This window comes from Nesoenas mayeri, assembly GCF_963082525.1.
Source record: "Nesoenas mayeri genome assembly, chromosome: 1".
NCBI lineage: Eukaryota > Metazoa > Chordata > Aves > Columbiformes > Columbidae > Nesoenas > Nesoenas mayeri.
This window is the reverse complement of record NC_137541.1, coordinates 56,115,001-56,220,085: the sequence shown is the minus strand read 5'-3', so window position 1 is coordinate 56,220,085 and position 105,085 is coordinate 56,115,001. Positions and strand designations below refer to the sequence as shown.

Below are 105,085 nucleotides of genomic sequence, written 5' to 3'. Positions count from 1 at the left end.
AAAAGGCAGTTCATTATTGACAATTGCTTGGAAGACAGTGTGAGGCAGCTCCACGGCAGACATCACAAGGACCACCGCCAGACTTCTGCAAGGAAACGGGGACACGTGAGCTCATTCCCACCAGCCGACCCCCACGGGTATGTGATGGCAGAGCCCCACCGCAGCCATCCAGCCTCAAGGTGAACGACGTGTGAGCTGCCTTCAGATGGCTGATCAGCAGTTGGCCACAGGTAAGGCTGTCCCTCAATCATGGGGCAAGGAAGGACCCAAGCAGGCAGATAGCAACCTGTTTTTCCTGACACTGGAAATTTCATACAGATGTTTATACATCAGCCTTCTCAGCCCCAGCTGCCCCTGATCCAACCTGTGGTTGTGGAGGCAGCGTCCAGAGTCCTGTCCTCAGCAGCTAACAGAGCTAAAATCTTCACAACAGGCCCCTAGTACCCAGCTTTAGCCTCCTACAAACTATGTGTTGAATGGCTGAGGGAGCTGGGTCTCTTTAGCTTGGAGGAGACTGAGGGGTGACCTCATTAATGTTTATAAATATGTAAAGGGTGAGTGTCACAAGGATGGAGCCAGGCTCTTCTCAGTGACAACCGATGGTAAGACAAGGGGCAATGGGTACAAACTGGAACACAAGAGGTTCCACTTAAATATGAGAAGAAACTTCTCAGTGAGGGTGACAGAGCACTGGAACAGGCTGCCCAGGGGAGTTGTGGAGTCTCCTTCTCTGGAGACATTCAAGACCCACCTGGACACAGTCCTGTGTAACCTCATCTAGGTGTTCCTGCTCTGACAGGGAGATTGGACCAGATGATTTTTTGAGGTCCCTTCCAATATCTAAAATTCTGTGATTCTGTGATGTGTTGATCGTTTTTCACTTCTGAAGGATCCAAAGAGACTTGGAGTCCTGACTGCATCATCTCTGCAAGGCTTCAGAAGCCATGAGATTATCTGGTAAATGTTAAACACCGTTCTGAGTTAAAATACAGTCTCAGCATCTCCTCTGGCCATGGGTGATGTAGGGGCTGGATGCACACAGGAGGACTAACTCTCAAGGTTACTGTGTTACCTGGTGAGCTGCTGCCTTCATTTTCAGCTGACGGTGCTTTGTGTATGGGTGACAGCAGGGAACTGAACCGAGTACTGAACGCAGGGAGACTCGACACCAGCTGTTCAAAAGGTAAGGTGGAAAGTCACAGCCCATCTAAACTGGGAAAGCGGGGCTGGAACTTTCCTCAGGAAGGTGGCAGCAGGTGGCAGGCACCTGATCTATCTGACTAAAACAAACCCCACCACAAAGCACTGGCAGCAAAGCCTGACTGATGGGAATGGATAAACTGAGCCAAGGACTGATCAAGATGTGTTCTGTTTTTAGTGTAAAAACCTATTGCATGTTTAAGTAAAACCAGTAGAATAAAAAATCCCAGGCCTGTAGCAGCATACGTTTTCTGAAACCCTTTGGCATTAAGAATGGCTACTACAGAGCAAGCCTGAGAGTGGCCTGGCAGCGCCACTGGTACAACCAAGGACAATATTTGCATCCATTTATATTCGTGTCACAGTGTGGGTTCTTAATAGCCTTCCTGCCAAACCTTTCTTAATAGCCTATTTGGAGAACCTATGGATCAACCTTATTTTTGAAAGTTTGATGTCATACTCTGCAGTGGATAAGTGATTGAAAAAGGTGGCCAGAGGAAAGTACTGTTTCCCATATTTATTTTCCTATTATTTGTGTACCTCCTTGTCTGCTGTATCATCAAGTCCAACTATCGGTTCTGAAACTGTCACATTTTGTTCTATCTAATTGCCTATGATAAAGACTGTGGAATAAAAATGTAACTATTGTTTATGGTAGCTTGGCACCAAAAAGCTTGTTCTGTTGTGTTGCTGTGGTAGATAATAACCAAACTTTATTTGCAAACTAAGGCTTTGAAGAGGGCACTTCCTTGGGGGACCTTTCAAAGGTTGATACCTTCCTCTTGAAAGCAATTCCTGTCTAAAACATCTTGACAGCTCTCATTTTGCTTACCTATTGTCTCCAAATAACAATGAATGACTTGGAGGATGAGTCTGTCCCTGCTGTTGAGGCAGGATAAGGCTCAATCAACTCCCATTATTTCCCTTCTCAGTTAATAAGGTGAAAAGAGCAGCTGCTTCCTCACCTCCACATCTTTAATTTCTTTAACTTCGGGTCTGACTCTGCATGTATACATAGAGACCTCGCGGATTTGGGCATATGGGGTACTGAGCGTGACTTCACACAGCCTCTACCGGACCCTGGGACTTAACCAAGCTGGCAGTGAGAATTAGGAAGCACAAACTATTTTCAGGTCCTAGTACAAGTCGTGATTTTATTCTTCTGGATTTATGTGCAGGGTCACTACCCCATCCTGTGTGGAAGATGTTGGCTTAGAGAGGATCAGGCAGGTGGGAGGACTGCAACACGCACTTGAGGTACATTGCTGTCTCCCCACTCGCCTGCCCCCCTCTAGAGATTGCACCTTGCACAGCACCCGACATTAATCCAGACTAACCCTTCTCGCAGCAAATCTCCCCGGCCAGATAATCCCGTTGCAATCTGGCCCTTCCACCCCCGGAGGGGCTCGAATTGGGTCAACCGGGTTTATATTTGTATTTTATTTATTTATCTACTTTTTTTTTCCCTGGTTACACGCACACCCGCCCGCCCGTGGGGAGGAGGCGGGCAAGGAGGCGGGGAGCAGCGGGGGAGCTTTACCCGATGGCAGCGGCTGCCCGGCGGCGGATGTCAGCGGCAACGGGGCGATGGCGCGGAGCCGGGCGGTTTACGAATACACGGAGGCGGAGGACAAGAGCATGCGACTGGGTTTCCTCCTCATCGCCGCCGGCTTGCTTTCCCTGCTGGGTTTGGGTTGCTGTTGGCTGCGCCCGGCGCTGCAGGAGCGGGGAGGCGGCGGTTCGGCTAACTGCACGGTGCTGGCGGTGCGGCAGCTCGGGGAGCGCTTCTCCTGCACCTTCTCCTGCGGGGCCGCCTGCCGCGGGACCGCCCGCTACCCCTGCCTGCAGGTCCTGGTCCGCACCTCCCGCTCCTCCGCCCCTGCGCTGCTCCATGAGGACGAGCGGCAGCTCCGCACCAACCCCAAGGTGAGACCCGCGCAGCGCCGCGCTCCTGAATGGCGGGGTAGGGGAGTGGTGGTGGTGCTGGGATGTCCCGTAGGGCAAATCCTGCCCCGTCGCCGCGGTGCTGAGTGCCCTTTCGCCCTCATTTAGGGTCAGGGTCCCCTGCCACCACCCTCCATCGGGTGCAGGTTTTTCTCTGATGGGAGGAATGGATGAAGTCGCGGAGCATCCTTTTGAAACGTCCCTGTGCTGTTACTCAGCAAAAAGTATATATGTATAGTGTGTATGTTTGTATATATATATATGTATATATATATTTACAAATACTTTACATAGTGTGTGTATACATAGCTGCCCAGGGAGGTTGTGGAGTCTCCTCTAGAGACATTCAAAACCCGCCTGGACACATTCCTGTGTAACCTCATCTGGGTGTTCCTGCTCCAGCAGGAGGATTGGACTAGATGATCTTTTGAGGTCCCTTCCAATCCTTAACATTCTGTGATTCTGTGAAACACACACACTATATAGTACTACACTATACTATGTAGTGTAGTATAACACTATGCTATATATAGTGTAACAATATATATACACACCCACATTATATGTGTATATATATATGTATGTATTTCCGTACAGCCTCAGCCCCAGGTCATCCCTCCCACGGGTGCAGGGCTGCCCCGGGCCAGCAGCACGGTGGGAACAGTGGGTCGGCTCCGCTGCCGGTCCCCGGGGTGGCCCCGGGACGCTGGAGAGAAGCTGGGGAGAAAGTCCTGCTGCTGTTGGGCAGTGTGTCCCCGAGGGTGAGGGGCTTCACAGAGCAGCTGCCCGAAGCGCAAGGAGAAATTTTAACGGAGCCGCAGGTGACGGGGCGCTGGGGAAAGCTCTGTACTGAAACAGAAGTTTCTTTGGTGCTGTTTTGATTCTCAAACTTTTCCATCACCCACACAAAAACACACCGAACAGAGGTATCTTTAAAGTTGCATCTTCTAGCAAACTAGAATAGTTTGAAGGCAGTGTGTGACTTGTGTTTTTTTCTTTCTTTAAATACAGTTATTCTCCCTTTTCATGCTGAGTAAATATCAGCTTGCTAAGCGTACTGCCTGAGTGGAGGAGATTTTGTTAAGTAGTTTCCAGAAAATAAAAAAATGTGGCAGAATATCCCCCACACACACACCTTCCACCTGAAAGAACCCAAAATTAGGAGTGTACTGGAGGAGCGAATTTCAGCTCTTCAACCAAGATGTGTATGTAGCACAGTGCCAAGGGTCGTGCTCTGCATGATGCAGGGGTCTGCATGCAGGGGCTGGGGAGTGGGCTTTTGTGTCCAGTTTGGAATGGGCAGCCTCGCATCTCCGCTGTCATAGTTACAACCGTGTGGCTCTGTCACTTGGAATATGGATTAAGTTGCAAGCTTTGGGTTTGGTGGTTGTTTTTTTCCCCTTGGCAGCTTGTGGGCTTTGTTGGGGCAAAAATCAGCAGAGCGAGAAGTAGAACGATAAGTCTGACAGGATTTGGATTAGATTGTTGGCACCACTCAGAAGCAATGAGCGATGAAGCCGCAGAGCTGGATGGTGCCTGCTGCACCTTTCCATGGGGGTGCTGCTGCCAGGCTACCTGTGGAAGATGGCCATGGTTACAGAGAGGTCCACTGTGAGCACCCAGCTGTCCAAGCACCAGGACTTCTCTAACCCTCTCTACCTTCAGGTGGGCTGGGGGTGGTTGATGAAATGCCCTTTTGATATAGTGTGAAGATGTTGTGTTGCTGCAGTGTGGCTGCCCCTGAGCATGGACCGATGGTCCTGCTGTGGCCATGTCCACCAGGGGCAAGAGGTGGGAGGAGGGAGGTGGGTGTTGAGCTGTGCCACCAGCGTGCCTGGGCTCTGCATCTCCTGCAGCACCCTCAGTTTCAGCAGAGGCTTCCAAACTGGGCTGCAGCCATAACATCTCCCTGAGTAGTCCCAGTGTTTTGTTTTGTTTTTACTTCTTGATCTCATCTTCTCATGCCTTTCTGGAAGTCCATTGGGAAGAGGAGAATTACAATTACTGGATTACGATTTCCGCAGGGAGGCACCCAGAACTTCAGAAGCAATACCTGTAAATGTCACTCAGAAGCCTGTTTTTATTCAACAATTAACAAAGAAACACAGGGCTGTGTGTTGGCAGCATGTTGGACTTGCATGCTTTTACAAATATAATCCATTTTCCCTAGCTTGCACCTTGCATCTCTAGGCGCGGACTGTTTACTCTGGCATATTGATCGCTGAGCATTGAATCTGATTTACCAGATGAGACCAAGAAGAAAGGATGTATTTTTTGATGTAACCGCATTCTCTGGTAGTAATTGAATTTAGCCAAGTGGAAAACAACATAGAAATAAAAAATGTGCTCCAATTGTTTTCCTTACCTTAAGGAGCTTACGTAAAACCAATACAAAATAAGAAGAAAAGTTGTTTAGCTTTCATTAGGAACACATATCCTTTTAAAGGAATGACATGTGTAGCTGTCACTTTGGTTTTCCCTTTTTTCCCAAGTTTAATGTCTGTGTAGCTAAGCAGTTACATTCTTTTAATTTTTGTCCTAAAGTGTCACCATCTTTAAAAGCTTTCAGGATGTTATGCTGAGATAGACTAGTCGTACCAACAGACTAGCAATCTGCTGGATTTAGTGCTTGGGATCCAGTATGTATTTATGAATAAACACCTCAGGAGACATTTAACCCTTCCCATTTCCATCACCTTCCCACAACATGCTCACTTGTGTTCATGCAATTAGACATACGGCACACTAATCAGTTCCAAATAACTAGAAGGAAAAAAAACCCACCAATTTTGTTATGATCAGTCTTTAAATTTTGCATTCTGTTTAGCTGCTTCTCTTTGTGGGGCAGCAATTCTTCCTGGTAAAACAACAGTGCAGAAAAGTCATAGTTCAGGCTCCTTAAAACATGCAACAATACTGAATCAGTTGGCAGCTTCACTCCCCACCAAAAATCCCCAGTGTATTGAGCTAAAAATATTCTACTTTCTGTAGTGGAGTGGACTGGTGTATAAACACAAGAGCAGCTGCGAATCTATCTGCTCTAGAGAAGTCCAGCTGCAGGAAAAAGAATGCTTTGTAATTTTTCTCTCTCTTGCTTCCTAAGATAATCACATCGTTGTACAGCCCAGGATTCATTGTAGCTCTTAAAAGATTATATAGCTGGGTCAGAGTTAATCCAGAAATGTATATATAAAGCACCAGGCATGATTACATTTGTGTTCAGACCAAGCGATTCGTGGAATTTTTTTTATAAATTTAATTGTTATCTCAGAGGGAGAAATTTCAGCCGAGGGATGGTAGCCTTTCTTCAGCTGTCTTGATAGCAATAATAATCTCTGAGATAAGGCCAAAGGGGGATTAATTCCAAAGTCAATTTGTCACTATCACTCTGGCCGTTGAGTGAGTCGGCACCACATACGGCCAGCATAGGGGCCAGGCTATAGGTTTTTATTTGGTAAAATAACAGTGGGTTTTGTCAGATGCTAAAAATATCGACTTCCCAGCTTTTTAGACTTTTCCTTTTCTATGTTTAAAGTTAAGTGTAGGGCAGGAAGAACCTGCCCACTGTTTTGATAAAGAGACTTTTGTTGGAGTGACAGGTGAGCCTGACACATCAGCAGCTGCGCAGCAGGAGCCGGTTGTCCCTGTCCCTGTCCCTGGACAGGGGTGCAGAGCAGAGGCAGCCACTGCTCCTTGTGTGTGCTCTGCGTGTGCTCCTGTCACACTTCTTTCTGTCACCACTCAGCCTGATGAGGTTATACACAGTTATCTCCTCCATGTACTTGTAAACAGAATTGCTTTTGGATTCTCTTAAGTATGACCCATGACAGAGGATGTTTAATACCAAAATATGCCCAGCGCTACAATGATTTTGGAAGGGTCTGGTGCATCTGGTGAAGCGTCAGTTCTGTGTTTGCACTGGTGCCTGTGATGGGCAAATTCTGCAGATGCTGTCTAGTGATTCCTCTGGAAGCAGCCCCGGGCGCTGCAGATAAACCACACCAACCTCCCGCCTCACCTGGGGCACCCCTCGCTGCCTCCAGCCTCTGTGAGGGGTTGTGGGTTTGGTCACTCCTGGTGGGTTTCTCTGTGCTGAGGGAAGCAGGTGAAAAACACAAGAGGCTCAGCTCCAGCTCCATCAGTGCAGTCAGCTGGGAGGGAAGCATTTTTTTATACTAATAGAGCAAGTCCCCCTGCTCATCTCCTGCCATAGCGGGATGGTTGTGGCAGTGCTTCCTCCCTTCTAGGCCATGAAGATAACTCAGTAGTGCACAGAGATGCTCACAAAGTTAGGAAAAGCTCATACATTGCCTGGTGTTGTGGGTTGGCCCTGGCTGGACACCAGGTGTCCACCAAAACCACTCTGTCTTTCCCCTCTTCAGCTGGACAGGGGAGAGAAAATACAACAAAAGGTTCATGGATCAAGATACGGATGGGGAGAGATCACTCACCAATTACTGTCACGGGCAAAACAGACTTGACTCAGGGAAATTAATTTAATCATGACAATTAATTTAATTGAAGTTAATCAGAGAAGGGTAATGAGAAATAAACCCAAATCTTGAAACACCCAGGCTCAACTTCACTCCTGATTTTTCTACCTTCTCTCCCCAAGTGGCACAGGAGGACCGGGAATGAGAGTTGTGGTCAGTTCATCACGTTGTCTCTGCTGCTCCTTCCTCCTCGCACTCCTCCCCTGCTCCAGCGTGGGGTCCCTCCCACAGGAGACAGGCCTCCATGAGCTTCTTCAGTGTGGGTCCTTCCCATGGGCTGCAGTTCTTCAGGAACAGGCTGCTCCAGCCTGCGTCCCCCACAGGGTCACAAGTCCTGCCAGCAAACCTGTTCCAGCCCGAGCTCCTCTCTCCATGGGGCCACAGGTGCTGCCAGGAGCCTGCTCCAGTGTAGGGTCCTACCTGGACTGCAGGTGCATCTCTGCTCCACCATGGACCTCCATGGGCTTCAGGGGACAGCCGGCCTCACCATGGCCTACAAGAGAATTTCTGCTCTCGTGCCTGGAGCAGCTTCTCCCTCTCCTTCTTCACTGACCTTGGTGTCTGCAGAGTTGTTCTCTCACATATTCTCAAACCTCTCTCCAGTTGCTGTGTCAGAGCAATTTTTCCCCCTTCTGAAGTATGTTATCGCATAGGCACCTCTACCATTGTTGATAGGGTCAGCTTTGGCCAGTGGCAGTTCCATCTTGGAACCATCTGGCATTGGCTCTGTTGAGCGTAGCAGAAACTTATAGCAGGCTCTCACAGAAGCTACCCGTGTATCCCCTTTGCTACCAAAATCTTGCCATGCAAACCCAGTACACTTGGCAATCAGGAGTCAGAAAATCTTGGCTTCAGTGGTGCATTGTACTTTTGCAGTGATACTTACCTGGAGCGTCCTTTCCGCTCCTTCATTTCATCACAAGCTTCCCAACCTGCACAGCACACAATGTGGGGGTTCTCTACCACACCAAGCAAATGGTACATTCACCAGTAACCAGCAGGTCAGTCCTCAATAAATCACTTGGAGACTGAGGCTGGAGATTTGCTTCTTAGTGCTATTGGCTTGTCTTCTCATGGGCTGACTTGTTTCGCCTTTGGATCCTTACATCTATTTGCATTTGGGATTTTCTTGGTCTCATCTTGTAGACAGTGTCTTCCAGGCTTGAGACAGTTTCCCTCAAAGCCTACTAAGTCTGGCTTCTTTTTCCTAAAAAATCTGGCCGATTTAGGCAAGAATTAATCATTGAAAAGCGTGAAATACAACCTGGGAGCTAAACCATGGTCAGGAGTTCATGCCTCTGTCCCTTCACCATGATACGGAAGACTATCTGCTCTGATTAAGTGTTCAGAAGGAACCAGGAATCTTCACAGACATCTGCAGATGAGAGCACCCAGGAGCACACACACATAGAGATCTTACAAAACCTTGATGTAAAGGTATTTTAGCTGCTCGCTGACATTTTTACTGAATTGAATCCTGAGTCTTCTATCCAAACACTGGCTTTGAGTGAAGGGGCAATATCATTAGCCTGATACTGATTTTGAACAGTGTAATTGAGACTGTATTTGAATTACATCATAATTTTATTGTTGCTATGACATGGTGTAGGAGGTGCGATTATGGCACCATGTACCAATAGATCCGCTGAAAAGGCCTCCGCTCCGTTAGAATTACTCTGAATGTCTAATCTTAAGTACTATTCCCCAATTTCACTGTAACTTATTTAAGAAAAAAAAACCTCAAAGAAATATAGAGTGGGACACTTCCATTGAAAATGGATGTTGCTGCATGAGCTGCAGTTGAGCACAAGGCATCCTAACTTGCTTTGAACTGCTTGGCATTTGTTTGTTTTGATGGTAGAATTTCATACTCTGTCTTGTTGGGGAGGACTGTGGAATTAACCTTTCAGAAATTGCCTGTTGCCAAAGTGGGACGTCGTTTCGGGTTCAACCAGCAACTCACATCAGCGGAAGTTGCCAGGTTATGGTTTCCTTTTATCTGCCTGCTGACTGTGCTTTGGAGGGCGATACAGCTGATCAAGCAGAGTCCCCAAGAAGTGTGCTTGGGAGGCTGAGGAAAGAGAGATCCACCACCTACATGGGTCAGAAAGGGCTCAAATGAACTTCAGGTTAGTATGAATCGTGCTGGCATCCTGGGGAGGCAAACAAGCTCCGGTGTTTGTGCAGCAGGTGGTAAGTCCATGTTGGAGTTGGACCTTGGGTGTTCATCATTGCTCAAGGCCTTGATCAGGTTGAGGAAATGATCCAAGGTGACTTCTGGGATTCATATGATGATCATTTTGCCTTGGGCAGAGACCACTCCTCTTTTCAAGATTGCTAATTCTTGACAGGCTCAAACAATGAGGTCCCGTGAATTTATGACAAACCCCTGAGTGTCTCCTTTGCATTTTCCACATGAAGATAAAGATGTGGAAATGAATCCAGCGTGTTTTCTGTCAACTGTTATTGGAATTGTTTGTGCAAAGAGTGGTGTGAGGTCTGAGTTACAGGGAGCATATTCACCATTGTCCCCAACGTCCATGTGTCCCTCCTGTAGGTATTTGCGGTACTCCCACACACTGTCTCACCTTGGCATGGGAAAAGATGGACATGTTGATTGGGGAAGCTGTTTGTGAGCCCCTTTACATCTTCTAAACCAAGCAAAATCCCTTCCCTGAAAGACTTCATTTTTAATATCTTCATATTGAGCTAAAAGCCTGGGGACTGATGTCAAAAATTGTGAAGTCCTCTGTGATGGAGCTGTCCTTGGAGAGTGTTACAGCTTGCTACTTGTCCATTCAGATGGACATCTCTTGAGAAAAGAGATCTCTGCAGCTGTTTCTAAGCCTGAAACTCAAAATGGGGACAAACAATGGTTCACGAGGTTGTGAACTTTGTGAAGGATTCACATAATATTTGGGGGAGGTAAGTCTCTGAAGGATCCAGAGAAAGTCTGGCCAGCAAAGGAGTGGTGTGGCGGTCACGCTTTCATAGCAGAGGACAGGATTAGGCTCATCCGTGATGAAGAAACATTTCAGAGGAGAGAGGGGAGCTTCATGCTGGAGTTGGTACCGCACGAAAAGGAGTTTTTGATATCAGTGAGGAAATTTAGGCCAAAAAATGTATATTGATACCTAGTTGTTCTGTCTAGTTCTGCATTTGATGTGCTGATTGGTTTGGGGAACTCTAAGTAAAGTCTGTTTACTTCTGCTCTCTTGTATCGCTGTATTGCAAGAGCATATCTAAAAGCTGGGGGCTTGGGAAAGAGCAAGGTGTAGGTTACAGTCAGACATAGGCAGTGAGTGTAGAACTGGTGGGATATGGTACTGTTTCCACAGCAGGATCTGAAAGGCTTCATGAAGAAGAATAGCAGAATGGAGAAGGCTGGGAGTGCTGGACCCTGAGCCGAGCAGGGAGCACCAGGAGGGGACCAGGTAGGGTGGTGTGGCATGTTGGTGACTGTCAAGGGGACAGAGCAGAGCCAGCATTGCCCTCGGGTGTCCTCGTGCCAAATCTGCTGACTCCTTCTAGCTGCTGCACAGATGTGAGGAAAGAGGATTTTGGTTGATGCTTCCAAAGTACGCAATTAAACCAAAACCATTGCCGGCCAAGGAATATTATCTAAGAAGGAAATAACTTGTGATAAATCCTGTGTCCTGGCTTCTGAGGTAGAGTGGTGTTGCTGCTCATTTCTGTTGTTTGTCATCAGCAGTGGGAGAATCCTTGTTTAGGTCATCTGAACAGGGATCTAAAGGGAGTTCAGTGCTGTGGCAACACTGGCTGTGGGCACATGTGGAAACAGGCACCCTTGCATGTGAAAAAGACAAATTTCAACTTGGAAGCAACAAACAAGACCTTGCAGATCCTTCCAGTTTGAAGCATGGATGCTACTTGTAGCATTTGTAAGTGCTGACAGAAGTGGTCATGTTTTACATGACAAGCCAAAAAAATCTGGAGATTTATCCCATCCCCAACGAATGACAAAGATTGAAGCTGTCGTGTGGTTGAGATGGACGTCTAGATCTGTACAGCTCAGATATAGCATGCAACTGGGGGCATGGTAGGCCCCTGTGAAGCCTCACCAGATGGAGAAGGAGAAGAAAGCACTCAGTAGGCATAGTGGGTCATGGTGGTCTTTATTTCCAGGTTAGAGGGAGTGTTTCTCTGCTTGTTCTTACTGCCTTCCAGATACTATGAAGAAACTCATGTTGTGATAATTTGTGGGGATTCTTGCTTCCTTATCCTACCTAAGTAGCAGATTTTTTAGCTACCTTCCCAGTCATGTTTTTCCGCTTGCGGCTCCCAGTTTTAAAGGAATTAAATATCTGTCTGTGCACCTTGAGCCTTTCTCTTCATGCATCCTCCAGGGCCAAAAGCCTTTATGTTATCTGAGGAAAAGTGAAGCTGTGTTGCTCAGTTCGGTTCAACGTCTCATGTAACGACCTCCCATATGGATGCCTGGTAACAACAGGAGGGATTTTGCTTAGACACTGAGATCTTGATACTGCCAACATTTTACTCAGTGGACTACTTTTTTTTTAAACTTGTTTAATTCACTGTGGCTAGGAGGGAAGGGTGATGTGTCGAAGATGAGACTAGAAACAAGATATGTGGGCTGTGCGCGACCCAGAGCTGAGACTCTGAAAGCCCAGACCCAAGTGCAGTGAGGTGGGGGAGGAACATCCTTTGATCTCTTTGGGCTTTGAAGCAGATGTCTGAGGGTGAGATCTGCAGATAGCTCAGCTGCACACTCAGCTCTTGTTGACTTCTATATGGTAGAAGCAGATGCTGAACCTTTTTGCTGAATTGGGGCTTTGAACTTTCTGTGTTTGTTTCCCTGTACTGAAACAGTGAAAGAACACTTGTCTTTTGCCAGCAGGTATCAGCCAGATATCAGATATCTCATCATCTCCGGGAAAGCTTGCTGCAATATTTTAGTTATTTATTAGCATGGCACTAAACAAAACTTGTGCCTCCCTGAAAAGATGAAGTAATTCAAATCTAATTCATGCAGTTGGCTAGGAATACATCAAAATGAAACAATCACCTTCACATTTATCATGCAAAACCCCAAGGTGTTATGTGGCAGTTTGGTTTGATAAGGGAACGAAACAGTGATAAAGCCTTTATTTCATTTCTGAATGCTGGCAGATTCTTTTCCAGTACCAGCAGGGAGTAACTAGCAATTGAAGTAAAATTCAGCTAACTTTTCTTTTTTTATTTCTTTGTAGTTTGTACTTAGTATCCTTTGCCTGTTTCAGTCACACGATATTATGAGGGAAATGCAGAGAGAGTGATGCCCTATGTCCTGGAGCACAGAAGTAACTCTGTTTTTCACCTTGTGTTTGCAGTGTTCGTACATCCCTCCCTGTGCAAGAGACGATCAGGAGAACTCTGAAAACGTCACGTACAAGCAGAAATACTGGAAAGAGAAAGTGGGTTCGCAATCATTTACATGCTATTTTAATGAGCACTTGAGGTAAGTAATCTACATTTGCATAGGCAGAAGTGTTTATGCATCGGTTTAGCAACTGTCCATTGGTTCTGTTTGAAAATATATATAAATACACTGATCCATACACAGAGTTTAGTGTAGAACTTTGCAAGAGAACTCGAGTGATGAAAAGCTACATAGAAAGTAGAAAACCAGCTTTACCACTTGAAGTAAAAATATAAAACTCTGAGGAAATTTTCCCCTAAAACATATAATTTTATGAAAAAAACAAAAAGCATCTTAGCTTTTAAAACTCATGTGGTAAATCTCTGGATATTAATGTTTCTTGCCTTCATGGAAGAGAAATACTGCTGTCTTCATGAGGGGCTGGAAGAAAAGGGAGACCAATAAATAGTGCAAACCAGCTCAGGAATTGTGTTCATGGAGGCTTAACGAATCAGATACGTGTAACAAATGTTCACAGAACTGCCGGTTTTCACACATGCTTGCAGAGTGGGAAGTTGTAACTTAAATCATCTCCTCTCCTGTTTCAATTCTTACTTTTACTACCAGCCTTGATGGGACTTACGTGTGTGATGTGTGGCTTCCTTCCTTCAGGGAAGAGGAAGAGGAAGGAGTCCTTTTGCTCATCTGATGATGATGTGCTGGGAAACAAAAGGTGATGTGGTGGCAGCAACTTACTGTTACCACAGTGTGCAGGCACCCTGGGAGGATTTTGGGCAAATTGGAACGATAGGTCCATGTATACAGGGAGGCAGAAAGAGAATACTTAAGATTTTCAGATCAACCAAGGTTTTGCAGAGTTTAGACTCCAATTCTGGAGGCATATGACACTTGCTTAATTTGACCAGGATAAGTAATTTTGGTAGAGCTGATAAGACTGTTCTTTGTTGCTGAGTTAAGCACTCAAATAAATGTCTGCCATGTCAGGGACTAAAGGAGAAGGCTGGTCCTATGCCACCAGTGTTTAGAAGTTAAACAGATGAGGGAGACCTAGGTAGGAGTAGCCTGGTACTTGCTGGTGCAGTTCAGGGCTTATTGTGAACATCTTGGCATCAGATATTTAAGTTTATTAAGACAAATAGGAGGAAAACAGATGCCAGAGTGTGCTAGGATCTTGGAGAAACTGGGAAGCTAGGGCAGGGTAGCTGGCACAGAGATGTCCAGCTCTCCTGTGGGGGGCTGCAGGTTTGTCCAAGGACCTGGTTGACCTGCCCATGATGACAGTCCATTGTCCCTAGTTAACTCTTTGCAGTGGGAAACCTTTAATTCTAGGTAATATAACAAAAAATATTTGCTTCTTATAGTGGGGAAAGAACTGTCTATCGCAAGGGTGTCAAACTCATTTTCACTGGGGACCACATCAGCCTTGCAGTTGCCTTGAATGGGATTAATGTAATTTTAGGACTGTATAAATGTAACTACTCCTACATTTACACAGTCCTAAAGTTACGTTCAGCCCTTTGAAGGCTACCATGAGGCTGATGTGTCCCCCCCCCGCCCCATGGAAATGAGTTTGACACCCCTGGTCTACAGCATGCACAGGTTAAAACTGAGGGCACCCTGTGTGGTGACACCAGACCTGGCTGGGACCTTCCTGGTAGCTGATTTGGTCCATAAGGTGCCAGTGCTTGGGTCTGTGAACCAGGAGCCGAGTGATGGTTTTGGCTTTGTTGGGCAGGCAGGTGCTGCCTGTTGAGACCTGGGACCCGAAGCAGCCACTGCCTGAGCAAGCAGGATGGTCAGAACCACAGGATCTTGTGCAGGAGACATCTTGGATGGGATTCATCTGAGCTGGTGGGGGCAAGATGCTGTGAAAAGTAGCTTTTATAGTAAGTGGAGAGAAATAGGAGCTTTTCATTTTATCCCAAAATAAATGCCTGTCAGATGCCCAGAGGTATTTATTTCTTTCCTGTGAAGGAGCTCAGGGTGATCTGTTTGGGTGCAGGCACCTAGGTAGTAGGTGTCCAGAGTTGGGTGAGCTGGTTCTCCCATCACATCTACAGGTAAAGCAAAGGCAAAATTCTCTCAAAGGAATCATGCTGCCTAGACTCTGTCATTCACATAGGTTAACACTGAGGAATTATGCAGCACTCGGGAAAGGCTTTTTCCTTATAGTTGCTGCATCCTATACTGTTAGATGTTCTTGCCAAATGCAATGACTGCCTTGAAACACTGTGTTTTGCTGATCATACAACAATTTATGTACAGCAGGAGACAGGCTTGCTGCCAGAGATACTTGAAGATGGTCTAAGCTGAAATGTGTATGACATTTATTTTCTTCTGGAGATAGGAATGTGCTTTGAGAGATAAGTTTTGCTGACTTGGAATGTGCTTCCCTAGGTATACTTTTGGAGCTATGATGACTAAACAGCTTGCGAAGCAGTAAAAAAATCATCCAAACTGAGGGAAAAATCTGTTCACTTCAAAATAGAAGTGTGTATATTTTGTCAGTTTTCTTTAAATTGTGTGGATGAGCTATCTCTTCTGTGTCAGTCTGTATAAAGCATAGAACAGACTTGTAGGTTCCTTAGAGAGAGTAGTGTTTGCAGTATTAATACTCTCTCTTTTGAAACAGCAGAATAAAACTCTAGGTAAATATCTACACAACAAATGAACATCATCTTCTCTTCATCAAGCTTAATTTAGCGTAAATCTCAGAATTGTTACTGCATGCAGAACACACTGTCAGGTAACATCTCCCTTCAGTTTGGTGGGGCACCTGTCAGCAGGCTGGTTTGAAAAGAAGAAGAAAGTGATGCCATTTGTACAAAAGGGCTGAAAAGAAGACTTGACAATTTCAGTCATTCTCTGTTAATATAAGTAGAGAGGCCCAGCACAACTAGCTGTCTGGCATTTATCTTAGGGAACCAAAGCACAGCTTAGCTTGGAGCTTGGAGCTTTACTGAAGATCAAGATTTTGCTTTGCCATGGTTGGCGCTTACCTGTAGTGTCCCACTCCTCTCTGGCTGCCATTGGGCCCAGTGGTGCAAGCTACATGGGGAAGTTGCTTTTCCAAACCTCTGGAGAAGGTGTCTGTCTGTCTGTTGATATGATGATAGTCAGGTCTGTAGGGAGCCCTGCCCAGCAGAAACCACCTCCCAGTGTTTCAGAGCCCAAAATAAATGACAAATTCAGATCAAGTCCTCAGGCTGTTGTCAAAGTTTTGAAGAGGTGCTGAGCTCCAGTGCTTCAGCATTGGTAGATCTCACACCAAGTGTTCTAAGGGGTCTGTAGTCATGACTGCATGTAACCAAGGGTCACATCTGCGTGTCCTAAAGTGGGAGGCCTGTGAGAAGAGGCAGGATGGGACAGATCCTGTCACTTTATTTCTTCAGGTTACAGGTCATATTGACATCAACAACAAGAATGAGAGAAACCAAGTTCTCCATCAGCCCAGACCCCCCAGTTTCATGCCCTGTAGAAATGGGTAGAGCAATATATGGCAAGTTGTTTCTTATTAGTGGCTCATTTGTATAGCACTATTGGTTTTCAGCTCTCAGTTCACCCATTCCAGCAAGAACAGTCTGGTCTCCTTGCCACAGAGTAGCAAATGAACCAGCCATGCTTTATGCTCCTCTGTGTTTGCTGAAGGATACTGTAGGTGAATTCACCTGATGGTTGAAGAGCAAACACTGTCTGTTGATTGGTGACCACCTGTATGGTGTTGGGGTACCCTGTGGGTCATTTATCTGGGAATAATTATCTGCAGAAGCCAAGGGCACTCAGGTAGTAGTGCAGCTCTTTCACAAAAGGTGAAAGAGAAAGCTTGGCTTGCTTTGGTACTTCACAAAGTTTTCTAAATTAATTCTCTCTGATCATAAAATGATGTTGCTATTACCTATCCTTTCTTTTACTGTATCACGTGTTTAGCAATGCTTGGGCCCGGGAGGGAAAGGATATTGCTGTTAGTAAGACATGGTACTGCCCCTGCCTGCAGCCATCCAGCTGAGGATCTCTGTGTCTTGCAACAACAGGGGAAAAAGTAATAAGAAGTGCTTGTCATAGTGAAGGAATGTGAATAATTGTGGTCAAAATAAGTGTATATGGACTGTAAACATCTTTAAATCCAGATTACCCATCCCATCTCCCCACCTCTGCCAGCTTTTGCTGTGGCAAACAAACTGTACTATGTGGTGCGTAAGTGCCGACTGAAATGTTTACATGCCTGTAACTTTTTGGTCCTCCATGACTTTTTGGTAACCCCTGCATTGCAGTTCTTCCCGTGATGTTCAGTAGTTGCTCTGAAGGCTCTGTTGGAGGCCTGCTGTATCAAGGGTCTGTTATGGACTTGCTTGACAGAGCCTAACAGGGATGTGTTGCATAATTCAGCAACTAATCCAGTTACCCCTGGTCAGAGCCTCATGAGGCTCCAGCCCTGAGCAAAAAATCCTGCTAAAAATAAGTACTGGTCTCACCTTTTAGCCATGAAAATGAGATTCCTCCCTCCTTGTCTGCTCAGTGAAAGGGAAAACTCTGTTTTCAGAGTTAAGGTAGAGACTTGTTTAGGGCTTTTTTAAAAAATTTGTTGATTCTTCTTTCACCCTGGGGCTGCTGCTGGGCAGCAGTAGTGGTGCTGCACAGTGGCCATCACTGTAGAACCATATCTCAGTGCCTGAGCAGGGCTTGAAAGCATTCAGGGTTTTCCCCTTTTGTCCCACTAGGTCTTTCTCTTGCCCCTGACACTGTGTTATGTACTGATAACTGGTGTTAGGAGTTTGAGTTTATCCCCTGGAGAGGCTTTGCTTTTACTGGAGAGCTCGGTGGCAGAGTCACTAGAAACAAGAGATGGTCCATTACCAAGCTTAGGGGGAATACGCGCAACTCCTCTCATCAACGTCTTTGAACTGAAGTATTATGTGGAAGTCACAGAACAAAAATGGGTTTATTAAATGCACTATACTTTCAGGAACAAGGTAATGTCTTTAATTATATCTGCTGATTTTCACAGAGAAAAGAAGCATATTTCCAGACATGACACAATTCCTTTGGGTTTGGCACCACTGCCTCAGCACCAAGAGAGTGATGCTGTGAGGACTTCTAGCAAAGCCCTGTCCTTGTCTCTTGTCAGGGGGTTTCCTCTGGCAACAGGGGCACCTTCCCTTTTCTGTTTCCATGCCAAACAAGAAGTGTTCAGGCTCTGGGAACATGCAACTCACCTCTACAAAAGTAGCAAGAAAAAGTCAAAACCACAGTTTCGATACACACTGACCTTGCCATGCAAAAAAAAAAGCAGTTACTTTACTATGTTTGGGACGTCCTAGCTATTTATTTTTTCTTCTTGAGGAAGGGCATTACTTGCAGTGGAAGTACAGCTCTCTTCTTTTGCTGCTTTCCTCTTAAATACATCCTTCTCCCTTGCCCCTGCCACCCACCCCTTGTTTTCTCTGCCCAGCCCTGCTAGCTGCCTCTGCTGCTCCTGCCATTCCCATGACAGCTCCATGGCTCCTTTCCAGGTTCCTGCTCTCCTTGCTTCTGCTGTTGATAACAGATATGGTTTTAGAGGTGGAATCCAGAGATTTCAGCTAAAATTTTCAGCTCCTTTGGCCAGTATCTAGTGTTCTTGGGTGCCTGCAGTATTTTCCTGTTGCTGTGTACTTCTGTTTCATGGGCAGATCACAAAGACTCGAAGGCTCATTCTCCTGAAGGTATCTGGTTTCTAAACTTCTGGTCTTCTCCATCATGGTGCAGCACCATGCTGGGGGTCTTGCCTCTGCCAGCACAGCCCAGCTCTGGCTTCACTCATCTCACAGCTCACCTGTCGTGATTATCTCAGGGCTCAAAAGTTAACTGTGATGGGCCACATAAACCTCATGGCTGACAATTAGTCACTTTGCTCTCTTGGTGACGTTCTCCATCTGTGCTTGGCAAGGCAAGTATCTCTGTATGCATAGTTTGGATTCAAAAACATGCAGGGCAGCTCTCCTGTATCAGTCACTATACAAGCCCTGGAGTCAAAGCTAAAGGTTTTTGTAGCAGTATAGCAGGACAGATGCAGCTCTTGCTGATCCCAAAGGGGCAGCTAGTGCAGCACCTGGTAAAGAGCTCATCCCAAAGCAGGATGCTGCAGCGAGGTGCCCAGCAGCACGATGGTGTCCCACGGTCAGGGCTTCACTGCAGGATTGCTTAGGAATTGTCCCAGGGGTGTCCATAAACATTCTGCAGACTCAGATGTCAGAGGACAGCTGCTCTTTGCACCTCACCGGTTCCTTCGACGCTCAATGGGTGGTGGTGGCTGTTCTGCTCTGTGTGATAATTCATTCTTCAGGAGGTGGAGGATAGCTCTTCACCTAAACTGATGCCATTGTGTGAGGATAACAAACAGCCTGGAAGAAATGAAATCAAGCCTCTGCAGCCTAACCTGTTAATTAATCATTAGTGACTTGCTATTCATCCTAATTTTTCCCAGTCTTGTTGTGGACCTTACAGATCTCCCACAAAATACCTGTAGTTTTTAGCCTGGCATGGATCACCTGAAAACAAATGCAAACATGTTTCTTCTTCAGCTTTTTAGCCAGGCAGCCTCCTAGGCCCTCTCTCACACTTCTCACCGTGCCACTCCCTGGCTCCTGCCAGGACCTGCAAATCTGGCTTGCAAGCCACCCACTCTATGCCTCCCCACCCCTCTTTCCAAGAAGCAAGTGAAAACCTGGGCACCAGCCCAGTTACCTCACTTGCAGGACATGGCACATGGGGCCACAATGAGCTCCCAAGCCCCTGCAGTTACCTCTGCATATCTCCTGCAGAGCTCCTGGGGCTGCAGCGTTCCTGCTGCGAGGGATGTCTGGCTGCCTGGGCCCCCCTCCTTGGGCTGCTCTTGCTGTGGACGCTGGCCAGTTTGGCCACATGGCTCCTTGCCAGCACTGGCCCTGGGCTATGGCAGCAGCGCAGTGGGTTCAGGGTCTCATGCAGCATGTCGTGTGGCTGCAGCAGGGCTGATTTTCTCTCTTTGCTTTGAAAGTTGTTGTTTACAATCTCAGCACCAAAAAAGCAGAGGTAAAAGGAGTTATCTTGTAAAGGAAAATAGTAAACATTTTCAGTAACCCTTCTTCAAGTATTTCCCTCTGCTGTAAAAGCTGTGTCTCAGTGGGACCCTCTGCTGCTGTTACACCCTCTGAGCTGTTTTCCAGAGCACTTTCCATAACTGCTGTCAGCTCTGGTGATGGATCTGCAGGGAAGGGCTCCTCAGCTGGGCACCACCAAGCCCATGCTCCCATCTTCCACTTCCTCCTCCCAGCGCCCCAGCACTCTCCAATGCTCTCCCTTACATCCTGCAACTTCTCCGTGCAAGACAGCAGATGCAGGAAAGAGGAGGAAAGAGGAGGTGGTCCTGACACAGCAGGGCAAGAATGATATGAATGCAAAGAAGTTGATCTTGATAAGATTCCATGGGCTGCTATAGGCAGATAACCAGGATATTGCCATCCAGGAGCATGTGGTCTATCTGCTGGCAGCGCTGTCTGCCTTTATTAGCTATTCTCATTCGCTCATAGGGTCCAGCAGTGCTTGTCTGCAGAGGAAAGTTAATTTGGGATAAGACAAAGAGCAGCTGAAAGCACAGTAGTTCTTCCAGAATAACCACACAGATCAAACCAAGTAGGAGCAGGGCTGAGATTTGTCCCACCATTTTGGGGCACCAATGATCAGTACCGAGAAGCTACATCCACGAGGGTCCCTGAGCTCTCCTCTGTGCTGGGTCACCCTCCACAAGTGCTTCCCCCTCATGTTGGCTAAAGAAGAGCATTTAATATCTTAAATGTGGTGCCAATAGTATTTAATGATATATTTTTGGGAGGACCCAGTCATGACCTGATGCATTGTCTGAAGAGATGCTGTGAGCAGTTGACAGTGAATTGCCATGGAGGACTTGCACAAGGACTCCTGCTGTAGCTAAGAATAGCAATAATGTACATCTGAACCCAAATCTTATCCTGAGCCTTCATTAAAGGCCTCTGCAAGTCTTTGACTCTTTTCCAAAACAGAAACTCTTTTAAATTACTAAGTTGCAAGAGTTACAGTCATACCTATAATGAGTGTTTGGCATCTATTGCTGCTACCTTTGGTACAGATGTTTTCAAAAATATCTAAGATTCAGTCAAAAGGATATCTTGCTCTCCCCAATCACACTTTCTTTTCTTTAACTGAATCCAATTTTCTAGTTTGTTCGCTTGCCCCTTATTTATGAACTCTTTAATTTGTATCCACTTAAAAAAATACTTAAAATTAAATATCACTTGTAAAGTGAGAGCTGTGAGGATTGAATGCTGCCTACTTATGGCCTCTTTGCCAATTAGCACTCTGTTATTCAGAGATGATGATACAGTAAATCTGAGGGAAGCAGTATTATAACTCCTGTGAAGGGATTTTTCTATTTGAGTGCTGTCATTTATATGGCATGGGCTGGTGAGTTTGTGCCCATAAAGTTAGTGTTATTTTCTTCAATTTATGGTCTCCACATGTGGCTGATTATGTGTCTGGAGGATTCCAGTTGAGCAGACTTCATGTATTCTACTATTGAATACACCTGGGTTTCTTTTGACCATTTTCTGTGTTGCCAAGTTTCAATTTTTATATAGTCGAGCTGCTCATAATCAGAGACTTATTCCGCTTCTTACTACACAAATAGAGACACAAAGTGCCAGACTTGGGGACTTGCAGGAGGAATCTCCACAGAGCAATTCTGGGGGAGAGACCCCAAAATGCAAATGTGGGTACAATTAAATCAAGGATCAAGTATAGCCTTGTGGTCTGGCTCCACCAACACGTTAAGGACAGATAATGCCCTGTAGATTTGCAGGCATGTCCATTAGTTAACTTTTCTGTGAAGGAAACAAGGTTTCTTTTTGTTTCCCCTAAAGGGAATGTTTTCTTAGTGCTACCTTCTGATCAGGATGAAGCTGTTGGGGAAGAGACAGCACAGTCATTGCGCAGGTATCTGATTCCCAGGTGCCCCTGTGCTAGGACAACTTAATTCCCAGGACCCGGCTGGATGAGCTTGGGCTGCAGCATTTTAGGCTGTGAGCACTGGGTAGTGTTGATGAAGCAATGCGGGATGGGAGTGTTCAGTGTAAGTGAGGACCAAGTGAGGAGTCAAGAGGATATATATATTTTCCTAATTAGCAGAAGTTCTGTTTCCCTCTGTGGCAGATAGTTTTTCAGCAGACTGCATGTCTCTGGCTGTAGGTGGGAAAGCAGCAGCGAAGTGCAAATGCCACAAGACTGATTTAATAACTCTGTTAAAAACTGCAGGGAGAGCAGAAACAGCCAGAGCTGAGAAAAACCTGTCAGTAGATTTCCCAGCCAGCCTCCCAGACTTAGAAGAGTTAGATTGACACCTGATCTTCCAGGCATGTGGCAATGCTGAATTTCCAAACTTCTTGAGATGCCCCTTCCTTGCTATTCTTCTCGTCCCTCCATTTCCCTTTTGAAATGCATAAATCTGTCACGGATCTGACTGGGACTGTGTATTAGATGTTGTTGGCAGAGGCACAGGGGTTCAGATCTTCAGGGGAGGCTCCCCAAAGCACCCCTGTAGGAGTGAACTCAAGTCCCTTGAACAGCTGATGTTTGTAGTACCAAACCCCAGCTTATTGCTGAAATAGCCTCAGCTGGGAAGGAGCTGGGCTGGGATCCTCTGGCACTCCGGGGCTGGACAGGAGTCCTCTTGGGGGTAGGTTTTGTGTAGACCCCTGTCTGCTGGTGTGGCTGGGCTAGCCTGGGCCACCAGCAGTGCAGTGCTGAGGACAGGGACTGGCTTTCCATCCACACCCAAACCACCAGAAGGGCTTTGTAAGGAGCCTCCAGATAGCCCCATGGACATGTTTGGGCTAAAAGGGAAGCTTTAATTGCACTTTAAGCTCATTGCACAGTGTCTGATGCCATTTGAGGCAGATATCTACAGCTGCTGTTTGGTATCATGTTTTTTCTGGAGTGTTTTTTCAGTCCACAGTGTGATACTGTATCTCTCACAGCTCTTTGTGATGACCAGGACTCCTGGAAGACCTAAAGTACCAATGCTTTTTAATTTTTTTTATCTGAATGAACTTGTTAGCCCATAAACACTGCAAGTGAAAGGCCCTCATGGCCTGCCATGAGTGCTCGTGATAAATGGGCTAACGAAAGCAGTGAATGAAATGGTCTACTGAATCATTTTCTAACATTAATGCAAATAAAACACCTTTATTGTTTCCATGGCAGATGCTTTCCACTTATGATGAATTGATGATGTCGAGTTGGTTTATATTTTCTCTCTCTTCTGTTCCTTCTCTTCACAGACCAGATGATGTGATGCTGAAGTGCACCCACGACGAGACTGTCCTCTTGCACTGCTTCCTCTGGCCTGTGGTTACATTCCTGGTTGGAGTCCTCATTGTGGTCCTGACCATCTGCGCCAAGAGCTTGGCCATCAGGGCAGAGGCAATAAAAAAGAAGAAGTATTTATAAACAGCAAAGCTGCTGATCGGAAAAAGGTTGCAAGAAGGTCTCATGTGGGGCAACTCGACACACTTCAGGTCTGCAGGGCACCCAGCTGCACCTCCTTCCACTGCCTCATCTGATGATGGAGTTGCTTTTGCCTCAGGATTATTCTTGGGAGACTGCCCTATGAAATGTCAGCTAATCGCTTCTTCTGCTATGACAGTAAATAAGTATATTCTACCAAAAAAAAATCTATCCTGCACCAAATATGCTGTGCGCTGTTAGTCCTGAACAGCAGCTACCCAGGTCCTAGCAGTATTGAGAGCCAGTTTATAAAACACCCTGGTGTTGCTCATTTCATCTCTGCGAAGTCATCTTTACTACTGTTTAATATTAAATATTTAAAATATTTAATTTATGATAGACTGTATTTCCAAAATAATAAAGTTTGATTGTTTGGGGGTTTTTTAAACTTTTTTTTTCCTTAAAAAAAAAAAAAGCTTTAAGACAAAAATAACACTGTGCTGATTTTGTTCTTTTTTTTTTTTTTCCACTGTGTAGAACTTCGTTTTAGAATTCAAACTTTAGCCTCTTTCTAGGTGAAATCTTTCATCGTGACCTGTTTATTGTGAAGAAATGTAGAAACCTCTCAGAAATATTTCTTCAAAAAATGAAGCAGTTATTGGAAAAGGTGATTAAATACTGGACCTAATTTTATTGTTTTGGTGGTATTCAGTCCCCACAGTTTTTCTTGTCCCTTCTCAGTTACCCTCTTCACCAAAATGCTCTGGGGCTGTAAGGAGCAGTAATTTTACATTTATACATTTTACCAGCAATATCCCCAAATAGTGTAGTGCTTGCTGAGGGGACCCTGGGCACTGTGGTGTCACGCAAGTCATCAGGCTCTATGGATGGCCGGAGAACAACATCAACTCTTTGCAGAGCTGCGGGCATTTGCTGCTGAACTGCCCCTCGCAGTCACACCAGCTCCATGCCGGGTCCCTCCCAGGGGACGCTCCAGCAAACGCAAGGCAGGCTGGGCACGGTATCTTGCTGGGTCAGCCTTCTCTGCTCATCCCAGCTCCTCACTGTGTACAATGGGAACACGGCCTTAGTCTCCTTGGACAGTGCATAGATTTCCGTATTTCTGGCAGTTCCACCAAGAACGTCCAGTCCGTGCTGTAGTCTGACACTGACACCGGCACAGCTTTATGGCACCTATCCTTGCCCCTGCAGGGCTGTGCACCCCTGGGGCCAGCTGAATGGCTTTGCAGGGAATGCTGGCAGACGGTAACAAAGCATTTTAATCTACCTGAACAATTCTGCAATTCTAATCATACTGTTCATTGTACTAATCTCTGATATTCTTAGCATTATGTTTGAATACCTTGTGTTTTGTTGTGTTTTTGACAAACAGGCGAGGTATTTCCTGATGCTGAGGAAAGTGCAAGATTTGAAAGCCTGAAAGCTTTGTTGGCACAAGGCACGGTGACAAACCTGCTTGTATTGCCCAGTCTCCATTTCAAATTAATTATATTGTGCATTTAAGAATTGATTTCTGTACAACTTCTTAATTTATAAACTTGTAGATGTTGTGGGCATCTTGGTGCCCAGTGATGATGGCAGCAGGACAGCTAGAGGATATTCACAACTTCCCTGCTTAATTGCTATATAGCTTTTGCAGTCTTCTGATCCCAATGCACTCCAGGATAGCTGTTCCTTCAAATAAGTTAGGGAGATATGTTTGTGGAGGTGGGAACTTGATGCTTGATACTTGGGAACTTGATACAATAGAACAAGGGGTAATGGTTTTAAACTGAAGGAATGGAGATTCAGGCCAGACATGAGGAATAAATCTTTTACACTGAGGGTGGTGAAACACTGGGACAGGTTGCCCAGAGAAGTGGTAGATGCCCCATCCCTGGAGACATTCAAGGCCAGGCTGAACAGGGCTCTGAGCAACCTGATCTAGTTGGAGATGTCCCTGCTCATTGCAGGGGGTTGGACTAGATGAACTTCAAAGGTGCCTTCCAACCCAAACTGTTCTACGATTCTATGATTCTTGGCTAATTATTCTGTATGAAAGATCTGATTAGTGTTGGCTGCACATTCAAGCACTTCTAGTTCTGTAAATGGAAAATACTGCTTATGTGAGGATTTCCCAGTTTCTCTGTTATAAACATCACCACTTTGGAGGTGCCTGTTGTCAGGCTCACACAGGTACTCTCAGTCTCTGCCTGCCAAAAAGGATAACACTGGATATGCTGAATGAAGAGAGGTTGTGAGCGCCCAGCCCATCAGATGAAAGCCTGCTGACTTCTGGAAGTGCTGTCCTGTGAAGGACACAGTATTTTCTTTCATTCATGTCTCACTGCTGTGGCCCCACATCTCTGCAGTTCTCATGCCTCACAATCTGCAGAAACATTGCATGTGTCTGCTTTTGGTGAGTTTGGTTATTATATATATTTATATATATGTATTACTTTTTCACACTCTGCAAATCATAGAAATCTGCTGCTGTGGGGTGGTTTGGTTGTCTGGGTAAGGTGGTGGCAAGCTCCCCTCCTCCGTTTGTTCTTGGTAACTTCTTACAGGTAAGGGGAATAACCCTGATTTATGTGGATGCACGTTCTTTGTTTTCCCAAGGGAGAAGGAAATATGCCGTGACACAGATTCATCATGGATTTTAAGCCAGTAGCTTGGGGCTCACAAATCCAGATTAACAAAATCCTCTCTAGCTTTGCTCCAGGGGCTTTTGTGACTGAATTGTGCAGCTGATTCACTAAGCAAAAGGCAAGAAGCAAGTTAAGTTGATGCAGCTAGCTTGATCGACAGTCATATCTTTAAATCTGCTAGAAATGCCATTTGCAAAGGCCTCTGGAAGAAAGTAGTGGTTACAAGGATGATATTAAATCATTTTGCAAAGAGATTAACATCTCAAATTAAACATCTAAATTGGCGTGCAAAGACAGGCAGCAAGTACCACCCTGCTTGGCAGCATGTGATGCCAAGGGGAAAAAAAAATCCTAAAATTCACTCTTCTGTTCCAGCCTGCACCTTGTTGATTTAGAAGTGTCTTTCTAATCCCCATGCTCTATTATGGGAGCTTGGTATTTCCTTCTAGTGGATTATTCACTGATTTCCCCCTTGGCTTTGTGTATTTCCAGTTTTTTCAGCGTGTTCTCTAAAGCATATTTGCAGCCAGAGCCATCTGCAGAGTTGACTTTTGCATTTTATTCAATATTTATACGCCATTGCTTTGAGGAATTTTGTTCTGTCATGCTATCTGCTGCTCTGCTTCAGTAAGTCCTGTCTTTTTTCTCATGTAGTGCAATTAAATCATTTTGTTTATACAGTATCTTTCTCTGTTAGGTTCTTAGGCTCATTTCAGAAGTTGAAGTATTAAGAGCATTTTTTGGTGCGTTTTTCCTCCTTTGTGTGTTTCTGTGTTGCCAGCAAAAGATGAGATTTCACTACACATTAGAATATTTGGCTACTGAATTAGGGGAGCTTAATTCAGCACTTGGACCAGATGAAGGATGTCATGGGGGGTATCCTGGGGCATTTTCAAAGATGATTACCTGTCATTTCTGGTGTAAATGCAGCCCTTGACTGGGTCCAGCACAGTCTGCTGGATTTGAAGGGCTTTTACCAGCTGGGCTCTTCAGCAAATACTGCAGAACACGAGCTGGAAGGTGTGATGGAGACATAACACAGGTCTCTGTTTCCAAACAGGTGTGTTTTGGGGGAAAGGATCCATCAAGCACGTGTTATTCTGTCAGAGTCCTGCTGGGAAATGTGAAAGGGGAAAGACTGGTTAATGTTTAAAACCTTTACATAGATAAGGTGTAGGGATTAAGTAACCTTAAGGAAGTGTCTGGGCGTTGCTGGGCATTTACGCCTCACTTGAAAAATTAAAACTGTTTTAAAGTGGGCGGTCAACACCCATGTAGGTCTGGTACAATAGCAAAACAGTGTGAGTTGCTTGTTAGACAGAAGGAATGTTCTGTGCAAGCGTCTTTCCTGAGCTCCGCAAATACGGGAGCTGTCTGCCCAATCTGTGTTCCTGCAAACTTTAGCCTAAATGGCCTGAATTATCTTAAACCAAGAACAGACACATGAAAGAGGAGACACCTAGAATGGTGTTTAATAAGAAAGGAAAGGAAAGGAAAGGAAAGGAAAGGAAAGGAAAGGAAAGGAAAGGAAAGGAAAAGGAAAAGGAAAAGGAAAAGGAAAAGGAAAAGGAAAAGGAAAAGGAAAAGGAAAAGGGGAAAGGGGAAAGGGGAAAGGGGAAAGGAAAGGGAAGGAAAGGGAAGGGAAGGGAAGGGAAGGGAAAAGGAAAGAGGAAAGGAAAAGGAAAGAGGAAAGGAAAGGAAAGAGGAAAGGAAAGGCAAGGAAAGGAAAGGAAAGGAAAGGAAAGGAAAGGAAAGGAAGGAAAGGAAAGGAAAGGAAAAGGAAAGAGGAAAGGAAAGGGAGGGAAAAGGAGAGGGAAAAGGAGAGGGAAAGGGAAGGAAAAGAAAAGAAAAAGAAACGAAAAGAAAAAGAAACGAAAAGAAAAGAAAAAGAAAAGAAAAGAAAAGAAAAGAAAAGAAAAGAAAAGAAAAGAAAAGAAAAGAAAAGAAAAGAAAAGAAAAGAAAAGAAAAGAAAAGAAAAGAAAAGAAGAACACAACTTAGGCCATAGCTTATATTTGGATAATCAGATGAAAGGAGGCCCAGTGGAATTCTTAATTATGAGGCTTATTGTATAATGTGAATGTTTTCTTCCAGTTCCTGACAGAAATCCTGTAGCCAGAGTTATCAAAAAAACAGCTTATTTCTGTTTGTGATTTCTCTGAGAATAAAAAGCTGGCTTGTTTGTTTGGTTTTTCCCCCCCTCATCATGGAGCAGCTGCTATTGCTCCATTAACTTTCAATCAGAAACCAACTCCTTCCCTTTCTGGCATCTTAAGAGGTTGCTATGCTGATCTGTCAAGCTAACAATCTTTGCTGCACAAAGCAGGAGTGGGAAAACCTCTGAGGGAATATGTGTGCAATTAATCATACTGCCTTGTCAGGTCACAGACCCACTGAGTGAATCAACCCCAAAATTTGATATTTGAGAGGCTGTGCAATTTTCTTTCTGGTTTGATACGGTAGCACGGGTGCCGTTATTATTTGCACAGTGGTTAATTCACATCTCTTTGGTGGTCTAATGGTTTTAAGTCTCGTAAGCTAAAAAATCGCTTTGCATACATTGAATGCATGGCTAGAGATGCAATATGGAGAAAAAGAATAGCCCATTAAATTATATAGCCGCAATTTGGATGTGAAATTTTATTGTATAATACATTGGCATAGCTGTAAAATTATGTACAACCCTACAATACACAAACAATTTCCATACAGCACATACAGCAATTGAGCTGAAATAACTGCCAGAAATGCAGTAAAAGTTACTTAAATCACCTTTGATATTGCATTAAAAAAAGCAGTCTGCCTGTAATTTAATTTAATGAGCTAATGCAGTGTCAAACATTACCTTACATAAGGCAACTTTCTCACAACTTTTCAGCTAGCATAAGGTTTATCTCTATTTATTTGCATGGCAATTGCCATTCACTAAAAGCAGTTGGAAAAAAATCAACTACTAAGCTCTTTCATATAATTGCTTGTCCAGAAAGTGACAGCAACTTGTGGTTTCTTGGCAAAATTCTTTAACTATTTGGACCCCATACAGCAGGATCAATTAAAAACGGGATGTGAGCAACTAAAGTTTTGTTTCAAAAGCCTCAAAGAGACAACTTTGAGACCATTTCCATTCCCTCACTGTAGGACCAGGACAAATCTAGACTTCATATAAGGAGCAATTTCTGATCATACCTAACAGGCCACATGCCAATATTGAAGTCTATGTCTTTAATATACACACATGGCTGCATTTCAGTGGAAGAATGCAATTTCAATGCAAGAAACACAGGCTCCTACATCAAAGGTTTGTGGAATGGGAACCTGAATTTTGCAGGTGAGCTGCTTTGAGTGGAGCCACAGCCCTTCTCATTTTGGCAGGAAAGCAGCTCCTCCCTCACCCCTTTTCCCCCAGAAATTAAAAGAACTGAACTGTCTTTTCCTGCACTTCTCCTGTGAAGAATAACGTTTGAGATTATTAAAAATTAACTGTGAAACTGTGAGGAATTGTCAAGATCCTAAACTATTTATTTTTTTTTTTCCTGAAAAATCAGGATTAAATGATCTAATACCAAAGGAAAAAATAATATGGAAATTCTGGAGTTAGCTAGCATTTCTTGCTTTAGATTGCTTAATTTTCAATCCTTACTGAAAATACCAAGTGTATGCTATGGATCTCCAAGTGTCCAGACAAGTGAGTCGCAGGCAGTCTATGTTTCTGGTGTATTAGAAACAAATAATGTCCTTTGAACTTTGCCGCTTTTTTGCATCCAAACTGGAGACTAATGGAGATACATACAGGAAGCAATATATCATAGTGAGCATTTTAAATAATGTCCTGAGATCTTATTTAAAAAATTAATTTATGAGATCGGACTAGCAACAAATGAGGGGAGATTGAAAACAGGCTGCAGATCTGTCAACACAAAGCAATAATGAACAGCAAGATACCAAGCGCAGGTGTGGGGTGAGGTGTCTCGGTAGCTTTATTCATGATACAAAATGACAAGGTAAAGGGCAAATTAATTGAATTTTTAAAAATATGACAGATCAGGATGGTTGCAAGCTCCAGTTTGATAGGCATATGATTCAACAGCAAATATGAGGAGCTAAGAACATTAGCAGAAGAATAAAATGTCCTTTCTATTCCTGAAAAATACAAAGTAATAAATGAAGATGGGAGGGACAGAGCAAATATAATGTTTGGTGGAAATAAATATTTTGGCAAGAAAAAATGTGACTGTAAAGCCTTTGGATAGATGCTAGACACCATGCTGGTGTGATCACTGCCAGCTAACCCTGGCTTTGGTTGAATTAGCTGATGTCTTGGCGTGAAACTGTAGCCTTTTCTCCAGTAGCTGTCATGTAGTGACTTCTTGGTAGAATATGGGGGTACCACGTTGTTTGGTTGGTTGGTTCGTTGGTTGGTTTTTTAACCCGTTTCAACCTATTTTTTTGTAACCTGTTTTGTGCAGAGCAAACTGTATTTCCCATTCTTTTTACACTGAAATTGCTGGGAAGTTTAGAGCAGTGTTGCATGGTTTTTTTGCAGCAATTTGGGCAGTTTCTGGTGCGTGAGTCTGCATGTTGGGGACAGCATGGGGGTAACAGAGCTGAAGTTGGCAGAGCCTGATCACAACAGCCACATCCTCCCTGGGTTACGTAAGTTACTTAACTCACCTTTGATATTGCATTAAAAAAAGTACAATAACAACAGCAACAACAAAAAGGCAATCTACCTGTAATTTAATTTAATGAGCTAATGCAGTGTCAAACATTACCTTACATATAAGGTAACTTAAAGCAGCTATGCTGCCTTCCCAGACCCAGAGAGGATGGGGCCACCACTGCCAGGCTCTGCCAGCTTCAAGCTCTGTCAAAGCCAAATTGATTAGTTTAATATTTATTAAACTAATCAGGACCATCAGGACCATCACACTGATTTTTCATTCCATAAAGCAACGTTTCTACTGAAAATCCATGCATGGATGCAGAAGCCCTGCATAAACTCTCCCTTAGGGAAGGGAGTTTGCCTGACTGGGTGCAGCACACAGGACATTGCTGGAGCTGAACATCTCAGAATTCACTGGTGTCAATGTCAACAGGTTTGGGGCTAGGTTGTTTTTATCTCCAGAGATATTTTGGGCACAAAACACACAGTTATGCACAGCAGTTATTTGACAGTAACCTGTTTTCCTTGCTTACAGGACAGGCACATGTGCCCAAGGAGATTCCTGCTGTGCAAAGTGAGCAAAATTAAAGAAGGTTTGGGCAAAACTCCATATTTCAAATCAGTTTTAAATGACCTACTGTTTAAGTTTTGTCTTTACCTATGTTGAAACATGGTGGGAATTATTTATTTTTGGCCATATTACCTGTACAGATTGATAGCCCATTTTGTGGGAATGGGGCAGCTAATGTATGGCTGCATAGTGCAAGCTCATTGCAGCATGAACTGTGCCTCCAAGTAAGATGGATTGGGACCTGTTCCTTCCTTCAGTCCTGCTATTAGAGTGACGTACATACTTTTTGATTTCACTCTGTTGCTTCCTTCTTAAGCACTCTTTATCTGAGCATACAAGTGCGTATGTAATGTGTGGTAAAGATTTACCAAACTCATCATTATTGTCTATTCACACACGCCGAGCCGTCTCTCTCAATAATTAGCTTTACAATGATCGAAGACATTCTGTACCAGCTTGCATTCCTCCTCATTTTATTCTTCCTCTATCACTCTTGTCTAACACTGTTTATGATGCATTTTCAAGGTTGCTTTTATTGATAGCTAAAACAAAAAGGCAAAGTAAAAGTGAAAAGCCAAATTGATTAGTTTAATATTTATTTTACAAAGACATTAAAATTAACTTTTTTTTAATGTACATTCTGTGCTTTGCTAAATAACCTTGAAGACTGTGTTACCAAGTCAAGCATTGCTATTAGCAATACTCATTATGTAGCTCAAAAACATTCTGTTAATTTGGCCCTATCCATTTATACACTACCTATGCAATTTGAAAAAAAAAATAATAAGAAGTGCTGTAGCTTTTCTGACAATTAAGGGTTTGTTTCCCCTTTCAAAAGAGTACATTTCTGGCAAATGTACCATATTAAAATCTGCTCCGTCTTTGGGTGAGGAAGAGGAGGGCTGGCAGCACAGTTATTTTTAAGAGAGTCTTTCATACAAGGTTTTTAATTGGACCGTAGGTCTCCTCACATCCCTGGGAAGTGAGAATTTCTTTTACAAGCAGCTGAACTGCTGCCTGCAGAGCTCAGGTGTTATGCACAAGGTCGGAGGGTGAAACAGAGACAGAGGTGAAATGCAGAGATCCTGGTTCCTCACTCCCCATTCCAGCTGCTCGCCCTATTCCTTGTCTTTTGCTGAAAACATCCACAACAAGATGCAGATTTTGCGATGGGATTCAGTGTTTCTGCACATCAGAGGCCCCAAAAAATGCTCGTAGTGCTCTGCAGGCTGGGGTATGTGATTGCAAGTGGCAGCGCTCGCTTCTGCTCCCACCCCGAGCACTGGATGCTGGTTTGGTGATGATGAAGCGGTGCTTCGCCATGCTGGCTGGGGATGGTTTTCAGGCATCCGAGGGAAGGGAGACAGCTTTTCCTCCCCTTCCTGCCTCCTCCCGTCACTTTATCCCTTACTGTTCCTCTGAACAATGCCCTCGCAGTTTGAACTAATTTTCTTTGAACTGCAGGCACTGCATAATTCATACTTTTGTGTGTTATTCCTTCCTTAAACATCTGCCATTATTTATCCGGATGGTTTAAACTCTTTATGTTCGATTTATTAGTCTCTCTGAGAATTACCTCCAGCTTTGTGTGGAAATACACTCAGCGGTGGAAACCGCTGCCAGCCACATGGCTCCCCTAGATCCTCTTGTGATGGTTTTCATTATGACAAGATGATCTCCAGCACCGTTTCAGAGGGTGGGATTTGACGACTGTACCATTTTCCTGGAAAGAGGCGGCAGCACCATCCGACACAAGCCAGCACAATCTGTTTTGACATCTATGTTTTGAGTGAAGACATTTTTAATGCTGATCCAGAGGCAGATGCCATTGGCAAACCCCCTTCCTTGGATACACTGGCAAAAGTTCTCCCCTTCTTTTCTCTTGGGCATGCAGAAGCTGGGAGGCAGTTGTGGGGTCCCACCATGTGGTGCTTCTCCAGTAGATCTGGGGACGTGGCATCCATGCTGCCAGCAGCTGTGGCACCTGGTCCTTGCCCAGACCTGCTTTGTTGAGTTCATGCCATAGTCTTAAACATAAGGAATACAGTGGGATAACAGGCTTAGAGCCTCACATATGTAATTAGTGATCTGCTCTTTTTTGTGTCATTCTCTGTCACTTTTCAGACTAGTGCTAGGATAAACTGCTTGCTTCAAGATCCCGTCTTGTCCAAATCCTGTATTTTCTACCATTGACATTTTCCAGGAGCCATGGTTAGGTCACACCAGCTTCTGTGGCAAATTAGACTAGCCACAATATTTGGGGAAAAGCTTGATTTAAATACTTAATTATGAATATCAAGTTAGAGGCCATTAATTTCTTCCAGTTAAAGGCCATAGCTCAAGCAGCTTTGAAGTTCAATTATTTCAAGGCCCATATACTGCCCATATCTGTCTGTGTCTCTGCTGTAAGGTTTAAAATGCACCACTGTTTTCTATAGCATCTTGCATACCATCTGTTTTCCAAATCACTTTCCTCAGCTGCATAATTTAATTACTCAGATAAGAACTAGAAGGGGGAGGATATGGAGATGTAGGTAAGGGAAATTTGTTTATGCAGTCTCTGCACCCAATTCTCCCTTTCAGTGTGCGAGTACTAGAAGACAAAGTGTAATTTCAGGACCTACTCACACTAAGAAGATGCTCAGCTTTCCCATTGACCTGGAGGAGGTCTATGCAGGGAGCAAAATCCCACCATGCTGAGCTTTCACCTGCTTGGCATAACATGGGCATGAGCCAAAATCCATCCTTCCTCCTGCTGTCCAGAGCTTTTCTTTGCTTTTCTTTGGTCCTCTCTTCTTTGAGGGTGGTTCCCAGCCGTCATTCATACTTGCACCTATAGGAAAGTCAGCGTTAGACCCACTTTTTTTCAAGCCCATCATTCCTGTTCCTCACAGAGGTAGGTGGCAGGCTGGGAACCAAGCTGGGTTGGAGGCTCATTCTCTGGGGGCAGCCTGGTGGGACTTGTGAGGGTCAGGTCAGGCTCTGCCAGAGCAGATGGGCTAAGGGAGCAGGGAAGGGTCTGAGAGGCAAAAAGAGCCCATGTGTGACAAACCCTGCCCCGCCAGTCCTTGGCTGCATAAAACCCTCGGACACTGTCTCCTGGAAGAGAGCAGAGAGCTTAAAACCAGCCATTTGTTTTTGTTGACCACAAGTTAATTTTAACATAGAACATTCCCCAGTCTGTTGTGCTGAATGGCAACAAGCAGAGGGCTATGGGAATGTGTGGGGCTGAAAACGAGGAGGTGGGTGAGAGCCGCTTCCTCGGGGAAAGCAGCATCTTGCACAGCTGATTCAAGTCTGGTTTTCCCTGGGGAGGTGGAGTGAGGGAGCAGGAATGTGCCCAACCTCGGCATGAGGACCTCCTGGGCAAGGTGCACAAGTTCCCACTTGCACTGCGTGATCTTGGTGACTCAGCTCCCCGCTCAGAGCACAATGGGGTCCAGTCCTCCCCAGCTGCATGATATAGTCCTTCATGGGCTTTTCCTTCGTCTGGTCTCTGACGGCATGTCAGGGAGAGAAGGGAAATTAAATAAAAGACGTCACCACAAAGTCAGTGGAGGTCTTTGATGGCTTTGCCCTTCTTCCTAGCTGCCTTCTTCTCCCAGCATGGATGTATATGCATTTTTCCCCACTGAAATGCATGTGTGTTCCCTAGATATGACCAGTACAATTTCACTCACCATATTTGCTGCCTTTTCTCCTTTTCCTCTAATGGACTCAGCACAACAAGATGTTTAGGTCTGATCCCACCAAAGCAAACAGAAACTCATGCTCAAGAATGTCACCAAGCTAAGGATCTGATTTTTTCCTACCTGCTCTGGTTCATCAACTACAACATACTTGACACTAGCTCTTCCTTTTGCTTTTTGCCTCCTCCATTTTTGCCATTGAAATTTTGGGTGTCTTAAAGACAAGATTTCAGCCACCCTGGGAGCTGCTGGATGGGCTGAGGGAGTTGTTTGCTCACCAGAATGTTTACAGAAAATTTGTCACAGCCTGACCAGATCTAATTGGCATGATGTGTAAGAAGCAGACTCTTTGGATATTTTTAGTGCTCTGCAACCTTTCTAGCACAGATCTGTAGGGCATTAATTAATTCTAGTCTGCCAGTTCATTCTCTCAAAGTTGGATTCTCACAAATAATTTGGCTCCAGATGTCTTTTAGATCCAGTGATAACAGGATGCTGGCATTTATCACCTGTAGTGTCTTCAGCATATATTTTCTGATCTGTTTGATACTTTGGACATTATATACCTCTTTGTTGCCTCTGCAAGTGCCTGTCTTTTTCTCCTCCTGGCTTAATTACTGCTACTTTAGTCATTGACAGGCAGGAGAAATGCCCCCAATTAACACACAGACCTTTCTGTAGCCGTCCTTTATTTGCATAAAATTTTCTTGCCCTAGCCAAGCTGCATGGAGCATTCTGACCACCTTCACTTTGCTTTCTGCATCCAATTATTTTTACTCTGTGTTTTTACATTGTAGCTCAGCTCATATCAGATCTATTTGGGTAGCTTTACTACGCGCCATCTGGCCTGTGTTTGATTTTCCAGGAAGTCTGAGCTTTCTTATGTGTAATGCCACTAGTCTCTCTTTTAATTTCAGGATTCTTTACTCTATGTAGGATGGAAAACAAAATTGAAGGGCCTTCTTTCTGTGCTGGCTGCGCTACAGCCTCAAACTTGGTCCAGGCAAAAATCAGACGTGTTTGTCTCATGTATCTAATGGGAGTGGGAGAGACCTTGGGATTATAGTGGGAGGAGATGATTTTTATAAGTTCTAATACTATGTTTTCAAACTGAAAACGATTTTCATAACTTTACATCATGTGGCAATGCAAACAATTGGATTTGAAATATATCCCCATCCCTAATGACAAATATGTGTGTGCCTCTGCCAAGGATGAGGAGAATTTGTGAAGGAGTATGTATTCTCTGCTGATTCCTTCATGCTTGCAGGCTGATGCAGGAATGCAGTGCGAGTGTCCTGTGGAGCCACCTGATGCAGTTCTTTTCCTCTCCGAAGAGGCCTCTGGCACTATTTTACCATAGCACTTTGCTACTCTGATGCTTAGTGGAGACACTTCAGCTGCAGATCTCTCATGCTTACCAGCTGCAGTCCTGGGGAAGAAGCTGAACTAGTGTAAGAACTGGGCTTTGGTTTTAGTTTAGTGATAGACCTCCAAGTGTGACTCCAAAGGGCATTGCTTAAATTCAAAGCTTTATTCTGAAAATGTGGAGCAGCTCCTGCAGAGCTGTGAGGGTCTGAAGCCCCCGAGGATGTCCCAGGACCACCTCCATTGGGCAACATGAAGATCCATCCCCAAATGTGACTAGGATACAGGGATAGTAACCAGTTAATTTTAGCCCATGGATGCCTATATTAGGCACTATAGCTGTCTACTTAGATTACTACTTTGTCAATCTAACTGCTTTGTGTGTCTTTGATGAGAGGCAACCAGTTCTACGGTATGGTTCTTCCAACTCCCTTTGGCTGCCTGGTGACAAGCATTCGTAAGGGCGGCCTGGGATGATGACCCCAGGCAGACGTGCCTCTGCTGGAAATGTTTGTGCCTGATCAGATGGAATTGATCCTGGTATTTGCTCTTTCTCCACAGTCAATGAACTTCTCCAGAAGGTACTCCAGACCTGAGATGCCAGAAGTGAGTAACGCAGCAGGTTTGAGGAGATGGAGGAAGCCAGGGTTAGTCAGTGGCTTGGTCAGTGTCTCCTGAGTGCAGCCTGTATAAGGTACATGTAAGTCGATAGTGTCTAGGTGCCACATCCAAGGGAGAAAGCAATCATTTCTGAGCTGATGGAAATGCTACAGCTCCACTAGAAGCAGGGACAAGGACTTATTGAACATATATTGTTCTCTACAAGAAGGAAGCACCCAACCAAGAAAAAATTATGCTTCTGATAACCCATCAAAGACTTTTAAGGAGGTGAGGGTGACAGAACAGTGGAACAGGCTGCCCAGGGGGGTTGTGGAGTCTCCTACTCTGGAGACATTCAAAACCCACCTGGACACATTCCAGTGTAACCTCATCTAGGTGTTTCTGCTCCAGCAGGGGGATTGGACTAGATGATCTTTTGAGGTCCCTTCCAAACCCTAACATTCTATGATTCTGTGATTAGCCCAATCATCAGCTTTCTTCTGTCCAGGTTTTAGACCTATGCAGGAGAGCACACCTGGGCACAGCTGAGCCAAACATGTCTAGTTTTAAAGCCTGGTGCAAACCAGCCCAGCCAAGATAGGTAGGCAGAAAAAACGTCCATTAGAGCCCCTTCTTGTCGTGAAAGAACTCAAATTGCAGGTCTCAGGTGTCACCTGATGACCAGGTTGTGTGACCAACTATGGGGAGAGCAGTACAATTCTGTCTTCACCCTTGGCAGGAGGCAGCTGCTACTGCTGCTCTCTGCTGGTTTTTTGGCACATCAGCAGCCCTGGGTGCTTGAACACCAAAGACAAGCAAGGACATGGCCTATAACTCAGCAGGGATTTAGGCACAAGCATTGGGAAACCTGGGTACAAAAATGTCTGGCCCAGCCACTGCAGCACTTGCCAGCAGCGCTCGGTGTGTGGCGTTCAGCACAAGGCCATGCCTGTCGCCCTCTCGGCTGGCTCTTTGGCAGTGCCCTCACACTCATGGCCTTGGAGCCTGGGAATGGAGGCACTTGGTGGAACAGTGAACTTGGCTGGGGAGCTCCAGTTGGAAGGGAGGCAGAGGCAACGAGTCCCCACTGTGCATCTCTGCAGTCACCCCTATGCACCATGGCCCCATAGCTCAGTGGTGGAAGGCTTCAGCATGGAGGGAAGAATTGCAGTGGTGCTGAGCCCCAGCTGGCCTTTCTCATAGTTTCATCTCTCTTTGAGCCCTGAAGCTGTGTGGGCCCATCTGGAGCATCTCTGGGGGCTGGGACATGCACCCTTTCCAGCTGGGAATTTGGGTCAGGAGGAGTAGTGAGGGTAGCCCGCAGCTAGGCTAGGCATCAACCCTCTTGATGCTGATGGGGGGGACCCTGCCCGGTCAGTGACAGTCCTCAGTGGGACTTTGGTCTCTTTTAGGGACCCCAGGACCCCTGCAACAGCAAAGCTGTAGGTGCTAAGGTAACATTTTGCCTGGAGACTTAAAGACTTTGAGGTCTGCAAAAATTGCCCTCTTGGACCTTGATGCCTCCACGCCTGCCCGATGCTGCTGACTGCTCCAGGCCTCCAGGAGCAGGGACCATGCCTTGTCACAAGCAAACCTGCATGTCATGGAGTGGTTTCACACCATGCAAATGACAGTTTGCATCTAACTTGGGTATACAGAGGATGTCAGACACCTGCAGGAGCCAGACCCCAAAAAGCATGAGGCACACATACCTGATTGTACAGCTACAAGCAGCAATGAAGGTTGCGGGACTGTTTGTGCCTGGAGACCCTCCCCTTGCCAGCACTGCTGGGTCCTGCTCTGTCCCATGTGCTCCTGAACGTGCCCACCCAGCCTGGCTTTGTGCCCAGCGAGCAGAGGCAGCCCCGCAGCCACCAGATGATGAAAACCAGCAGATTAATGCAAAGGGGTGGCTGTCAGCGGCTCACTGATCAATACAGCCGAGCCACTGCAGCGGTGACCGCGGCGCCACTGCTGCCTCCCTCCTGGCATCGGGTGGCCACGCACGGCCTGTCGGTAGCCACTGCACACTGCATCCCACATCTCTGGCCCTGAGAACAGCAAAAGTGGGTCTGGCTTTCACAACTCCCTCAAAATGCAATGTTTTCCACAAATTAATTGGAACACTCTTTTATCTTTTTTATTATTATCATTATTTTTAATTATTTTGCTGCTAGAGGTTTTTGGGCAGGTCAGGGCTGGTGTTGTACCTGAGTGATGTGCAAAGGCTTGGTTAGCAACACTTGAAATTTTCACTTGTGGTATTTGCTGACATACACATCAGTGTTGCCACGTCGCGCCTCCCGTAAGAAGACGTCTGACACCAGCAGCTATTTCTAGGGCTGAGGAAAGCAGCTGATAGTGAAGACCGGGACTGGCAGAAAAATGAAATTATTATCTATTAAATGACTGATCAGACAAAACAGTCAGCTCACATCTACAAATCGCAGGTGAAAGTCTGGTCCAAAGTTAGAAACCCGATTCTGGAAATGTTTTAACAGGAATCAACCACTGTGTTCTTGCCAAACTAGAAGAGACGCTCCGTGTTTCAGTTTCCTTGCTGTACCTTGTTAAAACATTTGTATTTCTTCTTGTCTGCAATGCTGGCCATGTTTCTCCTGTGTGGAGATACTAACTGTACATTATTTTATCGTTATTACTACTGTTTTGTGTATGGCTTCAGGACAGAGTACGGCTCAGAGGTAAGCTTTTATATCACAAAGAGGAAAATCTAACAACTCTCTCAGCCTTCAATACACAGCTCCTCAGCAAACAGCTTATAGTACAAAACAGGAGCTAATAAACCATGCTTCGTTTTACATAAACAGAATTAACTTGTCCTAAGCACTTCTGATGACAAATAAGGAATAACTGAGGCACAGAGCGCTGGCAACAAGCATGCTGCTGCCAAGCACCCCGAACCCACAGGAATGCTAATGCTTTTTAAGCATTGTGGAGAGCGGGAAGAGAAGAAATATCTTCACTAAAAAGCACATTTCAGATCCTCGGGCGGCAGGCAGTGATGGAGCCCCAGTGCGGTGTTAATTTGTACAACTGCCTGGCCAAATGTCTCTAAAATAACAGGCACCCAAGTTCAAGAGGCACTGCTGTTTCAAATACCCATTGTGTAACCCAGACGGTATTCGGATAATTAATGGAGAAGGGTAGAGAATGGGGGAGGCGGAGGGAACAACCGTATCTTTCCGTCCGGGCACTAATTCAGCCAGCGGGCAACAGCAGAGCCCCTTTCCCCAACAGGCTGAGGCTTCTGATGAATATAATTATCTCTGAAGATGGTCTCACTTGAAATCAAACTCACTTATGACCTTTTCTCTGAGCAGCAGGACAAGCAAACACACAATGCGAGGGCAGTCAAACAGAAGACGAGGATGTGATTTCTTTTAAAATTAATGTTTTATTCATGAACTATTTAGAAAAATGTGTAAAATACGCTCAAATATATTTGATTTGTTGACTGTAGCTAAAAATATAAAAATATACTTAAATGCATAAATTAAATTGACAATAGTGGCACAATTCTGTGTTCACCCAGTGTTTGTTAGGAACACAAATATAAGTAATTATATAGCATATGTGAAAGGAATATGTGCTGAAGATGTTTTTCAGACACTTTACTCCAGGCACTGGCAAAGAATTTATGGCTAGTGACATTTCAAAATTGTGGGTTTTTGCTGTAAGATACTGCCCTGCTGTAGAGCAATACATATTTAGCTACTTGACATTACTTACAGTATTTTGGTAGCTTTCAAATAAACCAAGAAATAACCAAATCATCGTGCACATCTAACAGCATCACTGACACTGAACGTGCCCAAATTCCACAGTACTTGCTAAACTTAGCTAGTCATACAATCATAGAATCATTTTGGCTGGGAGAGACCCTCAAGACCATCGAGTCCAACTGCTAACCCTAGTTTAACCGTGGTGTCCAGTACTTCCCGCCAGTCTTAAAAACCAAATCCCAGCCTGAACCAGCTGCTGATCTGCGAGGTCACTGCTAACAGACCAGTTTGCTTTGGCCATAGCGGTCGGGAGTTTTGACTTTGTCAGCCTGCGAGGACGAGCCGAGGGCACGGTGAGCTGCCCAAGTATGGGGTGTGCACCCACCTTCTATTCAAAGCCACAGCCTCTTGGGACTAGAGGTCCCAGCACCCACAGTCTGAATGTCTGTGATTGGGCCACCAGGGAAGGGGTTTTGTTTTATGTTGTGCTTTGTTCATGCAGACTGTACATCTGAAGTATGGAAAGAAATCAGAATAAAATGTAATGCACCTGCCATGCCACTCCTTGGCAGTGAAGCTGCGGCGGGTTCTATCTCTGAACATCAGGCGTGTTTCTCCCACCTGTGGCCCTGGGGGGATATGCTGATATAGCGATTAGATGGTTATTGTTCTTCATATATATTGTATAAAGGAACTCCCAGGCTGAGGAGCACGGTTAAGTGCTCACATACTCCTATCCATCTAGTATTTAACTTCTTGCTTTCAAAGTCAAAGCGTAAATAAACATATACAATACATTATATAAACTGAATGCTCACACATTTTCTTTTCTCTGTTCTACAACTGAAGGGAAATTCATAGTATATCATGGCATAAAATAATATTTCTGGCAATTTTAGGCACGTATATAAGCTGTATAAATAATTATAGCAGCAGAGAAAAATGTATAAAGTTGCACTTTTATGACATCTTCACAGTATGCCTATTTCTCTCACCCACTTTTGTGTTCCACTAGTAACAAAAAATATCATTTATCAACTCCAGCTATGCAAAATCTTTTTTTTTTTCTTTTTTTTCTTTTTTTTCCTACAATCGGTAGTGGATCTTGTAATTGTATTGCACAGATTAAAAAAACATTTATCACAATTTTTTTCATTATTAAATAACTTTCAATACAAAAATTTGAACTAACCTAAAAGCCCAACCCTGCAAGTGCTTCAGAAGTGGAATGACATTCTTCAGGCAAGTATTCCAGTTGACTTTCACAAAAGTACTCAGGTAGCTTTGTGGACAATGCAGAGGTTCACAGGACTGGGCTCCAAGTGTGCAAATCTTAGCTTATGGATCAGCAATGACACTAGCCTTGCTTTATAACATTATTATTGGGAAACATTAAGAAGGCAATTCTGAACATCATTCGTGGACATTCAAAAGAGAAACATCCTCTTCAGTGGAGGGTGTCTTTTTCCTTAAGAGCTCTCTTTGTTCAGTACATGGGCTCCTTCAAGTTCATTTTGGTTACATTAAACATTTCCCATCAGTCCTGTTATTCAGCTTAGAGGCACAGTAAATATAATTAATTATACTGATAAGTAGGTGTCTTATATTAACAAAATGCTACATAGATACTTCTTATCTATTCTCAGTGGATTTACACTGGTTTCATATGAGCGGAATTGTCTGGAAAGCAGAACCAGAACAATAATGTGTGTGTACAGTCTCACGTGTGACCTGGCCAGGCGGAAATGTAAAGGTGCTCAAGAGAGTTGTGCCAGCGTATTTAAGGTCATCTGTCATGTTATTAAGTGATGAGGAGGAAGAGGCTTATGAACTGTGTCCATTATCAACTGAGAGAAAAGATGAAAATAGCCGTCTGCTACAACATCATCATTTTGGGTGCAGATTTGTGAATTCTGTAGGTGCGGAGGACAGAGCTGAGAAACAATGTCAAAAGAAAGAGCAGAATGATGTGTGTCTTTCTGAAAACAATGAACATTGTGCATACATAGTATACAATCAGACTTTTGCCCTCAGATCATATATTACTGAGTTCCATTTTCCTCAGCGTAAAAAACGACACAGTAATACATAGAGTGAGATAATTTATAGGGTACATTTGGTACGTCTTCACAGTGTAATTGTACTGCCAGTAACTAACATGGTGATCTTTATTCCTCAGCTCCTGCTGCAAAAAGAAAGGACTGAATGCAGTGCACGTAACACAATCACAATTTTCATGATGCCCTAATTTCAGTGGCTATTAGCAAGGTCAATGATTGATCTAAAGCTGCCGTGCTTGGTTGTCCTTGCTTGCTAACCTACAATCTATCTAGCAAAGGAAACAGAGGAAAAAGGGGCCTGCAGAAAATTTGCACATTTCTTTGCGGTTTGGCTTAGCTTTCCCTCTGTGCAAATGCCTTCCACTATAATGCTAGTTCCCTTCTTCAGATCCCACTGAGGGCAGAGAATTTCGGGGTTCATCTGGGGCCAAAGAGGATGCACAAGTGGAATGAGCAGTATTTTCATACAGAGATACCTAAAATGTTAGCCACACTTACATGTTCTGAGCAGCCGTGAAAGCTGATATGAAGGGTGGCTTCTGAGGCACGTGAGGATAATGGGTCAAGGAAGGATGAGACTCCAGATGGAGTAGGAAGGAAGAAGGATTATCAGGCTGTTTCGTTCTCCCTAGGAAAACCAGAGTGACATGGATGTCCCACTGGTCCTGCTTTTGGAATGATTAAGAAAACTATGTCAGAGCTGCCTTGCAGATTTTTTCGCCCGTCTTCAGGCAGGTGTTCCTGCCACAAGGAAAGCGTGGCTCCAGTAAGCCATGGTGAAATCACAGTAGTCTTGGCCCAGGGCCATAGCAGGTCCGCACTTAGGGGTATTGGCTAGTTCTCTGAAGGCCTTCAGAAATATTTATTTATCTCCAAAATAAAAGTGGAATTTAGGCACTCGTCTTCAGCAGCAGGCTGTTTTCTCTAGGTAAAGTATGGTTAGATATATAAAAGGAGAACTATGCACCGCCTATTCTCTATTTGCGTGAAGAGCACTTTATAAAGACAAAGAAAAGCTGAACCGAGTGTTCAGATCAGTCCCTTGAATAAGGAACCTCTTTGCAGAGGAGAGAGGATGTGCCTAATCCGCTTGGCTGGAGAAGGTACCAGGTGAGTGTTTTTCAATTGTACGTCTTGCTAATCACGAAATGCTTTGAGTAATCTGATTATTAGCACAGCCCTGCCAGCCAACATCCCCAGTCTTCTTCTATTCCAGCTGCCCTTGTGGTGGTGATATCAGGCAATATCGAAGTGGAGGAGTCTTTCCATGTGGACATGCTGGGGCTTCACTTTCCCTTTGTGAAAGCAAGTGGCATTCGATGGAGACCAATGCTTGGGCCAAGGCAGCTCTGTTGCAAGCAGCTTAAGGCTGAAGCCAGTTGTGTGAACTGTGGGATCTATAACTTCATATGTCTTTATTTCTCTATTATTTTAGCTGTCATGATGCAGTGTTGTTTTTACTGAGCTATGGAAGTTGCCAGGCTTCACATCCTTACACATCCGTTAACATGAATGTCCGAGGCGTCTCCTTGAACACCTTTCTTATTGTAATTGTATGTAAGTGAAACTGCACAGACACAGCCTGTGGTCTGATCCTGCTCTCTCAAACCAGTGCAAAGAAATCAGAACGTGACCTGTCTCCCCTCACAGCCATGTGTGTGGGGCAAAGGTCTGCTAGACTTCACGGCAGCGTGTGTTGTTTGATATTTTTCTGCTACGTCCCATGAGACTGAAACAGTTGCTTCTAGTGAGGTGGACCCTGTTTTGGCTGGCTGTTAATGAGTTCTGTAAAAGGTATGTCATTGTGTTATGGGCTACAACCATTTTCAAGCAGTACGTTTAGAGTAGCATTGTAATTCCTATATAGGACTACTGTTCTTTTTGCTTAATAGTAGCTTATTTCATCTCACAAACACTGGACTAGTTAAAAAAAATGAGGTTCTTCTTATAGGAATTTTCCTGTGTGTTACATGCCAATACATAACCTGCCTTAAATGCAGCAGTCCTGTTAGCCATACAAATTAAAATAGTTTATGTAGAACAGTTCACAAAAACTGTGATAAGAAAAAAATAGTATTATCTGAAGCTTAATATTAATATAAACAATATAGAAAAAAATACATATTTACATAATGCCAAAATACAATTATATACATTAATATCTGTTACACTTAAATTATATATCTTTTAAAAAAATCACCAGACCAATAAATTATACACAGTCTCAACAGAAAGGTCTGGCACCTTTCTAGTGCATGAAATACATACATTAAAAAAACCCAAACAAAACCCCTAGTTAACAAATGTGGTCACAAAAGCAGTTGTCTGTAACATTCTTAGTGCCTTGAATAAACAGCATCTGAAAGCAAGGAAAACCGAGATTAGAAAAAATAAAATAAGCCTGGTGGCTTCACGTTCAGCTCTTCACTACAGAGCTCTGAAAGGCGGTTGTGTGACAGTGCCACTGGCTGGTGACTGATGTGACAGCTGAAGAGCAGATCCCACCCCTGCTTTTGCCAGCACTCCCAGCTTGTGGGACCCAGTCATAACATTTCAGTCCTTGGCCTCCTCCAATCCTGCTCTACCTGTTGATGACAACTCTGATTTCTAAGGGCTTGATCAAGAAAATTATTTTGATCTCTCATCCTATAATCACAATTCCCAGTGCCTGAATTTGAGGAGCTACCGAGGTCCTGCTGTCTGACTCTGAAAGCTTCCACAGCCTTTAGGAATGAGCTCTACCAGGACACACAGGCCACCTCTGCTTACAGCTTCTCCAGACTGGTCCTCCAGCCATGAGAACAGGAGGTGAAAGCCAGTGCTTGTACCAAATTTGTTACTCCTGCAGTTCTTATTCCCAGGGGACTGGGTACAGGCTGGGGACAAAGGCCTGTAGGGAAGGAGAGTTGGAGGAGGAGAAAAGAGCACAGCCTTGGACACCTACATCAGCCAGTCAAGGCAGATGGGAAGTCTCCTAAGGCCGTCTATACCATCAACAGAAAATGAAGGAGATTCAGGACAGAAATCGAACAACGTCGATGACAGAGACCAGATAACCCAGTCAGTGGCTCCAGCGTGCTTAGAAGTGGATGATGTAAACACTGGTGAGGTACAGGAGGAAGACAATATCATGACAGGGAAGAGGTGCAGATCCCCCAACAGCACAGGAATCGTGACATGTGAGACAGGGAGAGCATGAAGGTAAGGTAGAAGAAGCAAGAGACGTTATCATGACTACTGATGGAGGAAATAAAGATGCAATTTTGAGAGTGACAAGAGCAGAGCAGTGAAGAAGTGGAGATCCAGGAAGAGAAAAAATACCGATGGCACGGGATAGCACAATTTGTCCCCTCAGTTGCATTGTCAATGAGCTATTACATTTGAAACACTTGACAATTTGATAAACTTGCGCTTACCTCTGTGATACTCTGGATTCACATTTTCATATATTGGAAACAAGGGATTTTCTTGTTCACTGCGAAGTTTTCTGGCTCTTAACACATCTCTCACACATTGATGTAGATACACATATTGACACTGCAAAATATTTTTTTCCAAGTCACTCTGGGATATTTTGTAACTTAATTTTCTGTATTGTGAAAAATCATTACAGGCTAACTCCTTCACATACAACAAAGGGTGGTGTTAAAAATGAAAATATACTTCTAAAATTATTCTCATTTTCGCACTAGTAAAATAGCAAACTTTTGTGATCACTCGGTTTTAGAAATGTTACCAGTAAAACATAAATGAACACAGTATGTTTTGACAGATCATGTTAGGAGTGAAAGGTCTATCAGCTGTAAGGCATAATTTGACATGATGCTGTCTTGGATTGCTACTACTTCTGAATGCTTTATTATAAAGTATGTGTACCAGAATTAATATGTACAGGGAAGCATGCAGAAGAGACAAACAATTTCCTGCTTTTTTGTTCTGAAAATAAATATTTTCCACAGAATTTTATCACAATATATTAGTATTTCATTGAATTTTGATGAACCCAAATTTTCTGGCAAAGCAGAGTTTTTTTGATCCAATATAAGATTACTTCTGACTGTGCAGCAAAGGACAGACTGTCTTTTCTGAAGAGTGCCTTTCATAGAAGGGAGTTAAGAAAATATTAACAACCAAAGTCAGAAGGGTCAGCATGTTAATGACTATTTATCGAACTACCTTGGTAGAACAGATTGTTAAGTCGCCAAGGTTTGCTGCTCTTTGCGGTTTATGACATGGATGATTCTTGGTTTTTGGATTAGTGTAGCATAGTACCCCAAAATTAGGCTGAGCCTCTTTATATATCAAGGTGTACCTTTTTAATATTACTTTAGCTCAAAGACATAATTTCTCCCATAGCACGTGTATTTTGTTCCCCCACATCTTCTACTTCTTTTTCACAAGAGCTACTGCTCTGTGCATTTTCCTTAGAGCTCTGGGAGAATGAGGATACCTGCTGTTACACACTTATGGCTGCTGTCTCTGACTGATGTGACAGCTGAAGAGCAGATCCCACCCCTGTGGAGCAGAATCCTGCACCACACCCACCCATTAGGTAGGAAGTTGGCCAGGGCACAGAGACTTCCTTTGGCAGAGACCATTTGGGACTGAAATGGTGGACTTCTTCTCTGCCTGCTACAGCTGCTGTGCTGAGCTCACTGCTTTTTGAGTTGATGGACAGAGTTTGCTTGTTACTCCCCTGCATGTCTCCAGCTGCGGGAGAGTTGTCTTAAGCAGCTTTCAGCCAAGTCTAAAGCAGGGGCACTGTTTTGTTGCTGCTGTTTTACTCTGACTGCATAATGTCAAGCACGATGATGCTGTGACCTTTGGCTGGAGCATCTCACTGCGAACAGTCTTATCTGCTGGCTTGTGCTCCTCACTGGGATTTGGCTTCTGCCACATCAGCACATGGGGACCTAGCTTTTATCTCAACTTCCAAACAGATAGTGGAAGCCAAGACAAGGAACTAGGGTCTTCACACACTTCGGATGAAGTATGTGGAGCAGATCTTTTCTTCTCCCTCTTCCCACCCACTTTACTTTTTCTTAAGAAATGTGTGAGAATTACTTCATAATTTACTGCTCATTGCAAACTTCGAATGATCATAAAACTCCAGGATAAATTTACTTTATTTTCTTGCAGAAGGATGAGAGGTTGTATTGCTTGGGCTTCAAGCTACCTCGATGAAAGACAATTCCAAATCAGAAACCATATACAGATGCAGCTGTCAGTTCAGATTAATGACTTGCCTAAAATACAGCAGCTCAGTGGCTGTGCACTGGCATAGCTGCATGGTCAGTCTACAAGCATGTTGCAGGTCAAGTGGGGTGAGTACCTGTGAGCTGCAAAAGCTTTCTGTGACCCCATTGCTGGGATGCTGCTTGTGAATTCTTCCAGGGGCAGGACTGCTTACAACAGGGAGCTGGGTAAGACTCGAGCCACTGCTAGTTTGCGGCAGAGGTGCACGTAGTGCTAGTAATGGCATGGAGGGGTACAACTCACTACTGCTGTAGATATTTCATTTGGGTCTGGCTACTTTTTGACTTAGATGCCATGTCAAGCTCATGCCAAAGACAGAGTTTGTATCACACGATTTTAGTTGCTTATAAGCCTGGTGTCAGATTTAGGCTCTTGAGGCAGTTGCTTCTTTTTCGAGGCAGGGAAAAAGAGCCACCCTCCTGAGGTGCCTGTCTGCTGTTGATGACTACGGCTGATGGGTGAGTAGAAGGTGAAATGGATCTGTCAAGGAGGATGCCCAGACCAAGCTGAGAATCTGTCTCCCCTCCAACAGGAGGTCTCCTCTGATTACGATAATTCCAGGAAGTCTCTCTTTTGCATTCCCATTTGAGCCTCTCTTTATACCCCTGTGTGACTTTTACATCTGTCAGGAAGCACTGTCACTGATGTTTTAGTTTCCAAATTGCAACAAAGAGCTCCATTAGTATCAAGCTACAGGCAGACCCATCAAACTTGTTCTGATTCCTCTATTAACAGTTCATGGGGAAAATGTAAAGGCTGACTCCACAACTCGCTTTTATTAAATCAGCTCCTGAGTGTTTAGCTGTTATTAGTGTAAAGTGATTTTCTTTCAGTTTTAAAAGCACAGAAAGAAATCCCAAACACGTACTTTTTCTGCACTTTGAGAATAAATGTACTTGCTTTTGCATAGTATGTTAGGGGAATGCTGATCGACTTTTCAATACCATTAATGAAAATGACCGAGCAGCTCAATAAAAAATGAACTGCAATGCCACAAGGCCACAGTGCTTAGAGTTTTAAAATTATGCACACTTAATTTTCTCTGCCCTCCATTCCTTTTCCCTATTACATTGACCTCCTTGTCTGGTTTAGGCTTGTCTTCCAAACACATCCCTGAAGGACCTAGCTGTGCTCAAAGCTTATTTACTGGACACTGCAATAACGTAACAATGTGCTGAAGCATCAGCTGGAAAACACTGCTGGCGTGATTGTGGGCCAGTGCCAACAGGAGAAATCTATAGGAAGCTGAGATACGACTTGTTATGGTTTGGACTTGCTGTATGAGAGCCAATGGAAACAATCCTGAACTAGAAATACTCGGAGAGCTAAAATACATTTAACTAGTGTTTCACAGTGGAGTAACTGTGAAGTGCTTTGAGAGCCTTTAAGATGAGAGACTGATTATTACATGTTGCAGTGTTGTAGAGCTATCCAAAACCTACCTCTGTCTGAACCATGTGAACCCGGTGAAGCCTTAGATCATGTACTGCTGCATAAATGTCGACGGTGTCCTTTGAATCCAGCTGCTGCAGAATTCGGTCCAGTGCAATGAATGTGCCAGTCCTGCCAACACCAGCACTGGAAAAGAACACAGCCCGAATGATTTAAAAGATCAATCAAAGCACACACTATCTTCATGTGATATTTTTGTGGTGTTCTGATCTCCAGGGCAGGAAGCTTATTGTTCAGATGGCACCTCTGGGACTTCAAGCCCTTTGTAGTGGAATTTGTTTAGAAAGGAGAAAAAGATGATGGTGATAGTAGAGTCATCTTCGCTACTGCCCGTACTGCTTTCTGCTTTGTATTAACTCAATCATTGAGATACACTAAGAGACTGTAACTTTTAAACCTCTTCCCTCCCAGGGATGAACCAGCAGGCTTTATTCTAGAAGATAAATTGGCTTGTGCTTTATGGAAGGGCAGAGTAAGGCAAAGTATCCCAGAGTCCACAGTAGCTGACATGTTGGGAGGTGGCATTTAGAAACGGGAGGCAGGGAAGAGGAAAACTGACCTGCTAGTGATACCATAGACATCTGACATGTTGCAACACGTGATGTACAGGCAGACACAGGTGTGGTCATGTAAGAGATACATGCCTCAGCCCATGAAATGGGTGGAGGGGGTCAGATACTACATTCGGGTAGTATCAGTGAGCATTTGGCTTTATCAGAAGGTATACACAGCACCACACTGCGCTCCCGCACTCCATAACCCTATATTCTGCGGCAGCTGGCTAGTGGATTACGGATCAAGCAGTCCAGTTTTGCCTTTTTGTATACGTGTGTAGGAGTGGATCACAGAGCAGAGCAAAATCTGCAGCCCTATGGCTGCCAGAGATGGCACAACAACAGAAGAGCAGGAGAAGGCAGTAAAGAGAGGGAGCCTCAGTCAGAATGGGGGAAAGGATGGATCTTCCAGCTGTCTCAACATCCATACCTAGGCAGATTCAGCACGGGTATATTTCACCTTTTCAGAACACTCCTTTGTGATTCAGATCTTCGGCTGCAACAGCAGTGCATGGGCAATGTAAGAATGCAAAAGCTTATGAGCAGTGGCAGCTGTTGACACCTTTAGTGCTCTCCAGTGGTCCCACAGAGACACAGTGATTCCCTGAGAATCATTTTTGGGGCATTTCCCGGATGAGATTGTGAGTGGTTGCACATGCCTTGGGAATGTTGCTCTGGTGTATTTGGAGACTTAGAATCATGGAATAGCCTGGGTTGGACACCTCCCACTAAACCACATTGCTCAAAGCCCTGTCTAACCTGGCATCCTCAAGAGTGAAGAATTTCTTCCTTCTACCTAATCTAAATTGACACACTTTCCGTTACCGTTTGTCCCTTCACTACATGCCCTTGTAAAAAGCCCCATCAGCTATCTCGCAGGTTCTGTGGCTGCCCATGGCCTAACAGGGATGAATATTTGGGAACTTCCCAGGGGTAGACACAAAGGCTCTGTGTCACAGACCTTTTGCTCTTGCACATACCTGCAGTGCACGATGGTGGGTCCTGTGTCTGGGGTCCTGTTGATATAATCCCTTACAGTTCTGACAAACTGGATCAGGGACTGAGTGGTCTCTGGCACACCATGATCTGGCCAGACAGTGTAATGGAAGTGACGAATGAGCCTCGTTGAGTCAAGCTGTTCTTCCTGTTGGGATACAAAAAGTGTGGGTCACCAGAACAGATGAGAGAGGAGGGGACACAAACAACATGCACCTTCAGAGCAAGTGCTACAGCTGCCACCAGAGGTGAGCTGGGTATGATGCTACTGAGGAAGAAACCTTCCTAATTTAGCCTTGCAGACCTTTTTAAGCCAGTTAATTTAAAAAAAATATGAACACAGACATACACTGCAGATTTTAAACTCTCGTATTGTCCATTCTGGGAGCACTGATTCAGACAGCATCTCAACGATCAGGTCTCCATAGTACAAGGAATCCTGGTCAAGGGGCCAGTAGTGATCACACTTCACCTGCAGGGACACAGGAAAAGACTTAGTGTCAGTAACAGCTGTAAACAATGCCTCCACCCAGCACTGGAAGAAGTAGATTTCAGACCTCCCGTGCCTGAGGATGAAGGAGGAAAGGCAGCAGCTGAATTCAGAGAGACATAATCCCCTGCCATGTCCACTCAACAAACAGGGCCTAGGATGGGAATGGGCTAGGATGGGGCTGGGAAGTAGAAGTTCTCATCGAGGATGTTTGTGATGGGGGGAATGGGAAGCACTTCACTGATGCCCTCTTCTGGATACCACAACCGTTTCTGCACCAGCTCTTATCAGAGCTCTGCCTGGATGAGAGCTAGGCCTCCAGTGCCTGCTGAGATTTGATGGTATGGTCCCACTCAGAGCCAGTGAGGGGTAGGAGACGTCTGCATCTGCTTTTGCCCTCTCAAGAAAAAATTGTAAACTGTAAGGAAATATCCTGCTATGTGCCACTTCAAGCTTGTTTATCTTTTTTATAGATCTAGTCCCTGTCTTGCAAAGGGTGCAAGATGTGGTCATATCTGGGGAGGTGGACTGCTGAGAGCTAAATAAGTTACCTACACTTGCACTCAGTAAGACTGTTAAGTGTGTGAGTGGTCTCTTGGCTCATTACACCAAGGTTTATGCATCAGAGAGAACTCCATGTATTTCATGATCAACACTTGCTTTCTAGAGCTTATATTAAAGTACGAGTTGACTGGAGTGGATGTGATAAGCAGGTATTTTTTTGCTGGTGTTTGTCCTGCTGCATGCTTAAGGAGATTACATTAGTACTAGTGAGCAAAGTGCTTGATTAGAGACCAGAAACACTGAGCTCCATTCCTAACTCTAGTCTTCACTTGCTGCATGATTTGAGGATAGTCGATACTAAGTCACTTCATGGTCTTAATCTGTCTCCAGTCCGTAGATCATATATCTTATCTCTTAGTCTGTATCTCCTTGACTGGCACCTTTGGCATTAGTGTGATGTAAATAATAAGCATAAACTTTTAATAGATGTTCAAACAGTCATTAATAATAAAGAAGAGTCGTTGCTCACCCGGCCCTTCTCAACACACTGGGTTACCATGACAATATTGTGAACGTTTTGTTCCCATGCCATCTTCCAGAACTCATCTTTGGTGCCAGGCAAAGGGCCCTGAGTTGCTATGTATTCCCTGCGGAAATTATTGCCCTGCAAAGAAAGAGAACTCCATTAGTCTCCATAAAGGCAGAAAAATAAGATTTAGCAACTGAAAAGGCCACAAAAGTTCCAGCCAGGGCTCTGCAGCAACAATTCCCTGCCTGGGACAATAGTCTGGAGAGCTAAATTGTTGCCCTGAACCTGGAAACAGAAGGCTGGTTGGAGCAGAGAGAAGGAAGAGACTGCAGCAGTGTATCTAAATACTGTTCCTTTTGTGGCAGTGAAAGCTTTTCATAGTTCAATTATGTTCAGCACAGTCTCAAGCCATTTTGGAACTACTAGGGGTTTTGTTTTATTTACTGCTTTTAATAAATTAGCTGAGTTCTGGCTTGAAACCCAGATTGCTAAAGCCACTGCTATTATCAATCATGACTCTTTGGCAAAGGGCATTATTTTAATAATCTCAGCCAGTTTTAACATCCTACAAGGTGCCAACACTGTCAGGATGAGCTACAGTTCCACAATGAGGGTGTCACCTGCAGTGATAGCTACAGTTGTTGTGGACACTATAAAATCAATGACCTTTAAAACGTGTCCTTGGCCAATTAGACCTGCTATCTTCCATAACTACAGCAATCTAAGAAAGTGTCCTTAAGTGTTGGGTAAATCACTCACAGTTAACTTAATAGCAGTCAGACATAGCCTTTCAGCACACCCACAAAATGAGTTCGCAGACTTTCAGCTCAAGTGAATAAATGAAGGGGGAGGGGAGCCTTAAGCATCCAGCTTTATATTCAGTTTTAGATGAAGGACAAAATACTACTGGCGGGAGGACTATAAAATACCATCCTTGAGTCACTTACTGGTATGTAGCTTGCATTAATGTAGTCTGAGCAAGGGTCATCATCCACATTGGAAAGCTTCACTCTTGATGTATCATCTAGGAAGAAATTGATTACAAGAGGCTTATGGCTAGGTCTTGATTTTCAGTCCCTCTCCCATTTACAGGAATGCATTTGCAAAAGGACTGGCAGAATTATGACAAGGATTTTATATGGAAGGATAATTTAGAGGCATAACTCTTTATATCTGTACTGCCTCTTTCACCCATGAGTGTTGTGGAGTGTTCCAAAGACTAGGAGAGATGGATGGGTGAGAAGGAAGCACTGAATATCCAAATAGCCCTCTGTTGAGTTGCACAGGATTTGTTATGGCATTGAAAGAGTCACAACAGCATCCTCCTTTGTTCCTGACAGCAGTGTGCTGCACTAGAGAGCAGTGCCCAGCACTGTAGTGCTTCAGTGATCTGCACAGCACCCTGACATGTGCGAGCAGGCCACCAGTTTTCCCTAGGAGAAGTGGCATCTCCAAGTATGACAGATGCCTAAGACACCAGGTCACTGATTTGTGAGACAATGCCATGTTGGATCTCAGTCAGGTGTTGTTTCTTGTACATCGTGGGCATGCTCCCCAGCCTGGCACAGCAGGCAGAACACAGAAGATGCTGTGAGGCTGTGCTCCAAGCACATACCAGACTCAGTGGCACGGCAGCACATGGAGCAGCGGGTCATGTGGCGTTTTTCCTCGATGCACAGCATGAGTTACCTCCAAAACTGTCAGATAGCAGATTAAAGGAGCAAACTCTCAATGAAAAGTCTTGCCTCAGGAGAATAGGGCTAACCTCACACAAAGAGAGTGTCCAGAAGAGGGCCACAAAGTTGGTGAAGGGTTTAGAGGGGAAGCTGTATGAGGAACAGCTAAAGTCACTGAGTTTGTTCTGCCTGGGGGAGACTGAGGGGAGACCTCATCATGGTCTACAGCTTCTCCACAAGAGGAGGAGGAGGGGCAGGTGCTTTTCATTAGTGATCAATGACAGAACCTGAGGGAATGGCAGGAAGATGTGCCAGGGAAGGTTTAGGTTGGACATTACAAAAAGGTTCTTCATCCAGAGGGTGGTGGAGCACTGGAACAGGCTCCTCAGGGAGGTGTCATGGCCCCAAGCCTGACACTGTTCAAAAAGCGATAGGACAACGCTCTCAGATACATGGTGTGAATTTGGGGTTGTCCTGTGCAGGGACAGGAGCTGGACTTCATGATCCTTGTGAGCCCCTTCCAACTCAGGACATTCTATGATTCTATGTGTCTTACTATGCAGAACCACAGTAGCTCTGTACTTTATAGTAGGTTTGCTGTGTCCTCTGAAGGAGATTTGGCAAGGCTGTCAAAAAGCACTGAATGGATGATACCCCGTATGCAAACAACCCTACTGTTATTTCTACTATCCTTGTTACCATCAGTGACTGAATGCCCAGCATAGCTGGAGCTTTTTCTCTCTAGACTGGATGCTAGTCATTACACCTCTACTGCGAAATGAAATTACTGGTCTGCATTAAGCCATTCATATCAAGGATAAGAAGGTTATTAGGGGCAGTCAGCATGGCTTTACCAAGGGTAAGTCATGCTTGACCAACCTCATAGCCTTTTATGAGAATGTTACAAGGTGGATGGATGATGGCAGAGCCGTGGATGTGGTCTACCTTGACTTCAGTAAAGCCTTTGACACAGTCTCCCACAGCATCCTAGTTGCTAAGTTGCGGAGGTGTGGTCTAGACAATAGAGTAGTGAGGTGGGTTACAAACTGGCTTAAGGAGAGAAGCCAGAGAGTGGTAGTCAATGGTGCGGAGTCTAGTTGGAGACCAGTATCTAGTGGAGTACCTCAGGGGTCAGTACTGGGGCCAGTATTATTCAATATATTCATTAACGACTTAGACGAGGGAATAGAGTGTACTATCAGCAAGTTTGCTGATGACACTAAGCTGGGAGGAGTGGCTGACACGCCAGAAGGCTGTGCTGCCATCCAGCGAGACCTAGACAGGCTGGAGAGTTGGGCGGGGAATAACCTAATGAAATTTAACAAGGAAAAGTGTAGAGTCCTGCATCTGGGCAGGAACAACCCTAGGTTCCAGTATCGGTTGGGAAATTACATATTAGAGAGCAGTGTAGGGGAAAGGGACCTGGGGATCCTGGTGGACAACAGGATGACCATGAGCCAGCACTGTGCCCTTGTGGCCAGGAAGGCCAATGGCATCCTGGGATGTATTAGAAGGGGGGTGGTTAGTAGATCGAGAGAGGTCCTCCTTCCCCTCTACTCTGCCCTGGTGAGACCCCATCTGGAATATTGTGTCCAGTTCTGGGCCCCTCAGTTCAAGAAGGACAGGGAACTGCTGGAGAGGGTCCAGCGTAGGGCAACCAAGATGATTAAGGGAGTGGAGCACCTCCCTTATGAGGAAAGGCTGAGGGAGCTGGGTCTCTTTAGTTTGGAGAAGAGGAGACTGAGGGGTGACCTTATTAATGTTTATAAATATATAAAGGGTGAGTGCCATGAGGATGGAGCCAGGCTCTTCTCGTTGGCAAACAATGATAGGACAAGGGGCAATGGGATCAAGCTGGAACACAAGAGGTTCCACTTAAATTTGAGAAAAAACTTCTTCTCAGTAAGGGTGACAGAGCACTGGAACAGGCTGCCCAGGGGGGTTGTGGAGTCTCCTTCTCTGGAGACATTCAAGACCCACCTGGACATGTTCCTGTGCAACCTCACCTAGGCGTTCCTGCTCCAGCAGGGGGATTGGACTAGATGATCTTTTGAGGTCCCTTCCAATCCCAAACATACTGTGATACTGTGATACTGTGATTCAGTGCCATACATCATCTGCCTCCAAGCAGCAGAACCTGAGCTGGCAGAGGTATTTCATGTCTGACAGGAAGGAGGGGACTGACTGAGCTCTCTATTCCAGTAGGCTTGCTAAAAAAAGTGAAAAATAGTTGGTGTGATGTAATATTACACAACCAAAATTAAAACTCACAGGGCAATATGTTATTGTATCGATTTTTCCCTCTGTTCTCTGGCAGAAGTGCTATGTCACATGTCTGGTTTCGACCCACGTCTTTCAAGTCCTGCAAAAAAATAGGGATAAAATGTGAGGAAAAAATAATTAAAGGATGTGACAGAACAGGGGGACACAGGCCATGGATTTTTTTTTCCCCCCAGGTTGTTTGTTGTTGTTTTTAAACAAACAAGCAAACTGAAATGTAGTATCTAATCATACTGTTTTAAAGCAAGCACACAGCTGGCAGGTGCTTTCTATGCTTTGTCACACAGATGTGCCACACGAATGCTCCCGAACTCAGCCAGAGAAGTATCAGGCAGAGGCTGTCAACCAGAAGATGCTATGACAAATGCAGAACCGGCTTCTGCACTAGGACAAGCGGAGTTCAGGTGAGACTCTCAAACTTATTTGGATTAGTGTGAATACAACAAACAAACGCAGGCCTTTCTAATGCATCACCCCATTGTTTCAGCCAGCCCACCCCTTTATAAAGCAAGTCTTTTGCCTCCGTTAGGATCCCACCTCATACTCCTTGGACAGGAGGTAGTTGGAGTCTGCTTGAAGTTTGATGAAGTGTGCTTCAAAGTGACTGACTTTGATCGGACTAAAATATTCAACAGGAGGAAGAAAATCACAGGATGAATCACAGTCATAATTTATCCAGTTGGTTATCAAGAAGCTTTTTTAGGTATTAATTTTTTTCTTTTTACCTGGAAGTTTTCCGGTTCCTAGAGACAATTTCAAAAGAAAAAGAAACACTTCGTCAGTGAGTGACCAAATGGGACTGCTCATCCATGATGCCATGTTAAAAGTGCTCTTAGAAACAAAATTTTTTATGTTACCCTTTTTGTCCCAAGTTCAGATGGACTGACAGTGGCCTGTCCCTGCGAATGCTCAGCCTTGCTGTAGGTCTCTCGTGGCCATTGCTAGAATAAAAGAAAAAGGTATTCTGTTTTACTGTTATGTTCTGATACTGGTAAGAGCTGCCAATAACATCACTTACTTTGGAAAGAAGTTGTTAAGTTGGAAAAAAAGGAATTTAAAAAAGCCCATTTTGATCTGCAGCTCTGATCATGTGACATGAGTCCTAGCTGTGGCACAGTTTTCTTGTATTTTAGTTTGGTAACAGTGACGTGGACTGCACGCATGCACACAGGCATGAAACACTAAAACACTCACAGCCCAGCCTACCATGAAGGAGGGTGTCCCGTGCTAAGTTAGGCCCTAAATGGGCTGATTCTCCACATGCAGAGAGAAACATGTAGGTAGATTTTCAGAGCTGTAGAAGGTCTGCAGCTTCCAGCACATCCACTCTGCAGACCAGGCCTCTAGGAGATGCCCAGGTTCGCGGCAGGAGTAAGTGGCAGCACCACACTGGGCTTTGGGAAAGCCACAGAAATGGTACTAACTCCATAGGGTTAGTGTTGCCTTTTGTCCTTTCATGTCCTCCTGCAGCATATCTCCCTTAGAGAATGCTTTCTCTTTGTGTATGACGACAGAAAATCATACTGGTATACTTGTAGTCCTGCTGGCTATATACCACAGAACATGAAACCCCACTCTAATCTGAAGTTTATCTACACTAAAAAAATACAAAGAGAGGGGCAAGGTGGAAAACACATCAATCAAGCTCTATATGTCACTATGTACTGAGATGGTTAGGAGCACACAAGTCTATATATACAAAAGCAGACTTCATTTTTTGTCGCTAATGATTTATGCCTCTTTTTTTTTTGGACGGCATGTAGAGGAATACACTGAATTTGTTCATACAGCCTAAGAATAGCATTGCTAAAGGGTAAATCCATTCTGTCTAAAAGCTGCAACTAGTCAGAAAACAGGTTTTTTTCGATGTGAAATTCTGGCATCTGAAAAGGAAATTCAAACTAAAATAGACCTAATCTTGTAGTAGTAAAAGAAATGAATCTCAGATTTTCAGTTTCCCATGTAATGGAAATGTTGAAGTTTTCCTTTCACAAACCACACAGAATTTCACATCAATAACGTCATATCTCTTTCAGTCATGCAAAATGGTTTAAATGGATGAAGCTTTTTTCAAAGTTGAGATAGAGTATTTCAATTTTAAAAAACATAGCTAAAATTCACTATTTAATATGCATCTATAACATGAACTATACAACTGTAATTGACAAAAAATGAGAAGTAAAGTTTGAACTAATGTTTTGGACACTGAAGTAATGCCACATGTTAAGAATTTTGAACTGAAATTATAAAGTCTAAATTAACAGTTTTAAGATCTTCCCATCTACAATGCAGATGAAATTAATTCGAAACATTTCGTTTTTGACAAAAGACATTCAGTTTGAATGCTAAACCATTTTTTCAGGAATATTCAGACTCCTACTGAAAACTAAAGTTACATGGATCCTCTATGAGATAATTCTAACATCAGTAGGTATTTGAATCAAGAATATACAGATCTCTTAATAGCTAAGTCATTAGTTCTACACTTAGTGTGCACAGTTGCTGGGGGCAGAAGTTTCATCTGCTGAATAGTTCAGTTCATTCCTCCAATTTTACAGTTACACTTTAAATATTGTATTGCTTAAATGAATATAATTTGACCTGAATTCAATCACAGACACTGATAAAGAGGCTCAACTTACCTAACTTTTTGTCTGCAGACAAATAAGGCAGTAACAGCCACTAACATCAGAATCAAAAACAAGCCAGCACTCACACCTTCAATAACTCCAAACAGAGGCTCTAGAAACAAACCATGTATTAATATATCTTGAGGAAAATACATGAAGAATCAAAGAATCAAAAACTTTCAAGGGATATATTATTATCAGCTCATGAAAATAATTAAATACAAGGAAATGTAAGTCATTTAAACACTTAGCTAAAACCTGGCCTTGATTTTGTGTCCTTATATTTTCCAAACATTGCACAAAATCTTTCATTCCCAACCACAATAGAAGAAAGCACAGCCCCATTATATGGGAGATTGGTTCTCTTGCACATTGAAGCTTTCTTGGTGACAGCTTCACTGAGCATTCACCCCTTCCTCTCCTGTCAGCAGCTCCATCAAGCAGTCTGCTGAATTTTCAAGCTAAGGCTGGATAAGCCACAGCTCCAGCCTCATTTCAGAGCAGCCTTCAGGATGTGCACAACAATCTGTTTTTCTTCCATTCCTTGCAAATAGTTCCAGATACCAGAGTGTTCTGAGCCACAATATGTAATCACGCTACAGTCATTGACAAACTAGCCTGAAACGAACCTGCCTCTGTAGTGATCGGTAAAGAGAAGAAGGTGTCTGCAAAGAGCGGTGTTGGGAGTTCCTTTGGGTCTTCACTGAAGAGCTGGGTAAAAGCCCGTATGCTGATCCTAAAAAAACAGTACCATTATAGTTAGAGCTCATCAGATGTTCAGAACCAACAGCAGAAAAATAAGACCTCATTTGCCCCTTAGAGAGAACTAAAACCTTTCCAATGACCACAGACAGCATCATGCCTAATAACGTGACAGAGCACAACTGCCAACATAAATCTAACCTATAAGCAGTCCGAGGCTTTAGAGGTCCATCGCAGAATTTTTGCTGATCTGGATCACACCTTCCTCCCAAATTTTCCATTTCTCCTCCAAGCTTTATGTCAAAGCTTTTATAGTCACTGTCAGGGTTTTCAGCACATCTGCTGGCAAAATAATTTGTCTGGTAGATGCGTATAGAGTCGTTGTGTTTGTACTCCAGGTAGGAGGGTAATGGGTGCTGCTCATCAGGCTTTGGTCCTTCACTACCTACATCATGCGCAGAGAAAGACAGAAGGTTTACATACCACAGCCATTAATGCGACACAGTTTATAGACTCGAACTGTTAACAGACATATTCCTGTACAACTTTCTAGCATTCCTCGGAGGCCGCACAGGCTACCTTGTGAATACAAAGATACCGTGGCTAGGGTACCTTGTTTCTAGTATCAATCTTGCTATTATTTTTCTGGGGAAATTCAGACAGATTTCCTCACAAGACCTCATTGTAACTTTTCCAGATACAATGCAGGTCAAATTCAATGCTATGACAGTTTCTCCTGTGCTGTTGGTGGGAATTCCTGTGATCCAGAAACCTGGATCCTACCACCAGCTATTTCAAAAAGCAAGTAAAAAAAAATCCACCCACTGACAACAAAACCCACATGGTAATCTGTAAAAGACTCAGGTAGCAAAGCCATGGCAATGAGTAGTCCCTTTCTCAATAAGCTGCACAAATGTGACAGAGTAGACAGTGGAAATATTATCTCTGCTTTTTTTCCTGAGGGCTGATGGATGAAGAGACTAAAAAAGTTCCTCATGGGTCACAAAATTTGGCCTGGCATGCCAGTAAATGAAGCCACTTCTCAAAACAAGGTATTAATTGTTGAGACATCTATCTGTTCTGTCACATATAGGTCAACTGCAGAAAAGGAGGTTTACATGCATGCTATGAGGGCAATTTCTGCTCTGTTTTACAGTGCTGCATGCAAAGTCATTTCCTTCAGTGAGCAAACACCACCTGGGAGATGCTACCTTTGCCTTCTCAGCATGGCTTACTCTGCAAAAGAGTTGCCTTAGTGTTCCCACCTAACATTTAAACTACCTTTGGAGACCTGTGCACAGCAAAGCAGTTTCTTCTATATTCACTGCCAATGGCATCCATCACGTCTCCTCCTGTGGAAATTATCTGAACATACATGAGGGTGTAACCCATTGCACAGAAGCTAACTACTGCTTCTGGCTGAGCTCTGTGGTCGCTACTGACCATCATAGGAGAAGGAGGTCCTAAGTCCCTAGGGCAAGGAGCAGGTATAGATCCAAAACCTCTATGAAAGAAGCCCCTTTGCTGTGTAGTAATGGGTGTGTACCTCCCCATGTATCTCCTACAGGCTACCAACAGAATTGTATTAAATTGTGACACTTACCATCAGCCTCTCTGACAACCACAGTAAAGTACTTCACAGCTCCATTAGTATCACTAAACCAGCTGCAATTAAAAGTAAAGTTGATGGAGGATTTGGTGATCAGCACCTCTTTTTTGTTTACTCGTATGTCTGGAGGTGGCTGAGGGGGACCTGAGTAATTTAAAAAAAAAAGAAAGAAAAAAAGAAAAAAAAAAGAGAGAAAGCATTATATATGTATTTGCTATGAGCTAGGCCTAATAAAGGAAATGCAACTTGTAATAAAGCTTAGCCGACTGGACCCCAGTATCTGATCCTGTTCTCTTTGCAATCAGGAAAGTGTCTTCACCTCCCACAGGGAAACTGCCAAAGGATGAAATACGCCAGCAGTCAGTTAACTATAATAACAGTGGCAGCTCCTCAGTAGGAATTCCTTCAGAAGCCCACATGGAAATGCATTAAAGTCTTGCTAAATCTATGAAATCAGAAATTGTAGCTGCTAAAAATGACACAGGTTTAAGCCAGGTATTTGGAGGTCACTTGACACACTCACTGCAGGAAGTCACCTAGTTTAAGCATCTAAACTTCTGTTTCCTTTTTCACAGGAACAGCCCTGAATCAGCCAGACACAGCATTCAACTACAGAGTACAATTTTCCAGACTGGCTGCAGAATTTCCATAGGAAATCTTCTTCATACAATAGAAAGCTATACCTTGAACAGCGACACAGCAGAAGTAAACTGGAAGGTATGTAGGGAAATACCTTCAGAACACCAGTAGAGCAAAAATGGGGATTTTAAGGATCTACATTGCTGCATATTTTAAAAATCTGTATTACTGAAACCATATTACATGTATGGGAAACATATCAAATATGTAAGCAGGTGGCTAAACTTTAAAAATTTTCAAATTTCAAAAAGAACCAATAATTCACACATTTGTATGTTGTTCAGCTAAACCTCTCAGATCTACAAAGCCTAGCTGCAATTTTTTGTGTTCCCTTGAGGTAGGGCCTTCAGTATTAAGCAGAGCCCGGGAGAGCAGCACTGTTCAAAACAAGTAAGAACAAACGTGAAACAGCTAACTCTCAAATAGGACTTGGTCTAATTCTTCTGACATGAGTAGCTAGTTCTCACAACATCTGAATGTGTAGCATCCTTTGTGGTAGAGGAAGGAGGTGGCTTGGTTGCAATTAAAAGGCAATAGATGGGGGAAAGGAGAAGGTGAGTTGGTGACTGAACTTAGTGGCTTAGCTCACTAGCTCCCAAACCAAACATAATTTTTCTGACCTAGCATTTCACACAAGTGTGGTTTTAATAAACCGCTACAGAGGCATCCTTGAATATAAGCCTCCTGACCACTCTGTCATTTTTGAGAAATTGAGCCCTGGAGTGGTTCAGGCCTCTGCGTTTTGCTTTGCCACTGAATCTGGAGGTCCTGCAAGAACTGGAGCAACTCTAGGGCCAGCAATGGCAGGCTGACCATGGCCATGCCTGGCAGTGAGAGGCATCAGCAGACGCTACCGCTACCTTCCACACAGAGCCTACGGGTGGAGAAATTGAAGAAGCTGTTTTCAAGCACACGCTATGGAAATCTGTGATCCTTCCTCAAGTATAACTCCTACAGGTGACTGGGTCAGGTAGCACCTCAGAAGAGTTTATAGAGAGCCCGAAGAAGACCCAGTGCCAGAACCCAGTGTCCTTACTGATGGATATTTGTGCAGAAGAATTTGTGCAGAATATTTGCCTACAATCTGTGAGGGGAAACAGCCAGGCACAGGAAGCCAAGCAGCAACCATGAAGACAACTAAAGGTGTGTGATGATGATGACATCTTTGGTGCTAAACATCACAGTGACAGGATAATTTTTCATGTTTCTCATTATATTTTGTGAATGAGCTAAATAGGTGGGTCTGGCACTGTAATAAGAGGCAATATAGCTAAGACCCTTCATTATCTGTCACAATGGGGACCAAAGGACAGGTTCACTCTATTTTGGCCAGCAGATTACAAGTGCCACACATTGGCAATTGTGGAGTTCAGGACTCCTTTTGCTGTCTAACCAACACAAGCAATTGCTTATTGCTGCTCACAGCCTCCCTTCACGGCAACTCCGCATTCCACTTACGGTCGATCATTGTGATGGTGCTGTCTTCAACTACTTCACTCGTCATGTCTGCAGAATGCACCTTGATGGACACCAGGTATCGCTTATGGGGAACAAGGGTCATGATATTAAGCAGAGCTTTGTCTTTTTCTATCCTTTTAGAAAATTCCACTTCACGAGTGTCCATTTTTTTGCACTCAACACTATATCCATCGAAGTCTGAATCAGGAGGAGTCCAGGAACAGGCAATGGCAGTAGAGGTCTGGGGCCGGCAATGAAGACTTTGTATCTTGTCTGGTTCTAGAGGAATGTTGAGAAGTTGAAGCTCAGTGGGAAAAGGGACAGGCATCATACAGTCTCTGTTCCCTCTCTGGCCCCTAGACTCTGCATCAACCATTTTATCAGGGTTGGAGGCTGGGAGCCAGAATTCCCTTCTTTCCCACCAAAGTGCACTGACTGATTATTAGGCAAGGCTGTCTAACTCATTTTAGCAAACTGAAGTTGGATCTAGTGACACCAGCCTCATCAGATTTGAGAAGCTTCAGTAATTAATTGTAAAAAGAACTCAAACAAACAAAACTACTTGCTGAAGTCTTAACAAGAACAGCAACACTGGAAAGCAACGGATTTCTAGAACTCTGTTACAACTTATTTGCAGCTTACATGCGGTCAACAGTATCAGTCAGTATCAGTCAGTACTGATACTGTCATCTCATGACTGGTCTGGTTTCCTGGGTAGTATGTGGTGTGTCCGTATTACTAAAGCACACCACAGAAGTATGCTTTATTTGTGTAATACTGGAGCACTGTTCATAACACACAGCATGTAACAAGGATGGGATTTCACTTTCAGATTGCAGACATCTACATTTAAGTGATTAAATACTGGTGAAAGAGGCAGCTGTGCTCTTGTTTTAATTAATACGCTGAATGAAGTCTAGAGAAGTATTCAGCTTACTAAACATAGATGTCAATTTGGAGCTGAATCCCACCCCGAGTGACATGAGAGTTTGCCCAGGCTCGGTTATTTTTACAATTCAGGTCACTTTTTCAAATCGCTCTGCTACTGAGGTTGCTCAAGACAGCTAGAGATGATGTGGAAACACAGACACCAGGCAGAAACCCAGAGCAGTGAAACACTTTGATTACAGTTTCAAATCTAGTATAGCAGGGTTTCATTCATCCTTCCTGTCTGATTGTTCAGAAACATTTTGATTATTTCAACATTCAGTCTTATTTTATGCCTGAAACTGATTGTTTCAGGCTCTGCAACCAAACAGCCTCATCCTGGAGGTGAAGATTGCAAATGTATGTCCATTTTCCACCTTTAAACAGTTGACCTTGCACACAGTAAGGGCTTAGAGTCTATCTGAATTGCCAGTCATTCATTAATTTATTAATGGGAATTACAGAGCGAAAAATGAATTTGTAAGATTTCAGAGTTTTTGCATCTTTTCCAGCTGAGTGTTAGAGTGCAATGGAAATTGTTACTTACTCGTTCTAACACTTGCAGACTGTGGCTGACTGTATGTTTTCCAGCTGTCACCACTGACCGTTCTGACGCTGAACTCGTAGAGTCTGCCTGGCCGCAGGCCATGGATGATGCGTACTTTGGATTTGCTGCTGCTGTAGGGATTGAATACTGTGAGGGGATCCTTTGGCAGCCACCGCAACTCAAAATCGTCGTAGTCTGTCCAGTCTGGGGGACCCAGCCAAGTGATTGATAAAGAGGTGTTTGCCACATCAGTAAATGACACAGTGTTAGGAGGGCTGGGTGCTACAGAGAAAGGGGAGAAAAAAAGGGAAAAAAAGAAATTATTAATTTTTTATAGAAGACAAATAAGCTGAAATATGCATTATTTTCTTCATGGAACACAAAGTGGTTTGTATTATCCCATGTACAGAGCCAGTTACTGCATCTGTGCTGATGGTGGTGACTTTCACAGACATTACATATTCCTGAGCCTTTGAAAGAAAACCACTGCTGAACAAAATTGCACTCCATTGGTTTAATACATTTAAGGATATCCTTTATCCTTAAACCTTCAGTGACTCTCTTAACAGATCCTCCCTTAGAATAAGTCTGTTGCATAGTTGTGAACTAACATGAATTCTGACAGATGGGACTAAACAAAAATCTCAGAGCTTTTGTCTTTCACCTGTTCTTCCTTCAGCATTTGCTGTGTTGGTCAGGTCACCACTGTGAGTCACCACAACCAGATTGTACTTTCTGCCAGGAATGAGCCCCTGGAAATGCCATTCTTTCAGGTCTTTCTTGTGCCATGTTTCTTTCTGGGTCCCATTTGGGTTGTAAAGATTCAGCTCATAGAAGTCAACATCTCCTGCTGCTGGACCCCAGGTGAACCACAGACTGTCTGTCATGTTTCGGTTGGATGCCTTGAGACCAACAACAGGGGCTGGTACTGAAAAAAAAAAGGGGATAAATATTACTTAATGTATAACATCCTTAGGGTGAGGAGAAGAAACAAGGTCAAGGAGACCTTACACTTATCCTGTAACATCAGACATGTAAATAAACCAGACAGCCACCACACCCAGCCAGGAAGCATCAGGAAGTATATCTCAATAGTTTATTTTCTTATTTTGAATGGCCAATGTCCCCAGAAGAGGCTGAAATGTTTCTAATAGATAGTTTTGCAAATGTTAAGCAGCTTTTTCCCAGTCAGTGTCTGGAAATACCTAATTCCAAGGCAGCTGAGGAAAGCACAGAGGCAGCAGTACACAGCGGTTAGTAGATGGTGCCTCAGGCGATAAAGAAAGGTTTCACAGTGTGTCAGGACTCCTAGAGCTGCTTAGGAAACTCTGCTTCCCACGTGTGGCTAAACAAACATGGAGCTGCAGTCAGAGCTTCCCATGGGAAACAAGTTTTACTTCACTGGTAGACTGTCTACCCCATTAACCCTACTTGCTTTGCCTTTTGTCTTTTCCACTCACAGACCAATATCACTTTTAGGATGGGAGACAGCTGTTTTCCTTTAAGTCTTAGGCAGCATACGTTGGGATGTCCTTCTCTTGACCTGAGTACCTGGGAACTATTGCTTCATTTTTCCTTTTGTAACCACATCATTCAGAATTTACCTTCTTTATCTGATGTTTTTCATGTATAAGAGCCAATTTTGATATTTCCAATAGCTGACTTAATCTAGCATGAATATCAGACTCAGACCAGCTCACTGGTATCCCTCATTAGCACCACACTGGAGACGATTATTTTCTTAGATGCTCTTGCCTGTTCTTCCAAAGACAGAAGACTCGTTAATGAGGTCTCCGCTGCGGGTCACAATCACCATTCGATACATCCTGCCTTGCCGCAAGTTTGGGAATGAACAGTTCTGGAGGTGCTGCTCTCCTGAAGTCCTGTCATGAAGGGACTTGTCTGGGTTGTATAGGAAGATGTCATACGAATCAAACTCCCCTTGTGAGGTGTTCCAGCTGAAGGACAGTCGGTCAGTGGTGTTCTCTGTGACCTTCAGATTTGTGACAGCTGCTGGAACTGAAAAGAAGGACAAATGCAAGAGTAAATATCAAAGTGTCTAACCACTAAGCTGAACCTTTAATAAAGTAACAACTCATGGCTGGAATACATTTCAGTTAAGTCACAAAGCAGCTAAGTAATGTCAACATCAACTTTCTGAAGCAAGGGGAAGGCATTTATGAGGTGCCGCTGAGTCTCTCCAATGCAAGGTTTGTATTTCTCAGTAGGCTTGGTTCTCCAGCCTGTGCTCACACAGAACTGTCCATTAATTTCTAAAAAAAGGTTTAATTAAGACTGCAAGACTTGGCTCTAAGTTTAGAGGTGTGTATTAACATCAAACCCTGCACTAAGAGCCTTGAGATTATCAATTAAAAGCTTGATGACAATAAAGCATTCAGGTAGTTTCATAACAGGTAGACTGGAGGAGTATTCAGCACTTTGGTTCAATATCCTTATTATGAACTATGGCCACATTATTATGCTAACAAATTTCAGATTCAGATACCAAGCACATATCAGGAAAAATGATGCATAAATATCTGGAGTCTGTTCCTACTGGAATCCTTCCAGAATCAGGATATACAGATGATTCATGTATTTAATCATATTTGACTGAAGGAGCTATAAATAAACTGAGATGTTCTAATTACCTGTTCGACCAACAGTTTCTGCTCGTTTACTCAAGAGTCCGCCACTGACTGTCAAAACTTGTATTTTATACTTCTTGCCGGCTAATAAATCTTCAAATTTGTGCTGTTTGGCAGTAGGTGGCTCTGATTTGTTGCTCAGGAGGATTCCTTGCTCATTCAAGAGCAGAATGTCATATCTTTCAGCTACACCAGGAGCTTTCTGCCAGGTTACTAACAAGGAATGACTGCTGTAGGCATGATGGGCTAATAATTCCTGGACAGAGGCTGGAACTGAAAGCAACAATTAAAGGCAGGACATTACCAGATGAAACATGGACCATTCAGTACAGAGCTGTGAACAGGGTAATTAATAGAGAATATATTTACACATTTGCATGTTCGCTTATTGGAAAGGGATATCTGTGCGTGTGTTTGCACAAGCAAATAATTCCTAGAACAAATACAGTGAGATGATGTTACAGAGTATCATGGACATATGAACTGGGTATGGAGACATCCCAGGCCAGGTTAGGTAGGTTTCTGAGCAACCCAATCTAGTTGAAGATGTCCCTGCTCATTGTAGGAGGGTTGGATTAGGTGATCTTTGAAGGTCCCTCCCAACCCAAACTATTCTATGATTCTATAAAGAAGCAAGAGAGGTACATAAATTATCATGAAAAGAGGGAGAAGGAGAGTGAGATGAACTGACTGAAGCAGTTAAGGAAAACACATGAAAAAGAACTGAAAAATAAAGAAGTGGTTAATTGGTGCAAAACAGTGACACAGAATAGAATGTGTTAGCCAGCAGCTGTTGCACAAAAGTCAAGGCCACAGCAAACACACGCAGGTGCCAAAGGCAGAGAATGGACTAAAAACAAGGCGTTCCACCATTTGTGTGTCCTGGCCTGCAGTATATTGAGGCAATCCATTGTCTAACAAGCCTTGACCATACAACAGGCTCCGCTAGAACACAGTATTTGACTACATGGAGCACCACAGATGTATGTGTTGGATGGACACAAGCACAGGACTGGGAAGGGCTGGAACAGCGTTGATCCTGCGAAGGCATGCTTTGGGCTGCAGACCTGAATTCCACACACATTTACCCAAAGCTACTCATGTGGCAGATCTCACTGGTATTAACAGAGTGATTGCCTAAGTGTTTACAAGAGTGGAAACTCTTTGAGATAAAAACTTCTTGTGAGTCTGGGTCTCACCACACCCAATGGTACCTTCATGAACATTATTAAATAAGGGTCAGCTCCTGGGAAGACATAATGCAACTTGCTCCTTGTCTCAAAAAAAACGTACTTGTTCTCCCAAAAGCTGCTAAGCTGTTGTGCAAGGTGCCACTGTTAGATTGCACCACCACCCGGTACTGTTCCCCAGCTTCCAACTTGTGAAACGTGTGCTCAGAGACGTGCTTGGAGACACTCTGGGAATCGAGCTGACGGTTTTGCTGAAATATAGTGACCGTGTAGGAATCAACATCTCCACCTCCAGGAGTCCAGCTCACTTTCAGGCTGTTTGTCATGCCGTTGGGTGAAACATGAATGTTTCTGACCACACTTGGAACTGAAAAAAAAAAGGAACATAAAGGCACCTTCTCACAAATTTCCTGTTTGATTTAGACTTTTTAATGCCTACTTCTTCATGACCATAGCAAATGATTCAAAAGACAAAGAGTATTTACAGATACATGTAACTTCACTCATGGGTAAACACATGTAAAGCTGCAGACATTTGTGCACGATTGTGCCATTTTAGAAAAGCCATTCTATGTGTTTACATGAAGAAAAGTAAATAAAATGTAAGTTAAACAGAAAAAAAGTTTGTACGTTCTTTTAGCTGAATAACCTCTCTCTTCTCCGAGTGATGCTTTAGAAACATCTCAGAAAATCAAAGCTCTTTATGTACACTTAGTAGGTATTTTGCAGTTATAATTTCACTCATTAATTTTTGGTGGGTAAGCAGAGGTGGAATATAGCTTAAGTGATTTAGCTAGAGATACTAAGCAAAGGACTGGCATGCATGGGAATAACAGAATCCCAAACACTGGCATCTCAATGCCATTCCTATGCAACAAATCAGATTATCTGCCAATAATCAAATATTGGTGCCTGTGACATTTGTTTAGTAAGCACAGATCAAGATGGCTGGAAGTGCTACTGTGATTTTCAATGAGATCCGCTGTCTTTGTGCTAGTGCTACAGGAGCTCAAATAAGATCATGGTTCTCCCTTGATTTTCTATGTCTCTTTCTTTCCTCTAAAGAAGCCTCAGCACATTTTAAATACCACGTGATTTCTTACTTGTCAGGCCTTCTATGAAAGTTGCACGTTGTACATCTCCACTGATTGTCAAGACAAGAATTTTGTATAGACGTCCTGGAGTCAGAGCTGTGAACCAATACTCCTCAATGGTGTTCCCAAGGAAAATGGGTGGGAAGATCTTCATATCATTGAAGAGGAGCTGAATCTCGTATTTATCAACATCCCCCTCAGCCTTCAACCAAGTTACCTGCAGATCTTCTGTGCTCCTGTTACTGAGAGTCAGCTCCTTCACTGACTCTGGCACTGAAGAGGTGAGAAGAAAGACAGGAAAACTCTCATTGCTTATTACTAGACCACAGCAAAAAGGTACCAGCTCTGAAGCAATGCTCCTGAGCTAAAGATTTTCATTCAGTTCCTTAGGAAAAGCAGTAGATTGCGTTAATTTACAAGGGTTGTTCTTTGCGGTTTGCATCATATCTAACACTGGAAGGTCCCATTTCAGAGCAGGGACACCACAATCTATCAGCATTAAAATAATAAATAATAACAGAGCCTGTAAGGAGTTTGTGCAGCCAACAAAAATTGAGCAGGATCTGCATGTACAACTAGTGTGGTGCAAAGAGGCCTGAGCTAGTGGAGACCTGAGGCAAGCTGCCTGTGTGATGCAGCACCACACCACACAGTTCCCAGTTCCCGCCAGAGGCAGGTCACTTATTTTTTCCCAGCTCTACATCTGTGTTAATAAACTTCGTTTCTTAGCGTGGCTCATTAGCTTACACGTAGTGCTAGGTGAAGACAGGCAGATTGCATCCAGACCTCTGCTGGCTCACAATGAGCCACCTTAACACTCTTGCCCCATGCCCTCCAACTCCAGTTCCTGGGGTAATATGAGTACAGTGAGGTCTAGCCTATCTTCTTCCTTATGCATTTCCATGACCAGAAAAAAAACTGTCTTGTATATTCTGGCATAGTTTAAGCATAAATAATAGGTTTATGTAGAAATCTGTACAATTGGTTTTTTGTTTTCCTTGTTTCAAGATTTGCTTTCCAAGCTCACAGTACAGGTCTCTTCTTTCACTTTCTGTATGTTTGTAGCTTAAACACTGGTCATAAACTAAGTTCTGTTTTCCATATTTGGAGTTACATTCAGAGAGTTACAGTCAACATCCTGTTAAAATCATACGAGATTTTTGAGCTCAGCTATGGTAAATAGAAAAAAATCATTCTATATTAAAATCATATGAGATTTTTAAGCCCGGCTACGGTAAATAGAAGAAAATCCTGGAGTGTCTCAGGATGTTTTTGGAGTATTTACTTACTTGTTCTGCCATAGACCCTTTCACTAGTTTCATATTTCCCACTCCTGGTGCTGACTGTGACACTGTACTGCCTCCCTGGGACCAGATCAGTGAACACACATTCATTTTTATCCTTTGGGACACTTTTTGTTTGGATGAAGTCATTGTTGTTCTTGATGGTCACTTCATAATTATCAAAATATCCAGAGGCATGTAACCAGGACACCTTCAAGTAGTCACTTCTGGCTGAATTGCTGACAGTCAGTCCCTGAACACTTGAAGGGACTGAAAGAAAAAACACAAAGATTCAGAAAGCAATAACTTCCTGAAATAACAGGAGGCTATATTTGTGGTAATTACCAGACTTTTCTGAGGAAGTTGCAGAAAGACCACAATGTCGATTTAAGAAATATCCTGCCCTCTAAAATAGTACCTCTGCAGTTTCCAGACTGCTTTATGTCATATGACATTAGTTTGCCTTTCCAGTTTTGGGGTATTTTTTGAACTTGGTCAGTTTCGCTTATAGTAGTGAGTTCCACAGGTTCACACTAATCCTGAATTTGGTTCTCCTCATTTAAATGGCTGTGCTTTGGATTTTCACTTATATCATGAGAAGACTGACACTGCACTAGCTTGATACTCTCTGTCGTTTTAACACCTCTTACCATCTTTCTTCTATTTTACTAATTTACAAAGTCTCGGTCTTTTCAATTTCTGAGGATGTTTTAAAAAGTTTTCCATCATTATTGCCAGCCTTCTCTGAAATGTCTCTATTCTTGTTATAATCTCCTTAAACACTGCACAACCAGAAACAACAGACGTGGCTTTTATTCATTTATGTGACACCTTACTAGTGTTTTAGTAGTTAGCTCCTACCCACTCTTGTTGTCTTTGAGTAACTTCTTCAGGAGATGCTCTGCAGGGTATACTTGAAGAGCCAAGCAGAAGGGTTAAGAGCAGGAAAATGCCTTTGAGTCAAAACTGATATATGATTTCTGCTCAGGGACTGACACATGGCTTTTATTCATGCTAAAGTAATTTTTTATGACATAAAGCAGCAGTAGAGGCATAAGAATAAGACTAAGTCTGTAAAGCTGTAATGTTATGATTTGACCCTCCAACCCCTACTCACTCATCCACATTTGGTCAGATATTGATAGACCATTGATAATGGCTATACAAAGTAGTTACTGTGACTAGATTAGATCAGAAGCTCTCTTTACCTGTTCGTTCCTGGCTGAAGGAATAATTTTCATACTTTCCACTCTTTGTTGTTACCATCACATTGTAAAGTGTCCCAGGAGTAAGGCTGCTGAAGGAGCATTCACTGAGGAATTTGGAAATGGTGAGAGTCTGAACAATCTGGTCATCATGAGAGAGTGTTACCAAATAACTGTCTACATCTCCAGAAGCCGGCAGCCAAGAAACACTGAGGTAGTCACTGCGACCTGAGTTATTCACTGTTACTCCAGTCACACTTGAAGGAACTGTGCAACAAAGAAAAAAAACAGATGAGCTTTAACTAGCCAATTTCTATTGTTTTGAGAATGCCTGGAATTCCATTCTGCAAAATGAGCAGTCTGGGACTGCTGAGAAGCTCTGCTCTGACTCCCACTCAGCAGCATTCATCTGCTTTTTTGAAGACAGTGAAGGAAGTCAGTGAAGACAGTCTTTGGTGGCACAATCCCAGCACTTCTTAAAGATGAGTTATCCTCTCGATTGCCATTCAACAGTAATAGCAATAACTACTGAGGCTTGTATGAAGCTGAGGCCCATGGCAGAACGTGTTTTTTACAACGAACATTTACAATGAGTTTATACAATGAACATTTACAATGAGTTCTCTGACACCTAGTGGCCAAAACATGAATGTAAGTTGTTTTTCTAGCCAGCAAGGTGAGCTCAAAGGCTCCACATTGCCAGAACTACCATCACTCCGGTACCAAATTATCAGACTAATTGCAGGCGCAGACCTTAATCTTCTCCAATTGTTTGTTTGTTTTTGTGGGGTTTTTTTCTTAATTCTGAAAATCATTGTTTTCAAACTGAACATCGGAGGACACTGCAGAATGCCTGGCCTTTTCCTAATTCCCATAAAGGGTGAAATTGCACTGTGCTGTCATTTTTTCCCTCTGCCTAAATATCCAAAGGGCTGCTGTTACATTCCATGAGTCACTAAACTTACAGTATTTGATGCAATAGTAAATCCTGTCCTATGCAGTACAGAAGGGCCTCATAATGAATAATTAGCCCTGGTGGACATCCTTTAATGTTGGGTTGGAGAAAAATAATGGGTCATGAAAGACTGAGACACAAATTCATCCCCCCACCTTTAGGCAGCTAATTTGCACACCTAAGTAAGGAGTAATAACCCTATACTGCCATCTAGTCAAAGGAACAACAAAGTCCCTTCCAAGGAGTGATTCACCCACCACAGCTGTACATCACTGTTAGGGCCTATTTTTGTCTTTGCTACAGAGTGATCCTGCTGTATAGTGTTCCTGTTGTAGGCAGAGCAGTTAGCTCCCTAAAGCTGCATTAGCATGAGTCTGGACCCACAGTGTGCCTGAGGTCACACACAGGAATTGTATGGCTGAAACTGCTGTATTTCTGAATTCTCAATGCAGTGGCTTAATCACAAGACCATTCTCTTTAATAAATTCAGGCACTGACATAAGACTTGCTGGTGTATTTTCCTTCTTACCTGTCCGCCCCTCTGCGATCGTTTGCCTTGAAGATATTCCCCCACTGACAGTGGTGACAACAACTGAATAGAGTCCTCCAGGTTTCAGGGGAGAGAAGTGGTATCTGTTGGTTTCGCTGGGAACGGTCTCATTTTTAATGACAACATTCTCATGAATCAGAAGCACTTGGTATGAGTCTACATCTCCCAGTGCTCTTGTCCAGTTTGTGAACAAGCTGTTGGTTGATCCCTGATTTGTCACAGTCAGACCAGTCACCTGGGCTGGCACTGCAAAGAATATTGTCACAATGTTACTGAGAAGAAACAAAATAAAACAAAACAAAATCCCCCAAATAACCCAAATTTTGTCACATTGAGGAAGTGCATCAAAAGAACATTCCAACTTGCAGCCAGACTCAACAGGACTAAAAATAATCTGTGGACTGCTTCCTGTCTGATGGGATGCTGTCTGTGGGAAACTATCTAAGGCACTGAAAGGTCTTGCAGGCTTTAGCACAACTTTTCTCAGTTGGACCCAAATGATTCAAGATCAGGGAATGGGAAGAGATAACATTTTATAGATACCATTAAACAAAAGCCATCAATGTAGGAAATCACTTGGTCTTGTGATGATTGTTTCAAATACAGTCCGTGTCTTTCTTTCTCCCTTTCCTCTCCTGTTCCCCATCTTTCGTTTTTCTAAAATGGCAAACTAGTTTGATGAGTACCTGAGGCACCCCAGAGAAGTGTCAGACCCTTTAATTTTGGGGTTAACTGAGATGCATGGTTTTGGTTTTGTTTTTTACGTCAGAAGATCTGCAGGATATTAACTTTTCTGGCATCAAAAGATGAATTAATTGTTAAACTTACATAACTTCTATTTAAATATAAGCTGTTGAATATAGCCAGACCAAAAAGGAAAAAGAAAGAACAGAAAGGAATGGAATACTTAGCATAAATTTTACCCCAAACATTTTTTTTAATTTGACAATATTTGGTCAAAGTAAGGATATACAGTTACTTCTTTCTAAGTATTTCTGCTTACATGATCATGCACAACTGAAATAAAGAACACTCCAAGTTTACAAAATGTGATTGCAAGCTTCATCTCTTGCTTTATATCAGCCTTTTTGCACACATAGTACTGGATTAGCAATCAATAACAAATGTTAGAAAATCAGGCACACAGCTGAAAAAAAGTAATGCTGATTAAAAAAGAATCAAAAATCTCATCATTTTATGATATCATAACATAGTAAGCTCCAACAAGACACTAAAGTGACACATTTCTGTGCTAAAGGCACTTTTAGTGATACCTCAGGCTTCACTACAAGCTGACCAATCTGGGATGCATGTAAGACCTATTTCTGTCACATCTACAGCAACATTTTGCAAGCCTAGTAAGCTGTCCTACTGCAAAGAAGGTTCAGAATTTTGGAATGCTGATTAAGATCTGCATCCAAATTCGCTGATGTTCATTCTTTATCACTTTGAACGTAATGCTGACACACTGTCCCTGCCTGATGTGTTTTCAAGCATTGATTCATATCAGTGAAGTGGGACACTGTAACCTTTATGCCTGAACAGGCCTCTTAAAGAGGTGTAAGGCAGAAGGAAGTGAAATCCCAGCTATCTAATCACATAACAGAGAAACAAAAATGTAAGTTAAACTTTTCAGGCCTTGGAAGGAGTTACAACATTTAAGTAAAGACCACTATCAAGCTATAGGCATGATTTGATTCATGCACTAGAAGCTTGTTTTCCCCTGTGCTGTGCCAAACCAGAGCTACATTTTAAGTCTTTGCTTGTACTGGAGAATGCGTAAGTGAAGCAGAGTAAAGCAACATATACAGTTTAGAACTTGCACACGTGCACAAAATTAGCACCCTGCAGGGGGTAGGAATGGGATCTTCCTTGTGTCACAGTCATCATTCTAAGTAACATACAGATTCTGGAATCAGAAGAGAAGAGGGATTCAAAATACACTTTCAAGGTCACATATGTTTTGTGTTTGTCAGCCTTGGAATGTTCCCCCTAAAGCAACATTTTCCTGTACGATGGTGGTGGTTTTTTTTCCAGACGATGAATGCTTTGAATCAAGGAAGTGACCTTCCTAAAGATACTCAGTGAAAATTATTCTTCTTATATGGAATCTTGTGCTAATGTAGATTGATCAGACATGACATAATATTTCAGAAAACTGTTTTGCCAGGAATTACATATCCATTTCCTCAAAACGTTAAGTAAAGATAACTGAGTCAGAAATGAGAGACTCAGGAGCATAACTTTTCTATTGAGGAAAGAAACGTAAATACAACACTTTTGAGATTTAGACACTGAGTTCATTCAGTTCACAACAAAGCAAAGAAAGTTGTTAATGGTTAATAGAAATAAAGATCAAAATAATTTGACAGGATGATACCTGTTCTTCCTTCCACTGAAGTCCAGTTGCTTAAAATCCCACTAATGGTAGTGATGGTAGCTGTATATTTTCTTCCAGGTACCAAGTCAGTGAAAGTGAATTCTTTAGCTTCTTTGGCAAGCCCTTTTTTTATGACAGTAAGATCCCTGTCTCCCAGTGAAACCACATAGCTGTCCCACTCTGCAACAGGGGTCATCCACATGACACTAAGAGAAGATTCATTAGCGTGCTTCACACGGAGCTGGAGAACAGGCTCTGGAGCTGTGAAAGTACACAAAGATCACAATGAGAACAGGAGTTTGTAGTGAACATACGTGCCACACCTCAAGCTGCTGTAAGGAATCTGTTCTGTAAGACAGAGATGTGAAAGTAAAAGAGTATTTGTAATGAAGAGGAGATTCTTTCCCTTTTTCTAGGAAGCCAGTCTTACAATTTGTGCTACCCTTCTGGTAAAGGGCTATAGCAGCAGACTTCAGCAATGCATTATGGCTGTATTGCTTCAGTTTAAACTTAGGTCAGGATATCTATTTCAGTGTGAATGGAAATGCAGTGAAGTCAGTGAGCTTCCTCCTGAACTGTGGGTGCTAGACACAGATATAAAACATTTGTACCATAAAACAGATCTACACCAATTTAGTTGTAACAAACACGGATGCAAATTATAGGGTCAGAGTGACATTGATTTCACACTGGTTCATATCTCAGTCAGGTTGGGAGACACTACAATCTTACAGTGGTATAAAAGAAAGAATTTCTGTGTGTGTTCATGTGTGAGTGCGTGTGCATACACAGAGGGCACCCGTCACCTAACATAGTCCCCTGATCTGATTTTGTCCCTGTAATGTTAAAATACAATGAACTTTCCAAGACTGCGTGTTTATGTAGGAGAAAATTAAATCAGAATAGGGCCTAATATCTATGCTTCATAACAGGTACATTATGTACCCGCCTGTGGGTCAAACACCATTGTGATACACTCACTACTGGATATTATTTATTGGACCATTTTCTAATCACTTAGCTGTGTCAATTAAAAGTAACACCAGAAACTTAAGTTATTTGTAATGCATATCAGAGTAAGCAAGATGAGAATATGCCTTGCTTTGATCAACTTAGAGAAAGCTTCAGTTCTATTGCTTCTACTGCTCTTGCCATTGTGCAAAACTAACAAAATGAAGCCTTCAGGGAATGACAGGTAAGGGTGTAGCAGGAAAGGCAGGCACAAGGAAAGGTGAAGATAAAGAGGGGTGGCCCTATCTTATCTCACATTCTCCAGTGAGATAGAGCATTGCCTGATATTCCTCCAAGTCTTCTTTTCCTCTGAATTGCACTTATTTTGCATTCACAGAGCAGAACCATTAACAATTGTATTGCGATTATTTTTTAAGTTTGAAGCAATCAGATGTAGCTTTGACTAACATGCTGCAAAAGAATTCCACTCACGTCCTTGCAGTGTATATGGATTTTCTTTGGAAAGGCTGACTTGAACAGACTAACACCATTTTCTTTCAGGAGGACAGAACAAGAAATGGGATGTAATGGAACAGCCACACTAACATACACCTCAGACCACTGATATTCTTTATACAGGGTGGCAAGGAAATGAGTTTGTCACTTAAAATACTGATGAACAATACAGGAAGATCTATATTGCTCTTTTTAAGAACTATATAGGGTGCCTACAATCAGCTACAAAATACAACAGAGAAATGTTATGCATACAGAGTAATGCCTCAGTCATGACAGAATTGTGATAGAATTCCCCAAACTTTCACTAACAAAACATTTACCACAGAAATAACTCTGAAAGTTTTCACAGAACTGCTAAAAATAATATTTCTGTTGTTTACATGGGAGCTCCTTTTTACTGTATTCATAGTGAAATGTATCTGTAGATTCCCAAGAACTGTCTCTGATCGCCCACAGAGCCCAGCTGAACGTTTTGCACATTTACGCTTCCAGAGGAGCACGCTGACCTGTTCTCCCTGTGCAGCTGGACTTGCTCTGCAAGTCACCGCTCTCCACAATGACATCCACGCCGTACTGCCTCCCCGGGATGAGCCCCACGTCATGGACCAGGTACTCCGTGGTGTCCTTCTCCAGGGTGGCATTGAGCACCAGGGCCGAGCGGTTCCAGAGGAGCAGGCGGTACCTCTGCCAGTCTCCCGCAGGGGGCAGCCAGCTCACTCGCAGAGACCTCAGCCAGCCACCACCACCAGCCTTCAGCTCCGACACCTTCTGGGGAACTGAAATGCAGAGATTGAGAGAGCAATTCTGAAGCGAGGTACTTCTGGTAAGCCATAAGCGCACACTGGCAAAACCTGTTTCACGGCAGAGCTATTGTAGAAGTACTTGGATGAGTTAGAGCAATGTGAGGTATCTTGTTAAAAAGGTTGGCAAGCTTTTTAAAAATGAGGGCTATGTTTCCCTTTTCCAGTCAGTGGGAACTTCACTGGACTGCCATGACTTCGCAAATACAATGGAGAGTGGCTTAGCAACTTCATCTGCCAGTTTCCTCAGGACCCACTGATGCATCTCATCAGGTCCCATGGACTTGTGTACCTTCAGGTTCTTTAGATGATCTCAAACCTGATTATCTTCTACAGTGGATGATTCTGCATTCTCCTAGTCCCTGCCTGACCAACTGCAAGGTCCTGCACATGCGCCAGGGCAATCCCAAGCACAAACACAGGCTGGGCATGGAATGGCTTGAGAGTAGCCCCGAGGAGAAAGACTTGGGGGTGTTGGTTGATGAGAAACTCAATGTGAGCAAAATTACTAAAAAATCTGCTAACAATTTGACTATGTGCAGACTCCGCCATAATGTAACTCATTTTATATACTGTGCTGAGTTGAATTCAAGATAACTAAGTTGGTCAGCAGTGAAGTAGCATGGAACAGTTTTGTAACAGACTCACCCAACTATAAGGTCCAAAACACATTATTGTTTCCTGCTCCCAAACTACGCTGTAGCTGCTTTTAGTTGCCAGACTGACTGTTGCCAGAGAGTCGGGAAGGGGTATTCCAGGAACAATATTGTGCTTTTTATCTTATTTTGCCTGGAATCCAAACCATTTCATTTCCTACAATGATTTTCTACAAGGCCAGTATAGGAAAAACTAGCATTGGTTACAAAGTTCTTACTGAAGGAGAAGACTTACATGTCCTGCCAGTTGCCATCCGATCAGTGAACAGTTCACCACTGATTGTGCGGGCAGTAACCTGATAAAGACGTCCTGGAGTCAGCTTGTCAAAGTGAGTCTCTGTGACTGGTGGCTGTAGAGTTTTGACTTCTTTAACTGATCCAAGATGAGACAGAGTGATATTATAGAAATTGAGGTTTCCTGAAGGTCTTCTCCACTTAACTTTCAAAGCATCTATGCTGTCATCATTAGTCACTGTCAAATCTAAGACTTCAGCTGGGGCTAAAAAATAAAAATAAGAGAATAAAATCCTTCACCACAGAACATACAAGACCTGCTGCCTCCAAACTGCAATAGTTAAGTTTTGCTTTTAAATGGTTATATGAGATGAGGTATGAGTGAATGTGCCTGAACAGTGAAAGGGCAAAGCTTGGTCACAGTGAATCTGAACCCAGCCCTGTTTAAGACATTCTGCTGCTCAGAGTGACACCTCTTACGATGACCTCTCTTGTTTCACTAATCTGTTAGCCATATCTGCACTCACACTAGTCATTTTGACTGTAAAACAGACCAGGCACATGCTGCTGAGAACAGAGGTGCCTGTGTAAATTTCAGTAGGATAAATACTACAGCATTACCGGAGCTATGTCTGATTTACCCCAGTGTAGATGGGATTGGAATCAAATTCCTTTATTCAAATGCTCCACCAAAAGAAAAACCAGTGCTAGGCAACAACAGCACTCATCTGTGTGTCCTAGGCATCATAATCTTGTTCACTTCATATTAAATTACGTTTATGGGGTCAGATTTCTGTAGGAGAAACTGCACCTTATGTTTGTCAGGAATTAAGGAAGACAAAGGTATGACCTTGTTCTTCCTTATGTGAGTGTTTTAACCACTGGCCTCCAGTAGGACGTCATCTTTCTCTCTGTGACCACAGAACTCTATTCTGAAAAACCTTCAAGAAGAAAACACTTCATTTCTAAAACTCTATTTCTGTGAATCAATATTTCTTCGGGGGAAAACAAAAACAAACAAACAAAAAACCATCATATTATTAAAGTTCTTAACCTGCTTTACATTTTTTTCACCTCCTTATCAGAAGGTCAGAGATTCTGAAAACCAGAGGAAAAAAGACACCAAAAGTATTTTTTTTCCAAAACTCAGAAGCTCCACACCTCCCATGCAGCTAGGTAAGAATCATGGAGTTAAACTGTCTTCACTACTGTGAAACAACCAGACTACACACTGCCCCAGTTCACTGAAGAAGTCAGATGAACCTTTTTCACAGATATGAGGTGAAACCTGTGCACTTGGGCTCAGACTGTTAACATCTAACTTTGCATGTTTAATGGAGCTCCCTACATTAAGCAGTGCAGCTAATTTAGGTGCAGACACCCTAAAAGCTAATTTAGCTGCTAGCTTTGCTGTAATGGCAACTTAGACAACTAAATAACCTAATGGTGTTGCTAACTCCCTCCTAACTGCCTTTGGAGAGAAACACCTGCCAAGGGTAATTCAGCCACTCAAGTCTGGGAATATACACTTGGAACACAAACCATTTATTATTCTGAAATATGTCCTGCTATATTATTAGATTATGGCCTTACCATTCTGTTGCAATGAATTCTGAAATCATACCTGTCCTGACAGTTTGAAAACTGTTGCTCTCCAATCCTGCAGTCTGGGTTATGATAGAGAGGTTGTACAGGTGGCCTGCTGTAAGGCCTGAAAAAGTGTAGGAGGTCAGAGGACCTTCTTGGTGAATCTCATGAACTGGGACATGATTATCCAGTAACACCAGCCTGTAGCGATCCACGTGCCCAGAACCAGGAGACCATGAGGCATGGATAGTGTCTGTCTTGACACTGACCTGAATATTTTTCACAGGGGATGGCACTGTTGGAATAAAAACCACATGCTTAAGGTCTAATGGTTATCTCCACAATTTCAGTACTTTTGAATAGATTTACTTTTGCAATATGTTGAGCTTCTTTAGAGTTAGTGAAAACGCAGCCCCAAATAAATGTTTAAACAGATCATAACAACGTCTCCATTCTTAGCAAACACCTCTTGCTGTTATCCAGAGATTCATAGTTTGTTTATTTCTATGTATAATCAATAGATACTTATATATATCTTGTCAGGTGGAAGAATGGTACATATTTGTTAATTTCAAAATACAGAACTGCAAAATACTGTAAGTGGTTTTATTTAGATGAACTACAGTAAAAGAAGTCTTACCAGTAGATCCACTTATGTGAAGTTCCGGGGTACTTTTATTTCCAGCAACTGCACTGAGAACAACGTTGTATTTATTCCCAGGGATGAGATTGGAAAAAGTGTTTTCCATTTTTGAAATTCTTCCTGGTATGGAGACTTCTTGTATCCTTCTATTATCATGGTCAAATAATACTAGGTTATACAAGTCTACCTTTCCTGAGGAAGGATCCCACTGAACCTGTAGGCTTGTGAGGGTAGTTTTTTCCTTATTAATTTCAAAACGAGCTGGTGGCAAGGGATCTGTAGTTAATAACAAACAAACAAAACCCATAAACTAGTATTTCTTGCATTGAGATGTCTGAAGTTTTACACAGGAGAACAAAAAACCTTTCAAAACTCTCCCTTTATCATCATCACGCTGCCAGTGCTTTTTGAAGAGTCTTTTTCTTTAAATTTATAAACACATCACTGAAACCTGTCTACAAGGGTCCTGGGAAATTCAGAAATGTTACTTGTGTATATGTGTACACACACACACACACACGTGTAGAAAAACACTTCCAGCTGTGGATGTATATAACAAGCTTGGAAATCTGCTGATAGTAAAACTGTAACAACTTTAATAAAAAAGAGCAAACACAAAAATTCAGCAAATTAGATAGAATGCTGCAGCGTAGTAGAGCTTTATAGATACAATGGTACCAAGTGGCTTTCACTTCCTAGCACTCATGGTAAACACTATATCACTAATGGGCATAAGCATTTGTAAAATTTTAAGAGCAACAATCCTTGGGTCTTGGTATAACTTCAAACACTTCAAACAGATTCTCATAGAATATGCTTCTGCTCTGCTGTAGTATTGTTCTTATAAATTTAAAAAAACCCTAATAGTACATTGGATAAACTTCTAGGAACTATTTTTAATTGGGACTAGTTATCTGAGAAACTCTCAGTGTTCACTATGTTGTTTATTAAAGATTTCTCAAGTAAAACCACCCGTAAAATATGATAACTCTAAAGGGATGGACAAAACAAAAGACTCTGGTTGCTTGTAGTCACCAGGTGTATTTCAGCACTCACAAGACTTCATGCAAATCAGAAGAAATGTATTACACGTTGATGTACTAAGGTATTGACACGTCTCCCAATAAGGTTAAACAACTGCATATTAAAAAGGTTTTGTAAAACAACCCAAAGCAGCAAGATCAAGCATTTACAAGTTGAAGAGTTAAAGAATAAAGGTTTCCCAACAATTAAACAACTAAATTTGGAATACACTCCGTTCTACTCTTGCCTAGCATAAGATGGGGAGCCAGTGGTGCCTCAGGCTATGAAATGAGGTTTCCATATCAACAGTGTCTTAAGCACAGAAGGATAAGACCATTTTTCCAATGCAGTCATTGCTTCTGTTCTCCAAACAAGGCAGATAAAAGTGTGTGAGATTGCATAACTAAAAACCGCATCCCAAAGGCTGAAAGGACCAAGTCAAACCTATCCCCGCCTTACAAACACAGCGGTAGGAGTTCCATGGGGCTAATGGTCTTTAAGCTGCGTCTTCTTCAAAGCCTGGATGGTGCAGAGGGTTTAACTGATTCTTAAAAAGCTCTGCTGAGAACAGACTGGTGCCAGGTTTTGGTGGTGTGCTCCGTCAATCAAATATATTACGAATTTCAAGGGAATATCTCCCTCCTTGGAGACATTCAAAAGCTGTCTGGACATGGACCTGGGCAACCAGCTGCAGATGGACCTGCTTGGGCAGAGGGGTGGGACCAGATGATCTCCAGAGGACCCTTCCAAACTCAACCAGACTGTGTCTCTGTAACTATGTGAAAAACACTGTGTCCCCTTGAACCCAGGTCTCTGCTTCAAGTCAGGTTACTGCTTTGAACCATGAAGAAGCTAGTGCTCCTCAGAAAAAAAAAAAAAATTAAAATTAAATTAACAAAATCAATCAATAGAAGTAACTATCTTATTTTCTTGACCAACCAAAACCTCAAATCAAAGACCAAGCACATAAAACTTCAGGCCAAATAGTTAAAACTTCACCTAGTTACAGCAATTGAGACAGGAGGTTTTAATGAAAAGTGTCAGGAAATCTTAACAATAGGCTTGACTACCAGCTCCACCTATAATACACACTAAGCCACTAAAGGCTATTATGCTGGCAAAAGTGAATAGTCGGGGTATAAACTTGTTCCTTGAAGGCAATTGTTCTAATCAGAAAGGTCAGACTTTGGGAGTCAAAGAAATTCCAGCACTATATATGGTCAGATGCACAGACAGCTGTAAAAGTTTAAATTTTACTGATATCAAGAAAACAGTCATGACAGCTGTCAAGAAGTTTAACTCTCTGACAGTTAGGACAAGCTTGACTGCTTGCTAGTCCTGCAAACATTGTAATCCACATTATTTGACAAACTCTACAAAAGAAGACACCTCCTACATTTTTAGAAGGGTTTACGGTGTCCTGGGCAATCTATCTTCTAAGGTACTTTAGCAAAGAAAAGAGTTGCGTGCCTAGAAGGTGAAGTTCAGAAATTCAGACTTTATCTAATCTATCTGGTCCAGAAAACAAAACACTCAGTGCTTTGTACATCCGCTAGAACAAAGGAACAATGAGATTGGGAAGTGCCTGGGCTGAAAGGGCCCTGGATGGAAACAAACACTTAAAAAGCCATTTTCATTGTTATACAAGTCTCTGCTGGCAACGATACAACTCTGATATGTCACAGAAGTAACGGATTTTCACAAGGATATTTTTATACCATTTGATACTATATGAATTAAAGCCTCCCAGTCTACAAAGGAGTCTTCCAGGAGACTTTATGTTGTTTGAATTATATTACACTGCCATTTTCACTTTTGTGTGTGTAGGTGCTACAGATACATTTCACATAAATGATAGATATGGTTATGTCCAATCCCAATGACATGAAACCCAAATACAGCCTGTAAGCACAGAAATACCTCTGCTTTAGGCAGGAGAAAAATAAAATAACTGAGAGATATCAGCCCAGGACTGAGTAACAGGGAATTCCTGACTTCCAGTCTCAGCCATCTTCCTACCAAATTATCCATTTTTTTTCGTAGTTTTCTCTTTTCATAAAACAGCAACCTATTTTACAAGGACTTTTCTGAGATTAAATAAAGAGGGTTGAGTTAATTGTTCTCATTAAGTACAAATATTCATTTCTTTGGGATGATATATAACCTAGAAAATCTTTAGAATGGGCTACACAGTTATTTATATTCTTGTTGTACTCTGACTTTTGAGACAATGATCATAGCAATTACATGATTATGGATTATAGGATTATACAGCCTATAGTCAGAGCCATGTCACAGTAGTTTTTCCTACAGATGGCTAATAAATCAGATTTGTCCCAAATAATTTGAAATTTACAGGACAGAACACATGGCCAAGCAATGCTTCTGCCATTTACAGAGCTACATATTACATTGGAAAAATACCAGACTGTGTCTTAGAAGGTACAAGTTTTAACTTAACCTCTTTTCATTCACATATTTAGCATTTTTCTGACAAAAAATATTTACCTGTTAGTTCTCTCACTACAGGTGGCTTCGATTAGGCAGTAACAAAATATATCACTGCAATATTTTTGTACAAAACAATGCTGAAAATGGCACTTATAGGCCTATTTTAGAAGACATATTTGAATTGAGAAATTTATCTGAAATCAAGAAAGCTCTCAGTCACAGAAACACTTTACTGACAACAATAAAGACAACATGAAAGGATCGACAGGTGCATCTGTTGCCCCAACTTTACAATGCCAAGCACACTGACTAGCTGCATGTTTTTATGTGCTGGTTTGTGCATAAATATTCAAAACCATAACAAATGGTAAATATTAATCAGGAATAAATAAGCAGACTTGTGCCTACTGACATCTGTAATCTCAAGTTTGCAGTGGAAAATTTATCTGCAGCTCAGAGCTGATAAATGGTGTTATCAGCTGTTTCTTCATTTCCTATCCTACCAAAATAGCACAACCACCGTGTGTGTTTGCACGCCTGTGCATACCTGGATTACATAGTGCATATGTGATGGTATTTTCCGTCGTTTTGCAGGACCTATTTCATTTCTGCTCTACAGTATTAAAAACTTGGCATTTTAAGTTGATAACCCATAGATCAAAATTTATTGAGTAAAGAGACATAACAGAGTCCGCCTTAGTGGACTAGCCTGGACTACTGTACTAGTATTCCGTACATTATTAAATTTCAGATCTATGTATTCACAAGCGAAAAAGAAGCTGCTTCTCTACTCAAAGATTCACAAAGGGTCTGGTGTTACTTGAGAGTTTATGCAGAGCTGCGTATTTACTCTGTTGAAATATCAAACTTGCAAACAACATAGACAACTCACTGTCGTAACTGTGATTTTATTGTGAAATTAAATACTCAAAAGGCTAAATTAAGTTGAGGATTGGGTCCTCTCTGAGCCTTCACATTACAGCTGCAACCACAGTACACATTATTCATCACTTTCACCTTAAGTCTTTAATCAGAACAGATCACACTCAAAATATGACAAAATATTTTGGATTTTATGGGCTTAGCTACTCCAGCACTTTATATAAGAAACAGGATGAAAAGTGAGTTTATAACAGGAACAAGTACATGAAAATTTTAACAGGACTGAATATAAGCAAAAAGCTAAAAGTTCTGAACTAGGTATACAAACGAATCAGCTACTTTCTCCATGTACATTTATTGCATCAAGACGATAAACATGTTCAAAACCTCATTTTGCAAAAGTAAACACATGGGATGGGATTCCTCTCACCTCACTTTAACCACCTAAACTCCAGGTGCCTGATTTAATCTCTGCTCCTTTTATAGTCCATGGAGAAAGCTGGGCACCTCCAAAGGACAGCTTACCCCATATTTCTTAGGCAAAGAGCTCAGGAAGGGAACCTTAATGAGTACCAAGGTCAGACATCATATTTTTAGACGGTTCATGATAGCTCAGTTCCGCTAACATTCAAATCAGTGGGAATTTTGTTTACAATATGGCTGAAAAAATTGCTCATACTTCCATATTCACAGGATAGTTTCCAGGAACAAATTCCTATGGACATTCAGGTTCAGTAGATCGTAAAACAAAACTACTGACATCAAGTTACAAAGGAACAGGTGAAAAAGACCTTCCAGAAAACTGGTTTAAAATGCTGCCCCTAGAGGAAACATACAGAAGAATAATCCTCATCCATTCTCCCTTGAAATTCACAGTACCGCCAGTACAACATGGGTTGTTGACACACATAAAGAACTGTATAGATATATTCTTTAGAAAAAAATAAATTGACAAACTTTGGAGCTAATTGTGTATTTTACACATGATCAAGCAATGCAGCAGATGTAATTGCATCAGGGGAAGCTGGGAATCACAGAGCAATCCCACTAGCTGTCTTTGCAGGAAACCTCCATGGTTCCTCTATTATTTTTTCATGTTTTCAACTGATGTCTAATATTCAAAATCCAAACATCAACCTCACAACAACTCTAGTCCACTAATCTCTAGTATTTCAACTTAAACTTCAATCAGTCTTTTCACTCTGACACCAGCTACATGACTATGATCAGCAGTTGCTTCCAATAACTTTTATCATCTTAGAGCCTTGTAAAATGTTTACTGATTAAAAAAGTAATAAATGGGATGTACAAGTTACTGTCTAAATTATTATGCATTCATCAAAATGCAGTCTAAAGTGGTACCTTTTTCTCTACTTCTACGCAAGTGTTCAGTGATAGATCTCTACTAGCTAGCAACAATGGTGATTTATAGCTATCATTCTGATAACGGTTGATTTATTATTTCAATTTTCAAATTACAAGTCATCAATATTAAAAACAGTTTTCATGATGCATGACACTGATATAAATCACTGTCTGCATATAACCCATTACTCATTTTTACCAAGTGACAGGACTTGTGCTTGTCGTATAGCTATCACATCAGCAGACTTGTCGCTAGACTTTTTTACTTCGAGTTACCAAAGCAAATTAATGGGGGGTATTTAATGCATCTGTACAGTGCAGGGAAAAGGGTGTGACAGTAAATGATGTCTCTGAACTGGTAATTGTCAAGTATTTGGCTGCTGTAATCTTAAAGACTAATACTGCAAAATACCTCTCTGAAGCAAAGGCTTCAGAAGCAAATCAGGGACACATTTAACGATGGACCTCATTTAAGACATCTCTGTTTGGAAGCTTGTGTTACCAACAGTCAGAGGCTGGAAAATATTTCATCATCTTCAACAAAACACTAATACAGGTAGAAAGAGCCCACTTCTGTCATTGCAGCCTGCGGCTCTACGTTGTCCATTGCTCCACAGCTGAGTTGTTCACATGCACACACAAACACACATGCAGAAAGGTGACTTTTCTTGGCAGCACTCTGGCAGGCTGCTGAAACATTTTTAGAGCCAGTCATGGATGTGACACTCTAAGTGTTCTGCACACGACTGCACATCATAACACCTCACTGGTTGTATTCAAGCAAGAAGTTTCAGCTTTACTTTCTGACTTTCAGGCTCTGGTTAGGCAGAATAAAAGCAAATAAATGGGATGAAACAGTATGCTATCCTTGAACAGGGTCTACCTGCCATGAAAAAAAAATGTATTTTAAGCACAGTAAATAAGCTGTCACCTGAGAAACTACTAAGCCAACCGGGTCTGCATGAGCACAAATGATGGTACAGGCTACTACTTCTTAAAGCACTGTGCTGGATGGCAACTTAAGGGCTTGAGGAGTGGAAGAAACCTTCTCTAGTACTAGACCTAGTCTCTGCACAGCATCTTCTCCTGTCAGGCCTGCTGGATTAACTTTAAGCAGTAGTTATGCCTGGCAGCGCGGTAAGAGACTTCAAGCGCAGGACAGCGACATGCCGCAAACACCGCAGATTTACAGTAGCTGTAAATGCATCACCCTCCTCCTCTTACACCCGGCTGAAGCAAGGGGATGGGAAGGAAAAGCCTGCCGTCCCTCCCTGCCCCCGAGCACCTGCCGTGCGCCGCTCCGCCCGTACCTGTCTGCACGGAGATGTTGACAGCCTCCCCGTCGGCGAGAGGCTCGATGCGGAGGTGGTACCAGGTGCCGGCCTCCAGGCCCTGCAGGCTGCAGCCGTAGGAGCCGTTGCCCGTGGGGGCGGGCTGGCAGCCGACCGCCTCCCCGTCCTCGGAGCGCCCGCTCAGGCTGAAGTTGCAGGCGCTGCCGGGGGCGCCCCAGCGCAGCCGCACGCTCTGCCCGGCGACGCGCCGCTCCGTCAGGTTGGCGCTGCATCCCGCAGCCTCCCCCGGCGCGGCCTGCGGGGAGAAGGGGAAAAAAGCTCTGAGAGACCCGCCGGGCTCCGCCAGCCGCCGGACTCCCCCTGGGCTCACTTCCCAACCCCGTCCTCGCTGTGTGCTGCGCCCTCCGGGCTCCGCTGGGACCTCAGAGGCGCGACTCCCGCACAGCCCCCCGCTCACCTTGGTCAGGGCCAGCGCCGTCCACAGGGCAAATCCCGCTCCATAGCTCAGCATCGCCGACAGCTTTTAACCCCGATAACCCTCGCGGGGAGGGGGAGAGTGGGTGGGTGGGGGGGTATGAAGCAGCGAAGTGGCCGCGGCGGGGCCCCGGGGGCCCCCGCTCCCCGCCGGGCTCCGCGCGGCGGCCGCCGAGCCCTCTGCCGGGCCGCCCGCTTGCTGCATGCGCTCGGGGCTGCCCCGGCCGCCTCGCCGCCCGCCCCTGCCACCGGGGTGGGGTGGGGGGGCTGCCCGCCGCCCGCCCGCCCGCGGCTGAGGAGGAGCGGAGGAGGCGGGGGAGGCGGCCGCCGCTTCCCACGCTGCCATTCTGACCCGGGCTGACTCTGCCGGAGCCCTTCCCGCCGACTTCCGCAATCAAGAGGCGATTTCCTCGCGTCTCGCTGCGGGGGGCGAAGCGCCGCGACCCGGGACTCGCCGCGCCCCCCCAGACCCGGGACCCGCCGCCGTCCCCCGCGCCCCCCGACCTGCGCGTCCCGGGGTGCCGCCCCTCGCTCCTTGTGGGTCCCGGCTTCCTCCCGGCTCCTGTTCCACCCCACCTCCCTTCCTTCCTCCCGATGTCGGCTCTCCCCTGGGCCTTCTCTACCCACTGCCCGCCTGGCTCTTGGGGGGCCCCTCGCCCCCTCAGGCGGTGCCATTGTTGGAGGGGGCAGCAGCACTCCGCCTCACAACGGCTGCTCCTTGCTTGACACCCATCAGGGCTCGAAGCGGTCGGGCCTCATGCTTGCCTTGTCTCATGGCTGCCTAATCTCATGGCCACCTTCCCTTGACTCACTCACCTCATGGTCACTTCAACTTGTGTGCCCGCTTTTCAGGCCACCTCGCCACACATGCCCCCTTCTCCTCATGCCTGCTGCCCCTCACACCTGCCCCCTCTCCTGGCCCACCCTCCTCTCAACCACAGCTATCACTAAACCACTATTTCAGCTCCCGTGTCCCAAACATGGATGTTATTAGGGGTTAGCCACTGCCCACCAAGGCCTTGATCCTCTCCCCGGCCCCGCAGCGCCACGTCCAGAGGCAGAGGAGCAGTCCTCCTGTCAGCGGCCAAGTTATCTCAGTTTTTTGGTTTGTTCCTCATCAGCTTGTGTCCTTGAAACAATTCCTGCCCCATCCCCTGAATAACTTCCAAGCTAAAATTACACACACCACAGAAAGCAAGAAACTCTCCCTGTTTTCCGACTGCACCACACGAGCTGTGCACAACTCTGAATTCGGTCGCAGCGGCCGCACAGCTCTCCATTTCTGTCATGCGCAACCATTTCCTTCTTGCTTAGGTTTCAGCCTCTTAAAACTCACGTATATGTGTATGCAAGGTGTGGTAAGGGGGAAGAAACACCGTTAGAAAGGTTTTGGACCTTCAGATACTCAGACAATAATCTAGCAGCTGTGGGGTAAATTTGAGATTTCATAAAGGGGGAGAAATTTGACATTCCTTCAATGGGAATGGCACTTTTCTTCATCTTTCTGTACTGTATGATGCATGTGAAATTTTTACAAGCATAAACTTTTAAAAGCAGCACCTCAAGCAAATTCACCATCAAATTAATTTTTGCCCCATTTTAGGGAGAAGAGGTGCCAGCGTTTAGAAACATCAGTCTGTCTTTTAAGGGAGATACTACTGCAGGATTTTTCTGGGCATCAGCCTGTCAGCACTATATAAACATCTGAAAAACCTTCTCTCTCACTCTTCCATTCAGAAACTGAAAGTCTGAGCACTCACAGGTGGTACCTGCACCTGTGGAAAACTTCACCTGTCCCAGTGGAACTGTATTTCTGGTCCTAGGGACATGACACAAACTGTTAGGCGAGCTTGAGATGATTAATAGCTTTATGAACACCACCTTAAGTGTTGATAAAATATATGTTGGTTATTACGCCGTTCTCAAGCTCATTGCAGAACAAGATCTCCCTTGGAAGGGATGTGTTATGTACTTCAGACAAAATGAGGCACCCTGCCCCAAAGAGCTGCTACAGCCCTAAACAAACCACTGATGAAAGACACAAGGTGTGTGTATTAGGCCTAAACTGGCACTAAAATGACATAGCTATCTTGTAATCAGTTCACAGAGAAATGATACATTTGTCTTTAGATGACTGTTCTTTTGGGATCTAATGGCATAAGGAACACCAGCATTTTTTCTAGCTTATTGGAATGTTTGGATTACTTCAAACCCCGCTCTGAAAAATGAGAATATTTGTAGTAACCTGCCTTTTCTTGGGAAGTAGAGCTCACATTGTAGGGACTTTTGAAACATCCATAATCTGAATTTGCAAGGAAGATGTAATTTAGATATGTAGGTGTAAATTAGTTAAGTAGATGTTATACATGAAGGTTAAAAAAAAAAATAAATCAGTGAAAACTTGTAAATGTCAGGAAAGAAACTGACACTACCACAAGTGAAATTTAAAGACCTTGGAAAGGCCTGTCTCTCCAAGCTACTGTAAGATAACGTGGAGAAAAGGAATCTTGCTGCTTCTCAGCTTTGCCCATAATTTAGAAGTTCCTACTTTATTACTCTTATTCTTGCTATTGTAAAATCTTCAAAAATACTCTGCTATAGTAGTAGGAAATACTGTTTTATTAAGGGTTTTGAGACTTCTTTTACTACATTATCAAGCACAAAGCTGCTGTAAGGGTAAGGTTTACCACAGATGTCTGTGTCAGCACTGGAATAAAACAGGAGGGATCCACAGTTTACTGATGGCAACATATTTATATAGAATAGCCAAGACAATATGAGTAATTATTTCCAGGCTGAATAAATTGAATAAATGGGCTTTTAGCAAATCAGCAGTCACACAGCCTTTAACACTTACTGACCTGTGCGGCAAGCCAAGAAACTAATTAAAAAATTAAAAAATAATAATAAAAAAGGACTGGAAGTGAGTTTTGGGAGTGGCCGGACATGTCTCTAACAGCAGGCTCCAAAGTCCCTTCCAGACACTTTCCCAAGGCTTCCTGACTTTTTTTTTTTTTGACACCAACCCCTCTGTCTCTCTAATCAAGAGGAAATGGGCTTTTCATAGCTTTTGCCATGGTTTGAAAGTGCAAGCTGCAGTTTTACTTGAAATCCAAGGCTGCTCTAAACCAAACAGTTTGTTCAATTGAAGTGTCACCATTTCCCGCCTCACCCTCCCATGCCCCCCTCAAGTGGGTACACTCACAGCCAAATCAAGACTTTGCTTCTACAAATAAAAGGACCTAGCCCAGGCAACTGCAGTTCATAGAAGGTATTGTCTTCCTAACAACAATACTCCGGTCTTACTTAGTCTGTGTGTTTTAAAAGTATCCTGTTAAACCTGGTTAATCCTTTAAACATCCCTGCTAGTTTGACATAATGTTTTTAATTCCACTCTAAAGACAAGGAATCTGAGAGATATAGGCCAACGGTTTTAAGGCTGTGTGTCTAAATTGATGTGTCTAGATTGAGATGTCCAGACCTGGCTGGAGGCTGGACAGATATCCATTTTTTTTTTCCATGGTATGCTTAGAGTGCTTATCATCAGGATTCTTGTTTGAAAGCTTTGACCTAAGCAACTTGCTCAGTGCAAATCAAGTGACTCAGGAGTCCAACTGGGGTAGGAACACAGGAGGTGGCAGCTTCAGTTCTAAGGGTGCCATTTCTCTAGCACTGGCGTGGTTATTTACTAGCAGTGCTGGAGGCAGTTTTGATAATACTGTATTATATAGGATATTTCCATTTGGACTGGAATTCAGTGCGGGAGGTGTGCCTATAGACAGAGGGCATGGGAAAATGAGCTCAGCCTGCCTGCAACGAGGCAGAATAATCTTATTTTAAAAGAACCGTCTCCATCATCTGTGGAATGGGGTGCAGTGCATCCATCATCATCTCAGTCCCTTCCCCTCATCAGCACTACAACAGCAGTGACAGGATCCATAAACCTTTGAGTTAGTTATTTGGACTTACATAGTCCTGGGTGACACTGCTCCTTTCTCCCTGTGTCTAGTGATGTTGTTCATATTTGACTGTACAGATTGGTCTGTCCACAGCCCTCCCAAACACAAAACACATTTCTTAGTCTCTTCCACAGTAACAATGACACCCAAAGTAATAACTGAAACAATATGTTTGCCTGCCCCAATATACTGAGTGCAGTCTGGTCTCCCCGATGAGAAGCCACAGGGAATTTAGGGGTTTTCAGTTCTAAATCACTGTTATTGATGCAGTCACCAATAACGTCCTGCATGCTTTAGCTTGTGCACATTTTGCCAATGATTATTCCAGGTTTGTTCTGAAATTACTTAACTATGCCTTGCCCACATACACAAAAGGAGAAGACTGGAAACTGATGCAGGGGTACTGAATGCCCACTGTCAGCTGCAGCTATGGATGGGGCTGGCACCTCGTTCCCCTCCTTTGACAGGGCTGTTTGTGGTCTGACAGAGCAGGGATCAAGAAGCAGCCATGTGTCTCCACGCTGCCCAGCCATCAGTAGACAAGCTGACCAGGGTCAAGGACAGGGTTCCTTTTAAGGCAAGTTAAAGCATGTGGATTTCACTTGCTTTGATCTGTAAAACACTTATTTAATTGTAGGACCCAATTATCCTAACGTACGTGATAAAACATAACATGATTTTTTGAGTGTAATTAGAGCTAGACCCTCGTGTTGTACAGCAAGCCAGTGGCAAAGCCTGAGTCACTGAGAGCAGATACCCAGGCTGCCGTGTCTCCTGCCACATCCATGAGCCACATTGCTCCTCACATATCCTGAGCATTTCCCTGGAGCTTAGAGATTTTCCCAACGCATTGGGCACACCAGGATTGTGCTGTACAGAAAAGGCAGAATTTTTTCTGCAGCTGTGCTTCTAGCAAAGGGCATGATCAGCACGAACAAAGCATCTCATCAAAACAAAGAACAAAGCTTAGTCCTCTAGCTGTTTTTTTTTTCAGTCCACCAAATATCCACCTGTAATAGCTATCAGGCTCCACAGAGTGGAGCAGGCTTAATAAAAATCAATAACTCCCCTGCCTTACCTCTTTTGTAGTGCTGGAGTATTGAAGAGTAGTTGTTGGAATCCAGGGTTTCTCTGTTCCTGAAGATTTCAAATCAAAGTAGGGGCTTTCAATGAGATTTTTACTGAAGTGTTCTGTCACATTTCTGATGAACATCTCTGTGCTACTCTTCAGCATATTTTCAGGCCCTGAGGTAATAGCGTTTGAAGGGGGGAATGTAGTTCTAGTACTCCATATGGAAGTGTCTGCATCTTGGAGACCTAAGACAAATAGAGGAAAATAATTAAAGCAGCTTAGTGTTTTTATAAACAATTCTTTAGATGCCAATAAGTGTGGTTGGTCTGACTTCTAAGTAGTTTAAGTGCACCTATTGGTTCAAAACTTTATTGTTTTCAGAGCAAATGTATTTTGCATCAACACCAAATCTTGTACAAAACAAAAGCAGAAAAAAAATTAATTTCCCTCAGCATTCATATCACTAGTCTTAAATACAGTCCATCAATGATTCTGAAGAGAAAGGTTGCACTTTGTCATTAAGAGCACAATGTTTTCACTTGTAGCTTTTTCACTTGCTTGAGTCTATCAAACAACACACAGTTTCAGCTTTATATGGTCACCCCTTCACCTCCTTTGCAAGTACATTGGGCAGATTCTCATCTGCCTTTCGTTGGTGTATGTTCAAAATATGGCTTTCTTCCACATAATTTTTCAAGATAACTTGTTCAAGATTTTTTTTTTTTTTGTTCATGATAATATTTGTTCAAGATAAGTTCCTTGTGTCCACATGGGACATTCCTCTTGCATTTTTAAATCAGTCCCATGCAGAGACCATGCTAACCCCTGACTGCTCTCTTCCCAAGGTTCAGCTAATAATCATATCAGTTAACTGAAGTGCCTGCAAATATAATGGTAGATTTGCTTTTTTAGTCACGTATCCTTCAGAGAATGCCAAAGTTGCAATTAGAGTGCAGGAAAGATTTTACTACACATTTTTCCTCCACATTTTCATGGCTCTTCCTCCCCATTGGTATGTATTTAATATCCTTTCTTTGTGGCTGTGAGGCCAGGGTTCAGGCTGTGGTGGCCTCTACATCTGGTAGCATCACATTTCAGCTCAGCAATCGGAATTACTCACTGGCCCCTTCTCCTCACAAAAAGCTGCCCGGCCATTACTGGAGCGCAGCTCGTGTGCTTTGGCTCACCGCCCAAGACACTTTGTCTGTCCTTGAACTGGGGTCTCCAGCATGACAGAACCTTGTTTTGCTGCTGAGCCACTGGGCTGGGTGCCATTTATAACAATTTTAGCTCACAAACCCTCTAAAAAAAAATCTAATGACTGTTAAATTGCAGCAGAAGCTTCCAAATGTAATTACTTGATGTGCAATTATGATGTCTTAGCAGGCCAATGTGTGATTACCTCCTACCCGAAGGATCAGCAGGTGAGCTTCCACAAAGTCAACATGATGGGGGTTTTTTGTATATGTGTAAATATACATGTTGACATATTTATGCAAAAAAAAAGAAGTTGCAATATTCTCATTTGCATCTAGAAATAAAAGTGAGATTGTAAGCCCTCATAAGTGACACCTCTATGTAAGTGTTTCCTTTGCTCAGCAGGACAGTGTGTTCAGCTGGTACACAGTTTTGGATCCTCTTGAAAAGGATTGGTTTGCTGGAATGGGTTGATACCTACATTAAACGTTTTCCCCCTTGTTATCTAACTTTGCTTCTCTGGGAATACAGATATCCAAGTCTCCATTTAATTATACAAAATGTTGATCAAATATTTTTCCAAATCAAGGCAGTGAAAACAATACAACAGATCTAATTCTGCTCTCTCTTACACACATGGAAAGAATTTCATCGAACCCTCAGGTCTCATCTGACACTGCACGATCATCCTTGTGCTGCTGCTGCATTTGCAGAATCCCCCTGCAGAGTGCTTGTGGTGCAGCATCTGCTGTGGTCCTACATCATGTACCTGCCTGGCCTCCACCAAAAGGATGGGGAAGAGTCTGGCAGGGGCAGCCCTCTGCTCAGGCTGTCACCAGCTGCTGAAACAAACCCATTTGCTCACACAAGTCCAGACTTAGTCTAAATCCCATGTCAGTCATTGTTCCCGTAGATGTCCTATTATACAGAGGTCTCTGAAATTCTGCAGTAGGCAACTAGAAATGCTAGCCCCAAGCACCTGGAAAGAGCCTTCTGGCTCTGGGCCCCTTAGCCCAAGTTCAGCAGGGAGTAGAACTTACTGATAGAAAGACGGCTGAAAAAAATGCACATCTAAGTTGTCAGTAGCCACTTACAAAAAAAGGCCACTCGGGTTCTAAATATAGATTTACACACCCAACTTAAAAACACATTAAAAAAAATCTTGGCTTTATTTATGGACAAATAGCAGCAATTCCAACAGGAAGACATTTGCGTTCCAGCACAATTGTGCTTTAGGAAAGCTGCTGCTTCGTAAAAGGGAAGCTGGTGCTGCCAGTGACATTTACAGGACTCCGCACCCAGGGAATAGCTAGCATTCCTGATGCAGGAGCTGAGGGGAGAGCTCAGCCCTCCTGGAAGCTAAATTCTTGGTCCTCAGAAATGTCCCACCAGCCTGAGGAGGTACCAGGAACAAGCACTTGGTCACTGCACAATGCAACTGTTCTTGTTAAGCTCATGGCTACGACGAGTTTCCAGCTAAAGGATCTTTCTGGCAAAGACTGAGAGCTGTCTCTCACCTGCAATCTGTGAATGAAAACAGCTTGTGCATAGACAGTGCCATACTGGAACTTCAGGTATATGTACCAGCACTTTTCATGTATGCTACATTGGACTGACTAATAGGGTTTATATCTGCCCTCCCTTCAAGAAAATCAGATCCAGGTTTATATTCTCTTTCTAAGGAAAGCCACTATGGTCCTAGCATAAGGACCCTCATAGCACTTCTTCAACAGCAGGCATTTATAAAGAAAACCCTGCATATTATAAGACCCAAACAAACAGATTTCTATACAACTTGAGTTCCAAATCCTTAAACCAGAAAAAGCTCACTTCCCATCTGGACATCAGTAAAGTACACAGAAATCTCAACAGTGGGATTTTTCAGAAGTGTTTAGCATTGTTCTAACCGTCTCTTTGGAAATCAGTCATAAAACTGTTCATGGGAACAAAACTGCAGCCCTGACACTGACACTGATCACTGGTGGCTGAATGATATACAGTGTGTGAACATACCATTGTAATCATCAGTAGCACACCCAGGAGAAATTATGACATTCTGACTAAGCGCATATTTCATCCATGGGGTATCCTGCAGACTGCATCCATCTGCGCAGCAGCAGGCCTCTTACAGAAAAAGGAAATCCATACGTTTTGCATGTATGATGAGTGCTGGTTAGTTGTCAAGTACTGAGAACCCTACAGTGATGCCTTCAGACTCAGACGAGCCGGCATGGTGCAGCTTGCTGGAATAGCTTGTATCCTATCAATCTGCCTACCCTATTAAAGCACAGTTTCATAAAACTAAGGCTGAATTGCTAGTGAAGCATAAATGAATCAGACATCTATTATATAAGAAAAAATACTCTGTAAGACTTGCATTTAGCTTTCTGACAGCAAGACTTGAAACTAGAAGGTGGTGTTGTAAGATCTCTGTATGTGCAGGACAAAATGAATTATCTTTTTAGCTGTCTAACTGCAAAAATAAAGACAGAAAACGTAATTCAGATTTCTGTTTTATGTAGGAGTGTGACAGAAGAACAAAATCCACTAAATGTCTTTTCTTTCCCATTCAATGTACTCCTTCTAAAAACTGCAAAATCTATGTCACTTGAAAAATTTTTACCTTCTTTATCTGAAATGTTAGAGTTAGTGATGTTTGTATCTCATGTCAGAGAGGTCAAATGCCTCCAAACTCTAGTCTAATCCTGAGCTGCTCTTTTACTTGCTTGTTTTTGAAATGCTGAAGTAGCCACTTAAAGGTTCTTTCTGCATGAGTGGTAGCAGAATATCCCAGTTAGCTATCGTGATAATACTGTAACTCCATCAGCCCTATTTCTGGCACTCTGCATAGCCGCAGCTCACCTTGAAATGTATTTTTGGCCACTGAAAGGTATCAAGACTCCCTTAACTCCATGGCAGTACTGAGGAAAGCTCATAACAGTAGCTACTATATAGACACCGAGGACTTGGTTCAGTTGCCTAAATGGAGTTACCTAGTACAGCCTCAACTGTCCTAAAGCATCTGAGACATCTGCTCAGGGCTCTCCTAGGACCTACAGGAGAGCTGTGTCCTTCTGGTAGGCAGTCAGAGGTCAGGCGGGGAACCCTGTAGCATCTCAAATGGCAAAAAGTACCTATGTTGAGACAACTGAAATAGGGTCTTCCTTCAGACAACCTGCATTTAGACACCTAGAAGCTGAAACCCACTCCAGCTTCTACGCAGACATCCATACAAAATGAAGGGGGATAATATAATAATGAAAACTAACAGTATAGTTGTCTGGAATGGGAATCTTTGTTAGCGCTCTCAGTAGAAGATGAATTAGTAAAGCATGGCTTGCCATTCTCTGGGAAGCTGTTAATATTTTCCATTTTTTCCTTGTGAAGGTAGCTGAGCTGATTTTGTTCTATAGTCGCTGCACTGTGGCTCACTAAGACTTTGAAAATTTATGAAAATCAAAGACTTGGGCTACACTGCAGATTTTTCCATTTCTTTCCACAAAATGCAAAACCCACATTTATCTTTGAGCTTCTGGCAGTATGCTATTGGATTGTGTACAAGGTCTTGTAATTTTGTCCAAGGATCTGACATTGATGCCTTTTTCCAGGTGGAGCTGAGCAAAAGTTGTCAGCTGTGTACTGCTTTGACCACAGACAGAAGATTTGAATCAATTTTGGTATTTTAGGGGTTCACAAAGATGTTATCAAACTCTTTTACTTACAAAAATCTTCTAAAATAATAATTCAGGGAGATAAAAATGGGTTTGAGTGAATGATTTTAGCAAAAAAGTTTTGGGTCAACTTGAACATGAAATGAAAATATTGCTTCTCACTGTTCTAATTCATCCTGCAGAAATTTGTAAAGGTTACACACACAAAAAAATCCAACCTGTTGTGAACCTCTGGATGGATTGTTACAGTCATTTTAAACACTAAAGGTGTGGAAAAATCAGAGCTCATAGATATTAACATGATTGCAGAGAGAGCTGTGGCTCTTTCTGTGCTTCTGCCACCTTTCTTTGGTGCTCTTCCAGTTTCCCAAGAGTGCCAAGAAGATGCACGTGTCTTGCCTTACCATGTTCTGCAGTTGCTTCTGCTGCTCCGGTGGCTCGGAGCGTGCTCTGACTGTACACTGCTCTGGTCTCTCCCACCCTCCATCTCACCCACCGAAGTGTCCACAGTGGGATGTAAACTCAATAACCTCAGGTTCTGTTATGAAGCAGGTGAACTGAAAACAGGATAAGGGGAAGAGAGAAGCCCATGTGAAAGAGAAGATACAGGGCCAGAGACTGGGTTAGAAAAGGAGGAACAACTGTGGAGGTAGCAGATTGAAGGTCAGATGGCACATCAGGCTTTGGCTCATATGTAGTATCTGATGTATTGTCTATTTTAGACTGCAAACAAAACAAGAGATAAAAACATGGTGTATTTGTTATTTGAATTCCTTGTCCAACTTCTTTTACATCTTTATGGATCCCACTATGGTTCTTAAATACTTGGCCCAAAACAGCAAGGAACAAAAACATTCTCCTCCACAAAATCAGATACTCTTTGAATGGGGCTTTGTCTTGATATCCGCAGTTCTAGGGGTTTGCAGCTGCAGTTCCTTCAGATGTCCCTACTATGTATGATATGGTAGCAGAGAAATGCCATGCAGAGCATCATAGTACAAAACAATTCCTATCACCTTCTGCATCCAGACTACTTCACAGGCTGGGTGGTCTCTAGATCATTCCAGTGAATGACTGCAGCATACAGCTTGAACTTGTGGCTCCCTGCTGAAGTAATTTCTCCACTTAGTGAATAATTTTTGGTCTGCAGTGCTTTTGAGGTTTGTTGGTAATATTTGAGGTGCCACATAGCATTGCCTCTGTTCTCTAATTCAATATTTTTTTTGAAACTAACCTACCTAGAGCAAAAGAAGTTTGTAAGAATTGCTTACACAGCTCAGAAAGAAGTGATATCAGCATTAGTGTGTCAGCACTAGTGGTGCTCTGGGTGCTTTCCAGACATACAAGAGGAGACGGGGTTTCTTCCACAACTGTTATTTGAATGCAACAATTTTTGCTCAGTTTGATGAGAACTGAAGTCTTGTCATCTCAAGGGAGACTGATACCTCGTGGCCTTTCTTCACACTAGCTGTGTCAGCCAGAGGCTGGATTCAACCGTGGGTTTGTGTGAGGACTGTCTGCAGTTAGATTTAAAATTGTAACTGACTGAACAGAGATGTGATGCATGTTCAAACTGATCCTGATTTACACAAAGAGTCATTTAAGTCAGGGTTGTAGCAAAAAATGTGTATCCAAACACAACTCAGATGGCTGGTTATAAAACCAAATCCAAGCTTTCCCCGGTTCAGAAAAATCATGCTTGGCATTTGAGTTAGGTCCAGAATAAAAGGTAGTTGCAGTTGTTGGGTTTGGAGCTTGTACTGTATCTGGGCTGATAAGATGTTTGGGATGCAATTCAGTGAGTTACTCCTTTGCCAAAATATAACTATTTTTATGAGTACTATGAAAACAAAGGATAAATTATATCAAAATATGGTGTTAGTCAGGAGTACAAAAACTTACTGCCATTTCAGCTGCAAAAACTTTGCTCAGTTATTACTATCTTAGCTAAATATAGACTGAATATGTTATTTTAGGCTGATCCACTGCGGCTTTGACTGAAAGTAGATAGATGTTCTTGGAAGACTAATTTTACGCATTCAACATTGACACTTTTGACATGCATATGGATGTCAAGACCAGCACTGTGGGCATTAGATTTTGTTCTTGTACTACAACTTACTACTACTACTTCTTCTTCTATTATTATTATTATTATTATTAAAATTAATCTCTTTCCATTACTTCAATTCCTTGTGAGTTTCTTATATACCTGGAATTCTTAGTTAGGTATTGAGAGTCATAATGTACTGTTGATTTATCACCAGGGCTTCCCAGAGCTGTCAAAAAGTAGATAGCTGTCACAGTGAGACTCATAAAATGGATTGATAGGCCTGTCTACAGAGAGAATTTCAGGAAAATTAAGGTAAATTCCTTAAAGGACTGAGCACAGTAAATAAATGAGAAGGTGCTTTAATACCTCTTGAAAATTGTCTTATTTAGTACTTAGTGGCCTTAAATTGCTCCTCCTCTGAGGATGATGATGGAAAGGATGCAAGGTTACTTTAACTCTGTTAGGCCACCCTTCATCCAACTATCTAAAGAAAGTAATGTTGCCTGGGTACCTAATCTTAACTTTTCATGGTATCTTTGAATAAGCAGGCCATACTCACGCTATACACAGGACTTCAAATGATTTTGCCTTTTTAATTCCTAAAATACATGGGAAGGCTGGGGTGGCATCTCAGCCAATTTTTCACCCCCTGCTTCTGAAAGTCTTTCAGACCTCCACTCAGGTGAGTAATCCTGCTGCTGCAAGTAGAGTTCTGCAAGTGCAAATTTGCTGAAAAAGTGGTACTCCGCTTTATAATGAATTGGAGGTTAGAAAGGTTACAAAGAACAAGGAATTTGTTTTAAATATTCTGAAAAGCTGGCTATAAGCAAAAGTATTGGGTCATGAAACGTTTTTAAAATCCTGTAAATACAAGAATAAATAGTGTGTTCCCCAATAAAAAGATTAACTGTGCAGGTTGTTCTTATTAACCATGAAGAACTGCAAGAAGAATGTCAATGGGATTGTCAGGAAGGATTGACAACAGGACATCAAGGAAAATGTTATTATGCAGCATTCAAACTGTTCTACCTTTCCTTTTGCCATGGATGTCACATAGAATCACACAGGTATATCAACACATCTCTAAGTATGTGCACAAACCCACGCATCTCAAAGTGCTATTGCGAGAATTTTGGAGATTTTTGATTAAGTTCATTATTTTCAGGATTTTGAGTGGTGTAATATATTTCGCATCTTAGGGCAAAGCAACACTTGAATGTATAAGACATATGACTGTTCTAATCATGCATTTGGGTTAATCAGAGAAATAATCGTGCATGTATTTGATCTTCAGATGCCTTCTTTCTCTTGACAGATTGAATCTGGATTTGTGTGATTAAATGAATAGGGAGGAAAAGCACTTTTATGCATCCATATTTTTCAAAAAGTGCTAGGAAGTAGTACCCACAATTCTGTTTAAAAGTGGAAAAGGAAATGACACAGGAATAGTGAGCTGAGCTTACACGTAAGCACTTTGATCCAAAGACCGAGAGTAGAGAAAAGGAGACACATCCTGAAAATATGAAATGCCTTAAAAACCCCACAGCACTCATATCAGCTGTTCCTTTTACGGTTGTCTCAACTCTTTTCAACAATGAAAAAGGTTTTTCTGTATGAATAAAATCCTATGATTTTTAACACTGAAGTTATCATAAAAGAAACATTTTTGTTACCAAAACTTCCAGGATACTTCCTTGAAGTAGTAGCTCACCTTGCTTTGAACACAGATTTACATAAACAGGTTTTCCCGTCTCGCTGGCTTCTAGCTGCATCCATGTGTGAAGGTATTTCTTACTCTGCTTGGCCATTACCTTCTGACCTTGCTTTGTGAGAAAGAGAGAGCTATTGGCCACCTTCAGGAGCCCATCCTCCTCCTGGCAAGTCCACCTGACTGCCCGGGGACAATCAACGACGATGCTGCGGGATGACAGGGCAGAGCGCGTAGAGATGCTCAGGCACTGGGTGGATTTCACGTGGAGGAGCTTGTCATCTGCCGTCCACTGCCACTGCTGGTTGAGGTTGGTCATATTGCACTTCTCCATAATGACTCCTCTCTTTTCTGAAAGACACTGCTGTTTCTGGACATGGATAATCAGAAACCCTTCTGGAAGAGGAAAATTCCAGAATTACACATGGCTATTTAACAAAAAGTGAATTCTAGGTGATCTAAAATACATCAGCAAATAAATCTCTCTTTTCACTTTCTATATGCTGAACTTTTCATGAACTTCCCAGGTACTGAACCTATTAAAAAAAAAACACCCAGAAGTACAACTTACACGGTGGAAGTGCAAGTAGTGTAAAGAGTGAGAATGCAAAAAGCAAACTGTTGTGGCAAAGGTCACCTTGACCTTCATTGTATATAAAAATGAAGAAAAAATTGAATTGGATATAAAAGGAATCAAAGAATTATTAACTTTAAATACTAGTTTTAAATTCCCCACTTCCCCTGCCTGAAAGCATACAGAGATCTACACAAGCTCTCAGTCTTTTTTCTATTTTATGACACAGTCTTTTTACAATATAATTTACTGCCTGGAAATTGTTTAGTAAAACTCGTAGTGTTTCTGAAGAAGCTATAGAAGAGGACATTCCCAAATCTGTGTGCCTCTAAATGCCTGTGCTGTTACAGGAATGGAGGCTCTTTACTGATAGGAAGTACATCTATTTTACTGGATTTACTCCAGCATCTCTAGCTGTTAGTTTTGTGACTGTCCTAATTCGTGTTAGATAAGCTCTTTGTGACAACACATTTAAAGATCAAAACCAAACACTCAGATGAAGAGAACTACAATGCATTCATCAAAAAACCCCAAAGTTACCAAAGCAAAATCCACACTTGTTACAAAACACAGAACTTGGTATTTCAAATGCAGGCTCCCTGCCACATCTTGTTTAGATTTTTCCCTTTTTAGAATCTCAGTTACTCAAACATTTCCAGCCTCATTAGTTACAAAGTGCTAAACCCAACATGTGTATTTATTTCCCTTGGGTTGAGATTTGTCATCCCCCTGTTTTTACAGACCTGGGTATTTTCTGAAATAAGCATCACGGAAAGCTCTTGGCTCTGGAAGTTTCACAAAGTATGAATTAACCCCTTTGAAGAGCTTGTCCCAAAGCTCAGTTCCTGGATTATCTACCAGGAGATCTTCTCCAAAAGAGAGAAGAGGTATCTCAAGCATAGAAGGAGACAGTTTATTTTCCTTTGGAAAGAAATCTAAACAGAACGAGTTACATTGGCCCTGCCCCCCATTCCTCTTGTATGAAGCCAAGCACAGAAGTGACTCTGTTTTGTTAGTCCCCAGCTGCCTTGGAGGGCTCTGCTCAGCGGCAGAAAGAGCAACACGGCGGAGGGGAAGTGGGGAGAGACACTTACCTGAGAATGTCAAGGCAAGACAGGTAGAAACCAGGACGTGAAATAAAGAATCCATTTTCCCTCTAGCAACTCGCCATGCTTCTCTTAAAAAAACCCACCTCAGATAAGTGAAGCGAAGGCTAGGAAGGAAATGTGCCTTCACAAGGGGAACAAGTCAGTGACGAGCACTTCCTTCTATTCAATTGTTTTGGGGAGTTTTATACCACTTTGTCCTTTCATATGATTCTTCAGAGTTTACTAGTTGCTTTATTTTGGAAAAATACAAGCAAAAAAGAGAGAGGTTTTCAAACACCCAGGGAACTAAAAGAGATGATGTTCAATAAAGACAAAGGATTATACTTTTACATAATTCATTGCCTGTGAAATATTACAAGTCTGCAGGTGATCTGGATGGTGCTGAGTAGGTATATACTGTATTAGCCAGGGGACAAACTCGGATTTTTTGTAACT

The 105,085-nt window shown here is 43.1% G+C and overlaps 2 protein-coding genes across 2 annotated transcripts; one reads left to right on the top strand and one right to left on the bottom strand.

Annotated features, from left to right (window-relative positions):
* Window positions 1-2,749: 2,749 nt before the first annotated feature.
* Window positions 2,750-23,535, top strand: KCNMB4 (potassium calcium-activated channel subfamily M regulatory beta subunit 4; the record flags this gene model as incomplete). Its single annotated transcript, XM_080349701.1, has 3 exons — window positions 2,750-3,126; window positions 12,989-13,116; window positions 23,367-23,535. The coding sequence occupies exons 1-3, from the start codon at window positions 2,788-2,790 to the stop codon at window positions 23,533-23,535; spliced, it is 636 nt and encodes a 211-aa protein (XP_080205827.1). The 5' UTR covers window positions 2,750-2,787.
* A 21,677-nt stretch (window positions 23,536-45,212) lies between these two features.
* On the bottom strand, window positions 45,213-104,714 carry PTPRB (protein tyrosine phosphatase receptor type B; the record flags this gene model as incomplete). The annotated part of the gene is made up of 34 exons (XM_080349767.1): window positions 104,636-104,714; window positions 102,971-103,363; window positions 94,345-94,583; window positions 88,852-89,128; window positions 81,818-82,096; window positions 81,215-81,472; window positions 79,592-79,855; window positions 78,407-78,676; window positions 76,431-76,691; window positions 74,030-74,296; window positions 72,549-72,812; window positions 71,347-71,610; window positions 70,067-70,330; window positions 69,067-69,330; window positions 67,777-68,046; window positions 66,881-67,144; window positions 65,790-66,053; window positions 65,126-65,407; window positions 63,652-63,930; window positions 61,545-61,698; window positions 60,147-60,386; window positions 59,873-59,979; window positions 59,256-59,355; window positions 57,471-57,554; window positions 57,339-57,356; window positions 57,151-57,232; window positions 56,605-56,695; window positions 53,605-53,681; window positions 52,658-52,792; window positions 51,484-51,606; window positions 51,119-51,282; window positions 49,575-49,710; window positions 46,293-46,413; window positions 45,213-45,235 (listed from the first exon to the last, which is right to left on the bottom strand). The coding sequence occupies exons 1-34, from the start codon at window positions 104,688-104,690 to the stop codon at window positions 45,213-45,215; spliced, it is 6,633 nt and encodes a 2,210-aa protein (XP_080205893.1). The 5' UTR covers window positions 104,691-104,714.
* Between the last annotated feature and the right edge of the window lie 371 nt (window positions 104,715-105,085).